The sequence below is a fragment of the Lichenostomus cassidix genome, chromosome 20 (genome assembly GCF_008360975.1).
Source record: "Lichenostomus cassidix isolate B80296 chromosome 20, HeHo_3.0, whole genome shotgun sequence".
Taxonomy (NCBI): Eukaryota; Metazoa; Chordata; class Aves; order Passeriformes; family Meliphagidae; genus Lichenostomus; species Lichenostomus cassidix.
In genome coordinates this window covers 13,153,282-13,273,729 of record NC_139500.1, presented here as the reverse complement: position 1 = coordinate 13,273,729, position 120,448 = coordinate 13,153,282, and the positions used below count along the sequence as shown (strand labels likewise).

The 120,448-nt window shown below is 56.1% G+C and overlaps 2 protein-coding genes across 12 annotated transcripts; both read right to left on the bottom strand.

The window, feature by feature from the left end:
- Positions 1 to 2,777: 2,777 nt before the first annotated feature.
- AAR2 (AAR2 splicing factor) lies at positions 2,778 to 8,953 on the bottom strand. Its single transcript, XM_085079140.1, has 3 exons — positions 8,148 to 8,953; positions 6,407 to 6,636; positions 2,778 to 3,895 (listed from the first exon to the last, which is right to left on the bottom strand). Exons 1-3 carry the CDS (start codon positions 8,878 to 8,880, stop codon positions 3,728 to 3,730), a joined length of 1,131 nt encoding a protein of 376 aa, XP_084935266.1. The 5' UTR covers positions 8,881 to 8,953; the 3' UTR covers positions 2,778 to 3,727.
- A 1,342-nt stretch (positions 8,954 to 10,295) lies between these two features.
- EPB41L1 (erythrocyte membrane protein band 4.1 like 1) lies at positions 10,296 to 74,470 on the bottom strand. 11 transcript variants are annotated; one of them, XM_085079128.1, is made up of 26 exons: positions 74,334 to 74,470; positions 65,579 to 65,628; positions 38,777 to 38,967; positions 38,014 to 38,178; positions 35,696 to 35,800; positions 35,578 to 35,620; positions 34,907 to 34,982; positions 34,401 to 34,619; positions 34,227 to 34,314; positions 33,819 to 33,971; positions 33,043 to 33,140; positions 32,731 to 32,906; positions 32,204 to 32,352; positions 31,650 to 31,685; positions 29,696 to 29,887; positions 28,479 to 28,577; positions 21,487 to 24,060; positions 20,847 to 20,954; positions 19,345 to 19,743; positions 17,886 to 17,978; positions 17,387 to 17,467; positions 17,136 to 17,198; positions 16,154 to 16,249; positions 15,241 to 15,321; positions 14,238 to 14,354; positions 10,296 to 13,162 (listed from the first exon to the last, which is right to left on the bottom strand). In XM_085079128.1, the coding sequence occupies exons 3-26, from the start codon at positions 38,948 to 38,950 to the stop codon at positions 13,154 to 13,156; spliced, it is 5,394 nt and encodes a 1,797-aa protein (XP_084935254.1). In that variant the 5' UTR covers positions 38,951 to 38,967; positions 65,579 to 65,628; positions 74,334 to 74,470; the 3' UTR covers positions 10,296 to 13,153. The 11 variants fall into 11 exon arrangements, with proteins under 11 accessions (XP_084935254.1, XP_084935257.1, XP_084935255.1 ...); XM_085079131.1 differs by having other exon boundaries at positions 17,910 to 17,978; XM_085079129.1 differs by lacking the exon at positions 74,334 to 74,470 and adding an exon at positions 69,678 to 69,765.
- Between the last annotated feature and the right edge of the window lie 45,978 nt (positions 74,471 to 120,448).

Genomic DNA, 120,448 nt, shown 5'->3' with positions numbered 1-120,448 from the left:
TTCTCCTGTCACTCTCTGCCTGCCCGGAGCTGAGGCCTGGCAGGGGCTGTGGCTCAGGGTTTTGCTTCCCCATCCATGGAGCCCCTCGAGCTGCTGTGGCCAAGGGCTCAGCTCCATGGAAAGGGGAAGGTGCAGGATGCAGGATGTTCCTGCTGCAGCTGCTCCCTCAGGAACCCACCGGGCAGGGCAGGAGTGGCACCAGGGCACCCAAAGCAGTGACTTCATGGATTTTTCCTCCCATTGATTAACCCATTTGGAGTTTATTTGCATTGAGGCTGCCTTGCAGCTCATTAGTGCTGTCCTAACGAGGCCCCTGTGCAGTCAATGCCTCCCGTGCATTAATTCCAGGCTCCAGCACAGCCCATGCTCTCTGGAGCATCACCCCATCCCCACTCCAGCTCCCCCTGGTTCGCACACTTGTCCCCATGGGACAGGCTCACAAATCCCAGCCCAAAGCAGGATAGGAGCACATTTTTGGAGGGAAGCAGGAGTGGAATAGCTGAGCACACCAGGAAGGAATGGCCAGAGAAAAAACATCCCTTTTCCAGAAGCAGGGCTGCACAGCATGCCTCTGTTTGACAATTCCCAGCAATAGCAGGGGTAAATTATTTCCTTTCTCAGAGAAAGGAATCAAGGTGCTCCACTCCATCTTTTTCTATATTCCAGGAGCTTGGTGCCAGCCAGTCCATCTGCAACAGCTGGTGCAGGCCATGTCCAGCTGCCAAAGCAGTAGCAGATATAAACATTGCTCCAAAGAAAGGTGATGTGTGTCTAAGAGACCCTGGAAAACCTCTCCCTCCTGGTAGTTGTTAGAGGCACAAATTGATTTCTGTTGTGTTATTTCTGGATTAGAATAAGGCTACAATTGTAGCAAACACCAGAAAAACCTAATAAAAACAGAAAAAGACTGGAACTGAACCATGGTGGACAGGGACAGGCAGGGTCACCACAGGAAAACAGTGAGCAAAGAACAGAAATTCAACTTGTCATTAAGCAGGAAAAGAGAAAGCCCCAAGGAAGAATTGCTGGCTCAAAAAATAATTAATCCTGAGCTCACTTCAGATTTAAAACCACAGCACTTCCACACTTTCTATACCTTCCCACCTGTCCCCTTTCACCTTCAGTTTGCTTTTAGAGAACACGAACTGCCCTGGCTCACATCTGACACCACACAAATTAGTGCTGCTCGAGGGCTGCAGGCATTGCTGCCATGGAGCTGCACAAACCCAGCCTGAGCTCCAGAACTACACCATGAGTGAATCCCAGCTCCACAATGGAATCACAGGCACCAATCCACCCCAAAAAAGACAGAAGTGGTCTGGCTGCTGCCTTGGCAGTGGGCAGGAGGTGGTGGAAGTAACAGGGGAAGCCACATGAACCACTGGAGCAAAATGTGTTATTTCTCTTCCCAATAAAAACTGGGAGCAGTGCAATAGTGGGACAGAAAGGCAGCTCCCTACAGCCTCAAGCAGCACATTCCTCATTTCTGAATTTGCAGGGTGGATGAAACAAGAAGCGGCAATCCTTGGTGTGGTGCAGGACAACACGGAGACCCCACACCAGAAAAGTGTCCCTGAGACTGAAAACACTCTGGTTTGGCCACATCAGTGAGCCTGTGGGGGCAGGGAAAAGGAATGGCAGAGCAGTTTGGGCGTTGGATACCCTCGCTCTGGGCTTTGCACGGTGACTGCAGGACCAGTGCAGCCATGGGGGTACCCAGCTCACACCACTCTGATTGCTAAGGGCTCAGCTTTACCTGGGCTAAGCAGGGCTCTGCTCCAGCCCAGCCCGCAGGGGAAGCACAGCTCAGAGGCAGGAATGGTGCCAGTCTGCCCCTGACACAGCCCTGGCAGCTGGGCAGCTCTCCCCAGGAGCAGGAGGTGGATGGAGCTCATGCCTCAGTGCCCCTGCACAACTCTACTGACCCCAATGCGCAGAGCTACAAACTCATTCCCAAATTCGACTTCATTGGCTTGCAGCAATGTGTATTTACACACACACGGCCTCCTTTTGCCTTTCAGGTAACAACGTTCATCTCAGCTGCAGGAAGGGGCAGCATTATCACCTAAGGATTTGGAAGGGCAGGAAAATATTCCTCTATTCCATGTTGCCACTTGTCTTTTATACATACCCTCCTTCCTGCTGATTCCCACTCTTTCCCCCCCCAAATTTATATCCCCACCTTGTAGACATCCAACAAGCTGCTATGTGCCCACTTCCCTTTCCCCTCAGTGTGCAGTGAAATCCTGTAAAGCAGTTGGATTCTGAGCACCTCCATCTGTATTTAGCTGAAGGTTTGCTGCTTGTTTCGTGCCCCAGAGGGACAGTGGCCCCAAGGCCTGGCTCCTCCCCACCTGTTTTGTGGTCTAGCAAGAGATAATAATGGGAGATAAGAGATATAAGGGGGTGTATAAAAAGGAGGGACAGGGACATTTTGTAAGGTCAGATAGTGACAGGAACAAATGGAATGGTGTCCCTCTGCCAGAGGGCAGGGATAGGTGGGATATTGGAAATACCGGGGGTGTGGGGTGTACCAGTAAGGGTGGGCAGGCCCTGGCACAGAGTGCCCAGAGAAGCTGTGGCTGCCCCTGGATCCCTGGAAGTGTCCAAGGCCAGGCTGGACAGGGCTTGGAGCAACCTGGGATAGTGGGAGGTGTCCCTGCCATGGCAGGGGGTGGGACTGGATGAGCTTTAAGGTCCCTCCAAATCAAACCAGTCCGGGATTCTACAACTGGCTGTCCCAACTACAACCTTGCAATAAGAAAAAAGCACCACAATGGAAGTACAATTTTATTCTCTTTTCTCAGCTGCTAAAAGTGCAGTTCATCATGGGAACCTGATCATTACAAACTTAATTTTCAGTCACTGTTCCTGAGCAAAAATAAAGTATTTCCAATTATAACAAAACAGAGGATCCAGTTCATGTGGAAATATGACCTTTTATCTCATGCTGGTTCTGCTCTTTAAGACGTGAGTGACTACAGTCCAGTAACTGTTTCTTGTCACCAAACTGTTCACTGTCTTCTACATCAGGCAAAACAGAGTGTCAGCAGTAAATACAAAAGGGTTTAACAGAATGGGAAGAACAGGAATGAGACACTGAGGTATTGGGTGTATGAAATGGGAGGAATTTTGCTGTGGCTTTGAGCCACCTCCCCAACAGATCAATCACAGAGAGCACCACGAGCATCTGACCCAGCAGTGAAACAGCTGTGGTCACATCACTGCAGCACAAGCCCAGAAGAGCTGAATTTCAGTTCACAGTCTGGGTTTGGGGCTGCCAAAACCAGCCAAGACCACCCAGTGGGCTTACAACCCTGAGCTACAGGTGCTCTCCAAGCAGGGCATCAGCTGCAGCCCAGCAGGAATGGGAGCAGGGATGCAGAGGACAGCTGAGTGCAGGAGGATCTTGGCAGTATTAGATTCAGGGTTGGACTCCACGATACTGAGATGTCTTTTGCAACTTAACTTTGTATGTGGTTTGTGTTCTAAGAGGAGATGCTGCAGAAGGGCTGGGAAAACCCCAAGATGTCCAAAGCAGCCAGGTGGTAACACTTAAACCCCTCTGGTCTCCTCACAAAGTTCAGCATCCTCCTGGGTTTCCCACATCTGCTTCTCCAGCAGAAAGAGGATCAGCTTCAGAAACAGCCTTTAAGAAGCTGGCAAGGTTGGAGGAGAGAATGAAAGGTAATTTTAAAAGCTGTTCAGTCCTAAGGGGGCCTTTAGCTCAGTCCACCTGCACACCCTGAGGCAGCTCCACCACCACAGGGGCACAGTCATCAGGCTCTGCCTCAAAGTCCCACTTGAACTTCTTCGTGAGGTGAGCCTTGAACTTTTCAGCTTTTTTCCTCAGAGTCTCATCCACAGCAGAGCTGCATGTGCAGGAGAACAGCACCTGAAACAAAGAGCAGAGGTCAGAAAGAGCTCACCTGGGCATCTCCTCCTTACACAGACACCAGAGAGCACCAGGAGGGAGCCAGGTTAGGATCTACCACTAGGACTACTCCAGCTTTGGGGGGGACTCCCAACCAAAGCCCATACCTCTCACCCCACAGCCCAAGCCCATTCTACCTTCACACCTCTGAGTCAGCACCAGAAATATCTGCACTCAGGTAAGAACTTTGTCTGACGCAGGAGTGTATTTGTAACTAAATTTGTACCATGGAATTCTGAAATACGCCAAAGTGCGAGCTAAGGAAAATGTCTTAGCAGAAGGAATTAAAAAAAATAAAATACTAGTAGCCAAATTTCCAGCAAGTGTCCAAAAGGACAACAGATAATTGCACACATCGTTTCCATGGGTAGAGACCTCCCACAGTATTTTTGTAATGTGAAGTGGTATTACCAAGACTTTTGGATACAGAGGAAACTTGATGAAAAGACTTGAATGTAAGAGAGGAATGGGAGCTCTCTGGACAAAGTCTGATTATCCCCAGCACAGCCATTCCCTTGTGCACAGGGTGCTGAAGTCTGGAGGAACCTCTGTCTTCCATCCCCCAAACACAAACCTATTAATGTGTCACAAATTCACAGCTTCTGCTGGCACCTCAGAGGGAAAGCATCTGTGTGTGATTAACACACAGATCATTTAGCCCCAGAGCCCAGCTCTTATCAGCCTGATTCTGCTCCTCCTGAACTTGTGATCCAGAACTAATTCCCATAAAAAGAAATCTCCTCTGGGGAAAACACAGCCTCTTATTTGGGAGAGACCTACTAAAAGCTGGATAAAACACTGACAATGAGCAGCGAAGTTTGTTGCTTTGCGGATGAACATTTGCCTTTTCCTTGCTCATTCTACTGGAAAACTGCCTCTTTCTAACAGAACTCTTATATAGCAATGCTGCTGGTAGGGCAAAAAAGGATTAAAAGATTATACTTCCCACTTCTTCTCAATGAACTGCAATTCAATTGGATATTTCATCAATATTTTTTTTCTTTAAGCACTGGTAGGGCTGCACGGTCAGTGGTGGTTGTGCTGTGCCCTTCCTGCCTTGGATCAAACTCCAAAATTGAAGTTGCTGCTTTCAGAGCTGAGGAGGAGCTGAACAGACAATGCCCTCCCCCATAGCTCTGAGCAGCTGCCCATGGCCAGCTGGGGCAGAGAATTCTGATGTCTGCAAGTGAAGTCAGGGGTAAGGCAAGGCCCAGAGCTTCCCTGGCACTGCTCCGGGGAAATCCCATGGGAGCAGGAAAATTGAGAACTTTGAGTGAGGAAGAGCTCAGTTTGCAAGGCTTTTCTTTGTCACTGGGAATGTGGTGGCTCCTGGCAGGGCTTAAGGGTGATCCTGACACCAGCACAGCTCCTGCTGAGAGAATGAAACACAGACTGATGGAGCCCAGCGGTTGACAAGACTCAGGCGGCCACAACCAGCTATAAGGGTGCTTCCCAAATTCCCCTCAGGGGGAATGCATGGCTGGTTGCCATATTCTGGGTGCTGCTGTGAACGGCCAGCACTGCTCTGAGTGTGCTGCTAACAGAGCTGGGCTGTCCAGTCCTGCAGCAGGATGGAAAAAATCTACCAGCAGAAATAAAATATAAATGAAAAAAAACCCCCAAGACTTGCAAGAATTCAAATTCAAAACTCTGAAATTCACTTATTGCTTCCCATAACATCTTACCCAGCAATTAAACCCAAATGCCTCCACCCTCCCCAAACCTACAGCAAGCACTTGGGGTTAACAAGGAGAGGAGTGGAACTGTTCCTTGGGAAAGGAGAGGGCACCAAACTGCATTGAGCTCCTGCAGCACAACTGCCCACAGCTTCCTGCAGGGCTGGTTTGCATTGTTGAGCTTTATCAGTGTGTCTGCTTTGGGCTTTTTTTTGTAAGCTAAGCTTTGCTCAGCCAGTTTGCTGCCCTGCCAGTACGGTCACAGTCAGTGGGAGTAACTGGTTTCACTGGGCTCAGACACAGATCTGCCCTGCCTGTCTCAGCAGAAGCTTTTGCATTTTGGAATAACCACAAATTCCCTTTGGATAAGCACTTGACTGCAGGAAATCTTCAGCTGTGCTACCAGGAATGGAAAAGCTTCTTAACTACTATCACCAGCCTTAGCTCAGTAAGATTTTGCTAAACTGTCCTGCATACTGAGCAAACCATTCCAGCTACACAAAAATCAGCACCATCAGTCCTTTATGCCAAAGCTTTTTGTGTTGTTTTTTCTTTTCAAGAATGAATTGCATTTTGGAAAAATTAAACATCCTGTACTCCCCCAGCCTCTCTTGTAGCTGGTCAGCTCAATTTCTTGTTGAACAACACAGGGAAAAAGTAAAAAAAAAAAACCAACATCCCCACGTGCTTGGACAGGCTCCCATCTCCCACACATCTTACTTCCTTTGGCAGCTTCTCCCCAGATTTGATGCCCTCCCTCCCACTCCCAGTTTTCAGGGGACAGCCAGAAACATACCTGTAGGGTGCTGGTTAAAAAGTTGTCGTGAGAGACAATGTCCACAAAAAAATCTGCTGGGATCTCATTGAGCTGGTGATAGAGCACAGAAATGAGGTTGATGTAAAGGTCTTGGTACTTCCCTATGGCCTCCTCTGATCGGCACAGGATGTTCAGGAGTCTTTTCCAGTGCTCAAAGGCATCGTACACATTCCCAATCAGGAAGCAGATGAAGGCAAACTGCAACTCAGCTGGGTGGGTTCAGAGAAGGGAAACAAAACAAAACATAGATAAGACTAAACAGATATTCAGGGAATGTGTCCTCCCCAAAGCTCTATAAATGATTTACAAACTCTGGTTTGGTTTTTGGGAGTGCATTCATATTCCAAACACCGACCCTGTGCTGATGCTGTGCTCTTCAGCTGGAGCAAAGCGAGCAAAGCAAAACAGAACGGGGCAGGTCACCTCTAACTGTGATTATCAGCACTGGAAAGAGCAAGCAACAGCAAGCAACAAACCCAAACATCAAGCCAGGCCCTGCTGTTATTCTGTGAGCATTCAGCTTGCCTGTGCTGAGTGTACAGAGCCACAGGCAACTGCAAATGCCACTGTCCTGGAATGCTGGGAGGGATCAGCAGTACATCAGCAAGTGTGTTCGCCTTGTTGAATTAAGGGTTCATCACACTGGATGCTTGGCATCAGCTATTTTGCCACCGTTCCCTAAAGCAATTTGTTCTCTCTACAGTTGTCTTTGATAATTTTGAAAAAGAGTAAGTTGTATAATGTTAGAGTACTTTAAAAAGAATAAGGGAAAAACAAAGGCTTATTCCAAATGGGGATTCCAGTTGGGAGAGCTTGTCCCTTCTTCCTGCAATGAAACAAAACCCTGCTCCAGGATCTCCAGAGACTCAGTATTTTTTGTATTGTAAAATAGGCTGGGGACTTGAGACCCGGGATGTCTGGTGTCCCCACAGCATGGCTGGCACAGCCAGGACACTGCCACTATCACCAGCAGCACATGGAGCCACACGGAGCTGTGCTGCCACAGTGCCGGCCAGGGAGGGACCCATCACTGCACCAGTACCTCCCCAGCCAAACAGCAACAAGGGTCTGGCGGTGTCCAGCTCCACTTGATGCTCCCAGGACTCTGAGATCCATCCTCAAGAGGTTCGCTCAACAGGTAAAGTGCCAGGCACCAGGGCCACCTGTGACTGCTGCTTTTGACTTAATCTGGGGCAATCTGGGCTCCAGCACCATGTCCTCACATGAATTACCAAATGTCCTAAGCTGAGAGAGACCAACAAGGATCATCCAACCCAACTGCTGTCCCTGCACAGACACCCTAACAATCCCACCCTGTGCATCCCTGGCAGTGCTGTCCAAATGCTCCTGGAGCTCTAGCAGCCTCAGGCTGTGCCCATTGCCTGGGGAGCCTGGGCAGTGCCAGCACCCTCTGGGGCAAGAACCCTTCCCTGATCTCCAACCTAAACCCCCTGACACAGCTCCAGCCATTTCCTCAAGTCCTGTGCCTGTCACAGAGAACAGAGATTGGAGCTGCCCCTCGGGAGGAGCTGCAGACCTGATGAGGTCTGACCTCAGTCTCCTGCACGCAACGGGAACAGCCCCTACGGCTGCTAAAAACTCCAGCAACTCCTGTCCTGCACTGAAGAGAGACACCTCAGGGCGCTAGGGAACACGCACAGGTTCCACCCCGCAGCCGTCGCTTTGAAGAGAAATTTCTTTAGCCCCGGGCGGTGCTCACCGAGCAGGCCCAGCGGCCGGTCGGGGTAGCGCTGCTCCATCACCCGCTGCAGGGCGTAGCTCAGGTCCATGCTGTGCCGGGTGATCTCCTCGGGGGTGGCCCCGTCGGGGAAGGCCTGCCGGGGCAGCTCGGAGAAGCGGATCTGGGTGCCGGCCCGCGGCCGCATGCGGGGCAGCCGGGCCAGGCCCTCGGCGTAGCTGCGGCACTCGGCGCCCAGCGGCGGCCGGCCCTGCCCGGCCCTGTCCCGCGTGTGCCGCCCCGCCGCCTCCGGCAGCACCTCGGCGAAGGCGCAGATCTGGCCGCTCTCGGGCTGCAGCTCTTCGGCCGCCGCCTCGCTGATGAAGTTGCTCAGCGACACCCACTTCTTCAGCGTCTCGTAGGGGTAGGGCCCCAGGAAGGGGTCCAGCTCCTGCAGGCGCTCCCGCAGCGCCTCGCCCTGCTCGGGGGGCTCGGGCCGCACGGCCTCGCCCGAGGGGTCCCAGCGCAGCACCCGCACCTCGCGGCGCCGCAGGCTGAGGAAGCGGCCGGAGCGCGGCCCCGCGTCCCGCCCGCCGGCGCCGCCCGCGCTGCAGTGCACGAAGTGCAGCCCCGGCGGCACCATCTTCACGCCGCGGAACCGCGGCCCCACGGCCCACGCGCTGTAGTCGATGCCGAACTCGGTGCCCTCGGGCACGTCCAGCACCACCACGGCCGCGCCCTCGAAGAAGAGCTGCCGGGCCAGCTCGGGGTCCATGGCCGGGCCGCTCCGGCCGCTCCGAGCGGCCCTGCCCGGATATCCGGGACCGGCGGTTCCGGCACCGAGCGGGAGGAGCCTCCGCGCTGCCCGGCCCTGCCCGAGAGCGGGGCGGTGCCTGCGCTGGGCTCCCCGGGCCGGGCTGGCCGGGCTGGCACTGTGGCCGTGCCCAGCGGGCCGTGCTACCCGATCGCCCCCGGCTCGGTGCCTGCCCGGTTCATGTCCTCCCTCCGCGCATCCCCAGCTCGCTCCCTCTCCGCCCATCCCCAGCTCGCTCCCTCTCCGCCCAGCCCACTCCCAGCTCCCAGAGTGCCCGGACAGGCGCTGTTCCCCTTTGCTTCTCCGTGGCTGGCGGCTGCTCCCCGCTGACCCAATGCCCCAAAGCCGGTCCACAGTCCCCCCAGCTGGCTGCCTTTCACCTGCGCCCCTCGTGCTCCCAGCCCTGCAGCGGGACAGACGGACAAGTGCCCTGCCTGGGACTGGTGGATGGAAAGCCCCCGGGGAAAGACACACGGGGACCCTAACTGTCACACACAGACCCTTGAGCAGGACAAACACTGTCCCAGCACCATGTCCTCCCTCCCAGGAGGACAGGCAGAATCGGGCTTCCCGGAGAGGCGCAGTTCCCATCACCTCTCCGCATTCTGAGCCTCCTCACAGCCACCTTCCCTGCCCCACGGTGTGTCCGAGGCTCAGCAGCTGCCACACGAAGTTGCTCCCGGCTCCAGCAGCCGCAATTCCCGACTTGGCAGCATCTTCATCTGCTCTTGGGAGAGCCTGCCTGCAGGGCTGCATCCAGATCTGGGGTCCGCAGCACTGGAGGGATGTGGAGATATTGGAGTGAGTCCAGAGCTGGCCATGGAAATGCTCTGAGGGTTACAACCCCTCTGCTCTGAGCCAGGCTGGGAGAGCTGGGGGTGTTCAGCCTGGAGGAGAGAAGGCTCTAGGGAAGCCTTAGAGTCCCTATCAGTGCCTACAGGGGCTCCAGGAGAGCTGGAGAGGGATTTGGGACAAGAGCCTGGAGTGCTGGGACTAGGGGAATGGCTTCCCACTGCCAGAGGGCAGGGTTAGATGGGAGATTGGGAAGGAATTGTTCCCTGTGAGGGTGGGGAGGCCCTGGCACAGGCTTCCCAGAGAAGCTTTGGCTGTCCCTGGATCCCTGGCAGTGTCTAAGGCCAGGTTGGACAGGGCTTGGAGCAACCTGGGCTAGAGGAAGGTGTCCCTGCCCATGGCTGGGGTGAAATGGGATGAGCTTTAAGATTCCTTCCAATCAAAACCATTCTGGAATTCCATCATTTCTATGATCTTCTCTTTGGACAAAGTACTGTATTTCCACATGCAGTGCCCCCCATTGCAAGGTTGCCACTTCACTTCTCCATCCTCTCAGCAGGAAAGAGTCCACTGAGGCCCCAGGCTGATTTAGCATCAAACACATTTATTTCACTTTTATTGAATACAAGAACAGTGAGCACACACGCATACACCACCGAGCACTGAAAAGGAGTATGACCAAAGGGGGAGAGGGAGAACAAGGGAAGAGAAAAGGAGAGTTAGTGAAGGAACAACAGAGCGTTGCAGTTGGTTGGTAAGGTGCTTCTCAAATAAAAATAAATATTATTATTATTACTGTTACTGTTATTATTACTCATGCAATCGCAGGCCAGGTTCAGAATGAATTTGTGGGATTGGGTAAAAACAGGCACTCGTGTCTCCCACCCCTTTCCACAGAAAGGCCCCTGGAAGAAAACAAGCAGTGACCAGCTATCCGAAACGGAGCGCGGTGATGGGCAGGCTGGGGTTGAGCAGCAGAAAGCCACACCTTGCCAGGAGAACAAGCAGTGAGCTTTTTTCTTTCCTTTTTTTTTCCCCCTCTTTAAAAAAAAAAAGTTTTTGACACTGCTACCCATGAACACGCTGTGGGAGCCAGGGGCTGCTCACTGCAAACGGAACCCACAGCAGTCCAAGCGCATGGGGAGCCTAACTCTGTACAGTTGCTCATTCCAACGGGAACCTTTGCTTCTCAGACTGTGCACAGCACCAAAAGCAAGTCTGCAGGGTCACAGGGGCCTCGGGTGGGCTGTGGGGGTGCCCAAGCCAGGTGGGCTCCCCCAAGCCTGAACGGTGCCATGTACTGGAGAATGCCAGCATGGCAGGCAGACCCCGGCCCTCCACCACCCCTGGCAGTGCCACTGCTTGGCACAGCTGGCTTAGGTGCATTGGGAAAACAAAAGAGAGAAAAGGAGCCTCTTTGCAACCGCCTTAACTGTTTTTAGGTTGGGGCTGTGCTTTCTGAAAGTACTTGGCTGGATGCTGGGGAGCGGCACTGGCAAAGGCACTGGCAACAGCCCTTGGGCTCTTGCCTTCCACACCTGCAGGAGAAACCTTTCTGCCAGGACAGAGTCCTCAGGGACACACTGGTAAGCAACTGGTGAGCAACTGCCAGGGAGCAGCTCCCTCCTAGGACAGTGAAGGTGGGAGCAGGGTCTGCCCACAGCATCCTCATAGCACAGGCGCTCCTGCTCGGGCATCCTGCGAGCCCTGGCAGGACCTGGCAGAACACACCTATTCCTGGGCACAGTCTGTGTGAGGGGTGGGAGACTAAAGGCAAAATGGTGCAGCGTCATGGGCCCCTCTGTTTCTGCAGGAGCTAGAGACAATTCAGAGAAGGAAACCCAATTCTTTCCTTTGCTTTCTGGTTTTGGTTCCAAGCCTACCCGAACTGCCTGGTTCACAGTGTACGGGGCCCTGGGCTTGGCCCACGATCCCCTTCCAAAGGCAGCCCTGGAGGGAGCCTGTGGCTGAAGGCTGAGCTGGGACCAGCTCCACTGACCCTTCCTGGGCTCTCCCACCCAGCATGGGATGCTGGGGACATTCTGCAGGGGAGGACACGGCATGGTGTGTCCCTAGGCAGGGTGGAAGAGCACTGCCATGCCCTGCCAGTGCTGTCCCCAGCCCTTTGCCATCACACCTAGGTAGTGGGGGAGGCAGGGCACAAACAGCCCCTCTGCCTTTGACCCTACTACAAAGCTCAAGTAACTCCATTACTGGGATCCAGAAATAAAGCAAATCCACTCCATCCACCAGCACGGCTCTGTGGGCTGGAGGGGAGCCCTGAGCCCTTCCTGCCTACGGCTGTAAGAGCTGGAGCCTTCCCTGCCCCTCCAGGTGATTGCTGCCCCTCCAAACCTCACCACCACACACTGCAGATCAGCCAGCGGGACATTCCTGTCCCTCACTCTCTCCCCTTCTCCCTCAACCAGCAGCGGCCGAAACCTTCCCCGTTTCCTTCTTGCAGGACTCAGAGTCCCATGTGTGATCTAAGAGTCTCCAAATACACCAACCACAGTCAATCCAAGAGTTAATAATTTCAAAATGTTGGCATTGTATGTACCAGCACTGTTGAATTATTTCAGCATTGTTCCCTCCCTCCCCCTCCGTGATATAGAATAATATACAGAACTGAAATGCACATCCATATGAAACCCCACAGGCTGCTCGTTAGAGATGAGAAACCATGTACATATCATTTGCTGTGTCTGAAATGAAACCCATTCCTAAATACCTTCAGAGAACAAGAGGTTGGACAAGTGCACAGAGAAGATAAGGAAGGAAAGGGGAAAAGTTAACAGAACCCCCAAAAAAATGCAAAAAACCAGCATGGAATGAGGAGAAGGGCAAAATGACACTTGCGAATTGGAAAATAACTCTAAGGTCATAACTTGAATGTTTTTCTCTCTTCTTTCCAGAGGTGGGGAATGGTTTTGCTTCTGCTTGTGGTTTTTTACTTCAGTTTGCTTACTTGCTTTGTTGCAAAGCAGTTTTCCTTTCCATTCAGTGTGCAACAAATGAACTCATGATTGTGTGTCCTTTCATGTAACATGCAAAAGATGGTGGCTTATTGTATTGTTACTGAGATTATTGTTATTATTATGACTTTTTAAATCTGATTTATTCACCAATCCAGGAAATTCTTCAATTTATCTGCAGAGGGTTGGCTTTGTTTGTTGGTGGTGTTGTTTGCTATTCGTTTCCAGCATATAGCAGCAGTGCAAGGATGCATTTTGTTTCCTGTTTTTATATATATATATATATATGTGTGTGTATGTATATATATATATAATATATTTGCTATTCCTTTTTTAAAAATTTTTGTCTCTCGCCATGAACATTGCAGCCAGGATGTCTATGTCTTGCTGACAAATCCAGCATGAAGGCTCCTTCTCCCCTGTTCTCCAGGTTGGAATACAGATGTTGACTTCCAGGAACATGTTGGTCAAGATTCCTGTGCAAGGCAGATGGAAAGGACCAAGTCATGGAGTGCCAGTCCATGGAGGCTTCTCTTTGGTCAAGGGCACTGGACAGGGACTTTGCAAACACTTGAGGCCACAGTCTGCACTTAATTAGCAGGAGCTCTGGTAATTAGCAGGAATTCAGGCACTGGGCTGGTGTTGGTGCATGGGGGATAGAAGGGGGAGTTGCTGCTCCCTCACTTTAAGCCATTCAGCTAAAACTGGGTGGATCCTATGGGATGCAGGAATGTCTGGGCTTGTCTGTACTGTGGGACAGGATGAGGCAGCTCCACGAGCCTCTCCTGACCTTCCCAGCCGCATTGCTGGTTGCTTTTCCAGGCTTAAAAGCTGCCAATCAAAACTTTCATACAATAAAGAAACAGAAAATCCCATTTCCAAGGAGCCTCTCCAAACACACCTGCAGCCTGGCTACTGCCAGAGCTCCCCAAACTATCCCTTTTCCTCTCCACCACTGTCCTCACTGCTCCCACACGGGGATTTGGTGGCTGTGCCAACCTGCAGGAGCTGCAGCTCCTGGCTGACAGGGGGAATGGGGTCAAGTAGGGGGTTTAGGGTGGGGCAAGACTCCCCAAGCCCTGCAGAAGTGTCTGGGACTGTGACAGCTTTGGGGTGTCTGTGGGGAGGTGCAAACCTTGTGTGCTGCTGCCTACACCTGTGTGCGTGTAAAAACACAGCCTGGGGATCTGAGTGGGACTGAAGAAACTATAGCATTTTTATAAAGAAATTACCATTTTTGCCAACATTGGTCTGATATTTTGGCTTTGCAGAACCTGTAGCCAAGTTCCTCAGCCCATCCACAAAACTGCTGTCCCCTCCTTCCCTCCACACTTCAGGGGGATGAGCAGGTCCTTTCCCCTTTACATGTAAATGACTCTGAGCCCTGTACTGAGCACGACAGCAGGGTGACATCCACTGCATTGCTTTCGGTGGCATGGTAGTGGCTTCCTAACCACAGCCAGGTGGCCATGCCACCAACCAGAGACCATGACCTGCTACACTGCTCTTACCCAGCAGGTGTAAATCACACCTGGCAGCTTCTCCACCCACCTGAGGTTTCTTGTCCCTTTCCTCTGGAGAGGGCTCTGTTTCTCTGTACACCACAGCTTTGGTTACCAGCATGTCGGGATGCTGGAGTTTTGCCTCTTTGATTGCTAAAGCCAGTGCCTGGAAAGCAGAAGGGAGAGAGAGAGCATTTATCCTCCCTCTGCTGCAATCAGGTACCCTGACTGTGGCCAGAAAGCAGCTGGAGCTGATGGAATTCCAAGATCAGAGTGGGATTCCAGGAGGATGGGAATGCAGGGGTTCAAAGCTGAACCCAGAGCAGCCTGGCAGAAGAGGCTGAAGCCCAGCATGGGAATCCAGCATGACTGGGAATTCATCCACTATTGGGAGCCCTCATGTGCTGCCTTTCTCTGCTTTTTTTCTGTAGGGCTGTGCTACTGCAACCTGGGCAAAGGAAAACACTAGAAAATCGACAGGAATTATCAGATTCATTATTATAATTCTAAAAAATAATTTTAGAGCCTTTTAATTACTTTATCTCTTGAATTTCTTTCTTAGGCATCAAATCCCTAAGGGTGAGGCCATAGGAAAATGACCCTGTGGCCCTAAAGACTTGTGCAAGTCTTTGTTATTTCATCACAAAAGTGTGTCCCTTTTTTGTTCCTCTGTCATCGAGGGAGAGGCAAAACATCATCACCTGGAGCGACTCAACCTCTAGTGAGTCCTGAGCTGGAAGAGAGAGGTGACCTGGGTCACTCTGGAGTATTTCAACAGAGAAAGGGCATCTGGAAATGTCTTTTTGACAGTACAAAAGTGATGCCATCCCTGTGTTCTGCACTGGGATGTGACCTTTGCCACAGTTTCATGGTGGCACACGGCCCTGGGGGTCACTGCACCCATAGGGACCTCGCTCTGCTGGACAAGTTTAGGGTCTCAGGGGTCAGTTTTTAGACAAAAGGGGTAAACAGGTTCAGCCAGAAGCAGAAACATGCAGTGCTGCATCCAGGGACAGCAAGAACTGGACAAAGCCAGAGCATTCTGCTCCTACCTGGTCCTGGTCCACATCTTCATCTCCCGTGATAATGATGCGTTTCTCTATCCGGGTCTCGGAGAAACCCCCTTTCACAGTCTGCATGAGGAGAAGGAGAGCTCTCACCCCCTGCCCCAGCTCCAGGCAGGGGGAACTCTGCCATGGGAGCAGGGACAGCACCAGCATCCCCTCAGGACCTGCCCTGTGATTCAGCAGAGCTCCCACTACCCCTGCCTCAGTGAGAACTGGGATACACAGAGGGGAATGAGAAGGGCAGGGGGCAGGTACCAAGCAGCCTCCTGCTGCTCAGCTCCCTCAGTCAGCTGCTGCTGTCTTTTATAAAATCAAAGAATCACTGAGGTTGGCAAGGCCCTCTGAGATCACCAAGCTCAACTGTTTCTCCTGCACTGCCAAGGCCACCACTGACCATGTCCCCAGGTGCCACAGCTACACATCTTTGAAACTCTTCCAGGATGGTGACTCCACCACTGTCCTGGGCAGCCTGACCACCCTTTCCATGGGGAAATTTTCCTTTATACTCCATGTGAACCTCCCCTGGTGTAACTTGAGGCCTTTTCCTCTTGTCTTCTCCCTTGTTCCCCAGGAGCAGAGCATGTAGTTAATCTGGGGATGAAATGGCCCTGGCTGAGACCCTCTGCTGAAGCCTTCAGTGCCCACCCCTGGCGTGCTCCTGGCTGGATACACAGCCCTGGCTGTGCTTGCCTGCTGTGGTCACACCTGGCTGGATGGGACAGGCAGCACACAGGGCACAGGGCACAGGGCACTCTGTGGCACTGCCATTCCCATAGGACAGCACATACCTCTTGACTGGTTGGAAGCAGAGGGGCCCTTTCTGCTGTACCAACCACAAAACAAATCCAGCCCCCCTCTAATCCCAGGGGCTCTCAGGAACCCCTGGAGCTACTCTCACCTTGGTAACATGGGTGGTGGTGGAAGTGGAGAGTGTTTCCGCAGTGGCGCTGAATATGCTGGTGAGCACCTCCTTCCCAGCGGAGCCGCTGGAGATCTGTGGGACACGGAGCAGTGGAGTCAGGGGGTATCCCAAAAAGCCAGTACCTTCCCACTGGGATGCACTCACTCAGCCAAGCATGAGAGGGGACAGGGTGGCAAGGGAAAAAGGCACTGAGTTGTGCTTCTAAGTGCACTGACGGTTTGGGGGGGACAGGGAGAGGTTTCCACAAGTACCCCAGACCCACAGCTGCTGGGAAGGGCCTCTAGAGTGGGGACAGGGTTTCATGGCAGCTTTGAGCTCTTCCCCACCCACCCTCAGGGCCACCCCAGCAGAGCTCTCAGGCTGCCTCTGTCTCTCTCCATCCCACTGTGTGTGCCAAGGGCTGGGAAGGAAGGCTGGGAAGGCTGCACTGGTACCTCAGCCCCAGTGCTGGCTCCATTCTCCCTGCAGCACAAAAGGATGAGCCTGGGGCAGCACCTGGTTTGGTCAGGCTGGACTCCATCAAAATGAAGGGATGGAGTAGGAAATCCCTTCCCAGAGGAAGGGCTGTGCTGGGCAGGATGGTTAGTAGCCATTACTTCCCCTGGGAATCAGGGGACTGTGGGTAGTCTGGGGTGGCCATGCAGGACACCCAGGGCTAAAGGCATCTCATCTCAGCCCACTGCATCAGGGACTGGGGTATTTTTTGGGAATTATCCTCCTCAAGCAGATGTTCAAGATATGGATCTGGCAGAGGAAAAAGCCCACAGGCCGAGATCTCCTGACATCTTGCTCCCCTGAGCATCCTTCTGCCCTTGCCAGTACCAACACATCAGCCCAGGGTGCTAGTGCTGGGAACACCGGAGGGGAAGGACCTGTGGGATCAATCCCACCCACTCCCAGACCCACAGGGCTGCCTTCCCCAACTTTGCCTGGCTGGTGGCACCATGTCCCCCCTCACCGGTGACAGGGAGCGAAGGTCTGTGGTGGGAGCGGCCCCTTTGCCAGCCTTGGTGCTGTGATCCTGAAAGGAGAGCACAGGGCATGTTGGCTCAGGTGCACAGGGGGCAAACATGGCCGGTGTCACCCTCTGCAAACACCCCCGGTGGGGCAGGGTCCCCCCAGCACAGCTGGCCCTGGTCACTCCTGCCAGAGCAGAGGGACCGCAGGGGACAGTGGCTGCCCCACCCCTCGAGGGCAAGCCCCGCTTACTGAGGTTGCTAGCGCTGCCTCTGCGGTGCCAGCCTGGGCAGTGGCACTGCTGTCTCTGCTGCCTGGGGTGCCTCCATCCACCTGCCAAGGCAAAGAAAACCAAGTGAGCCTGGAGGTGCCACCAGGGAGTGAGTGACACTTGCAGGGACAGTGTGGCCATATCCCTGCTGTCAGAGGAAGCCAGGGTGGGCCACGAGACCACAGGCAGCTGCTGGCTGTCACCCATTGGAGATGTCCCCGTGTGCCAGCACTGCCCAGTGGCATGGCAGATGGGGCCAGGGACACTCGGAGAATACCTCTGGGTGGGTTTTTGTTTGTGTTTTGGGGACTTCAGCAAGCCAAGGCTGAGCAGAGGCCCCAGCCACCCCACAAAGTCCCCACCCTCCCAGCACCACTGCCAGGGACAGCCTTTGGTGGGCTGAGGCTTTGGGGAGGCCCAGGGTTCAGCCCCTTTGGGGCTTTGAGGAGTAAGGCCACGGGAACAGAGCCACCATGTCACCTGCGCTGTGTCTGTGGTGCTGACCCGATGGGGAGCGGAGCCTTCTGCTTCAGGCTTCTTCACGGTCACAGCATCCACTTTTGGGGCTGAAGGCTGCAGGACAAACAGCAGAGAGTCAGCACAGCCAGGCCGTGATGCCAACAGCCCTGAGCACTCTGCCCATGGTAGGGCACTGGAAAGAGATGATCTTTAAGGTCCCTTCCAACCCAACCACTCTGTGCTCTTTGGCAGAGCGTCCCTGCCTCGCTGCTCTGCACATGCCACACACAGGATGTCCTGCAAGTGTCACACTGAGCCCTACCTGGGCTAAGAGCAAGGCTGGGCTGTTGCCCTGGTCAGACGAACACTACCTACAGTGCCCTGTGACCCACACACCCCAAATCAGACCTGCTGCTATGTCCCTGGGATTTTCTGGATAGATTTAGAGACACCATGGATAAGGACAAACGGTTCTGCAAAAGTTTGGTGAGACCAAATCAGTTTCATCCACGTGCCACAGCTGTTTGGTGACCTGCACCAGCTCCTGGTGGCTCTGGATGCACCTGGGGTGTCAGAGCCTCAGGGCAATGGACACAGGCTGCCAGCACTGCCCTGCTGCAGAGAACTGGAGCTGCCAAGAGCTCCTGCATGGGGGATGCTTTGCCAGTGCTCAGCACTTCCAAGCCAACAGCCCCCTGCCCATGCCTGCCCTGGGGCACATGGCCCTCCTGGCCAGCGCACCGGACACTCCACACCAGGGTTTCCAGGCTGGCTCAGGGGCAGCTCCCTCTAATTCTGCAGCTCTTTCCTGGCTCCAGGTCTGGACTGAGCTCAGCAGCTCTGGCCAGCACTGGGAACTTACCTGCAGGGCTGGAGGCTGCCCTGGGCTGGCTGGGCAAGACATGGCCCTGGCCCAGCACAGGACAAGGCCACATGGAGGTGGGGGTGGTTGTACCATGCTGTCCCCATGCATGCACTCAGCCCCACACACATGCACATGCAGTTTTGTTAGCCCTGCTGTGATCCCTCCCAGCACAGAGTGACCCTCCATGAGCTCCAGAGTGGCTCCATGAGGCCAATCCCTCCCAGGCCCGGCATGACCAGAGAGGTTAGTGGGCAGCACATGGCTCTGCACTACACAAACCCGGCACTGAATTCATGCAAGACATGAGGACAACTCTGATGGTTAGTGCCACGTGCCCTCCCTGTGGCACACATGCTGCTGTGGGGTGAGGGACAGGGCAGCCAAATGCAGGGACTGAGAGGTGACAGTGACTTCTCCTGGTTAGCAGATGCACGAAGCACATGACAGAGCCATGCAACACAGACACAGCATGCATCGGGCAGGAATGGGCGGGTGGCAGCCAGCGTGCTCCTCCAAACCAGCTGGGAGTGCACAGCCGCCAGGCAATGCCGGGCACAAGGGACATGGAGGCATGATGGCACCGGCACAGTCCTGGTGAATGGCATCCCTGTGTACCTCTGGCTGGGAGACATCTGGGCTGGCCTGGGAGACCTTATCCCTGCCTTTGACATCCTCTTCCAGTCCGGGAACTACTTTGTCAGTGTGCTGGAAGGAAACCAGGCCTTCATCTTCTGTTTCACTCTTGTCCTTGTCCAGCTCGGGTAGGCTCCGGGAGATGTCCTCAAAGGCTGTGCCATGGAAGTCCCCGATGACGGTGAAATCCACCTCCGCCTCCAGGCTGGAGGTCGAGCTGACCGTGATGCTGGAGCACTTGCGCTCGATGGCCAGGTGGTTGTCCTTCAGGAAGACCGAGTCCTTCTCCTGGTCAGGCTCCTCGTCGCCAGTGTCACTCTCAGGGGCCCTGTGCCGGGGCGGTTTCACCCTCTCCTCGGGGCCCTCCCTCACGCCCGCTCTCTGAAGGAGACACAATCGTGGAGAGACGGGGCCCGTGAGCACCGCGGGGACACGGTGGGAGGAGGAGGAGAAGGAGGAGGAGGAGGAAGGCTGCAGCAAACATCACAGAGTAGAGTCAAACACAACTCAAGCATGGAGACCGAAACCTTTCTGACAGCGGCAGCTTTGCTGAGGGAGAGAAGGCAACTCAATTGGATTGTGCCAAAAGTTTGTTGGCAATGAATCATCTCAAAAAGGCTCGGTCACACGGAAAAGAAGCTCGGCCAGCTTGGAGGCACTTCTGTGCACTGGTGGAAGCAGATGGATGCAAAACAATGGGTCTGATAGGACACATTCAGAAAGAGCTCAGACACAGGGCTATTAGATGTCAGTGACTCAAAAAAACAAACGAGGGAAAGAAAGAGAGAAGAGTTTGAAAGGAAAGGGCCCATCAGCCAGGCACGGTGAGGGACAAGCGAAGGAGGGTGCCAATTCCACTGAGGAGGAGTGAGCCAATTCCACTGAGCATCCTGGGGGGCATCACCTCGGGCCCAGGAGGTCCAGCCCACCAGCTGCCCTGGGGTGAGTCTGTCCCAATGACACCACCTGCCCCTCCAGAGGCCTCAGGCAAGTGTCAGGGTGACCTGGTCAGTGTAATTGACAGCATGGCAGGGGCCAAGGGATGATCTCCCTCCATCCGCTCTTCTCCAGACACAGACATACCTCTCAACTCTGCCATCGTGTTCCCTTGCCACGCTTTGCCATGAAGCCATGGGAAATCTAGACCCAGCTGTCCCTTAGGAACAACTCTAAGCCCACCGATGCCAGAGGAACCCCCACCTCCTGGTGTTGGCCCCAGGTGTTTGCAGCCAGAGCCGTCACCCCACGGGCTGGGCTGTGCTGGCACAACCCTCCCTTGGCACTGTGGGAGGTTGAGAGGTATGGGGGAAACACAGGGTGTCCGGCAGCCCCGGAGGAACAGCCCTGCAGCCACGTGTTGGGGGTGTGTGTCTGACCAATACATACAGAGAGCCCTGCAGGGGGAGCGGAGGGGCAGCACAGCCCTGGCCGCGGGCGAGCGCTCACACTGCTGGGGGAAGCACTTAGCAAAACAGCACTGAGACCTGCGCCACCACTGGAACAGCAGCCTTTACATTCTCTTCTTTCAGGCTGGGTTTTACTGATGGGTCACATAAATCCTTTTCTTCCCCACTTGGTTCCTGAGATTTGCTCTGGATTAGAGAAAAAGGTTAGTTGGAAAGACATGAACTCTGCAGGAGCTGCTCTAGCGCTCACAAGAACGAGGAAGGCTACTCCATCACCCAGCCACCAGCTTGCTGAAGGCAGGGCGGGGTGGGAGCTAAGCAAGAAAGGTATCAACCAATGTAGGAAATGCGGGGGCGAAGCTGGAAGCGTGGGCACGCCGCTGCCGGGGCTGCGTGTCCGTGACAGTCCCAGCTCCTCCAGCCACCCCCCGGCGCCCTCTCCTGCTCCCGGCCATGGAGCTCGGGTGCCCTTCCTGAGTTCAGCGAGCGGCATTCTCCAGGGAGCCAAAATGTTGGGGGGGCGCAAAACAAAAGCTGATGAACCGACTGGGCGGCGGCTGCGCATGCAGCCAGTAAAGCCTGACCACACACACAGACAGAGAGGACAGGGATGCAAAGCGCCTGCTGCCAGTCAATGGATGTGTGAGGAGCCACTGGACACGGGCAGAGCCACAGAACATGCGCACGAACGTCCGTCCGGACGGTTCGGTGGAGTTACCACGGCCTCGGCCAGGGTGAGCTCGCAGCCGGAGTCGGGGGAGGCCAGGTCGGCACTGTCTTCTTCATGCTCCGGGTCAACAGAAACATTTTCCTTCAGGGAGTGAGGCTGGGAGGTGTCTCCTGAATCAGCCCCGTGCCGAAGAGCCAAGGAGCTCACACTGGACACAGGTCCCACTGCAGGGGGTGAGGTGAGGCCCTTGCTCATGGGTACACGCTGAGCCAGATTTATCTTCCCTGTAGCTGTCACCGATGTCTCAGCTTCAGGGATATGCTCCTGTCCCTCCTGGGCCTCCCTTTGCTCCACTTCGCTTTGCTCAAACATCTTGATCTTGGAGGCCACGGAGGTTTCCCTGTAGCTCTCACTGTCCTGCTGGTTTCCTGGGGCCACAGTGACATCCCCGTGCTCCTGGGACACAGCTCCTGACAGCCCAGCCATGCACACCAACTCCCCAGGCTCTGCTGGATGTGTCCCACCACTTGATTGCTCTGCCCCACCTTCAATCACCAAGGCAGAGAGCTGTGATGTCTCTCTTCCTTGGCACAATCCTGCTACAGGGGACTGGAAGTGTGGGACATCAGCAACTTCTTTGGAAGGAGAGTCATCCTGTGGTGGCTGCGCTGGAGCCACGTCACTGTCCCTGGTGATTTCTCTGACTGTCCGGCTCCTGCCCTGCAGATCTTTTCTCACATTCAACTCCAAGCTCCATTGTGGCTCTTGTGCTTTGGGATCTGCAGTGTGGAGAGGCCCTCCAGCCATAGGGCCTTCTTGGGGCAGGTCTCTCAGGATGGTCTCAGTCCGGTGTTCAGGTTCCTCTGCCCTGGGGAGCAGCTCAGCCATGCCAGGGCTTTTGTCATGGGACAGTTCTTCCATCTCAGAGCCTTCATCTCTGGTTGGCTTCCCTGACCCTGAGTCCTGGAAGAGCTCTTCGATCTTGTGCTTCTCCTCCTGCAGTGGCTCTTCGGTGGCAGGGACTTTGCTCTGTGCTGTGACAGGGTCCATGTCCTGGGCCACCTCCCTGGTGGCTGGGTCTCTGACCTGGATTGACTCTGCTGCTGTGTCTGTGTTTTGGGGTGGTTCTCCTATAACAGGACTTGTCCCTTGGTGTGGTTTCCATGAGGCAAATCCCACATTCTGGGATTGTTCTTCAGATTCAGGATCAGTGTCCTTAGGTAGTACCACCTCTGTGGAGGAGTTTCCACCTTGGGGCACGGCCACGCCTCTGGCAGGGCTGGTACCCAGGGCCACGTCCATGCCCTGAGGCTCTGTGCCCGAAGATAGCTCCATGGGGACAGGGCTGGGTTTCTGGGGAACTGGTGGAGGGACAGGAGCACTGGGTTTGTCCCTCTCCAACCCCACAGACTTAGCGTGGCCCTGCTGAGAGCCAGCTGATGATGGAGGTGACTTGGGCTCTATCTCTTCCATCTGAAGAACCATTCTGGCACTTTCCTCCCTGTCACTGTCTGCTCCAGCCCTTCCCGAGAGCCCCTCCAATGCTGTGCAGCTGTCTGGGGACCATGCCGGGCTCCCTCTGTGCTCCTCAGCCCCAGGGCCATTCCCTGCCAGGCCACATGGCTTCAAGCCTCCCACTGGGCTCTGCAGCTCCATCTCCGCTGCTCCCACCTCCCAGGAACACGGCAGGGCTTCATTTCCCGCGGATGCTCCCCCGGGCACCCCAGCACCAGGTGCTTTCTCTGGCTGCAGGGACAGCTCTTCCCACCCTGAGATGGGATGTCCCCCCAGGCTGGTCCCATCAGAGCCCATCCTGGGCTGCTCTGGTGCTCCAGCAGGTTTTCCAGACACTGTTCTGTGTTGGTGCCCTTCTGCTGCAGGTGCCACATGCCCAGATCCCTCCCCGGATGTGTTCATTGTGGCTTCTGGTCTCTCCTCCAAACCAAGCCACCCACCAGTGTCTGAGACCACGTGTGTTTTACTGTCCTTCTCCTCTCCCTCTGGATCTCCTAAGTAGATGATCCTCTGGGTTGCAGAAGTCTCCGAGCCGTCGTCGCCAGCCTTCACTTTAATTTTCAGGAGCTCTGGGGCCGTGGGTGGCACTCTGGCCTCCTGCTTCCTGCAGGCTGCAGAAGCCCATTCCTTGGAGAGCACCTCGTCTTCTTCCTGGGGAGGCTCTGGCTCCAAAATCTTGGTCTTTAGCCTCTCTTCAGGCGGCTGACAGGGCTTGGGCAGCCCTGGCTCCCTGATGGCTGCGCCTTTGCCCGGCTCCCGGGGCTCCCCATCCTTGCTCTCAGCAGGCGGATGTGTCGCCCCCGGGCTGGGCTCCCCCCTGCTTTCCTTCTCATAGAGCTCATCCTCCCACACAGACTCAAAATCCTCAGGACTAGCAATCATTTTGGCTCTCTTCCTTGTATCCAAGGCTGCAGCTGCCGGCTCTTCCTGGCCTGCCACGTCCTTGGCTTTCCCTACTGTCACCTCCACTTTCATCAGGCTCCCACTCGTGTTCACCTCCGAGGTCCCTGCACGTGCTTCTTCTGTCTTGGCTCTCAGAGTTTTCCTCAGAGCTACAGCTTCCAGCCTAGGGGCTTCTCTCTCTATAAATACCCAGTGCTCCGAGCCCTGCATTGCAATTGGAGCAAGAAGAGTTAAACGCATCAGACACCCTGGCCCCGAGTGCTGCTGGCACGAGTGGCACAGCTGGTCTGTCTGGCACAGGGCTGGCTATGTCATTGTCGTCATCATCATCATCATCATCATCATCATCATCATCATCATTGATATTATTATCAAGGCCAGAGTTAAGGCTCTATACAAAGAGCCTGGCAACTCATTGATGGAGAGAGGGACTGGAAATAAGGGGCTGATGCCACACTGGGGACTGAGCCAGTGTCCTCTCTGGGGACAGTGCTTTGCTCTCAGTGGTAGCTCCCTGACACACCTGCAATACCTGGGGCTTTGCTGGAGGCACAGAGTGGGAGTGAAGCTCCCAGCAGACACATTAACAGCCACCAGAGTCTCTCTAGAGGCAGGGGAACACAGCTGGCTGCCCCCCTGTTTTCAGCTGGCTCTGGCAATTCGTAGGGGTGAGATTTCATTGGAAGCAATGCCCTGGGTTTTGGGTAGCTTCACTCTCGGCTTCATCCGCATGCCCTAAGAATGTGTCAGACTGCCAAGAGCACAAGCAGGGAAAGAAACCACCTGAAGCCATCAGCAAGGCCCTTTCCCTTTCCTACCAGATGCTGCAGCACAGATTCCCTGAAAGGCCATCCCTCCTTTCCAGCTCATTGGGGACATCTCACAACCCACCACTCAGCAGAGGTTCCCAGCCATGTTGAAACCAAGTGATTCAGAAACTGTCACCTATGAAAGGTTCCCTGGGAAGTGTAAAAGAGCAAGGGCTCAGCAGCAGGACCAAGCAAAGGCCATGGAGCGTCCTGCAGCATGGACACAGCAGGAATGTCACGTGCTGCTGGCAGGGGACACCAGGTCACTGCTGCCAGGGACACCTTGTACATCCACGTGCTCATCACGCACATCAGCTAAAGGCCTCACGAGTGCAAAGAACAAAGCCCTGCTAAAATCCATCTTTTGGAATGGGAGGTAGGAAGTGACCCACAGGAAGAGAGTAGCAGGAGAATATCTGCGCCATGGAGAGCAGTGCTGGGGCTCCCCATGGGGCTGGCACTGCCCATGCACAGCCTGCCTGGGCAAGGCCTGCAGCAGAGGCAAGGGTGGCTCTCGGGGGCACTAAGATGCACTCCAGGGCCAGGGAGGGGGCTGTCTGTCTGCTCCCTGCCCCGACCAGGAACAGTGATCCATGGAAAAGTGAGCCTCGCCCCATGCAGGGGGACAGGGGGAATATTTGGAAGAGTTACACCTAAAAAGCAAACCTAGAAACTGATACTGGAGAAGAGAAAACAGGGAGGGAGTCAGAGGGGAGCAGAGCCAGAGAGAAGGGAAGATAACATTAGAGGAGAGAAAGAAAGGAGGAAAACCAGTTACTGGTGGAAGAGCTCCCACAAGGAAATCAGAAATTGATGAAAGCTCCCAGCAGAAAAATGCCATTCCCAGCTCCTGCCTTCTCTGCCAGGCGCCAGAGGAAGCAGAGCTCCCTCGGCACAGTGCCCCAGGCCCTGCCCCTGCCCCCAGTGCAGCCCCCTGCCTACCCCTGCCCAGGGCTCTGCCAAGATTCCCTCTGCTCCTGAAAATCCCCAGGAGCCTGCAGGGAAGCACTCGGGGGTTGCACTGGGGTACAGCCCATGGGCCTCAAAGAGAACACCCCACCCCTGAGGGCAGGGAGGTGCCAGCTCTTGAGTGCCAGGACATCCACGGGAACGGGTGCCCCTCTCCTCCTCTGGTGTCAGGGGGATCCTTGGCGGGGCTCTGCCCTGGCCAGGCAGCTCCACTGAGCAGCCAGGTCTGCAGGACAGCGGAGCCCAGCCCCCTACCCTGCACCAGCCTCTCCCACAGCCCCCTGCCCTGCACCAGCCTCTCCCACAGCCCCCTACCCTGCACCGGCCTCTCCCACAGCCCCCTGCCCTGCACCAGCTGCTCTCCAGCTCCCGTCCTCCACGCCTGCCTCCAACGCGGCTTTTGTTCCTTCCCGGACCATGGAAATTGGAGCAGAGCCCGTCAGTGCCTGCCAGGAGCACCAGCCTGCACTGTGGTCGTTCCCAGGTGGGTTTGACCTGTGGCAGCAGCATCCCCCCTAATGGGGTGGCTCACTGTGCTGCTGGGCAGCCCAGGCTGGTGCCTGGCGTTCCCTCAGCATTCCCTCTTTCCACTCAGCAGCCATGCTGAGCCGGGACACTGCTCCCTTTCCTGAGGGTACAGCAGCTTCTCTCCTGCTCCTGCCCTGCAGTCCCACTGCTGAACCTGTTCTCAGCCAGGACAAGGATGGACACGTTGTGGCCATGGGTACAAATCTCCTCAGCAAAGCCCTCTTTGGCTGAAACCAGAGTCCTTTGGAGGAGACCTTCCCTGCGCAAAGGGGATGAGTTTCTTCAGGCTCCTCCTCTGAGTTAAGGCCCAAGATAAATGTAGATCAAAATGTCTGGAGCCTGGAACACATTCATCCATGACAATACCTCTTCACCAGTCAGGAAAACCCCAAAGCTTCAGATTTATCTCCAAACTAGCTTCTTCCTTCTCCTCAAAGCCTTGAGACGAGCACAGCTCAGTCCAAGGGACATCCAGCTCCTCCATGGTGTGATGTGAACTCTGCTCCGGAGGGCTTTTTGCCAGCTCTAGCCACAGCTCAGGGCAGCCCTTGTGTCTCCAGAGCCTGAGGCCTCTGGGGGATGTTTGGAGCAGATCTCTGGATTATGGGGCACATTCCCCAGGGAAGCAGGGAACTCCTGAGCTTTGGAGGTCAGTGTGCTGGAGGATGGAGCCAAGGCAGAGCTGCCTCAGAAGGGATGCTGCTGGGAAGGCTCTGTCCAGAGAGTAGCCTTGACTTCCCAAGGGATCAGTGACTTTCACACTCCCCTGCCCTTCCTCCCTCCCCACACATCTGCTCTAGGGACAGGAGCAACTGGGAAGGTCACCCCCACTGTGGCCTAGGCAGCACCAGAGACAGAAAGGAAAGAGGTCATAGCAGGGAGCAGAGACAGCCTCTGCCCCTGCCAACCTCAGAGAGCACTGGGCACACAGAAGCTTCTCCCTTGGGCATCCCTCAGTGCCCCTGCTGCCCTTCCCTGCTCTGAGGGAGAACCAGCTCACCTGAGAGGAAAGCATGGGCTTCAGGCAAGGATAATGAGGGAATATGAGATGTTGGGACAACACAGGGATCTGGAGAGGCTTTTAGCACCGCCCAGCCCAGCATTCTTGTCCTCCAGCAGGAGTGGGGACGAAGGGATGGAGGTGACTGGGGTGACAGACTACCCAATCTCAGTGGGCCTGAAGCCCATGGGCACCAGGGGACTTTCTGGCCCTGATGAAAGCTCCAGGCTCTGCAGATGTGTCATCCTCATGCCATCCCTTCTCAGGACCATGAATCCCTCATGGGGACCACAGGCTTGGGCCTGTGGGGATATGTGGAGACATGTCAGGGCTGAGTCACCAATGCCTTCAGAGAAACCACTGGTGAGCCCACCTCAGCACCTGCATCCCAGCACAGGCTGGGCACCCTGAGGGCAAGACTGACTCAAGAGATGTGTGCGCACCTCACATCTGGTGTTTCTGTCCTCCAGCTCCAAAATACTGGAATATAGACAGTGCCAACCTGGACTGGGAGATGCTCCTGCTCCAGTAAAGGTGTCATATTCTTGGTGAAGCCCAGACTGTGCCCAAGCCCTCCCTGAATGCCATCCTGCCTCCAGGAGACTGCTCCAGCCAGCCCAGGTCCAGGCTCTTGACTGTGCTGGTGACTTCTGCATGGACTAAGGGACATCCACATGGAGCAAGAGGGGGCCCAGCCTGTCCCCTGCCCCCCACCCCACTGTCTCTGCCCTGCTCAGGCAGGACAAGTGTCCCAGCACTGCATGTGCCCTGGCCAACCCTGCCAGAACCAAGGCTCAAAGCCCAGCCTGCTTCTGCTCAGTGAAGGCACCACCCTTGGCTGTCCCCTCCCCAGAGCTAAACCTGAACACAGCGGGTGCTGAGAGCTCACACTCCTCACAGGGACAGAGCCTGACCCAGCTGTGCACAGGTACAAGCCCAAAGATGCCTCCAAGGATGCCCTTTTCCAGGGTGCCTGGGCCTAGGGAACTCCAGCTGCAGCCAGGACAGCCTGAGGCTGCTGGAGAAGCCACCCAGGTGCCCAGGCCATCAGGTCACCCCTGCCTCGGGACCCTCAGCACTGGGTTCCAGCACGGCCCCACACCAGCACTGGGAGCTCTCTCCAGGACCACATCTCAGCAGGAACAGCCAGGGGAGCAGCTTTCACCAACAGCCCTGTCCTGGGAGGGGTCCTGCCTGTCACCAGAGAGGGGGACCCAGCTGTGGGCAGCTCTGCTCAAAGGGCACAAGACCCCTTGGCAGGCCAGGGACCCCCATGGTGAGAGTGAGGGGTGGGGGGAGAAGAGGATGGTGACAACCTCAGGAGAGGAGACAAGGCTTTTCTGCGTGAAAGACTCCATGCTTAGGGAAGCTCCATGCTCAGATGCAAAATCGTCTAAGGTGTCCTCTTCCATCGTCTGTGCCAGCACGGAAACCCCAGCACCCACAGTGAGAGAGAGAGAGAGAGAGACAGAGACAGAGAGACAGAGACAAAGAAAGAGAGAGAGAGAGAGAAAGAGAGAATTTGAGAAGGAATGAAGGAACAAAGGGTGGGTAGGTGGGTGGGTGGATGGATGAATGGATGGAAGGATGGATAGATAGATGGACAGAGGTCACAGCTGTGCCAGCTCTAGGTGCTCCATTCACATGTCTGCACCTGATACAGTCCATGAAAAAACCAAGTGCTTTGCTGAGGGGCCACAGCCTTCCCCTAGCCCCGATGTCAGGGCTGTGCTGGGGCTCATCCCAAACTCCCTGCAGACCCTGTGCCCTCTCCACAGCCTGGCCGCATGGCAGAGCAGCCCCACGTGTGGCACCCACCCTCCTGGAGCCATGTCCCCTGCTGCAGGCACAGTGCTAGCTCCAGAGCCTGCTGGGGGGACAGCAGGCAGGAAGGGTCCCTGGCAGGGACAGGGCATCCAGGCTGGCAGCAGGGACACTCTTGTCACACACTGCCTGCACCAAGCCCACCAGGGCCCCAGGCCACAGAGTCCAGCTGTGCCACATCCAGCACTGGGGACTCTGTCCTGGCACCCTGATTTCAGTGCTCTCCTGTCACCCCACGGTCCCTGTGCAAAGCCAGCATGCAGAATGCCCAGAGGGGAGAATGTGGGATGGGATCCCAGCGTGGCACTGCTCACCCTCCACCTCCTCCCACCACCCAGGTCCCACTGCTGAGAGCACCAGGGCCCGCTCTGCACAGCTCCTGCTCTGCTGGGGACACCCCCAGGCAAGAGCTGTGCTGCTGGTGAGAAGGGTGAGCAAAACCCCACCCCACAGGCCACCAGAGCCATAGCCCAACTCTCAGGTAGCCCCAAAACACCTCCAGAGAAGTGTCCTGCAGTGCCTGGGGAGATCCCCCCCCAGCAGTGTGAAAATGGTTCAAAAACTTAGAGACAACACCGCTGTCCCCAGCATGTCACTCCCACCGTGCTCCCTCAAGGCAGCACAGGAACAGAGCCCCCAGGCTGAGGGACTCCTTCCCACCAGATCCTCATTCTCTCTGGAAGAGAAGCAGCATAACTACATAACGAACCTCAGTGGCCTTTTCAGGGGTTCCCTTTGGTGTTTCATCCTCGTGTTTGGGTGAAGAAGAGGCTGGTGAGGAAGGCAGCCTCCTGTCCCGGTCCCTGTGAACCAGTTTGCTGTTGGGCTCCTTCAGGGTCCGCTTCAGCTCGTTGATGCTGGCCTGATGTTTCAGCAAAACATCCTCTGGCTTGTCTAAGAACTTGGGAAGGAGAGAGGAAGAGAGCGATGGTTACAGCAGCAGCCAAGGCCAAAGGGATGTGCAGGGGCACTGGGAGGGTTGGCTTCACTCTGGGCTGGAATTGAGGGTCTCAGGAGCTGAATGAGGAGCGTGGTGGAGCACCCTGGTCTGCAGGTCTCACTGGGAGAGGGAGCAGCTCATTCACTGCAAGAAGCAGCAGAAGGGCAGCACGGGGCCAAATGTGTGTGGCAGGTGAAAGGCATGGCATGGCCTGGTGGCATCTCCAGGGCTCTGTGTCCTCCTGGCTGGGGACAAGCTAAAGCCTCCTGGAGGGGAAAGTGGGCTCTCCCTTGGGATCAGCAAGGAATGGGGCCATGCTGGAAACACCAGCAGCCTGTGCTGCTGCTCTCTGGCGCCAGGCACAAAGGGAGCCCAGGCTCTGTCCCAGCAGGGCAGATGAGCGGCATTTCCAGCAAGAGCAACTCCAGAGCAGGCTCTGCCCAAGGGACAGAGGTCCAGGGATGTCTGGATCTGGGCAGCACAGATCCAAGCCTGGATCCCCATGGACCAGCCTGGAGCAAGTGGGGTCTGATCTGCTGTGGAGAGAGGACAGTCCAGAGCACTCAGGGACAAGGGTTCAGGTGTCAGAGCGTGGCTCGGTGAGGGTACAGGCACTGGGGTGGCCCCCTCGTCCCGCCACAGAGGTGGGCAAACCAGCTCCCAGCAGGAACCTGGCTTCTGCCTCCAACCCAAACCCAACCCCAAACCTCTCCTGAAGTTCGAAAGGAGGCCCCTAAATACCTCCCCCCACCTCCTCGGCAACAGAGCAGAGACCCGCGAGAGCCCCAGGAAATGCCCCACCAAACCTTCCAGACACTGAAGGCTCAGCACTGCTCAGGGAAAGCCCCACCCTGGCCCCGCGTGTCCGAGCTGAGGAGGGCTCAGGTGTGCCCACCTCTGGGCTGGGCGCAGCACATGCACATGCAGTGGGCAAGCGATGAGGCGGGCGGGGGTCGGGGCAGTGCCCACCCCCAGCAGGGCTGCACGGGGATGCTGGGTGATGCCAGCATGGCCAACCCCATCCCCTGGCTGTGCTTGCTTCCATTGGCACCTCCTGTTGGGATCTCCATCCCACTGTGATCCAAGGGGATCCCCCGGGGAGCAGTCAAGACGAATGGTTCCTGATGGGGCCATGGCAGACACAGCAGTTGGTGCAGGGAGGGCTCAGCCTCTCTCTCTGCTCTCAGGGTGGGCAGGCACAGGGCTGCTGTCAGTGCTGGCCCCCTCAGGCAGCTCAGAGCCTCTTGTCTCCCGTGGGGGTGGGATGGCAGCCACAGCATTTGGGGAGCCCCAGCCCGGCTCTCGGGGGGCTGTGGGAGAGCTGGGCAGGGGGGGGGATGAGGCAGTTTGGGTCAGGCAGGAGCAGAGCATGGGTCGGGTGCCAGCAGGAGGATGGGACCAGCTCCACAGGAGAGGAGACACAAGGCGAGGACACAGTGGGGTCAGGAACACAAGCAGAAGCCAGGTCATCCCAAGGGGCCAGCGGCTCTCCCGCCCTTGGGAGGGCTCTTGCTCACAGGCACGATCAGGACCACCTTACTTAGTGGGATAGAAGATGCCACAGCTGATCCCCAGCTGTCTGCTCCTCGGGCTCCTCCAGCACCCAACCCCCAGCCCGGCGCATCTTGTATTCCAGTAAATAGGGTGACACATGGACTTGTTTTGGGAAGGATGGACAATATGATGCACCAATGAGAACTACGATACTCCAGAGAGAGAATACCTCCTGCTTGTGCCTGGGGGTTGTTTCATGTTCCGGCTGGCAGCAAAGAGAGGGTTAAAAGTAACCAGCAGGGTCAGTTGAGGGCACTTGTCACAAACATCACAGTTAAGTAGATGGGCTGGTAGGGACCCCCCTCCCCTCCCAGCATGGGGCTGAAATGGGCTGGGACAGCCCAGCGACCAGGACAGGAGGGGGTGGGCTGTGCCTAGGGAGTGGTGGCCACTGATGTGCTCAGCCTGTCCCCATCCCCATACCTGTCCCAGAACTGGGCTGCTCCCAGGTCCAGCCCTGCCTGGGGATGAGCCTTGAGACCACCTGGAGGGCTCTGGGGAATCCGAGTTAAGCCAAACCCCTGTGACAGCCCCACTTCCACTGGTGGGGCCAAGAGCTACATCCCAAGGGTCCCACCGGCCTGGGGCACAGCTGACACAGACAGGGCTGCAGGGACCCTGCCTGAGGTGACCCTTCCTGCCTGCAGCCCAGCCCTGCTGCCAGCCAAGGCCCTGCCTGCCTCCCCCTCCACCCCCACCCTCCTCTGCCCACCTCGGCTGTACCTTCAGCTCCTTGATCTTCGTCGGGGTGGTCACCTCCTCATCCTCCATCTCAGAGCGTCTCCTGCTGCCAAACTCACCGTCCTCATCCTGCTTCTCGCCTTCGGGCCCGGCGTCGTGGTTCTCACTGACAGAGGCTGGGCGCGAGAACTCTGCCCATGGGGACAGTTGGGTCACCCCAGCCCTGCCACCTCAATCTTGCCCCAGCCCCCAGCCCCTGCCCATGGGGACAGTGTGGTCACCCCAGCCCTGCCACCCTGCTCCTGCCCCAGCCCCCAGCCCCTGCCAGGTCACACCTGGGGCAGATGGGCCTGGGGGTCCCAGGGCACAGGGAAGAGGGTGATGTGTCCCTAAGCGGCCTGACCCTGACTCTGCCACGTCCCCCTGCTCATGCAGTCTGAGCTACCCCTTGGGGTGGGGACAGACCCCGTGCCACAGGGATGCCACCTGACGCTGCCCAGCGAGGCCGGGCAGCACGCCCTGATTCCTGCCGTGGAGCAGTGTCCCTCTCTGTCCCCCGTGGGCTGTACCTCCGTCCAGGCTGCGGGACATGGTGTAGCGTTTGCTGGAGGAGCGCTCGAAGAAGGGCGCGGGGCGGTCAATGAGGGCGCTGGCCTGGCGCGTCTGTGCCTGCGTGCGCCCACTGTACCGAAACTTGGAGCCCATCACCAGGAAGCCCTTGGGGGGTGGCTCTGGAGACACCAGCCTAGGGGACACAGGGGTGGGAGGATGTCAGCAAGCCATGGTTGGGCCCTCTGGCACTGCCCAAAACGTGCGCCCACTGCAGCTGAAGCAGGAGCATGTCTGCCTCTGGGAAGGGAGGTCTGGAGAAGGTTCCTCACCTGAAAAAGGTGTGATGCTCTATGCAGACCTTCCAGAGCCTCTTGGCTGAGCGGTGGTTGGGCAGCTTGAAGCCAATGGTGCTCTCAAACTGTTCGTACTTGGGGGAGACAGAGACAGGCTGTCACAGGCATGTCCTGCCCCAGGTGACATGGCAGGACAGGACCTTGCCAAGGCCCTCAGGACTATGCAAAATACCACAAAAGTCTTCTTCAAAGCCATGCTGGGACGGTCCATGCCCAGCACCATGCCCAAGAGGGCAATGGGATACACCCCACACCTCTGGCCTCAGCTGAAAATGGCTTTTCAGTGCAAGATAAATTCCCTCAAGAAACAGAAAGCTTTTACATTTGTTTTGGTGTGAGGGCATCACTCTCAGGGTGCTCTCCTTGCCCTACAGCCTGCTGGAACATGTGGATGGAAATGCATTTTCCCACCATTAAAGAATGAAAATAAAGTCTGAAAATGAATGAAAAAACTTTCTTATTATGTGAAGATGTGACACAAATGGCCTTCAACCCCCCTTCCTAGGCAAACTCCCTACACCAGGAGGGTCTCGGAGTCTGTCAGGGATGGGATCCTGGGGTCCCTCAGCTGCTGAAGTCACAAGAGCACATGAAAGAAAATCCATGCCACAGGAGATGTGCTCTCTTGGCCAGCGTGGTTGTAAATGTGGCATTCTTGGAGCAGAGGCCGGAGCCAGGTGAGGAAATCCCCACCACCAGCCCCAGTCCCTCAGGACAGGTACCCAGGGGCTGCACCAGCACCTGGCACCCACCTCGCCTGGGCGGATCTTGATGTAGAAGTTGCTCCTCTTGTAGGAAATCTTGAGGATCTTGGGCCAGGCGAAGCGGTTGATGCGCAGCCGGTCCCTGTAGATGAGGAGGCCGTTGGCGCAGACGCCCAGCATGATGTCGATGCCCTCTGAGTCCTGCAGGAGGCAAGGGACAGGAGGGGACAGCTCAGCAGCTCGGCAAGAACTAGCCTGGCCAGCAGTACCACGTCCCTCCTGCTGCGTGTGGCAGAGGCCTAGCTGGCAGAGGCGTCACTGAACCCCAGGCTGGTGGAGGTTGATCTCTGGAGCTTCTCTGGTGCAGCACATAGTCACCCAGAGCCGTGCCAGGAGGAAGGGTGGGAAGGAGCAGGATGGGAAGGGGCTGCGTTCTGGCAGCCCCCAGCTCCGTACCTTGGCGTGGTGCAGGTCCACCCCGTACATGGAGAGCTTCTTGGCATTCTCCAGGAAGTGGATCTCTGCTTCCCCAGGGGTCATTCCCCTGCAGGGAGACAGAGAGGGGACATGTGGCTGGGTGCCCCGGGGGTGTGGGGCAGCTGTCCCACACTGTCCCCTCGCGGGGCTCACCGGTAGGTCTTGTGCAGCTCCATGATGCGCTCCTCCAGCTCCCGCGTCTGGTTGGGGGCGAAGCGCAGCTCGCTCACATAGTTGCCCACGTGCTCCTCGGTGTCGTGGTCGCCCAGCTCGGCCTGGACGGCGTAGGAGCCCAGCAGGGCATGGGTGACGAAGGAGCAGGGCAGGCGTCCCGTGATGATGTCAGCACGGAGCTGCAGGCACAGGTAGTATCTGCAGAAGGGGCAGAGGGTCAGAGTGGGGCAGAGCAGCAGGCTGGGGCTCCCCAGGAAGGAATCTAGTGCTCTCCAGGGCAGGCTGAGGCTTCCTGGAAAGAAGGCTTTGATGCCCTGGAGGAGGTGGGGGCTCTCCAGGAAGGAGACTTTTGTGCCCCCCGGCTGGCTGGAGCTCCTGGGAAGGAATCTGGTGCCCACTGGAGCAGACTGGGGCTCCCCAGGAAGGAGTCATGTGCCTCTCGGAGCAGGTTGGGATTCCCCAGGAAGGAGGCCTGTGGTTCTCACCTGGTGATATCTTCTGTGAGCTGGGCAGGGTCTGGAGGGTAGAACTTCACAGTGAAGGCAAAGTTCCAGGGCCCACCTGGGGAGGGGAGAGAGCAGCTCAGGACAGCACCCAGGGAGCTGCATGCAGGGCACAAGAGCATCCATGTGTCCAGTGAAGATCCCACTGCTCCCCCTGCCCTTGCACAGGGCAGGAACAAGGGAGCTCCAGAGGCTGCTGGGGGCACAACCCTCCCCAAAGAACTGGGCACACACAGCAAAGCATCACAACTGCTGGAGCCACCAGCTCAGTGTCACTGCAAAAACCTCCTGTGTCCCAGAAGAAGCCAAAGCAACACCATGGCAAAGGCACCCCAGGACCTGTCCCAGCAAGGCCCCCCCACTCTTCCCCACTGTCCCTGTGCCCCCTGCACAGGGCAGGTGGTGCCACAGAGCCACCAAGTCTCAACCAGCTCTCCGGTGGCACAGATGGGGTCCTTTGTCTCCCCACCTCTCACGAGTAAGGGAAGATGTGGGTAACACACAGCTGAATGAGCAACAGCATCCCTGTCTCCAGGCCAGCTGCCAAAGGTCCCCTCCAGGGCAGTTGGGGAATGGACAGCCACACTGAGCCATCCAGGAGCCCCATGGGACATCCCAGGGCAGGGGAGAATGGACCCTCCCCGGGCACTTACTGCGGATCTGCTTCTTGATCTCCTTGGAGGGGTCCAGCCAGTTCTGCAACGAGGAGACAGCAGGTCAGGGGGGTCCCCACCTTGGAGGGGGTGGCTGCAGAGGTACCCCCATGCTCACCTTCTGGCTGTCCGAGTCACAGAAGGTGAGGCCGAAGTAGTCCTTCTCCAGGAGGTTGAGGTGCTCGCACACCAAGTCAAAGAGCACCTGGCCTCGGGCGTGTTTCTGTCAGACACAGACAGGCTGCTGGTGAGATGGTCACTTGGGCTCCTGGACACCCTTCGGGTGACCACCAACACGTGCTCCCACCTGGCATGGGCTTCACCACGTCCCAGACCTGCAGCCCTGGGACCACCTGGGTGTTCCCACAGTGGTGCCAAAGGGTGTTCCGGGACTGCAGAGATGGGGCACCACTGTGGGGACAGCCAGATGATCCCAGGGCTGCAGGGATGGGCTCCTGGTAGCAGTGGTGGCCGAATCCCCAGGCACAGTATGACAAACAAGAGCCACCAAGAGCGCAGGCCACGTGCAGTGATGGAGAGCATCTTTGGTATCAATGAATCCCAGAATGGGTTGGGGTGCAAGGGACCTTAAAGATCCCTTCATTCCAACTCCCTGCCATGGGCAGGGACACCTTCCACTAGCCCAGGCTGCTCCAAGCCCTGTCTAACCTGGCCTTGAACTCCAGGGATGGGAATTGAATTCCCCTCAATTTCCCTTTGTTATAGGTGGCACCAAGGCCCAGGCTCCCTCATGACCATGGAATAACAACCCTTCCCAAGTGTGTATCTCCACTACTTCCAGTCTGGCAGCTCCCATCTCTGCTCTCCAAGGCATCCACTTCCTGGAGCACTTTCACCAAGTGCTCCCAGGATGGCAGCCCAGGGCACCAAGCAGCTCAGCCTGGACTCCTGCTGCCCTCCAAAGCTTTTCCAGCAGTTGCCATCACCCTTCCTGGGTCTCCTCCCTTCTTCTGACCCGGCTTTGAAGGCAGGGGCTCACTCATGGCATGTGCTGGGGGGTCACACTGAACAGTTTGACTCCCTTGTTGGATTTTTACTGAATTAAGGTTTGATTAAAAGACATGGACAAGGCACAACTATTCTAACAGGGTCTGCCAGAAACAAAGAAGAAATGCTGCACCAGCATTCCTACCCCAAATCCTCTCCTGTATCCCAGGAGGCTTTTTTAAAAGAGCAGTTGACCCCATCCTTGGGTGATACAGCAAGGGGATCTGCTCTGCTCTGCTCTGCTTTGCTGGCATCTGTGACCCACGGTTCTCGAGCCATCTCAATTTGGTTGGCCAGTGCTCCAGGGAGAGCCAGGGGAAGGATGACCCCACTAGGGCTTGCAAGCTGCCCTTGTGCCCCATGAGCCCCTGGGATGCTCCTTTCCTTCTTCAGGAGAATTTCCATCTTGGTGCCAACCCATCATTCCACAGCTTTGTGACCAATTTTACCCCTGAAGGGACAGCCAGTGCTGCTGGAGCAAATGGGACCAAAGGCCCTGCTCCTGTGCCATGGGCAAGGGCCAGACCCCCCAGTCAGCTGCCTTGGGGTGCTCATCACTCCCAGGCAGCCAAGCCCTGGGGCAGGCACGACCTACACACAGATCTGCTCTGTGCTGCAAGCAAACACCTGTGTGCCACTGGCCAGAGCCAGGGCAAAGGCCTCCCTGGCAAAGGCTCTCGGATCCCTGCTCCTGAACAACCTTCGCTTTGAATTTTTAAGCAAAACTGCCAGTCCTTAAAGATGTCTTTCCCTTCCCCCAGGCTCATGGTGTGGGTCGGAGCAGCACTGCCTTCCCAGCCTGGGGACAGGAGACAGCAGCAGCTACTGGAGATGGGAACAGGGGCTCCTGGGATGTCCTTCTGCTCCCTGCTTCCTTGTCCCTGTGGCAGGGCCACCAGAACCTTCCACAAACACCAGCCCCAACTCCTTAGTGAATCCTGGGTGCCCCCGAGCTGTCCTGGAAGGGAGAGGTGTCTGTGCTGATGATGGCTGAAGCAGCCCTGCTGCTTCTCCCAGTGCTCAGGTGGACACTGCCAGGTGTGTGTCCACTCTGTCCCATCCTGCAGCCACTGCCAGGTGCATGTCCCCTTTGTCCCTCCCTGCCACCACTGCCAGGTGCCTGAACTGCCAGGCAGAGCTCTATCCCCAGCCATTAAGCCTCTGACTTAGACACAGTTCTTTCTTGTAAGTGGCTGCCAAATTTGGTTTCACTGGGCTGAAATTCCATACGAGGGTCTTTCTCTCCGGATTTTTCCTCACTTTGAAATTTCAGCTTAAATGGCTTTTTCTGTGGGTGCTTTTCCCTAGGAGAGAGGTGTTACAAAGCTGTCCTTGGAAGAGCCCTGTCCTTAAGCACTCTGGACTGGGCAGGATCCCAGGAGCGTCCCCTCCTTTGTGCCAGCGCAGGCCCCCAGATCTGGGACTCACCTCCACCTCACACTCATACTCGGAGGCATCGAGCAAGGTCACCCTGCACAGGGCACTCTTCACTTTCTTGGTGGTTTTCTGGGGTGACTTCTGGGTCTTGCTGGGGGTTGTTTTGTCGGAGAGTCCGTCGGTCTCACTGTAGTCCTTGTCCTCCACGTCTGTGCCCTGGAGTGGGGACACACAGAGGGTTACCTGGCACCACTGCCACAGGGACACACGGGCAGAGGGGGACAGCTCTGTACAGCAGAGCAGGGCTGCTGGGGAGGGGCAGTCCCCAGCCAAGGCCAGTCCCCACAACCCACACTGCCAGCACAGCCCAGGTCCCTGGAAAAATGGACATCTAGGGTCAGTTCAGCACCCAAACCCTCCCTGCCCAACCACCCAGAGCAGCAGCTCAGTGCCCCAGCAGCTCCACACCCAACAGTGGGTGTAGCCAGGGCTCCCGGCCCTGCCTGGGGCAGCTCAGCTGGGGACATGGGACCACTGCCTGCTTCCTCCCCATGCCCTGGCCAGCAATGCCATTGCCAGCCCTCGGCACTCCCGGCTGCCACACGGCTCCTGCTGCCTGTCCTGCCTGCTAGGAGCTGTGTGGGCAGCTGGGGGAACAGGCAGAACCCACCCAGCGCCCTGACTGAGGGGCTCCTCTCGGGGACGTGCCCCTCGGGCACAGGGGACGTGCCCACCTCACCACGAGCAGCAGCGAGCGGTGGCACGTCTCCTCCTGTGCTGCTCCTGTCCCCTCTCACGGCTGTCACCCACTCACCGGCTCCATGTTTCGGCTGTCGGGCTGTGCCCCGGGCTTCTCATTGGGGTTGGCGTCGCGGCCGGCGGGGCTGGGGGCTGCCGTGGAGCCCTGGGCGGCTGCCTCCAGCTGCTGCTGCGGAGCTTCTTCCTGCGCGTTCCTCACCTCCGAGCCCGGGCCGGTCTCTGTTGTCATGACCGCTGGTCACCGCGCTGGTCACCGCCGCCGGGGGGAGAGACAGGACGTGTCACCCGGGGCTGGGGGATGCTGCCCCGCAGCTGCCGGCTGGGATGCCCTTGGCTGCTCGGGGAGGCTGCAACGGGCTTGGGATGTGCCTGTCTTCCCCACTCTCACAAACACATGGATCTGCTGCCAGACCCCAACCCCTTGTCCACTCACAGATCCACTGCCAGACCCCCAGATCCTTGTCCATGCACAGATCTGCTGCCAGACCCCTGGATCCCTGTCCACACACTAGATCCACTGCCAGACGCCAGATCCCTGTCCATGCACAGATCCCGCGCCAACCCCCTGACTCCCTGTCCATTCACAGATCCACTGTCAGATCCCAACTCCCTGTCCATTCACACATCCACTGCCAGACCCCTGGATCCCTGTCCGCACACAGATCCACTGCCAGACCCCAACTGCCTCTCCACACACAGATCCAGGGCCAGCCCCCAGCTCCCTGACTGTGCCGGGAAGTGGCTTTGCAAGCAGCTGGTGGCAGCAGCACAGGACACCAGGATTTCATACTCTGAGCTGGAAGAGAAGAGCCAGCAGTGGGGAGGGACACTGGTGACAGGGTCCCACCACAGGCAGGGCACGGGCTCATGCCCCATCCCCACACTCACAGCAGGCAGCGAGGCTGCCCTGAGCCCCTGCTCCCACACCCCTGCACCCGCTGGTACCTTCACTTGTGTTCTCTAGGAGTGGGAGGAAAAGCCAGGCTGTGAGTCAGGGGAAAGGCTGCACTGACACAGGAAATGGCAAACACGGACAGCTCCACAGATTGCATCCGGGCTGGCTGGTTTGCTCCCCTCTGGCCACCCCAGCAGCAGCAGCACGCTGGGTTCCCACGGCCAGCGTGGGACCCTGTGGATTCCTGCCTCCAGCCCCAGCTGCCTGAAAAACAAACCCAGGGCCAGGAACAGGGAGGGGAAGGCACTTTCCATGCTGGGATGCTCAGCAATGTGGTTTTGGAACCTTTATGGTTTTGAAGCCTTTTATGCCAACACGGCATGGGCTAGCAAGGACTGCCAAGAGAGTCCGTGCCTCACAGGTCATGGAGCACCGTTTGGACCATCACCCACTCTCCACTCAGGCTGCTCAGGCCCTGCCAGCTCCCACAGACCATGTCCAGCTATGCAGGACACACTGGGATCATCCCTACCAGAGAGTGCGATGGCTGTGGCTGGGCGAGGTGGCTCAGCTGGAGCATCTGTGACCCTGTGGTCACATCACCCCCCCTGCCCACAGAGCAGCCATACCAGCAGCCCTGAGTAATGCCTGCAGATCCTGTTCCAATTCTAACCCCCTGCCATGGGCAGGGACACGCCACCATCCCAGGTTCTTCCAAGTGCTGTCCAACTTGTCCTTGAACACTTCCAGTGATCCAGAGGCAGCCACAGCTTCTCTGGGAAACCTGTGCCAGAGCCTACTCACCCTCACAGAGAATATCCTATCTAACCCTGCCCTCTGGCAGTGGGAAGCCATCCCCCTCATCCTGTCACTCTATCCCTTGTCCCAAGTCCCCCTCCAGCTCTCCTGGAGCCTCTTTAGGCACTGCAAAGAGCTCTACGGGGTCCTTGAAACCTTCTCTTTTCCAGGCTGAACACCCCCAGCTCTTCCAGCCTGGCTCCAGTGCCAAGGGGCTCTAGCCCTTGGAGCATCTCCATGGAGTCTCTGGACTCTCTCCAGCAGCTCCAGGTCCTTTCCATGCTGGGCTCCAGGGCTGGAGGAGCTCTGCAGGTGGGATCTCACCTGGGTGGGGCAGAATCTCCCTCTTACCTCTGCCCAGGCTGTGGGATCAGCCCAGCACAGGGTTGGTTTCTGGACTGTCAGTGCCCATGGCTGGGTCACATCCAATTTGTCACCCCCAGCATCCCCATGTCCTTCTCCCAGGGATGCTCTCAACCCATACAGCCCCCAGCCTGGTGCTGGGGCTGCCGTGACCCAGGTGCAGGACATTGCACTTGGGCTGGTTGAACTTCATGAGGTTCACATGAACCAACTCCTCCAGCCTGCCCTGGACCCTCTGGATGCCCCATCCCTGTGGATCCACTGACTGCTCCGGCTCAGCTCAGTATCACCCCCAGATTCACTGTTAGAAAGCAAACTCATCCCACACCCCAGCTCCTGTCCCACTGCTGCCCTTCAGGTGTCCTCAGCAGTGGGAAGATGTGAAACCTTCCCAGTAAAATGACTAAAACTGGCTCTGGGGGTGGAGGGAACGGAGAGGAGGTGACGGAGAAGACAGGGAGTCAAGCCTACGCCTTCCGCTGGATTCGCAGCCAGGAGATCCCAGGAAAATTCCCCTCCCGTGCCCATGCTGGCTGTATGGTCACCACAGAGGCCTCGGTTCACACCCAAAGGTCCACGATTTCACACCCTTGTCCCAGGGCCATGTTCTCCTGGCCATGATAGGCTGGACAACCGGCCCTGAGCAGCATCAGCTCCTCCTGACAGACCCCACTGCTCGGCCAAGGCCACCAGAAGCTTTCAGAGGTCACCAGTGGTTTGTTTTTTCCACAGAGGAAACAGAGCTGCTGTTTTTCCCACTGCAGATTCAAGCAGTTGCTCGCTCCCAGCCCCAATCCCTGTGCGGATCATTCCCAAGCACTTCCGCTTGGATCTCAGTGTGTGAATTTTTAATCAACGTGAAATCTCTAAAATGACAACGCATCACTTTGGGCCAAAAACTGAGTTTTTCACTTGACATTTCTAAACTTTCTTCCAAACTACTTTTTCCCTGCAGTGTGAAGCACCGATCCCTGAGGAAATGAGGGGTTTTTTTAAGGGTAGGAAGCTGGGAATTCATCCCGTCTCACTTAAGTATCTTAAGCTCCAGTTCCAACCTTCTGATGGTGGACAAGGAGCCTGATCCCAGGATTGACTTTGTCGTCAGGGACAGCTGAAACCAGTGAGAGCATGGCACAGCAGTGCCAGGGTGGCAGAGCTCTGCTAAGGGTGCCTGGCAAATCCCCAGGGACCATCTCCCTGCTCTCAGGGCAAGGAATCCCTCAGTCTCTGGCCTTGCAACTGTGCTGGGGAGGCTCTGGTCTATGCAGGCTTGTTGCTGGGGTCTGGGAGCTGTTTGAGGGAGCTGGGGCTGGCAGGGTCAGTGGCCCTGGGCACGGCCCCACTGCAGCTGAGCCCTGCAGCTGCACAGCCCCGATGGAGGGACCACGCTGGCACTGCCATGCTCCTGAGCACAGCCACAAGGGCTGCATTCAGGAGCTGTTCCCAGCCCACCCTGGGGCCGAGCGGGGAGGCCAGGGCTCCTCTAGCACTGCCACTCAACCCAGTGCTGCTGCAGCCGAGGGTCAGCCCCACCCTGGTAGCACCAAGCCCCTGGGCATGGTGGCACCAGCAGTGGGGCACTGCCACTCTCCATGGCAGCCTGGTCACCTGCAGTCACCTGCACCCGTGGCTGTGGGAGGCCACCAAAGCTGACATGACCACCAGCACCCTCTGTGCCAGGCTGGGGGTGCTCAGCATCCTGGGACACCTGCAGGCTTGTAGGGACCTGAGCAGCATTCACTGCAACCTGTGCCAGTCCCTCTTTTTCACTGGAATATCTGCTGTCCCAAACCAGTAGAAGAGGTTTACACTGCAGCTGCAGTGAACTTAATTTTTTTCTGAATATTTCCCACAGCAGGAGCAGGACCCCATCCCGCTGGGCACCAGCCTTCCCAGGCTGTCCCAGGCCTTCTCAGTACCCAGCCTTGCTCCTGCCTGTCCCACTAGAGCAGCTCCTGTGCTGAGGCTGTTGATGGCCAGAGGCAGCAGGCATTTACCCCCGGACCCTATCCTGTGCAGGGCAGTGACCAAGGGGCTCCTCCTAGCACCCACAGGCCCCAGTGCCCCATGCCCAGTTTTCAGCAAAAGCAAGTTTTCAGCCAAAGCCCAGTTTCCTGCAAGGCTGGCTCGATCCTGCTGCAGCTGTAGCCCCTTGGGCTGGGGGCTGCTCTCCTCAGGGGAGAGGGCTGGAGCCGGATGGAGCTCCAGGCTACCGGAACAGGCACGTGGGAATGCTGACTGCAAAGGAAGCCTCAGCAGGATCATAGGCAGACCTGCTTGTCATGCCTGGAATCTCCTCCCATCATCTCCCTGCCTGCTCCTCCTCCCCTTGGTGTTTTCCTCTTCCTTCCCCTTCAAGCAAGCTGGAGTGTGGATTTCCCAGCTGCTTTGCCCCAGCACTTTCCCAGCATATCCCAGCTCCAGCCTCTGCAGTGCTCCCCTCCCAGAGCCTTCCCTTCCCTGCAGCCTACTCTCCCCCTCCCTGCCCATCACTCCCAGCTGCTAGGTTGGTTTCCAAGGCTGAGCATCCCCCTTTTCTCCTGGGCTTTCGTTTATCCCCTTCGCTCCCTGCCGAGGCTGTTGCCCATCCATGAGGCTTCACCTCTGGAGCACCTTGGTCACTGGCAGAGTTGAGTGCCCAAACTGTGCTCTACGGGCTCCAGGACAAGTGGGGAGCACAGAAATGGATGACAACCCAGGGACCTCCTCCATCACCCCTGCCAAGGGCTCATGGGGCTGATGGTGGCAGCAGAGCCCCCGATCATGCTGTGGGACAGATGCTGCCACAGAGACAGATGGACATGGGGAGCAAGCTGGGCATGGGGAGCAAGCTGGGCATGGGGAGCACCCTGCAGGGGTGGCAGTGGCTGTGTGGCACGGGGCAGGGGCCAGGTAGCTGCCAGCCCCAAGAACAGAGGTGCTCACAGGGCTGTGTCACTCAGCACCCCTGACAGGCCAAGGGCTGAGCTGGCAGGGCACAGGAGCACAGGCAGCGCCTTGCAGCTATCCTGGAAACCTGAGGGGAGCCTGGCGCAGAGTCCTGGTTATCCTCCAGGGACACAGAAACAGCAAATCAAGGAAAGCGGCCCCAGAATGCCAGCAGCACACAGCACCCTGAGCCCCAGTGCCACCCCTGAGCCCCAGTGCCACCCTGGGCCCTCACCTCCTGGCACAGGACACACAAATCCCCAAACTGCTCTGCAGTGCAGCCTGAGAGCTCTCCTGTGCTGCTCTGCAGCAGGGCCAGAGAATCGTATGAGCTGTTTATGGTGAAGGGGGGGATCAGAAACACAGGGCATCTCCTGCTCCTGGAAACTGAACCCTGCTTCTCCTCACAGGGGACTGGCAGGGGCACAGATCTGCAGCATCCTGAGCTCTAAAACTGCCCCGTCATAGAACCATCAAGTTTGGAAAAGACCTCTAAGATCAAGTCCAGCTGCCCCCATTACCCCCAGGCTCCAGGAGCTGCATCCCACCTAGCTATCCCCAGGCACCCACTGCTGGCTAAAGCCCCGGGCAGCAGCAGCAGCAGCAGCAGGACCGAGCATCGCGCAGTGGCCACGGGGGGCCCTACCTGGTGCCAGCTCGCCATGGCTCCGGTGCGGCTCATCCCGCGCGGCTCATCCCGCCGGGCTGCCGCTGCGTCCGAGCAGCGCTTTCTGCAGAGCCGCCTCTTCCCACGCCCCGCGCAGTGACGGATGGAGGGATGGATGCGCGCTGCAGCCGCGCCGGGATGGGAGCGGCGAGCTGCGAGCCGGGCTGCTTTCCCGGCCCAGAGCAGGGCTGCCCTCCCAGGCGTGCCGGGAGCGTTCCGGGAATGCCGCTGGCATTCCATCGCCCCCCGTGCCCCCAAACACCTGACTCATCCCGGCCCGGGTGCTCCTGCCGGGATCCTTCCCCGCCCGCGCCCGGCAGGGAAGGAGAGCTCGGCTGGACATCTTTGTCCCGAGGTACCCTGGCACTGTCCTGCACTCCCCGGCCCTTCCATGGGTCCCGGGGCAGCAAGCACAGTGCTGCCATCAAGCCCTAGTACCCCGCTCGCCCCAGGCTGCTCCGAACTGTCCCAGCAGCGGGGGCTGAACAGAGGCTCTTTCATGGGGCCAGTCCAGGGCAAAGTGCCGATGTGACACCCAGCACAACCCTGTCTCCAGGGCACGAGTCCCCTTGTCCCCGGGAGGGACAACCCGACAGAGCAGACACGGGGACACTGCAGGGGCCTCACAGCCCACAGCACAGCATGGCACAACCAGCCATGCTGTCAGCAGGTGCTGGGGACACCCAGGGCACAGACAGGGACACGGGCAGGGTGCCAGGTTATCCTGACCAGGTGTGGTGGAGCAGCAATGGCCAGGTGGCACCCACCAGTTCCGGCACACATTGATGGAACTCCCAGGCATGCTGAGCCATCAGGAACCCAGGGGGTTCCATCAGGAGCCCAGCACAAGTCTGGGGACTTGCTGGGAGACTCCTGGCACACTCCGGTTATCAGGATACAGGCATCCACTGTGTGGGTGACCATGCTGGATGCAGAGGGAGAAACCCAAACTGCCTAGTTGCTCACCAGTATGAGCTCCCCAAGAGGTATCCATGGGTTGGCATGCTCATAGACTGTTCCTCCAGCCAAGAACATCAGCCTTGAGGGCAACAGATGGGCAGGGATGAGGCTCCAGCCCCTACAGCTCTCCCTCTGAGCCCTCCCCAGGGCTGGGCACCTTCATAGGGACTCCTGAGCCTCTGAACTGGGACAGCCCCAGGGTCCTACTCTGAAATGTAGCAAGGGAGAGCCAGTAATCCCACACTTCCCAGCAAACTCCTACTCCTCCCAAATCCCTGCCTGCTCAGCACCCTAATCCAACACCTCGGCAGTGCAATCCCTACGATTCAGCCAGGCCAGGGTCCAGTGGGGGTTTGGGGCTGGGGGCTGCCATTTCTTGGCTGCTCTGCACTGGTCAGGGCTGGTGTCACCCATCTCGGGTCACCCACAGCCGTACAGCATCCCTGGGTGGCTCCATCAGGTAGCCTAGGGAAAACAAGGGCAGGAAGGATCTTCCCTCTGTCCCCGGCATGAAGCAATGACGGATCCAGAGAAGAGGGTTCAGGCCCTGGGGTACCAGCCTGGAAGGGACCCATTGCATCTACTACCCACTAACTGCAGAGGGACCTGTAGAAACTCTTCTTGCCTCCAAAATCTTCATGGAAAGGGTCGTCTGGCACTGGCATAGGCCTGCCAGGGCAGTGGTGGAGTCACCATCACCAGGGGAATTCAAAAGACATCAATGTGGCACTTGGGAACATGGTTTAGTGGTGGCCTTGACAGTGCAGGATTTAAGGGCTGGACTTGACACACAAAATTCTTTTCCAACTTCAATGGTTCTATGACTGGTGAAACCCCCAGGATGCACAAGGGCTGGGGACACCTGAGCAGCAACAGGTTTCAAAGGGGATCCTGCTGGCACTTGGGCCATGTGGTATCAGCACTGTGCCCAGCTGAATGCCCCACACTGCCAGGCCGGAGGCCACTGCACTGTGCTCAAGTGGATCACAGGCTGGGTAAGGTTGGAGGCACCTCTGCAGGTCACCTTGCCCAGCCCCCTGCTCCATCAGGGCCTCCCAGAGCTGGCTGCCCAGCATGTGTCCAGGTGGCTTTTGAGTCTCTGCAGGGATGGAGACTGCAGCACCTCCCTGGGCACCTGCACCAGTGCTCGGCCACCCTCAGAGTGCAGAAGTGTCTCCTGAGCTCGGAGGGTCCCTCCTGCGTGTCAGTTTGTGCCCGTGGCCCCTGGGGCTGTCCCTGGGCACCGCTGAGCAGAGCCTGGCCCTGTCCCCTCTGTGCCTCATGGACAAACTCACACATTTTCTCTAAAGTGAAGCTAATTAACCCCTTGAACTGGCACAGGCAGCACTTAGGAGGGGGAGGCAGAGCCCAAGAGAGCTTCATCCATGTTTCAGTGCAGGGATGGGGCCAGCAGGACATCAGCCATGGTGGCATCCCCCAGAAGAGTCCCCCCAAAAAGCCATGGTGACAGCAGGCTCAGTGATGATCCAGCTAAGGCCTGAGTCATCTCATGGAGATGGGCCTGATCCTTCACCTCCTTACCCACCAAGAAACCACACCAAGATTCCTCCTGGGGGAAGGAACAGCTTGAGGACACCACAGGTGCCCCCTCTGCCCCAAAGTGCCTCCCAAGGAAGCACTGAGCTGAGCTCCTGCACTGGCAGTGCTGTCGGAAGGCCTCCCTTACTCCTGCTGACCCCATGGCATTGTTTCCTCACATCCCTGTGATCCCACATAGCACAGCAGGGCATTGTCTGCATACCCACTGCCATCCGGAGCACAATTTGGTGACTCAGGCAGGGAATCAGAGCCAGCTCCCTTGGACCACAGTGGGACACAGATCAAGTCCTGGAAGAGGTCAGGGCTGCACTGGGCTTTGGTTTTACTTCAGTGTCCCAGCAAGTCCTAAGTTCCCAGCAGAGGATGCTGTGGGGGTGGAGGAGCACTGGTCTCATCCCTGAACCACCACCCCAGCAAAGCTGCCAGCCATCCTTTTGGAGACATTTGGGAACCTGGAGGAAGGCAGAGTGCTGCTGATAGAGCCTCTGACTTCAAGCACCAACATGTTTCTCATTAATTTGGTAGAAATTAAGCTGGGGTGGAGGGAGGGAAGGGCAGGCAAAGCCAATCCCTACGCTGGAAAGGCTGGAAAATCCATTGAAAAACGTCATCCAATCTAGCCCTGGGCACATCCCTCCCTGGACTCTGGCACCCACAGGGATGGAGGGAAGTGTTGGGGCACTGCTGGCAGGGGCTGCCTCACTGCCCTGCCCCCCGGAGCGGAGCAAGGGCTGGCACAGCTCAGGGCCAGTGGGAAGGGATGCCTGGAGCAGTGGGAACACTGCACTGGGCCCTGGACTGCACCAGCCCTGCTCAGCACTGGCTCTCGGGCACCATGGCTGTCCCTGCTCAGGAAGGGAACTCTGGGCACCAGCCTGGCCAAGAGCTGCTGCACTGGCCTTGTGCTGGGAGAAAGGACCATCCTCCCTGTGCCCCCCTGAGCTCATCCAGCTTCTGACAGGGGAAACTGAGGCACATGGGGCTCTGTCACAGCAAGGCACCCTCCCTGCCCCTCACCCAGGTGGCGGATGTTGGCTTTTGGGATCAGCCTCATCCTGCCACCTCAGCTGCCACCTCAGGCCCCCGAGAGGGAAACATCCCATTAGTCCTCGAGGGTCTCAATCCAAGTGAGGGCTCATCAGTCCCTGTAACCTCCAGCCATCAGAAGCACCCTCAGGCACCTTGGTCACAGCTAGTCACAGGGACACACTGTCCCCACACGTGTCCCTGCTGCCCTCCCCAGTCTGAGCAGGAGAAAGGAGCATTTGGGAGGCCAGGGGCTCTGGCATGGTACAGCTGACCCAATCTTTGCCCAAAACACCTCACTTCGACCACTTGTCCCTGTCAATGTCTGCTCTGCTCTGACCTCAGCACCTACCTCAGAGCACTCACTGGAGGGGCTGCTGTTTGAATATTTGTGGGGTTTAGCCCAATTCCCCATTTTTGGGATGCCTTGCTCACACTTTCTGAACATCTACAGACACCAGTGCAGGCTCCCCTCTGGTTTCCCCCCACCTGACCCTCTCCCAACTATAAGGAACCTTTGTCACAGAGAGGGGACCAACAGCACCCCTGTGGCTGCCCAGCCACGAGCCCCATTCCCACCAGTGACAGGCTGAAACAGGTTCAGGACCCTAAAAATCGCCAGTGTGTCCCCAAATGAGACTAAATATAACACAAGCATGTGCAACACAGCCCCTCTGCCCATCCTGGGATTCCACACCACACTAAGGAACAGGGGCAGAGGCATCGACTCATGGGACAAGGGCCACCAGGGAGCAGCCTGTCCTTGGCAGATGAGGAGGAACCTTCTGCTGTACATGGAAACATCCCCCTGGTACCCACAGCACTGCAGATCCCAGGATGCTGCAGGGAAGGACACAGCCCTTCTGTGGGTGCCCAGGCATGGGAAGAAAGAGGATTTTCAGCTTTTGCCGAGGCAAGGGCAGCTCAGAGGCCTCGGGGGTGCTCATGCTTCGCTAGCAATTATCAAAGATAAGAGACAAATACTTTTAAGGGAAGGGATGCAAGAGGGATCAGAAAGGGGAAAAGAAAGAGCGAGTGAGCTCAGAGCTGCAGCAGGGTAGGGAGCAGAACATGGGATCCTTCATCAGCTCTGACCTTCCTTGTAGGGGACACCCCAGGACACAGAAGGGATTCGAGTGCAGAGGAGAAGGTACCTCAGTCCTGCCCAAGGAAACTGCACTGCAGGGAACCCCCCAGGCCAACCCAGACCAGCAGTGCTGCCCACACTAGGGTCCTGTCACCTCTCCCCACCCCAGAGGCAAGATGTGCTATGCCATGCCCCACGTCCCACGGGACAGAGGTGTCCCAGTGCTCCAGGAAGCCTCCGGGGCCTCCCACACCAGCCAGGCTCACTGACATCCATCCTTGTGTTTTCCATTTTATCTTGGACAGTGCTGCAGCCCCCAGGATCCCCAGACTCTCCCTGAAGCAAAGCTCCCCAGGAGCTGTGCTGGCCAGATCCAAGGCTTCTCCTGGGGGGAGCACCCCACTTCCCCAGAGCAGCTCCTCGTGTAGGGTAAACCTCAAGGGCACAGGGGAAAGAGGCCCCCAGCCCTCCCCACCCTGTGGAGGAGATAGGGAGGGGACAGGCCATGCCACTAAGCCTGGAGGAGGAGTGGAGCTGCCCCACGCCCACCTCCACGAGCCCCACATGCTCCCAGCTCCTTTCTCCTCCTCACATCCCCCAGGAGCCTGGACCCCCTCAGCCCCAGGGCTGTCGCACAACGTGAGAAGTGCCCAGACCCCAGTCCTGGGGAACGGATTTACTCCCATTCCCTCCTGCTTAACGTCCTTCAGACATTCCTGATTGTCTTTGAGCAGTGATCAGCCCTGCCCAGGCTGCTTTCCCTGCCTGCTCTTTGGGATGTATTTATAATGTATGGTTTATCCACATTAATGCAGCGTCACCACCGCACAGCCACCACACCCTGAGCCCTTCCCCCAGCCTGCACAAACCCCAAAGCCACCAAAGTCCCCAGACATGCCCACAGTGCCCACTCCTAAACCTGAGTGTTTGAAACTCTCAGTGCCCGAGTCCTAAAGCACACGTGTGGCTTAGCTGGGTTCCAGCTGCTGCAGGGAAACTAGAACTTGGAAATTTCCATCCTCTGAAGCCTCTTGCAGGTACACAAAAGGACCAAGAAGGTGTCAAAGGAGATTGAACAGGAGCCAAGAATAGCATCCAGGGAAGGACCACGGCCAGACTCCCACCTTGGGCTGGCCCGCAGCAGCCTTGGCAGAGATGGATGGCAAGAGGTTCAGCCTGGAACAACCTTTCTTACCTGGCTTTGACTCTACTCTGCTAAGAAAATACTTTCCCAGTCTCACTTCTGTACAGATTTACAGCATTTGTGTCCCCACTAAGCTGAGAATTCTTTGGCATCCAAGTGCTCAGACACTACAAACACCCAAACTAGGGACAAACTGAGAATTCCTCAATGACTTGCAAAATGCAACCAAAACCTCCCCCCTATCAGGTTTCAGCTTGGCACAGGACACCTGCTCTGTAAACGTCCTTCAGCAGGAAAGCAGAGGCTGGGAAGCACCAGCCTGGCCATGCACTGAGGATGCAGAACAGCCTCTGACCCCACTCTGAGCTACAGCACTGAGGATGGCCAAGGCTCCGAGAGGATTATACCTGGGGGCAGTTCTTATGGCTCCAGGTGAGGGTATCTGAGTCCAGAAAGGACATGGAAAGATAGCCAAATAATATTTTTTAAGCATAACAATGGTGCTTGTGTTGGTTCACAATAACTGAATGGATTTCAGCCTGGAGAAGAAAAGGTTCCGAGAAAAGCTTAGAGCTCCTTCCAGTGCCTAAAGGGGCTCCAGGAGAGCTGGAGAGGGACTTGAGACAATGGTCTGGAGTGCCAGGACAAGAGGAAATGGCTTCCCACTGCCAGAGGGCAGGGATAGATGGGATATTGGGAAGAAATTGTTCCCTGTGAGGGTGGGGAGGCCCTGGCACAGGGTGCCCAGAGAAGCTGTGGCTGCCCCTGGATCCCTGGAAGTGTCCAAGGCCAGGTTGAATGGGGCTTGGAGCAACCTGGGCTAGTGGAAGGTGTCTCTGCCATGGCAGGGGGTAGAACTGAATAGGCTTTAAGGTCCCTCCAACCCAAACCATTCTGTGATTCTATGATTTACAGCTGTGCCAGATGTGCTGGAGCCCCCTTGGCGGGCAGAGCACATCTCCGCAGCTCAGAGCTGCCATACCTGGGAGCCAGGCTTGGGAAACACTGATAAAATGAGGGAAAACATCTTCTCTCACTCCTCCCGCGCTGCCCTCCTTCCAGCCCATTAATCCCCGCGCTGAGGCGCCCCTGGCTGTCTCGCAGCACCGCTGTGAATCATCGGCACCGAACGCTGACTCACAGAGGTGAGCGAGGCTCCGGATGCAGTGACGCGAGAGCCCCGCAGCCCCCCGAAACCTCCTCTGGCCCCCCTGCAGCCCCCACTGCGGAGGGAGACAATGCTCCACGAGGGGCTTTAATCCACTCAGCACAACAGGAGGAGCATCTCCATCCATCCTGGCCCAAAGAGCCTTTAAGAGTCTGGTGGAGAGGAGAGTGGGATAAGGCTCCGCTCCCAGGGACACAGGGATGCTCTGAGGACTGGAGAGCCTCTGCTCTGGAGCCAGGCTGGGAGAGGTGGGGGTGTTCACCTGGAGAAGGGAAGGCTCCAGGGAGACTTTAGAGCCCCTTCCAGTGCCTAAGGGCATTGGAAATAGAGGGAGACCTTTTACATGGAGAGAGAATGGCAGGACAAGGGGGAACTGTTCCAAACTGAAACAAGAGATTTAGATCAGATGTTAGAAGAAATTCTGCCCTGTGAGGGTGCTGAGTCCCTGGCACAGATTGCCCAGAGAAGCTGTGGCTGCCCCTGGATCCCTGGGAGTGTCCCAGGCCAGGTTGGACAGGGCTTGGAGCAACCTGGGATGGTGGAAGGTGTCCCTGCCCATGGCAGGGGTGGAACAAGATGAGCTTTAACACTCCTTTCAACCCAAACCAGTCTGGGACTCCATAGTTCTTCTCCTGTTCCCTCACCTGTGCCAGGGCTTTATCCTTGCCATATTACAGATCTGTTCTCCTTCATCTCAGCAAACCTCTCACCCTCCAGATTTGGGCTGTGGTTGTCCCTGTCTCAAGCAGCCAGGGCAGACTTCCTTCTGCCTTTCTACTCTTTGAAGCTCTGCAGCTCCCCAGTGTCCCCAGGCCACAGTGACCCCTCCATGGACCAGCCCTGCAGAGATCTGGTGGCAGTGACAGCTCAGTCCTTCTCAGTCCTGAGAAGCCAACAGCTGGTGGGTCTTAGAAGCCCTCTGAAGCTGCCATCCAACCAGTAGGACCTGCCTCCACCCTGATTGGGAAGTGCCTGCTCAGGTCTGCCAGATTCCAGCCTTGGTCCTTCCCAGAGCTGATCCAGAGACCCTCCAAGAGCAGCAGCAGCTCTGTAAAGCCCTGTAGAACTGCCCGGGGAGATCCCTGCAGCCCCAGCAGTTCCTCTCTGTCCACCCTGAAAGGGCAGAACACAGCACAGGCAGCTGGGCACCGAGTGCTGCTGGGCCCAACTCAACACATTTGGTTCCTCCTCCTGCCTGCAGGGTCTGGGCTGCTCCCAAGGGCCTGGTCCAGCTGCCCTTGCTGCCTGCATCTGGATGGACCTTGGAGATCACTTCTCTCTGCCTGGCTCTTGCAGGTCCCCATTAGCTGGGACAGCATAGCTTTGTGATCACAGCACCAAAATTTGCCCTCTGGTGCAAAACTTTCTCAGACCTCTCATCCCCACACACGTCTCTCAATCCTCCTCTCTGTGTTCTCTCCTCAGGCCCAACTATTCTCTCCTTGTTCCTCAGGTCAGTCACACAGATGAATATTTTAGCATTCAAGTCTTTTTCCAGACAATCACAATCACAGTCCCTTCTGTTCTCCATTTACAGTAAAGCACCTCACACCACACCCCATGGGCACCCCAATTCCTGCAGGAGCAGATGGACACTAGGGCTCTGGGAGAAGCTTTGTTCCTCCCCTGCCATCACAATCCACCTCATCCCACCCTCCCTGCAGTCACGAGGTGTTTGCAGGCATCATCCCTCTGTTCCCAGCAAGCCTCACCCCACACATGTGCAGGGTCATGGCCACACTGCCCCCAGTCCCCTCCCAGCCTGCTCCCTCCCACCCCCTGGCCAGGAGCATTTGGAAAGATGTCAGACCAGGAGACCAAATTGTTTTCCTGCCCAGCAGGATGACACTGAGCTCAAGAACATCACACTGGGAACATGAAGAGCATTCCCTCTTCACCTCAGATGCCTTTGTCCCAGCGTGTGAGTAGGTTTGACACCAGCCCAGCTGAGCTCTGCCACCTTGTCCTGCCAACCTGACCTCAGCTCTCCCACCCCAAAGCAGCACAGCACCAGGAAGCACCAGCTCCTCATCTTGAGTGCTGTGTCCAGTTCTGAGACCCTCACAACAAGGACACTGCGGGGCTGGAGCATGTTCAGGGAAGGGACTGGAGCTGGGAAAGAGGACTGGAGCACCAGGAGCGGCTGAGGGAGCTGGGAAAGGGCTCAGCCTGGAGAAAAGGAGACTCAGTGGCACCTTCTTGCTCTGCACAACTCCTGACAGGAGGGGGCAGCCAGGTGGGGGGATCAGGCTCTGCTTCAAGGGAACAACTGACAGAATGAGAGGAAATGGCCTCAAGTTGCACCAGCAGAGGTTTAGATTGGCTATTTGAGAAACTTTCTTCACTGAAAGGGTTTCCAGGCATTGGAAGGAGCTGGCAAGGCAGGTGGTGGAATCCCCATCCCTACAGGTGGTCAAGAAGCCACCCAGTGATATGGTATTCAGTGCTACAGTTTAGTTGACAAGGTGGTGATCAGTTAAAGATTGGAGTCAATGATCTCAGAGGTCTTTTCCAACCTGAATGATTCTGCAGTTCAGGTAGGGAAGAGCAAAGAGGTCTGAACCAGCTGGAGGAGGAGATCACCATGGACACACCACGGGAGGCTGCTCCCAGGGAAATCACAGGGACACGTCCACTCCTGTCCCTCTGGCACAGATGATGGGTCCAGCCCAGAGCCTGCCTGACCAGGGAGGGCAGGAAGGGCTCCTCCAGGCTGGTTGGACCAGTCCCTTCCCAGGGACAGGCCCTGTAGGGCTTTGCTGGCGACTTCACACACCTTTGTCCAGCTGGGTGAGTGCTGTCCTGCCCTGAGCCAGCCTGGCAAGCTCGGGCTGTCGAGCTGGTGTTCTCAGCTCCACTGACCTGACCTGGAGTTCCCCAGGGATGCTGAGCCACTGAAAAGGAGCCAAAGTCAGGCTGAGGTACCAATGAGCACCACTGAAGCAGACAGAGCAGACAGTAGCTCATCATCGACATGGAGTGTGACAGCCAGGCTGGAGCTGCCAAGTGAAGAATTGGGTCAAGTGGGGAAAAACAGGAAAAAGCAAAGGCAGTAAGGATGGGATGATGCCATGGGAACACACATGAGGGCAGTGATCCTGTGTGACACCTCCACAGGCTTTGGGATCCACCACCCAGAAGGTGCCTGCAGCATGGGGCTCTCCCACCTCGCTGCTCTCCTGCAGCCAGCCCAGCCTTAATTGACACGTGTTGAATGTGTGTTTGGGCAATTATGGATTTGCATTATGTCAGCAGTCGCCAGGAGCCCAGACATCTGCTCGCTCATCATGCCCGAGCCAAGGCAGCACAGAGACATCTGACCCGGGAGCACACAGAGCTGACAGGCAGCAAAGGGCCTCCCCTCCACAGGCTCCATCCCTCCCTGGCATCATCGCCTGCAGGGGACAGGCAGTGACCTCCTGCCCACGCTGCCAGCCTCTGATCCTGGGTTAATAGAGCAGCTTGAGCTTATTCCACAAAATTCACCCTGGAAGTCAAGATCAGCATCCCTGAGGCTCCAGCAGCATCGTGCCACATGTCAAAAATGAATCATGAGAAAGGGGGGAAAAAGAAGCCACCAAATTGACAGGGAGTTGTCCCCCGAGCCAGGCTGGAGTCAGGCAGCAATGGCAGCTCACCATGACTCAGCTGCCAGTGCTGAGAGCAGCAGGGACACAGCCCATCCCGAGAGACCCAACCCTCCTTCCAGCTTGCTCTGGCCCCAACCCTTTTGGCATCAGGAAAAACCAGGGAAGAGGAGCACGACCTCTGCAGCATCCCAGGGGGACAGGGCTGAGGCGCCTCCTCCTCCTCCTCCTCTCCTGGCAGAATGCAAAGGCAGTGTGGTCCCTGCTCCCCCTCGAACAGCGGGACACGGTCCTTCTGCCAGACTGGCAACTTGGGGCCACTTTAAACAAGGTTTCACTCCTACCCTTTTGAGCGACACCTCCCAGCTGAGTAAATAAGGCCAGGAATGAGCTGCTGTGTCCCCTCAGAAGCCAAGAAACACCTTCCACAGTCTCATTAACGCTCAAGGGAAGATATCCCAGCTGTCGGGAGGGAGAGCCGTGAGTCAGTCCCAGCATGCACCCAGTGCCTCTCCAGATGGAAGCACAGCCCAAACACCACGGAGCAAGCACAGGGCAGAGCCAGCACACTCTGCAGCTCCCAGTCCCCCTGCCCCCTGGTGTATCCCCCTGCTCCCACCAGAGCAGGATGGGACCAGCAGCACCACCACAGCTGTCACATGCCACCACTGAGCCCGGGTGTCACAACACTGTCCTCACGGTCCTGCCTGCTCAGTGCTCTGGGGACTTCCCTGCTTTCCTTGGCACCCACAGGCCCCTCCCATCTCACCTCCAAAAGCCAGGCCCTAACTGATGCCCTCAGCCACACCAGGGCCTTGCCTGCACCTGCCCAGCAGCTCCACAGTCCCGCAGCCCTCAGAGGTGACACAGGGATGATGCTATTCCAGAGCTCACTGATTTCAGCCCAATTCTCTCCCTCTCTCCCTGGGACAGACACTCAGCAGCACAAATGGAAGTTCCTCTCTGTCACCAGTGGTGGAAAAGCATCCTCTGCTCCCAGGCAGAGCCTTTGCTCCCTGAGAGCCATCCCTGAGTGGGGACAGGCACACCACCACACAACACCTTTGTGCCAGCACAGCCACACCAGCCTGCAGGCTCACCGGGATCCCAAAACTCAGCCCAGAGCACAGGATCCAATGATCCCAGAGTGCAGCACTTGGGAGCAGTCGGTGCATCAAGGACAGATCCTCGTGGCAGCATCCAGCAGCAAACCAGGCATTCCCTGTGCCTGCACAGCCACCAGCAACCCCACTGCCTGATCCCTGCCTGCTGCTCCAGGGGAGAGCCCAGGGGTCTGGAAGTCCACTGGGGCTTCCTGCATAGCTAAAGGCTGCCCAGCTTGTCCCCTCCGTCACTCCAGGCAGCCCTGTAAAGCCAGGAATGTGCCTCTTCCAGGCAAACACTAACCTTTCCAAAGGCATGGCTTGCACAGTCAGCAGAATAGGGAGCACACCAGGACTGGAGAGAGGGGAAATTCATGATCTGACAGCAGAGCTGGGGCTTTCAGCTCTTCCATCAAAGTCCAGCAAGGAGCAAGGGCTGGACAGGAGTAGGCTGGGGAGAAAGCAGGTGCTCAACACTCAGCACACATCCTCCAGTGCCACGGCGTGTGATGAACCAGCCCTGGGGAGGCACTGAAGGGCTAAAGCCACCCCCAGAACAACCTCCCCATCCTCCAGGCAGACAGACACCTGAGGGAAATCATCGGAGCCAAACACCCTCCCAGTGCCTCACAAGCACCCGGCCTTGGGAAGGGCATAAAGAAACAGGAGCCAAGGCCACAACATACTCGGACAGGGTTGGGGTCACTCTGAGGGACACTCAGCCCTCCTGTGCCAGCCTGAGTGTCCCTGTCCTGACACAGCCGCTGCCTAAGGAGGACCCAAGGCACCCAGGCTCTCCAGGCACAACTGTCCTAGAGGAGAAAGCTGCTCCTGCAGCATTCCACAGCCAGCCCACCCACACCCACAGCCCCCAGCCCAGCCTGAGGGCTGCAGGGAGTTTTGTGGTGCAAGAGCCTTGGGACTCCCCACTTCAGCCCTGCTTCCCAGAGCCAGGCAGGGAAGTAGTGCTGAGGTGGGAATCCCAAGCAAAAAGGTCAACAAAGCTTCAAGAGACCTTCCTTCCCCAGGGAAGGGTTTCGGTGATCTTGGGCAGAAAAACCCCTAATCAGGGTTTGGTGATGCCCAGAGACACCCTGAGGTGCTCCTCTGCCCCAGAACAGGGTGGTGTGGGCAGCAGGAGCTCCCACCGTGCTGCCTGGGAAGATGTGGGAACGCCAGAGCAGGCAGGCAGAGCTCAGGCAGGGATGCGCTGGGAATGGTACCCGGAAAGCTCCACCTCTGCCGGTTGCTTAGCGACCAGCATCCCCGCAGGAGCCACAGCGCCCGAACGGCCCTGCCGGCAGCACCGGCCCTGCTGCAGAGCCCGGGGGCAGAGGTGAGGCCAGGAACCACCCCTGGCGCCCGCCAGCCTCCCCATCCCACTGGAGCACCAGGACCTGGCTCCACTGGGATGTGCTCAGCTGCAATCTGGCCCTGCAGCCACGACTCAGCCCCACCTCGGCCCAAAGGCCTCCAGGAAAGGGAGCAGAGCTTTTAGAGGAGATCCTCCCACCCCAGGTCCAGCTGCTGCATCCACAAACTCATAAATGCTACACAGGGAAAGGAAAAGGACTCATGGAATCACCTTCATCTCATCTGAGCCCATCTCAAGAGCCAGCCCAGCTGACTGGGATCCCAGAATGGTTTGGGTTGAAGGGACCTTAAAAAGCCCATCCAGTCCCACCCCCTGCCGTGGTCAGGGACACCTCCCACTATCCCAGGTTGCTCCAAGCCCTGTCCAGCCTGGCCTTGGACACTTCCAGGGATCCAGGGGCAGCCACAGCTTCTCTGGGCACTCTGTGCCAGGGCCTGCCCACCCTCACAGGGAACAATTCCTTCCCAATATCCCATCTCTCCCTGCTCTCTGGCAGTGGGAAGCCATTCCTCCTTGTCCCTTCAGGCCCGTGTCCCAAATCCCTCTCCAGCTCTCGTGGAGCCCCTTCAGGCACTGGAAGAGGCTCTAAGGCCTCTCTGGAGGCTTCTCTTCTCCAGGCTGAACACCCTCAGCGAACAGAGGCCAACATCCCTCCAAACACCTCAAAATTCCTTTGCATGGAAGAAAATGCTACAAGATCACAGGAGAAGAGCAGCAGATCCATAAGTGAAACAGGCAAGACCTCAAGGAAGAGAATTGCTCTTGCAAATGTCTTTTTGGACCCTGCCTGCAATTTATGCTGTTGTTCATCTCCCTTCCGAGGAAGACTGATTACATGGCTGGAAAGAGGAGCAGGAAATTGCTGTATTAACCATGGAAAATAGACATTTGGAGACTTCCTTAAACTACCCCAGCAGTGGTCTGAACTCTCTGACCCTCTGAGCAGAGGTCTGACCTCTCACAAGTCAGAGGTGGGGAGTAAAACCAAGCTTTCCCTTTGACTTAGCACCCAAAAATCTGACTAATCACCAGTGCTGCAGGAAATCAACTCACCCACCAGTACATTGGGGTTGCCACAAGCCTCCCACCCTGCCACTGCCCCCTTGCACCCTGGCACTGCACCCTGTGCATTAAAGGAGCCCGAGAGAGCTGCAGTTGACCCCCAAAGACCCCAGCTCCCCTCACCCCCCAGCCAGGGCATCCATCCCTGCTGGCATATGGATGTGCCGGGTGCTGGGGCGCAGCATCCCACTCTGGCTCACCCACCAGCAGCATCAAACCCTAAGGTTTTTCAGGGAAGTGGAGGAGAATATCTTAGGTGGGTTATTTTGGGGTTTTTTTTAAGATACGGGAAGGAGATATTTTATGTAACAAAATGCCTACTGCTATAAGGGTTTTAAACCAAATGAAACATCCCAAAAATCCATTCTTCTTCGAGTAGAGGTTCACTAAGGCTCAGGGGCTGGTCAAAGGCCCCAGCAGGGCCAGGGCAGCCCCCAGGAGCCCAAATGCTGCTCTGCCAAGGCCCACAAGGCACAGCTGGCACCAGCTTCTGCCAAAGACAGAGGTGCTGACACCTCTCCAAGCACTGCTTTGATCCAGGCCTGACACCACAAACAATGCCCCTGCTTGGGATTTATTCCATTTGCTTTGTCTCATTCCCAAAGACGAAGCTGAAAACTCCTTTTCTGCCCCTGTTGAGCTGACAGTTCCAGTCTGACTCAGCCCTGGGTGCAGCAGCAGCACCCAGACCCCACAGGCGCTGCAGGGTGGGTGCAGCTCCACTCCCATTCCCTGACCCCCCCTGCCCACGCTGTGCCCCCACAACCCAGGGGGACTCCAGGTGTGCCACCAGCTCTGCCACTTCATGTGAGCCCTGTCACCCCTGCCCTGCTCCTGCGCTCCCAGACACCAGTGGGGTGGCAGGGAGCTGAGTCATTTCAACAGGCACAGCCCCAATCCCGACAAACAGCTGGACAAACCCATTCCAGGGGCAGCTCCAGGATGGATGCACGAAGCCCCTCAGCTCCTGCTGCAGAGCTGCTCCAGCCTCACCTTCCCTCACCCAGCACCCTCCATGGAGGGACCTCCATGCCAGCCCCTCCCAGGCACAGGGCAGACATTTTCTGGGAAGCAAATATTGCTGCTTTTCCCTCGCTCTCCCCCAGCCCTTCCATTTTACCTCCTGGACAATCCTGAGCACAGCAGTTGTTTTTCCTTGCTGTTTAATCTCTCCTCTGCTCCCAGAGGATGTTCGCTCAGCGCCTGCAGAAGCTCAGCTACCTTTGATGTGTCTCAAATTCTACCCCCAGGCAGGTGACAAGTATTCAGGGAACTTGGACAATTAAATGACAACACAAGGAAGGGCTGCAGGAAAAGCTCAAAAACATAATAGTAAATAAATAAAGGGGAAACAGAAAGCAAACCTGAGAAAAGCCTCCCCTCCCCACCACACCCAAGGGCAGAGCCCAAGGCAGGCAGAACCTGAGAACAACCAGAGCCTCCTGCTCCGAGAGGAGGGTCTCAACCCTGGCATCCTGAGCCCTAAACTGGGAGCAGAGATCCCACAGCCACAGCCAGGCTGGGAGCAGCGATCCCATCACTGGTCTGGCCCCAGCACAGCCCATCCCAACACAGTTATTTGTGTCCAGGAGCCAGGAGCCGTGGACCAGGCCCAGCAGCCCTGGGAAAAGGCTGGCACAGCTTCTGCCCTCCCAGCTAAACTGGGAAAACTTCAGCCAGATCTGGGAGCACAAAGCCAGCAGTGGCTCCAGCTCAGGCAGGTTCACCCCAGGCTGGGCTGGCACAGCACCATGTGCCTCTGCTCTCCTGTCCATGGTCACACCTTGGGGACCTGAAGGTGGTCCGTGACTGGTCCCTTCTAGAGGAGGAGAGAAGCCTGGACTTTCCAAGAGTTGGGGCTGCCCATCTTGGTCACCAGGGGGATGAGCTGAGTGGTGGCAAGGCCACCTGCCCCCCCAGACAGCATCACCTTGCTGGGGCTGGCACAAGTGACACACCTGGAGATGGCTCTGGAGCATGATCCATGGCTCTGGAGCTGATGGCTCCACACACCTGGAGATGGCTCTGGAGCTGATCCATGCCAGAAGCACCCGCAGCCACCCAACTCTTCCCAGCCTGCCCTGACCTCAGGGCACCATCCAGGGCAGCCACAGCCAGTGGGAGCCACCGGTGAAGGGTGCTCACAGCACCAAGGCCTCTTGGCACACACTTGGCTCAGCACTGTGTCCCCTGCAACAGCCTCAGGGACTGTCATTGGGGCTGTCCCTGGTGGCAGCAAAGGGTGACACAATCCTCCTGGCACGGCTGCAGCATCCGCCACATCCCACAGCTCTGTCTCCCCGGCAACCCGGGTACCTTCTCACTTGCAGCTGAGCAGGCTTGTGCACAAAAGCCAAGCTGAATCCAGAGCAGGATTAGGGCAGCCCTCTCCTTCCCTCCTCCTCCCGAATTCATCCACCCCCGATTTTCCATCCGAAATCCATCATGAAGCACAACCTTGCTGTGAGGAACAAGAAACACTGTGGCACCATCCTGGGGAGCAGCAGTGCTTCCACTCACCCCACCTGTCCCCAGCACCAGTGGCTGTACTGGGAAGCACTGGGATTTTGGCTGGAGGAAGGTGGGACCTGTGGGCAGGTGGAGTGACAACAGTGTGCACATGGGAGCTGGACAAGCATGTCCAGGTGACACCAGTGGCAACGAGACCCAACCTCCCACTCCATCCAGCAAGCCCAGTGGCCTGTGGCTCTGAAAGCTTCTCCACAGTGCAAAGCTCCCTGATGGCCCGCCAACCCCCCCCAATATCTCACCAAGTATCCTTCCTGCTGCACAGGACATCCCAGAGCAAAGCAGAGAGCAGGGTTGTGGGAAATGGGCTGGAAGAAGCCAGAGAGGTGTTGTTGGAAGATGATGCCCTGGAGCACACCTGCATCAGGGCCAGGTGCTCTCCTGAACACTGTCCAGCCTCTGCGGCTCCCCTGGGAGTCCTGCAGATCCCCAGCCCACACTGGGCCTGCTCAGACATTGCCCACAGCTTCACATCCCTTGGGCCCTGCTGTGCCAGAAAAGCTGTTGAAACACCAGTCCCAGGTGGCAAATCCTCCTCCACAGGGATCTGAGAGCAGACAGCTCTTCGTCTCCACCCAGCCCCAGAGGGATCCCCAGTGCAGCAAGGCAGGAGCCCAGCCCTTCAAACCCTCGGCCAAAAGCAGTGGGGAGGGTGGGACAGCAGGTGGGGACAGAGCTTTCCATCACCCTGAGACCTGCCAAGGGCTTGAGCGAGCACAGGGCCATGAGAGCAGCAAAGCTGCATCTTCCCAAAGCTCCTGTTGCCTGAGCAGACAGTCCTGCATGCCAGAGGGGTGGCAAGCTCTGGGCAAAGGAGACTCCAGCAGCTGGGCACAGGGGTCAGACGTGGGTGGGCACCCCAGCCTGCCCCTCCATGACCTGGCATGGGGGAAGCCCAGCTCCTGCATGCTGTGATGCACAAGAGGTTAAAGGCTCAGCCAAGACAAGCATGGGGTTGGCCAGCAGCCAGCCTTTCCCAAGAGTTTGAGGGAGCTGGCAGCTCCCCCAGCCTTCAGGGCCCACATTGCCACATACCACAAACCTGTTTGCTCAGCCCAAGCAGCTGGGATGGCACAGAGCAAGGCACGCTGACCAAGGCATGTCTTGCAGCCAGGATGGGCCCCAAATCAAGAGGAAAGTGCAGCAGCAGCCCCGGGGCAGGGCAGAGACAGGCAGGGCACTGCCCTGCTACCTGCAGGTGGCACTGCCAACTCCCACTGGCTGTGCCAGGGCTGTGCCAGGGTCCTGCTGCTGAGAAGGGTGGAGGACGGGGAGCAAAGAACAGCTTCATCCACCCAACTACTCCATAAAACAGACTGACATCCTTTCTCAGGCCAGAGGGCATCTGTGCAGTGCCCTAGGCCAATTCCTCTTATAGGGACCTAATCCTGCCCAGGGTGCTGAGGGGGCACCTCAGCAGGTGCTCCAAGCTCACCTGAGCTTTGCAGGCATTACGAACTGCAGAGCTGTGGGACTGAACTACCCTGGTGACACATCCTGACAACCCCAGGGCCCTGCCTGGGGCTCAGACTGGCCATGCTGGGAGCTGCCCTACCTTGCTGATGCCCTCCTTGCTTTTTGGGATGGGGAAGAGACTGTCCAAAAGGTGCCACAGTCAAGTAGGGCAGTCAGCCCAGGGAGACACCAGGACCCCCAGCACTGCAGCCATCCCTCCCTTCCTATTCCAGCCTTCACAGATGGCACCAGAGTGCAGCCCTGGAATGTTGTGGTGCAGCAGAGGGAGACTGAAGTGTGATGGCAGCAGCCAGCGCCCTGGGAGCACAGCTCAGATGCCAATGCCCGCTGTGGAGCACCAGCAAGGTGCAGCACCTGGGCTGCCCTCCAGGAGCAGGCAGGGGTGTGGCAGCCCGTGTGGACCATCCATAACCAGGGAATGCTCTTCCCCTGCCAGTGACAGGAAGATCTGCTCCCATCCTGCTTCTGCCCACAGAGGAAGGCAGAGACCACAGGCTCAGCTGCCCTGTGCTGGGATGCGGCAGCCAGAGGAGATCAGCTGCTCCCCATGCAAGAACAACACAGGGCCAGACGCCCTGGGAAGCAGCAGGTTGGAAGAGGAGAGGAGCTGGAGGAGGTGAAGAGCACCCAGAGCAAGGGGAGCCACCAAAGAGAGCCCAGTCCTGACCCAGGCTCAGCACTGCCTTCTCCCATTGTCTCTTTGCCTCCAAAGGAAGGGCCAAGCATTCTCGCCAGTCACAATCCTCTGCTCTGCATCCCTACAGGGGCCTTGTCAGGGTCTAAAGTGGTGGGACAAAGTGTCATTTTCCCCAAGGTAATGGTGACACCTTGCGCACCCCTTCGAGGAGGTTGGGGTAGTTCAGTTGGAAGGGACCCACAGTGACCATCAGGCCAAGTGATGGATGACCATGTCCTTCATGCAAGCTCCCAAGGAATCAGCCCCCACCCAACCCCAGCAGCCAGGAACCCTGCCCAGGAGGTGGGATACAGCACCAGCTGTGAGGGGGCTGCTGGAATCCAGAGACAGGAGAAACTCATTGCCAGGACAATCACTGTGCTAGGACCAAAGTGTCACCAACCCTTCCTGAACCAGGGGGACACCTCCCTGGGCACACAGCAGCAGCAGCTGGCCCAGCTGGCCTGGGCTGAGCTGGCAAGGATCTGCTTGCCCAGACCTGTGGGAGAAATGGGAGCTGGGCTGGAGAGCTGGCCCAGCATGTAGGGACACAGAGCAGCTCTGCTGCTGCTGCCCTAAGTCCCCAACACTCACAAGATACAGGGGAGAATCGTGACACTGAAGACCCCCAGGCCTGGGCCACCCCCTCCCCCCAGATCCAGGCCACTGGCCCCCAGCTGCACCTGCGCCACCAAAGCCACCAGCAAAGGCAAGGGGTTGGCTGGGTAGCAGGGGTCACCACGGGGATGGCACATGTCCTCCTGCTCCTCGTGCCACCCCAGTGTGGGGGACCCCAACAGGGACTTGCAGCCCATGCAGGGGGGCAGAGCTTCCTGACAGGCACTGCCCCGGGGCAGAGCACTCCCACGTGTGTGCCCAGCTCCCACACAGCCTTCCTGGTACAGAGCCCAGCACAGAGCCCAGGGCACCCTGAGCCCGCCCTGAGGGACACTGAGGCCATGCAGCAGCACATGAAAACCACTGCTGGTGTTGGGCCTGCAGCTCTGCCTCAACCAACTCCAGACTGGTCACCCTGCTCCCAAACTCCTGAGCAGACAAAGGCAGGACAAGAAGCCCTGCCATTCTCCTGGCTCTCCCTACAGGCCTGCGCCCCAGGCACGGGTGGAGCTGGCATCTCGAAGGAGAGCTGGTGAGAAACTGCTCATAAAATGTGGAGATCTGCCCTGTTCCCAGCCAGAGCCAGAGCCAGCCCTGAGGAGCCCATCACAGCCCTCAGCAGGAACTCAGATCCCCTGTCCACATCCACACCCACAGAGTCACGGTATGTCCTGAGCAGGAAGGGATGTACAACGATCATCCAGTCCAAACTCTGGCCCTGCACAGGCACCCCAACAATCCCACCCTGTGCATCCCTGAGAGCATTCTCCAAATGCTCCTGGAGCTCTGGCAGCCTCAGGCTGTGCCCATTCCCTGGGGAGCCTGGGCAGTGCCCAGCACACTCTGGGGGAAGAACCTGCACCAATTGCCTTGTGTGGGTAGGAGCTGAACCCCATGGGCAGCAGGGTCTGAGCCCTGTGGTGCACACTGCCACACGCTCCTGTCACCTGGGAAAGAGCCAAGACAGCAGGGTGTAGCTATGGAGGTCCTCATCCCAATTTTCATAAAAGGACATCGTACTCCCACCTCAGCCCAGGGTGAGGGTCATGCTGCAGTCTTGCTTGGCCCAGGCCTACCTCACTCTGCAGATCAAAAAACCAAAGCAGAAGCAAGACCTTGTCCCCCCAGCCATCCCCAGCCCACACTGCAGCTGGAAGCAGCTCACATCTGGTTTCACATGGATGTCACCATTCTGTGCAGTGGGGCCCTGGATCAGAGAAGCCCAACCAGCTGGAGGGACCCTGGGGTCTCTGAAAAGGCCTGGACCACAACCCACCAACTCTTTCAGGCATCACAACAATGAATTCTGCAGCTCAGACCTCTCCCATGCTTTGCTCACAGCTGCCCAGCAGTGCCAGCCTGCCTGGGATGCACCTCAGGCCCTGTGAGCCCAAGGACCTGAGCCCAGGGCTGGGATCCACAGCCAGCAAAACACCACAGCTGGTTTGCAAACGCTGCCTTCCTCAGACCGTCCACACAAAAGAGACCACAGAAACCCAGAGCAGGGGAAACCCAATACTAAGTGTGACATCCCAAAGCCACTCTGTCAGTGGACAGGGATTTGGGCAGCCCTTGAGAGCTTTCTGTTGGCTAAGGGGCTGCTGCCCAAGTCCCAGCTAAACCAGGAAGCAATTCCAACACAAAGAAAGGCACAACAAGCCCAAGCCCAGCAGCTTGGTGTTTTGGTGGGAGCAGGCCAGATTCCCAGGGGTTCCTGGGAGACGAACCCCCCTGCAGCACCTCTCTGTGCTGAGCAACCTTTTCTGTGCTGCAAAACCCACTCAGCCTCATGCAGGATGTGGAAAGGAGAACAAAAGCTTTCAGGATAAACTCACGCTGCTTCCAGGGGCTGCTCTCAGCGCTCAGCTCGGGCACGATTCACAACCTGCAAAGAAGAAATCAGATTTGGTTAAAAAGAAGGAAAAAGCCCTTCCCCGAGATGATGGCAAGCGCTCAGAAGGACAGCTACAGCTGTCACCAGAGGGTGCCTGCCCGGCTCCGGCGCTGTGTTTGGATTCCATACAAATCTCCCTGCTGGAAATGGGAGCTGTGGATTGCTTTAGATGTCGTTTTGCTCCCCTGATGGGCAGCCAGCCCTGCTCCTTCCCAGAGAACAGCAAATATTTACTACGGCAGCACTGCAGAGCCCACACACCTCCGAGTGCCACCGGATCCCCTGGGCACGGCCCAAGGTCTCCTTTCAGGCCATCTGTGCCACCCCTTTGTCACCCATGCCCGTGGCTGGCAGTGGCGCCGAGGGCAGCATCTGGTCGGCAGGGCTTTGGCTGCAGGGCAGTGGTGCAGGACATCCAGGAGCAGCCGTGCTCCCTCAGCCACGGCAGGAGGAGAATCAGCAGAGTGAACAGGGACAGCCCCAGCCTGCAACAGCATTTCACAGCCGCTTTTTACATGACAACTGCACCTAACGCGGGACAAGGATCTGCCCCGCGGCGCTACAGTGACACAGAGGAGGAAGCACAGCCTGGCACAGCAGGGATACCTCCTGCTTTTCCGAGGGTTAATTTTCAAACATCCTTGGACAGGCAAGGCCCAGCCTCCCCCCAGGAAGAAGCAAAGCAGCCCTATGCAAAGCTCCCACCTCTCCCATGGATTCAGCAAAATCCTTTCACTCTCCAAAAGCAAACATCAGCTGTGGGCAGCTGACAGCCTGCCCTGAGCAACACTGACCCACAGCTTTCCCAGGAGGCATAAAAGCTGCTCCACTCTTCTTTTGGACAGAGCCACAAAACCTGATGCAATAAGGCTGTGAGCTTCAGCAACTCCAAGGAAACAAACCCTCCTTTGGGCAGATGACCTGCATGAGAGATAAGGTGAAGAGGAGGGGGTCACAGCCACCACCTGCATGGCCCTGCCCCCTCTCTCTGTGTCTGTCACCCTTGGGGAAGCACAGCAGGATGTCACCATGTGCTGGTGCTGGGTACACTTCCGTACACCCTGCCCAGCAGGCACAGATTCCTTCTCAGCCATGTGGTTTTACTGGCTCAGCTGTTCTGGGGTGTGGGGAGTGGGACCCGGTGGCCAAGCAGGGCACCCCTTTGCCCAGCTCCAGTGCTGGTGGCACCCACAGCCCCAGGTCCCCCCATGCACAGGCACTGCAGGGCTACTGTCACGGGGCCTGAGCACTCCCGTGCCAGTGACCAGCACCAGTGTCCCAGTGCCACTGCCCACAGACTCAGGGATGCCACTGGCACATGGGGGCTGCTGTCCCATGCCAGCCCCTACATGCCCACACCCTTCCATCCCAGAGCCCAGACAAACCTCCCTCTCCTTCACCTGCTGCCTGTGTTCATGGAGATGTCCCTGCTCAGAGGCTCAGAAGCCAGAGGAGACCAAGACACCCATGAAAAGGGCTCTGCCTCTCCAGCAACACACAAGGGTGCCCCAGCAGGCCGAGGTGATCCACAGAATGGACTCCAAAACCAGCAGCTGCTGGTCCCACCTGCCAACACAGGTCACAGACAGATATCTGTGGGGTTCTCTCCTGCTTTGGTGCAGGCTTCACAGCCCTGCTTGTTCTCTGCTGAGCCCAGAGATTTCTGTGGGTACTCCACACCACTTCCAGGTTTGTATGCTCGGATTTCTCCCATCCCAGCTCAAGGGGGTTGATAGATACTCGGCAGAGAAGGGCAGGCAAGTGCAAGAGCAGCCAGCTTTCCACAGACCCCAAAGGAGGAGTATGGCACCGTGGCTCCAGCAGCCGGGGCTCCCAGGGCTGCACCCTGTTCCTGCTGTGAGGGAGGACGGAGGATGCAGCCACTATAGGCAGGGCAGTGGCACTTGGCACTGCCCAGCCTGCCTGTGCTGAGGATGCCAAACAAAGCCCCTGTACTCCCCATCATCCTCAGACCATCCCTCCTTCCCTGTGAGAGGTCATGGCCACCAGGGCTGGCTGTGCAGGCTCCGAGCTCTGGCCGTTTTGGGATGTGAGACACTGCATCAATTAGCATCATATTAATGAAGTGTTCTGAGAGCACAGGCAGTGGGAGCAAGGCATCCCCCAGCCCTGCACTTCTGCCTGCAGACAGCAGCTCCCCATCACACTCCTGCAAGCAGAAATGCACGCCAGGCTGCACCCCAACCTCCTGCCACGCAGCTCTGCCGGCACCGGGCTAGTGTGGACAACATCTCAGCCACAGACACTGCCCCAGGCTCACAAACATCCCACAGTGACCCACATTGTCACCACCTCATCATCACAACCAGCCAGCCTGGCCCTGACAGGTCGGTGTGACGCTGCCTGGGGACAGGCGCTGGGACATGGTGGCACACAGATGAAGGCACCACTGGCTGGGCTTAGGAGGGAGCCCTGTACTGCTCCAGCTCACTCAAATTTAGACCAGTGCCTTGCAAACCTGCTGATGGGTCCAGCCAAGGGACAAGGACTCATGGTGTCCCCTGTGCCGGAGCAGGAGTACACACAGGGCAGGGAGCACAGCAGCATAGCAGGAGAGCAGCCCAGGAGACATGGAGGAGTCCATGGACCACACCAGGGACCAATCCATGCACCACCCCACCATGGCCTTCCAGGCTGCCCTGCCCACACCTGCCCAAGGTGGGATTGAGCTCCGAAGCTCTGGCAGCTGCATGGAGGTAGCTGGGAGAGCTGACAGTGACCCTGTCCCCGAAACACAGCACAGGCTGCTGCACCTTCTCTGCATCCTGTGGCACTTCCCTTGGTCACCCCAAGTCAGCTCTGTTTCTTACAGATGGGTCACACTTGAGACCAAGGTGACGAGCAGGGATTTACTCATCCCACAGAATCCCAGAATGGGTTGAAAGGGACTTTAAAGCCCACCTCATTCCATCCCCTGCCATGGACAGGCACACCTTCCACTAGACCACATTGCTCCAAGTCCCATCCAGGCTGGCCTTGGACACTTCCAGAGATGCCATGCTAGCATGACAGCAGGAAACATTCCTTGGTTCCCCAAAGAACAGCCCCAGGGAATTTGCAGAGGTAACAGCCCCTTCCCCATGTAGGGTTGTGCACACCCAGAGCCAGATCAGCCCTCACAGAAGGCTTCTTCTTGCTCTGCCCAGTTCACTCTGCAGGACCTTCATCTATCAGGACTTGCAGTAAATCTCCTAAAGGGAAACACTGCTGAGAACTCAGGCTGGAATTTTACCCTGCCAAAGATCACCATCAACATTAGTCTGTATCCTTGTCAAAAATGGCACCTTCCCACAGTGAGCAGCAGCCCCAGATGTCCCACCACCCCTCTCCCACCTTGAGCCCTTTGCCACGACCAAAGGCTCTCAGCATCACCAAAGCCGAGCCCCAAAGCTTTGTCAGGTGCCACGACCCACCGTGCTCCACCGGGCTCCACTCGGCACAGACACTGCCAGATCCAGAGAGTGCACCTCATTAGAACATCCAGCTGCTTCCCTCATACGCAGAGCAGTTTTTCCCACGGGATCACTCAGAAAAAACCCTGCAGGAACCCCTCGCCAGCACCGCAGCCCTCCGTGTGTGGCCACCTGGGTGATGGTCCCGTGGGGATGGACTGGGGCAGGATGCGAGGGGCTGGTCCATCCCCCCCGCCCCGCCTCCGGCCCGGCCAGGACGCCTCGCTGCTGGCATTCACCCCAGCCAGGCCGATTAGCTGATTACAAAGGGGAATGTGTCATTTCAAACACACAATCAGATTTCCCGGCCCTTCTGCCCATGACAAAATGTCTCGTGAAATGGCTCATTCTGTTCTCCCATAGAAACGTGTTTCCCTTCAAAAGCCTGATACGAGGAGAGGAGGGGAAAAAAAAGGAAAAGGCAAAGCTAAAAATACCATCTGAAAGATACCATGACAGCAACAGATTCACAGGAAAATGAGGTGGGAAGGGGGCTGTGAATGTGTTAAGATCCTGTTTAATCTCTCCCCAGCCACCTAAAAAATGCACCGAAGGCAGAAACGATACCTCAACATTTCCTTTGTGCGAGAGCTGACTCCACCCTGTGTTTTCCTCTCCATCTGATGCTCGGGAAAGGATACCAGCAGACATCTCTGCTGCTGCCAGGCAGCGAGGGGCCCCGGCAGTGGGTTAGTAGGAACAGAGGGAGGAAGGAGCCGGTGGGAGGAACCTGGCAGCAGGGCTGGGCTGTGAATCCCCATTCAGCATCGCTCAGACGCAGGATGCGCTTTACACTGGCGCAGCACCTGCTCCTGCTTCCCACCCCAGCGCCAGCTCCTCGCCGAGGATCCCAGGAGGCCTCGAGGGCAGCAAGACCCAGTGAGGTGGTCCCAGGGTCCAGTTGCAGCTGGTGGGCAGAGGGCTGGGCACTGAAAGGGGGTTGGAGCAGATACCGACCTGCGGCCACATTTCACTGCCACAAAGAGGCCAAGTGCCCAGCTGAAACTGCTGACCTGCTGGCAGCCACAGATCTGCAGCTTCAGCCTCATTTGTCTCGTGTTCTGAGCACAATAGGGTCAGCCCAGTGTCCCCTTGGCGCTGTGATCCCACCAGGCCCTGAGTGCTGTGCAACTGCTCCTGCGCGAGGCAGACCTGGCCTGGGGCACTGCTGAGCCCCCAGGGAGCCAGGACTGCCCTCCAGAGGGCAGGACACAGACCATCAGCAGGAGATGGAAAGAAAATCCTCTTCCAGAGCATTATCATCCAGATTTTAAGGCTCTGTCTGCTGCTCCCACCCTGGGGAGGGTGCCTGAGTGGGCTCAGGGGTGTGCACACACCAGGCAGGGCACTGACAACTCTGAGCTGCATTTAGAGCCCCCTCAGCTGTCTACCGGGACAAGCAGACACGAGAATTTGTATCAAATCACCCATCCAGGGCTCTGGGATGTCTGTACCGTTCCACAAGGTCCCACCACTCCCTGCCTCATGCAAAGAGAGCAAACATTGACTCCTGCCCCTGCTGTACAAAACTTCAGCCCAAAGCTCTCTTTAGGATTGGATTAGGGAGAAATCCTTCCCTCTGAGAGTGGTGAGGTCTGTCAGAGAAGCTGTGGCTGCCCCTGGATCCCTGGAAGTGTCCAAGGCCAGGCTGAACGTGGCTTGGAGCAACCTGGGATAGTGAAAGGTGTCCCTGCCCACGGCAGGAGGGTTGGAACAAGATGACTTTAAGGTCCCATCCAACCCAAACCCATGACTCTATGCCTCCACACATCCCCATACAGTTCATCCCCTTGGAGCAAAGCAGGGCAGAGGGAGCAGCTATTATCCAAGACTACGGATATCCATGGCGCCTGGGCCCAGCACCCTGCTCTGCGCCAGGGACACACTGTGTGGACAGGAGAGCTGCTGCAGGAAGCAGACACTGCTTCCACAATGGAAAATGTGGCTGCCCAAATCTCCTCTTCACTTTAAGGCACATTTAGGTCCTGGACAACCCACAAGCTCCACTCAAAGGCTGGAAGAAGAGGAAGGCTGGATCTGCAGCCACAAGGAAGCATTGCAACATGTCCCCATTAAAGAAAGTCTCATCCCACCATGCTTTCACCTCCTGTAATCCACAAAAGAGGATGATGAAGGACTGGACCAGACAGCCTCCCTGGCAGCAGTGATGCTCAACTTACAGACCTGAGTGGCACAGGGCAGGGGCTGGAAGGGGTTCCAGGGGGAGGCTGCCCTCCAGCTCCCACAAACACAACTCCTTCCAGACTCAACACAAGTGCACAGTGCCTGTGAGTGGCTCAAACCCCACAGCCCCCACAACAGGGTCAGGCCAGCCCCACTGCTCAGCCTCAAAGACCCACACAGGCCGTGACAAACCCAAACCTGCTGACTCAGAGCCACCGACTGCTCTAATGAGAACAATGAGCCATGCAGCCATCGCTGTCACAGCCCCAGCGCCAGCACATTTTTAGGTGCCATGCAAGAGTCAGGTATTTGTGGCTGCACAAGTTTCCCTGCGCAGGAGCTCCAAGCACCCAGGGACTTCGGAACTGTGACTGTTTTGTGTTTCTCCTTTGGCAGAGGGAGTTTCAGGCTCAGCTCAGACCTCCAAGTGACAGGCACCGCATGAAAGTCTACTACACTGAGGCCTTGCAGCCGCCCACGCTGCTCTGCGCGGAGCCGAGCCGTACTCAGCCCATTTCCTCGCGCACACGCGCTCCCCATCGGCATCCCAGCTGTCGCTCGGCGCCGGAGCACCGTGCCCAAGGCAGCAGGGAAATAGCCCAAGTGCACAGCCAAAGAGAATTAAGGCAAAGGACACTCCAGTGATGTCTGTAAGTCTGAGCAGGAAGCTCGGAGCAAGCCCGGGAAGAGCCAAGCCCACCCCCTGCCCTTTAACCGACAGGTCATTCTCTGCAGCTTCCTAATTTAGAAATCCTAATTAGTTATGGGAAAGATCTCTTCTTTTAGGGACAGAATTAGTCAGGCACCTGACTGGTCTGTATGAAAGCCTCCTGTAGGAAAGCAGAAGTCCCCAGCAGTGCTGGAGCAAGGGGAAGGCAGGCAGGATGCCCAGAGTGATGCCGGAGTCCCCTGCGGGATGAGGGCTCAGTGCTGCCAGCAGAAAGCCTTAACGTTATTCTGTAAATCAATGAGAGATCCAGCTCCTCACCAGGACCAAGGTCATCACCCAGAGCTTAACAGGGAGCTCAACTGCCTGGGGGAAGAAAATTGATTTATAAGATTTTCCCCATTCTATGCTGCAGCAACTTCTTCAGCTGAGCCAGCCACCCGTCCTGGCCACACAGAAACCACATGCCAGGAGGCACTTACCCTGAAAGGTTGTGGTGGTGGTGGCAAGCATGGCAGCAGCCCAGAGAAGGGGGCCCAGCACGCTCCGTGTCTCCAGTGGACACAAAAGGTACCAAAACCTTCCCCTTCCACACGCCAGGAACACAGACTCTCTGCTACACTCATACCTTTAGCCCAAAAATCCAACACTGGACTTCAAAAACCCTTTCTAGATGCTTCCTCCAGACAAAAACATCTCCCCTATGAGTTCTGGAAAATACTCATTTCTCAAAAATAAAAAATTCTGGACAGTTCCAGGCACAACATCCACAAGCAACCAAAGCAGCAAGGGAAGAACCCATCCTCTGCCAAAGGCTGCTGAACACAGGCTCTGCACCCCACAGGTGTGCCCAGGGCTCTGCTGGGAATGGCTGTGTTGAGGAAAATAATCCCCATGGCCACAGGGATTGTGAGAAGAGGAGCAGAGATGGGAATCCTCCCCTCCCAGTGGGGGTAACACCCCCCCGAGAGACAGCTGCACCCTGGTCCTTGGCTCCAAACACAGAGGTTATGCCTGGGTAAGGAGAGAATGCTCTGAACCTGCCACAGCTTCCAGAACTTGCCCTGCATCCCTGCACACAGCAGAGACAGGTCCTCATGGAGAGCATGGCAGGGAGCACCCTGGGGAGCCCCACGGACAGGCTCTGTGCCTGCCAAGCCAGACTCCAAGCCAACATCATTAAAGAATAATTCATTCCCTTCCTGCAAGGACCATCACCCAAAGCCAGCCAGCCTTCCCTCAGTTCCAAACTCACCCAATGGCAACGAGGACACGCAGCTGAAGGCCACCAGAGCCACTCTCCAGCCGTGGTCCAAGGGGCCTGGCACAGCCAGAACACTCCTGTGGGCTGTAAGAGGATGTGAAAATCCACAAGGAGCAGATCAGGGTAACAATGTGTTTCCCACATCTCAAGGTTCTCAGGAGCAAAAATCCCTTTGGACAAGTGTAGCAGGAGAAAGGTCGAGGGAAAGTGCCAGCTAAGTGCAGGAAGGAGATGGATGCATGGGTTGGTCTCTCTGGGGATGCTGGAGAAGCCACACCTCATCCACAGCAATGGAGAAGGGGCTGATCAGGAGTCACCTCACACCATCCACAGCTGAATCAAGCACAGCTTTGCCATCGCCTGCAGCACACAGTGACTGCCCAGCCAGCACACCCAGACCATTGTTTGCCCACAGGAGGGTCCTCACCGAGACAGGCTGAGGGCCGGGCACGTCAGAAGGAACAATACCTCGGCAAACAGCTAGAGAAACAGTGATGGGAAATACAGAAACCACTGATGGGGAAAGGGCCACGCAGGTCCTCTAGTACAATCTCCCGGGTAACCAGCCTATGGAGAAAATGCTGAGCTCAAGGATACCTCCAGAGCCCACCTCCTGCCATATGACGGTACTCCAAAAATAACCACAGAAATATGCGAGGACCCATTCCAAGTTGTTCCTGGCTCTCTCCACATTCTCCCTCTAATGTAAATCGTCTCCCTCAAATCACAGCCCGGCAGTTCAATGTGCTGCCGCAGCTCAGGCTACGGATCCCGGGGGCTACGGATCCCGGGGTAGCCTCATCCCGCCCGCAGGACCAGGCTGGTGCTGCCGCTTCCCCGCGCTCCGCTCCTGGGCGGTTGCGAGCGCGGCGTCCCCGCCGAGCCTCCAGACCCCCGCGGGGACCCTGCCCGCGCCCCGCCCGCAGCATCCCGGCAGGACGCGGAGCGGGATGCGCCGCTGCCGGCAAGGGAAGGGAAGGCCCGGCTCGGAGCAGCTTTCCCGGCGGCGGGGCTGCCGCCCTGCCCGCCTCTCCCTCGCAGGCACCGCACCGCACCTGAGGCTGCCCGGCCCCGCACTCCGCACGCCCCGGCCGGCCCGGCCGCTCACCTCGGCTCTGCCCTCTCGGCTCGGCTCGGTTCGGCTCCGTTCCGCCGCCGTGTACCGGGCGCGGCCCCCGCCGCTGCCCGCTGCCGCCCGCCCTGCCCGTCCGTGCCCGCTCCTGCCCCGCCGTGCGGCGGGCGCGGCGCAGCGCGGGGCGGGCCGGGCGCGGTGCGGCGCTGCGCTGCGGAGGGGGCGGATCCGCACCGCCCCGCACGGCCCCGCACCGCCCCCGCCGCGGGAGCCGCCCCCGGGCCGCGCCGGGGCTGCGGGGGCTGCGGGGATCGCGGAGGTTGCGGGGCTGCGCCGGGGCTCTGTCTTTGCCCGGGGTACCGGGGGCCCCTGTGGGTGTCCCCACGCACGTACCGCCTTGATGCCCCCCCATCCACGGGCGGGGTCCCGCGGAGGCACCCTGTACCTTCAGTTTCCTCCCCCAGGCCCCCATCCCCGCTGAGCCTCCTGTATCATCCCATGCAGGACATGCGGCGAGTCCTGCATCTCCCAGGAGTGCCCTGCCCTTCCCGGAGCATCCCGGGCTCTCCACCCGCGGCGTTTGGGGGGCACACCCCTGAGCCGGGCCCGGGAGATCTTCATATCCGTCGCTGACTGCACTCGTGTATTTTGGGGGTGTCGGGGCAAGCAGCCCTCCCAGGAGATGAGGATGGAAAGGGGAGGCTGCTGCTCTGCAGAGCACATGTGCACCCACAGCATGGATGCACGGGATGCATGGGTGCACTGGATGCACAGCAGGGATGTACTTGGGGCACAGGGGTGCATTGGATGCAGAGGGATTCACTGGATGCATGGCAGGGATGCATTGGATGCACAGCAGGGATGCACTGGATGCAGAGTGGGCATGCAGGGGGTGAGGAATGCACTGGATGAGGGATGCACTGAGTGCACATCAGGGATACAGTGGATGCAGAGTAGGGATGCAGTGGGTGAAGGATGCCCTGGATGCACAGTAGGGATGCACTAGATGCACAGCAGGGATGCACTGGATGCACAGAAGGGATGCACTGGATGCACAGCAGGAATGCAGGGGCCACTCTGCTCTCAGTGTAACCCCTGAGTATGGGGTTGGCACTCAGGGACAGGAGCAGTGAGGCTGCACACAGCCCTCCCTGCCTCCCTATCTGGCAGACGCTGAGCAGTGAAGGCTGGAGGGAACTGCCAGCCCAGCACTGGGTCTTGTTTCCCCGTTCCCAGAGCCTCTGGCAGGTTCTAGCTCCGTACCCAGTGCCCTCTGCTCATGAACACCCATCTCTGTACCTCATGCCCTGACTGCCCTGAAGGGCCTGGCTTTGCTCTGTTACTTGGTGGCACAGCCCCCGGGGACTTTTCCGGTCTGAGGGACAGAAAATGCCTCCAGTGATGTGCAGGAAGCCAGGGGACCCTTCCCAGCAGGGAAGCTCCAACCTGGCTGCCTCTGCGTGTCCTCTGCAGCCAGGCTGGCCTGGGGCAGCTTGTCACAGTGTGTCAGCACACAGTCACCTGTCTGGCAGCAGTGGGTGCCAGGGCTCTGTGCCAGCTGCCTCTGGGTGCTGCTCCTCAGCTTCCTCCCCACCAGCCCCAGGGAAACCTGCAGTTCCCAGTCCCACAGGGAGCCTGACCCCTCAGCACCATGGCTGGGCTGGAGCACTGGAACGAGGCAAGCTTTGTTTTACTGCTTTAGAAAGTGCCTCCTTTATTAGCCACACTGAGGCTTTTTCCCTGACAAACCACATACCAGCAGAGAGTACCAGGAACAAAATGAGGCTGCATGGTCCAGTGGTTCGAGCCAAGGCAGCGATGCCAGCAGGATTGTGGGCTCTAATCCCCTGCTGAGCTGTTGACTCACTGTACAAACTCAGGCAGGTCCTGCCGCTTTGTGCCGTGGAGAAGCCCAGCTGGAAAGTTGGGTAAATAGCAGGAACCTCTTGGAAAAAAAACCCGCCCCACTGCATGGGAGCCAACTTGAGGGAGGGCATTCATTTACAAATAAATATTCCAGCTGGCTGCTGAGATCCCCTGTGCAGGCACAGTTTTCCCCTCCAACCTTCCACTGCTGCACATCCTTAAGGGACAATGAGGAAGAGGTGCTTTGCCTGGTGCCGGGGTGGTAGCCTTGCAAGGGACAGCATTTGCTGCAGGGGACGTCAGTGGTGTGAATTTGTAGGGAATTTATACAGGAGAAACGCTGCACTGTGTTGTTGAAAAAAATAATTGCAGTTGTGTGCAAGCTGCTGTGACTGTCTGCATTCATCTTCCAGGCCTTCAAAGGCAAAACAGTGATGCCGGCTCAGGGGGTTCTGTCACACTCCGAAGGAAAACCTAGGAAATGTAAATGTTGATTCATCCTTTTAAGTGAATTTGGGTCAGAAAAGTCAGTGGGTGACCGCATTGGCAGCGTTCTGAGCACAGATATCCTTGGTGTCGTTGCCCACCCCAGGGAACATCCCTGTGGGAAGCCAAGGAGCTGAAAGAAGAACATATAGAACAGAGGTCCCCAGTGAATCTTTCATTCCTCTTCTTACACTAGTGCAAGTGTACCCCAGCTTATCTTCCCCTGACCACCAAGCTAAAGCCTGAAACTCTCCAACAGCCCTGAAAGCATGGAAAATGCACCTCAGCCTGCTGAGCTTCCCTGGCAAAATAATCCCCTGTGGGCTCTTGGTGACCCCAGCTGTGCTGGGCCCTCTCCTGGCTACTCAATAACGGATAAATGAGCTGTCCTGCATCCCTGTCCAATTCCTGCTGCAGTGATGGGAGTGATGGAAATACCTGTCTGACAACACACAGCAGATGGGGTGGCAGGGAGGGGACAGCTAGACTTCTCTTTTCCCCAGAGAACACCGAGGAAGTGTAAACTTTACAAGGTCTTCAAGAATTTAACCGAAAATTTAAAGACATTTAAAGGAGCTGCCATTTGTTCAGGTATTTTTTTCAGATGAATTGAACACATTTCCAGAAAACACAGCTGTTTGAAACCCCACATGCAGCCATCACTGAGCTGGGTGAAGCTGTCCCTCTGCCTGTCCATTGCCCATTGTCCACCCTGGTTTTCCATGGGTACCCAAGGGAAACCTTTGCGCCTCCTGCAATTTTGACATGAACAGAGGGACCTGTGAGCCCTGGGAAGCTCCATGGGAAAACCTCCCTCTTTTGGGAGCTGGGTCATTTTTGTAACCCAAGTGAGGGTGTCATGATCAAATTCTGATTGTCTGGCAGAATCAACCTGAAACAACACAAGAAAATGCACACAAATGAGGACTGGCAGAAATTGCAAAGGGCTGGCAGGGGTTCCATGGTTCAGTGTTAAGACAGATTCAGGCATCAGGCTTTTGCCAGATTTTTAGCAGCCCAGGAAGCCAAGTGCATCCTGGGCTGCATCAAAAGGGGAGTGGGCAGCAGGGCAGGAGGGTATTCTGCCCCTCTGCCCACTCAGGTGAGACCTCCCCCACAGAGCTGCCTCCAGCCCTGCAGATCCCAGCACAGGAATGACATGGTGCTTCTGGAATGAGTCAGAGGAGGCCATGGAGATGTTCCAAGGGCTGGAGCCCCTGTGCTTTGAGCCAGGCTGGGAGAGCTGGGGGTGTTCAGCCTGGGGAAGAGAAGGCTTCAGGGAGACCTTAGAGCCCTTTCCTGTGTTTTAGGCTTATAAAAATGAGGGAGACCAGCTTTTTACACAGGCAGGAGGTGACAGAACAAGGGGAAGTTACTTTAAACTAAAAGAGCAGATATTTAGATTGGATGTTAGGAAGAAATTTTTCCCTGTGAGGGTGGGGAGGCCCTGGCACAGGGTACCCAGAGAATCTGAGGCTGCCCCTGGATCCCTGGAAGTGTCCAAGGCCAGGTTGGACAGGGCTTGGAGCAACCTGGGCTAGTGGAAGGTGTCCCTGCCCATGGCAGAGGGCTGAAAATGAATGGTCTTCAAGGTCCCTTACAGCCCAAACAATTCTGAGTCCATGGTTCTATCTCCTTTAGAGTCTCCAAGCTCTTTCATTCCAGCAAGTTTTCCCCTCTCAATTCACATCTGCAGTGGGCAGTCTGCCGTAAGGGAAGGAAAATGAAGAGAATCAGCACATCCTCCAGTAGTGCCTCTGGAATGTATTTCTATGTGGAAACCTTGCTCTTTCTTGAAGGAGATAGATAAGAGGGGTGTAGCTTGGAGTCCAGCTTCAGGGTGCAGCTGTGGAAATAAGTCTCCTCCAAGGCAGAGCACCTTGGAGCTTTTGGAGCTCCACCTTTCAAGCGCAGAGCAAACTGTCAATCAGCCCTCACAATCCCAATGCTGGGAAAGCCCATCTCCTGGCTCACCATCCCTGCTGAGGATTCTCCGTGGCACTGACAGACACAGGAATGCAGCAGGAGCTGGAGCAGGGCTGTATTCAGGTGAAGGAGGCCCTGCCTGGCACAGGGGGCCAGAGCTGCCTATGAGACAAAGCCTGGGCTCTGCAGAGGAGCTGGGGGCACCCAGAGCCTTTATTCCCTAAATCCCAGCAGGATGGAAAAAGGGGTGTGCATGTCTGTGCCTTTTGGGAGGAGGTTATTTTGGGAATCCCTGCCTGAGCTGCTGCTGGTGCTGATGCTCTGCGATAACAACCTTTCATGCCTCTCGCTTGTTTATGCAGGGCATGAAAAGGCCCTTTGTGCAGCTTGGGGAGCTGGCTGCCAGCTGGGATCAGTGAGACGCTCCCTGTGTGCTCCTCAGCTCCAGCCCCTCGGCAAAACCCCCCACAGGAGGCTTGGGGTGTCCACGGGCAGGAATTGGCACACCCCAGGAGAGTGGGCACAGCTCCTCCAGATCCTGGGCACCTCCTGCCCTTCACACCTTTGGGTGGTGGGAATGCTCTGGGGAGCTCAGGCAAAGGTTTCCATCCAAAGAAAACATTTCCAGCTCTTGGTGCCATCTTCTTCAGGGCTGTTTGAGTGGGATCCCAAGCTCAAAGAAGTCCCTGGGACAGATGTCATCAGGGACTGTCATCAGATCTGGTGATCAAGCCTTTATTATCCCCACGTGTCTGGAGTCCTGAGGTCTTGGGGAATGAGCAGACATCCCACTGCCTTCATTCTTTGCTTCCCAAGGGTTCCCAAGGACCTACTTCCCAAATGATGTGAGTGCCTGGCCTTCAAACAGTTGGGACACTGCAGATAGTTATGCATGTGGTGGAAAAATAGGAATAAAAGGGGCAGGAAATTATTTTTAATTTTTTAATTAATCAAAGAGATTAATGACCCATGTCACAGTTAAAACACATCCCACCTGCTGCCTTGCATGTAGGAGGATTGCAGTGGGAAGCATTGGAGCACCCCAGGAGACTGGAAAGAAGGAATATTTGTCCCCTTTCCAGGCAAGGAACCTGAGACCCAGTGCAGGATGTGAGGTCCCTGATGCCACCCAGCAGAGCTGGAACAAAGTGCAAAGAGCATTGGTGCTTCAGCAGAGCTGGGGGCAGGTGGGGTCCCTGGCATAGAGAGTGACAATCTTGGCAAGGAGTTGCTGCTGTGCAACAAGAGGGGTGTGAGGGGCAGGAGGAAGGGCTGGGCAGGTCCTGCTCCAGCAGCAGCTCCAGCCCCTGGAGCATGTCCTGAGCCCCCTGGATCCACTCCCTCCTTAGTCAGGCTTCTGCACTGACCAGATGGATGCAATCCTGGCTCCCCATCCCTGCACAGCATCAGTTCCATCCTGTTTGGGGATGCCAAGCCTCTGCCCCAGACTGTGCCAGGCAGAGCAATGGGATATCCTGTGTCTTCCCATCCGGAGGCTGCCAGGAAAGTACAGTTCTCCTGAGGGAGTCCCTGGCACAGGTCTGCCATGCTCTGATTAAAGGGAAGGCTCTAACAGCTTAATTAACCACCACCTTGGAGATGGCAGGGTTTGAGCAAAGATGAGGGACACCAGCCTGTCCCCCTGAGAGCAGCCAAGCTCCCCCAGCTGAACTCGAGAGAGAGAGAAGGCAGGGAAAGATGGAGAAAGAGGTGTGAAGAGGAGTGTGGATGTGGTGACATTTGCTCCTTTTACCCACCCTGCCAATATCACCCCTGTGGGGCAGGAGGGATGAGGGTGATGCCACAAGAAAACATCTCCTCTTGCATGGCTCCTGCATCCCTGTTGCCCTGGTGAGAAGGATGCTCCTGTCAGTCCTGCATCCCTCAGCTTCGGGGAGCCCCAGAGGAGGGCTGCAGTGCCAATTACAGCAGGAGCATCAGGACATCCAGGTACCTCCACTCACCTGGGGGACTGCACCAGAAGAAAGTGACATTTCTGCCCAAGAACCTGACTTTGTCCTGAGTAACCTTTTGTGCTGCCCAAGCTCTTCCTTCTCAGTGCAAACATTTTGAGACTGTGTGGATTTTTCTATTAAGAGTCACAGGCATGAAGGGAATGCCTGAAAAAAAAATTAAAAAAGAAAGAAGCCATCTGTTGTGGATTTGAGATGACCAGATACAGCCCCCAGTGTCCCAGCACATGGAGCCAGGTGACCATGTGAAAATCTTGGCTTCTATTCCTGCTGGGCACAGCACCTGAAGTGCCATCCCTGGAAGTGTTTGAAAGGTGTTTGGATGTGGCACCTGGGGACATGGCTTAGTGGTAACCACAGTGGTGCTGGTCAGTGGTTGGACTTGATGATTTTGAAGTCTTTTCCAACCTCAGTGACTCTGTGGTTCAATGAAAGGCGGGAAAATGGGAAAGCTAAAAGCTGGAATGGCAGAAAACAAATCAAGAAAGGATCAGGAATGATTGAAGGATCAGGTTAGGTGGAAAGGCACCACACCATGTGGACCTACTGCAAACTGCACAAGCCAGGCCTGCAGAACTGCCCCTCAGCCTGCCACGGGGCTGGTGGATGAGCTGGCACATGGGGGACACCCAGCTGAGGAGTGATGGTCACCTAGCCACAGCCTAAGGAAGATAGTGACCTCCACTGTAGCAGCAGCATCCCAACCATCATTTAGCTCTAATTACCAGCCCAATTACGGGGTCTTGCTGCACGTGTCAGGTTACAGAGGGCTTGGATCCACATGAGCCTCTTCCCACACTGGATCCTGTGGCTCCCACACACCTCTGTGGGCATTCTCCTGGAGAAACCCAGTGAGCTGGAGTTCACTCTGCTGCTGCCAGGCGTGTTCCTCTGCCCCGGGCTCGGCTGGCAGCCATCGTGGACTCTTCCAGCTTCATACACCATGTCTGTAAATGTTTGTGCATTTAAGAGAGACATTTGAGACTCAGTTTCATACAGAGAGGATTCAGTATCACTGTAAGAAGAACAATACTTTCTGTCCCAAGGAAAAGTTTGTGCTTCCTACCTGGGTTCCATACCTGGGGAAGAGGTGGGCACAACTCCCTTCTCTGCTGGTGCAGAGAGGCAGAGAAGTTTTAGTGATGTGGATCACAACAAGCAGAATCTCCCTCCAGTATCTTCAAAGAAATCAGTGGTTGTTGTGGTTATTGATCGTGCTTTCCTGGGATGTCTTCTGAATGAAGGGAATCTTGGAAAATTTTCCCCCTGGATATAACAACAAAACCCCCAGCCTGAGTGAGGGCTGTGCTGCAAGGATTTGCCTGGGACAAGAAAGAGGACTCTGGTCTGGGATCAGCACATGGAGGGGACTGAATAGCTTACAAAAATCTCTGCTGAAGCCACATTTGGTCCTGAACACTCTGGACTGAGGTCTAGGTGTTGCCATGGCACTTATAGTTTTGGATGCAGAATTCACATGGTTTCCATCTCTCACCAAATATCCCAGAGAACACCAGAAATTCACCTAGAGATTGGGCAGAAACAGATCCCAGTGCCCCAAGTGTAGCTGTAGGGTGCTCAGACTTCCCTGAATTAAAAGATCCTGGTCTCTCCTGTTTTCTCAAGAGTGATGATCACACTTCTGTCACCAGTGAGGCAGGCAGGGCACAGGCAGGTCAGGCAGTCCGTCTCCTTGGCAGGCACCTATGTCACTCCCCTTTCAGTTCCAGGTACTCTCCAGATGCTGAGCTCCTACTGGTTTTGTCCCAGCACTCTGGAGTATCAGCCTTTGGCCCCTGTCTGATGAAAACTGGAGCTCTGCAGCTCCTGGGACAGAAGAGCCTCTCCCCGACAGCCAACCAGCAGGAGGGAGCATCAGGACATCAGGGAGCCCTTGAGCATCCAGATCCAAACCCAGCTGGATCCGTGCTGTCACTGCCAGAGGACCTGCTGCTACCGGGAGCAGGAGCTGTTCTGCTCCCTCCATCCTCACTCCATTTGGAGCAGGCAGGGTGGATGCTGGTGGCTGGCTGGCCCCTGGCATCACTCCCCATGTCTGCCCTCCTGCCAGTCCCAGCTACCTCCCAGTCCTGGGACAACGGCTTCTGTTCTGCCCTCTCCAAAGGACTCGTGTCTCACACTCATCCTGCTCTGGGGCACAGGGCTTGTTCCGAAATTTTCTAAACCCTGATGGGGTGAGTGGCCCCTGGGAAATGAGCATCACCCCAAGAGCCTGACCCCTCCCCAGAGCTGGGCAGTTCCTCCCACTTTCCTGCTTCCAGTGCCTGGGAAGGTGTGGCAGGATAGTCCCTCAGTGCTGATGCACTGGCCAGGAGCATCTGGCAGCCTGGGGGAAGTTAACAGGGAAAGCCCGAGCCAGTATTGCTAAATTACAGCAATCTCGTCCAGAGGGGATTTGCAGCCAAATTCCCAGTGAGAGGCTCGTGGCTGTGCCCCAGTGCTGGCTGTGCCCGTGGGCAGGAGGGCAGCACAGGGATTAAACCAGAGCCCAGCCCTGGCTGGGACCACCCCACTGCCAAATTCCAGGGAGCAGCTCTCTGCTCCTTTCCCAGAGGTGAGGGAGATTGCCTGTGCCTCTCTCCCTCCAAAGGGCCTCGGGCCACCAGGACCATCAGGTCACTGGGATCCATGGGCAAGATGCAGCAGGGAGCTCTGCACCTTCCCAGGGTCCCTGAGCCACGGGGTCCCTGGCACATGGAGCGGGTACAGAGCTGTGCCATCACCTCTCTGCTGTTATCTCCGTCCTGGACGTCCCTGAGCCCGGCCTCAGTGTGTTGATCCTGGAGAAGCTCTGTCTCCCCCTGTCCCCAGGCCCAGCCACCACGGCCCCTGGCAGGATGATCTTGGTTCTCCAGGGCTGTGCTGAGCCTCCCTCCCCTGCAGCCCTGGCCCATGGTGTCTCCCTGTGGGGCTCAGTCCTGCAAACCACAGGAGGAGGGGGAGCTCAGGTCCTCAGTGAGGCTCCAGTGAGGACACAGGACCTTTGGCCTCGTCCCCACAAATGTCATGGGACAAGAGAAGCATCTTCCCAGGGATGCCACCCCACTGAGACATGGGAACACAAGGCTGCAGCTGAGCTGAGGAAAGAAGTCAGGGCTGGGGAAACAAACCCTGTTTTGTCCCAGATTCCTGCTTCCCTGGACTCCGAGCAACATCCACTGCAGCCTCTGGCATGAGCTGTCCCCGACCCCGTGCCCGAGGGCACCGAGAGCAGCGTCCCTGGGGCTGCCAGGGCTCAGCCCCCCGCATGCTGCGAGAGCACTTCCAGTGCTCCACAGCCAATTTCCCTGGCCCAGGCGCCCTGGCAGCGGCACACATCGAGATCGCAACCTTGTTACTGCTCATCACATTCAGGGTCATGAATAATATTTGGAAAATAAAGATCTGTCCAGAGCCAGCCCTGCCAGGGATGTCCAGCACCCAGCTGGAGCCTCTCCCAGCAGCACAGGACCAGGCTTGATGGTGGGGGCCTCTTTTCAGGGTGTTTATTTGTGGTGCTGAGACCTCCAGCCCCCTGCCAGCTTCAGCTGATGTTGGTGGATGGGACCAGAAGTGAGGGGGAGGGAAGGGGCCTGTGGAGCAGCTTGTCATGGTGGCAGCTCTGCTCCCTGGCCAGGGCTGCTGTGGTCACTGTGGTCTTGTCTGACCCCTTGCAGACAGTGCAGGGCTCACCAAAGCCCCCCAGCCTGGTGGGATGGTGGCTGAGCACAGGAAAGCAGGGATCTGCTGGGAAGGACCAGAGCCATGGAGCCTTCAATGCCGGCTGGTCCCCTCCAAGCACTGCTGGCAGGAGCCAAGGAGCCACATGCCCAGGGCTCAGGGTGCACTGGGCAAGGCACTGAACCTCTCCTGATCCTGCCCCAAATGCCTCGGGAGAAGGGCTGGGAAGCCCACTGCCGGTGGCAGCCACAGAGATCCTGGGCTCAGTGACACTCCAGGCAGTCACTCTTGGGAGGGACATGGGTATGCAGCACCTATGTAAGTCAGGCCCTCTCAGATCACAGTTCTGAGGTGCTAGAACCTGGAGAGCAGCCCTGAGGGCTCTGCTGCTGCCGGGGGCACAGGAACCACCAGCCAATGCTGATGGCAGCTGGGTGCTTTTGGGACACACTCTTGTCTTCCACAAGGACACGGCTGGACGTCCCCAGTGCCAGTGGCCAGCTGGGTCCAGGGGGAGCTGCTCCATTATGTGCACAGCTCCCCTGCAAAACCAGTCTTTGAAGGATGTCCATCCCCACCTCATCCCTTATGATGTACCCTGTGAGTAACTCAGCCTAGAAGGGTCATGGCTTAGGGCCTCAGTGTCCTCAGTTCCTGTGCTTGACCTGTCCTGGAGGGAACCAGTGCCTTTCTGCAGGCCTGCGGTCAGGGAGATGATGGTCAGTGAACATCAGGAGAGGGCAGCACTGCAGGACTGGCGCTGGAGGTGCTCACGTGGACACGTCCAGATTAGTCCTGGAGCACCAGCACAGACCTGCCAGGGATTTCCTCTTCCCCCAGACCACTTGGTCTGGCTTGTGGGAACCCTGGGAAATCCCCTCTGCTGTGGTGCTTTGCCTATCAGGAACATTTCCAGCCCCTGCCCACGTGCCAGGGCCGGGTGTCCTGTGGGCATCTGTGACAGGGCAGTGACCCTGGGCACAGGGGCATTGACCCTCACAGGTCACCCGGAGGAGAACAGCCCAGGCTTATGCCCTCCTCCAGCACCACCTGGCTCCTCATTCCCCCATTCCACAGCTGGCACTGCTCTCCAGCCCCTGCAGGCCCTGCAAACACACAGATGGATTTGGGCAGAGGAGAAAGGTCAGTGGCTGGTGTTGGGGAGAGCAGCTGGTGAGCTCTGCTGAGGCAGGGACTGTGCTTTGCTGTGCTGCATGGGCTGGGGCAGGCTGGAAAACTCTCCTTTTTGCTGGAAAATGGATCTGCAAACAGTGGGCACAGCCTAGGACAGCATGGTGTCCCAGCAGGTCACACTGCCCGCAGCTGCACTGCACAAGGATCATGGTGCATGGGCCCACCTAGACCTGACAGCCCAGAAGGAACATTTTCTGGCAAAAGCTCCTTGCAGCCATCCTTAGAAACACCTTGGGAATGTCAGACCTTGAGCACCAGCCCCAACTGGCACTGGAGCAGAGCCAGGTCCTGCCACCTGCTCCTGCAGGCACAAAATGCAGATGGGCCAGAGGGACTGGCAAGACACCCAGCCTTCAGGCAGATGTGGAAAGCCTGTCCTGGCAGACTTCAGAGTCCCTCCCAGTGCCTGAAGAAACCTGGAGAGGGACTTGGGACAAGGGCCTGCAGGGACAGCACAACGGGGAATAGGAGGTATAGATGGGTAATTGGAAAGGAATTGTTCTCCATGAAGATGCTGAAGCCCTGGCACAGAGTGCCCAGAGAAGCTGTGGCTTCCTCTGGATCCCTGGAAGTGTCCAAGGCCAGGCTGGACAGGGCTTGGAGCAACCTGGGATAGTGGAAGGTGTCCCTGCTCACAGCAGGGAGTGGGACTGGATGAGCTTTAAGGTCTTTTCCAACCCAAACTATTCCATGGCTCTGTGATTCCATGGGAGAACAGGGCTGAATTTCAGACAGCTCAGTGCTGATTTATCCTCTAAAGGCAGAATTTCTTTCACAAAGCCCTGCTAGGATTAGCTGCCATGATCCATGTAAACCTCTGCTGTCTCTCAGCTGCGGAAGGTGGATGTTCCCTGACTGCGTGAGCTCTTTGTGGCTGTAATTGCTGGGATAAATACGAGCACTTCATTTCTATTAAGGAAAGATTTTAGGACCCAAATTAGCATTATCATCTCTTATCAAATGCTGATAACACCCTTTCCCAGGCCAGCCTTTTTCCATGACAAGGCTCTGAGCAGCAAAGCAGCAGCTCCCCGCTGTCACATTTGCAGCCCAGGCCCCGCAGCCCAGGAGCAGCTCAAAGGAACTGAAATCAGCTGTAAAATGACTCTCAACCAGCCTTGCTAAATTGCCATGAAAATTTAACAACCCGAGCGCAAAACCCCTTTGCCTGTTTTCTTTTTCCGTCATGGCAGAGAGGATGGGAATCAAGTCCTATTTTTACACCCCAACCAAGCCCAAAGGGACATGGCTCTGGGCCCTGCTGCTGTCACCCAAGGGCAACACCAGCCCCTCTGCTCATGGGTCCCAGGGTCACCAAAAGTTGATGGCTTGTCTGCAGAATCACAGAGTCATGGAATGGTTTGGGTTGAAAGGGTCCTTGAAGACCCTCTGTTTTCAGCCCCCTGACATGGGCCACCAATGGCCACCAGTGAAACATACCCAAAGCCTCAAAATATCCTCCCCCTCAGCATTGTTACCTGCAGAACCTGACCCTCTTTCAAACATCTGAACTCGTGGGCCACAGCTCCTCTGCTTCTGGAGACAGTAAGTGGAGACCTGTGCCACCCTGGCCCAGTGTGCCAGCACCAGCTGCCTGAACAATGAGAGTGAATTGTGAATCCATGGAAAAGGATTTAAGGCTCACTGAGTATATCAGAGGGCCAGCTCTGTTCCCTTCCCTCTGCCCCTGGAGAAGCAGGTAGGTAAAATTCTGATTTCCAGCCCAATGGTGTCCTTTTCCTGGGGACGAACAGCAAGGTTGCTGCAGGACCCTCCCATCCTCAGCTCCCTCTGAACTCCATCAGCCCAAGCTTCTCCATCTTGGTTGCTAACTCTTGGGAGGCTTCATTTAAAGTCCAGTGTTTTGGAAATGCACTCCCAGCGATCCTAAAAGAAACACTTTACAAGGGAATAATGGATTTACTGTTTTACTGGATGTTACTGAAGATTCATTTGTGGGTTTGAGATGCCATGCAAGGGATGGGAGACCTGGGCTAAAGAAAGGTGTCCTTGCCCATGGCAGGGGTGGAATGAGATGGCCTTTAAAGGTCCTTTTCAACCCAAATCACTCTGATATTCCATGATTCTGTCCTCTAAGTGAACCTGGCCTCTCTCCTGCCCTGTGCCACAGCTGTGGCTGGAGCTGCTCCTGCGCTGGCCAGCTCTGCAAAGTGGGCACTGCTTCCACCTGGCACAAAGTTCCCCAGATACCAACCAGTCCTCTTGGTTTTTCTTTAACCAGGAGGTGAAAGAGAATGTTGAAGCCTCCCTGTTTGCCGGGAGGAAAACTCCTGGAGGTTAACCATTAACGGGCACCTGGTAAAGGAGAAAAGGAACAGCCTGTGAGGCTGGGAGCTCTTGGCCTGTGTGTAAATCCCATTTAGCCTGGTCAGACTGTAACACTGGAAGGGAGACAGGCAGATCTCTGCAAGGCTGAGCACCCAAAGGAGCCTCCAGAGAAGACAGGAAAAGGTGGGCAGGGTGGACAACCACATGCTCACAGGTCTCCATCCCAACGCTGCCTTCCAAGGGACCTCAGGGAAGAGGCACCAGGGAATGGTCCTGTTCTAGGGGATTTTCCCTACAGGGCCTCCCATATCCATGGAGCAGTTGCCCACAGGATGGGATTTCCTGGCTCTCCATCCTCCAGGTGATGGGGCTGGGGAATACAGCAGGGCCAGGGCAGGTGAAGAGCTGCCACAGTGGGTCTCAGGCCCACTCTGGCCCTGGTCTGCTCCCTGATGGATGTTCACATGTGCTGTTGAGCAAGAAGGGAATTCAGGGAGGTGGGAGAGGGCATTAGGCCAAGAGCCTGGCTCTGGAAGGGCTGGGGACAGGGACAAGGCATGGCTGGCCTCTCTTTTGGCAGGGTCCTGGTGAGACTGAGCACACTGTTGGAGAGGAAGAGCAACCCCAACCCACGTGGCTGCCACAGCCTCTGTGTTATGAAAAAGAGTAAAGATGGCAGAATCTGGCCAAAAGATTGTCCCCTGAAAAGTTCAAATGTTAACATTGAAAGAGGGTCAAACTTCCTAAAAAAGGTCATGGCTCAGGGCTGGGTGGTCCTGCAGGGATGGTTCCACCAAAGCCTTAGTGCCCAGCTGGTGCCTCTGGTGGAAAACCAGTGACTGTGATGGTGTCTGAAGGACAGAGTGGCTCTGGAAGCACTGAACACGGTGAGGTGCTCCGTGGGGAAAACACACACACACCCTCTGCTTCAGCCTGGACAAGCCAACAGCTGTGACCGCCAGGAGAAATTCTGGCACTTTGCACAGATCAGGGCCTTGTGCTCACAGAGCCTTGAGAAACTGCAGGAGAGAGCCAGTTTGCCCCAAAACACCACCCTCAGCTCCCAGAGGAGCAGGAATGTGTGGAGATGGTCCTTGGAAGGGGCAGACTTTGCCAGACCCCAGCGGCTGATCCAAAGAACTGTGCAGAGCTGGGAAGGCTCCTGCACTGGGAGAGCTTCAGAACCAGACCCCCGGGTTCCCTGGACTTGCAGTGCCCTGGTGAAAGCAGAGCTGCCTGCTGCCTGCTGGAAAACCCTTGGGATGCTCCCACAGCCAGAAGCTCTTAGGGACACCCACCCTCACCACACCCATCCTGTGCCTTTGCCATGGGGTCCCTGGTTTGGCAGGGAGGATTCTAGGCTGGCCCACTAGGATGGATGGGCAGAGGTGGCACAGAATTTTGTGCCTGGTACCCTGCAGACCCAGCAGATCCCCTGGGAATGGGTGGTTGGTCCCAGGGGGATGTCGTGGGGAGAACTCAGCCCTGCTCCAGGAGGGATCCGTGCCCAGCGCCACTGTCCCAGCACTGCCATGCCCACGGAATGGGAATGGGCTGGGGACAGCCAGCACCATCCACATGACGCCCCTGAACGTGGGGCTCAGACAGGATGCAGCCCCTGGCTCCACTCCTGTCCTGGATGGAGGCAGGAAAGCAATTCAAATGGAAATGCCATGCTGCTGAATTAAAAAGCTGGTGTGAGACAGAATGGGAATAAAGACGGAGAGACCAGAGAGGAGGAGGAGCACAGCTGGAGGGATGGGGAAGATGAAAGATGCAGGAGGCGTGCAGCAGAAAAGGGATGACGCAGGAGATGCAAAACAGGCGTGGAGAGACAGGAGAGGAGAGGCTGGAGTGGCAGAGGGATGGATCACAAAGGGGAGAACTGGAGCTCATGGAGCTGATTTCCACATTCAGTGACACAGCTCACAGCTTCCACCCTCTGGTACAGGGAAAAGGCCTCCTTTTGTCACGGCAGGGAGACAGCAGCTCCTGGGGAGTGGGACAGGAGCCCCCCTGCCTCCCTTTTCCTGCTCCCACAGCCCATGGGTGGGTGCTCAGGGGGGCTCTGCCCAGCCCTTCCTTGCCTGGCCCTGGGTCACCAGGGATGTCTCCCCCAGCACTGTGGTCCCTCCAGGGTGCCTGACAGCCCAAAACCAGCTGGGACTGCCAGGAGCTTTGGAACACCTAGATCCCAGCCAGCCTTTGATGCATCATTGTGTGGCACAAGGAAAATCTCATTGCAATATCAAAATTCACCCTAAATCTCTCTAGATGCAAATTAAGTGAATTACTGCAAAAAATACCCTTGGTAGACCTGAGAATAAGTGACCACTAATCTCTTTCTAGTGATTTTTTACATTTTAGAATGCTGTTCTCATATCCCTGCCCAAGCTTCACACTGCCAGACCCAGATTTAATTTGTTCTTCCCCTTCTTGCAGCTCATGATTTTCAAACTCCTAACCAGGCTTGTCAGCATCTCCTCTGGACTTTCTCCTCTTTGCTTCCTGCTCCTTGTGGCGACCAGCACAAACCTTTGGCTGAAACTCCCCCCAGGCCAAGCAGGGAAGCACTGGGGCTGTCCTTTGTTGTGGCTGCCCCATCCCTGGAAGTGTCCAAGCCAGGTTGGACAGGACTTGGAGCAACCTGAGATATTGGAAGGTGTCCCTGCCCATGGCAGGGGGTGGAAGGAGATGGGCTTTGAGATTCCTGCCAACCCAAACCATTTCATGGTTCTATCCCTGCCTTACAAGGGTCACCTCCCTGGCTATGCCCAGCCTGGGCTGACCTTGCCCTGGCAGCAGAAGGTGCCCACCAGACCAGTATCACCAGAGTGCCCAGCAGTGGCACTGGTGTCCCGCCAGAGTCTCTGCAGGAGGCTGGTGCATTGCAGGTCGCCTGTTTTGCATTTGTCTTTACTGAACTGCATGTTACCAATTCCAAGTCATTTCTCAGCAATTGAATTTTATTTTACATTCTGCTCATGTCCTTCGAAGCAGTCGCAGCCCTTTGCAATCTGTTTTTAATTCAGCATTTTATAAGCATGGTCACTGTTTCATCAACCTTGTGGTTAGTGAAAATATTGACCAGGACCTGCCCCAGGACAGACTTGGCAGAACCTCACTGACCACAGTTGCCCAGGCTGGCATCACCTGAGCAGCACCACACCACCCTCAGTGCTTTAACCAGCTGGGACTTTGCTCCATCACCTGTGTTTCCTGAGGAGCATTCCCATGGCACACTCCAAAAACCCACAGAAGCCAAGACATACCATATCTACTGCTTCCTGTTTCCAGCGGGGCTAAATCCCCATCAGTGATGGACATTGGATTGGCTCGATATGTTGTATGATTGGCAAATACCTGTTGCCTGTTCCACGTCTTGTATTATCCTTGAGAGGTTTAACACATGTTGGGGAATAATTCTTGATGCCTGTGTCTTCTCAGGCATCAATGTCAATCTGCCCAGTGGATTTTCCTATTCTTTTTTAATGCCACAGGCTGTGCTTCCTCCTGCTCCACTCCATGGGGACCTCCCCTGTGCCTGTGTGTTTTTTGAGGTCAGAGATGACTGTGATTGGTTCCTCACGTATGCCAAAGTAAATTTTATTGGATTTTGATGATTTGAAAATTTCCATGCTCTATTTTCCACCCTGTTACTCTGTTCTTACTCTGAGCCTCTTGTTGCCAACAGTAATCTGGTCAGAATGAACCCTTCAGTAAATATTTAAAGCACAAAGGTGCTTAACAGTTCAGCCATCTCATGTGTCACCTGGCATTCCCTTCTCTATCCCACTGCCTTAATCTAGACTTTCCTGGACAGACAGATTTATATTTTCCTAAGCTTATCCATCTAGGCATAACTCCTTTCTTCCCTGGTCTGCTTGATTTTTCTCTCCGTATTTGTGCTTTGCTCTACATTCATCTTTACACATCCATCCTTGAGATACAGAAATTATGCACTATTCCCGTTCCCAGGCTCTGCCTTTTATTCTGACACACCTGGCCTGTGCTGTTGCACGAAGCTCCAGTGATGTTCAGCTCTCAGGGAATGTTCCCAGCTCTTCCACCTTGTCCCCATTGCTGCTGGTGTTTGTGTGTGCCCTGCTCAAGTGTCAGAAGTCTGCACCACCCTCCCTCCTTCAGCCCTGCTCCGGCTCCACTGCACCCTCCCACTCTTCCTGAAGGCTTTTATCAAACTTTTTTATTTCTTCCCCTCAGTTTTTTGTCATCAGTCCTTTCAAAAGTCCAGGACATAAACCTCTCCTCACTGGGCAGGGGCACCAGGGTCCTTGGATGCTCTTTCATTCCTCATCAAAGCAGGTCCTGCTCTGCCTGGTTGTGCTGGGAAGGGAACAGAGCCTGAGCCTCCCTCCTGAGCCTCTTCCACATATGGATGAATTTATAGAATCCTGGAACAGTTTGGGTTGGAAGGACCTCAAAGACAATCCAATTCCACCCCAACCATGGGCAGGGACACCTTCCACTAGCCCAGGTTGCTCCAAGCCCTGTCCAACCTGGCCTTAAACACATCCAGGGATCCTGGGGCAGCCACAGCTTCTCTGGGCAACCTGTGCCAGGGCCTCCCCACCCTCACAGGGAAGAATTCCTTCCCAATTTCCCATTAAACCCTGCCTCTGGCAGCAGGAAGCCATTCGTCCTTGTTCTGTCCCCACAGGCCCTTGTCCCGTCCCCACAGGCCCTTGTCCCAAGTCCCTCTCCAGCTCTCTTGGAGCTCCTCTGGGCACTGGAAGGGGCTCTGAGGTCTCTCCAGAGCCTTCTCTTTCCAAGCTGAACACCCCCAGCTCTCTCAGCCTTTCATTTACCCCAGCAGGGATGTGCCTGGACCTTTGGGAATGGCCACACATGGGTGCACAAAACCTTTTGGAGTACAGAATCCCCACCGTTGTGTGGAGCAGGGGGTGGTGGGCAGCTGAGGGTGTCCAGGAGCAGCAAAGGCTTGAGCTGAGCAGAGGCACCTTCTCCTTCCCCCACAGAACTTCCTGCACACAATTCATCCACATTCCAAAAAGGGAAACACCAGATCACTTCATTAAGTAGAACACTGCAAGGAACAAGACAGAAGTGTCGCCTCTGGAAAAGGAAAGCAGGTGGGGGGTTTGATATACAGTCAGCAAGTGTTACCAGGATGGGAAGAGTTGCTGTAGCTTGACAAGCAGATCCCAAGCATTCAATATTGGTCAGTTCAAAGTGACACTTCTGTGTCTCTGGAGCTGTGCTGCCTCACCAGTGCCAGGAATTCTCAGCTCACTCCTGAAGGCATCTCCTGGCTCCATGGATGTGTGGAGGGGACATGTCAGGGATGCCAGGCTGAGCTGTGGCCCTCAGGGATGTGGCAGCTCGGCGGTGGCAGAGCAGAGAGGAGCACCCAGGCTCTGCAGGAGCTCACCAGCCCTCGGCAGGTAACAGCAAGGTCAGGGATGCCAGGAAGCACCAGGGCAAATCCTCTCTGGGGAGATAAGCAGTTTGGCAGGAACTGCTCCTGCAGGCCATGCCAGCTGTCACTCATCCTCAGGGATTGTTATCCCTTTGGATTTGTGCATGAGCACCTACTGCTCCTGTGGCTGCCAGGACAGGTTTGAAGTGATGTTGTACAGGAGGTTTGAAATCTATCTGGCCCAGGGGAAGGGAAGTGTCCCGGTGTGCTCCCTAGGTGCCCCAGGAGCCTCTGGCTGCTGGAATCTGCTGCTGGCACACCCTCCCCACCTGGGAGTGACCCTGGGGAGTGTCTGAGCAGTCGCTCAGACTGGTGGGCAGGGCAGGATGAGGAAGGAGCACTGACGATGCTTCAGGGATCTGATCCTGGAGCCTCCACATGCCAGTGTGCTGCCTGCAGCCTGCTTGTGTCACCAGGCAGGACTAGGGGAAGAGGCAGTGTCAGGGAGAAAGTTTGCCTTCCCCTGGACCACCCAGGCAAGACCTCCCTTGGCACAGGGCTGGGACTGCTCAGTCCTTGGTTTTTCAGAGGCAGTAGCAGGAGCTTGCAGGGAGCAGCAGGCAGGGAAGGCGAGCAGCAGGCAGCACCCAGCAGTGATTGATGCTCCTCAGACACAGCTGGCAGGTACAGAACACTGCTCCTGGGCTGCAGCCCTGGCCTCCCACGGGTTTGAAGCTACAATGAGGGCTCACGGGACAGGACTGGAGTCTGGGCCAGTGCCTGGTCACAAGGAGGGGCAGCTGATGGAGAAGAAGGCTCCTCTGCTCCCTGGCTGTGGGCCATGCTGGGCTGAGGGGGCTGTCAGGGACTCTGGGCTGGGGTGTCCCTGCAGCTGTGCGGTGCTGGGGCTGGGTGAGGGGGGATCTGCCATCACCTGCAGGGCCCCACCGGCCCAGGGCTCAGCCTGGGTGCTGCTGAGCACAGGGAGCTGTGGCAGGAGCTCTGTGCCCGCCTCTCGGGGGGCTGGAGCCGTGGGTGGGAGCTCCGGGGCTGTCAGAGCCAGCGCCTGCTCTTTTGCAGGTGGCGATGCCTTTTTGTGTTTCTGACATGATTGCACCGGCGTAACAACACTGACGAGGCTTTTTTTTGACAGTGCTTCCTGCTTGTGCTGATGGCTCTCCACCCCCTCACTGCAGATGGATTTAGGCTGCACAGATCTGGGCATGATGCTTGGGAGGAATCCCTGGAAGTGCTGCACTCTGCCAGCCCAGCCCTGCCCTTGCTGGGCCACGTGGGCTCCCTGCTCCCAGCACAAGACAGAGGTTTCCACAGGCCCTTGTGTCCTTGACACCCAGAGGAATGACCATGTTGTTGCTCCAACATGTTCTGGTCCTTCTCTCTCCTTGTTTCTCCCAGTCCCGGTGCTGGTCAGCACTGCCCTGTCCATGTGCTGAGCTCCTCTGGCTCCTGGTTCCTGTGCCTGGTTGTGCTGGAATGAGCCAGCACAGAGGTTTACCCAGTGGTGTTAAACTTCCTCTCAGGATAGCAGGATGTTGCCTGTTCCATCGAGGCACCCTGATGCACCCCAGTGCACACTGAGATCCAAAGGGGCTGTGAGCAAAGTCTGCTCATGGCACCAGCCCAGCCATGCAGCACTGAGGATTGGTGTCACATGGCCAGAACCTCTGGCACCTGGGCACAGCATGGGAAGCTACCCAAAGGGACCAGGATGTATTTCCTGCTCCCCAGTAAATGAACGGGGGAAATATGGGGCAGTAGCAACTCCATTCCCACTCATCACCCCTCATCTGGGCTCCTGCAGACTGCAAGATGTAGGTCCCATCCCTGGCTGATCCCTGGAGGGTGAGCTTTGCTGTCTCCCATGGATGGCTGACGGAACTGCTGACAGATGGGCAGAGGAAGATCTCCCCTGTGCTCCTCCAGGGCCTCGGCAAGGCTGAGCCAGGTGATGCCAGAAAGCTGCTCACGGTCCAGCCTGGGCTGCACATTCTGGGAGTTGTGGGAACACTCAGGACTGGGGGTGCAGCTCCAGCCTGCTTCCCGGTGAGTGAGTCAGGAGCTGGGATGTCTGATGAGTCATTCCTCCAGCAGGCTCCTCTCCAGACCCATCCCGGGCAGCTGAGACATCCTGGGCACTGGGAGCAGGGACAGGCATCAGCACAGCTGAGACATCTGGAGAGAGGTGACAATGTGACCATAGCCAGGATGACAGGAGGCTTATCAGCCCTCCCCAGCTCATGCCTGTGCTGCCAGCCCTCGTCCTGCACTTCCCCGCTCTGCTAGCAGCTCCTGGGATGCACAGGCTGAGTCTACACGCTGACACTGCACTCCCCACTCCCCACCCGGAGAGCTCCTGTGAGGATGGCACAGCCTGCTCAGGCTGATGACACATCTGCTGCACATCACAACTGGCTCAGAGGGACCTGGAACTGGCGATGTGCCCCAGCAGAGCCTCACCAAGGAGCTGTGCCAGCTACCGGGCTGGGCAGGGTTATGAAAATGGGTAAAGACCTGGGTTATGAAAGTGAGTAGAGTAGAATCTGGCCAAAAAGCTTGTCTGCTGCAAAGTTCAAAAGCTCAGGTGAAAATCATAGAATCAAAGAGTATTCTGAGTTGGAAGGGACCCTCAGGGATCATGGAGTCCAATCCCTGGCCCTGCAACACCCCAAAAAATCCCATCCTGTGCCTGGGAACATTGTCCCACACCTCATGGGGAAATGTAGAGCTTGGGTGGAGTGAAGCAGCAAATACTGGGGGCTCCACTTAGCACCCAGCAAATGACAAAACTCTGAACTTTTCACCCTGGAAGAAGCAGAAAGCTATTCCCACATCCAACTGAAATCTGTAAATGGGATGCAGAGTCAGGATTGGTGTTGTGTGAGTGCTGGCACCTCCATGCTTCTCTGGGGAATGAGGATTCTGCTTCCAGGAACCTGAACCTGCTTTTCTCGAGAGTCCTGCACCCACACAATGCTCTCCTTCCTGTCTCTCTCCCAGCTTTACCAGATTTCCCTTGATTCCTGCTGTTTCCTCTTTCACTGTTACCTCCAATCCTCCCTGGAGCTCCTGGGGTTAATATAGAAATAACAAACGCACCATTTGCTTGTGATTTCTGTGGGTTTAATGTTTAAGCATTTGTTCTATGTGGTGTCTCTTAGTTTGGGTTGCACTTAGCAGTCTTGGTGATAAGATAAAAAAATCTTATGTGGGATTTTCTAAGTTTAGAGAAACCCAAACACTACGAGACATGAAAGACAGGCTGAGAGAAGCACTGGGTGGCTTGGCTGGAGGCCTCCATGCTCAGATCCTCTTCTGCTTCCCTTCCTTACCATCCTCCAGCACCTCTCTCCTCACTGCCTGTTCTCCTGTTCCCACCTCAGTTTCCCATTCATCCCTTTCCTTCCTGGTTCGCTGGTTTTCCTGTCACAAGTTTGGCCTGAGCTGACAGCTGAGGGCAGAGAAGACAAGGTAAACACCAGCCTTGATCTTGAACCCAAGTGTAATTTCCTACAGCTCTGAAGGCAAACAGAGGCAGTTTCCTCAAAAATACAGATCTTCCTTCCTCGCTGCAATATCCCCAAGAAATGGTGGTTCCTGGTGTCCTTCCAGCGCCAGCAAGCTCCCGCTGCCCCCGGCTCCTGCTCCCACTGCTGCTCCCAGCAAACCCTCAGCCCTGGGAGCTTCTGCTGCAGGAGCTGAGCTCAGCCCTGTGGGACCCAGGACCTGCAGCCACCAGTCATTCTTGGACCACAGCGACTGGAAGCTACAGGTATCCAGAAATCCCAGCATCCTGAGGGCTTTCTGGTTTTCTCTCTGTGTGTCCCATTCCCTCCCTCAGGCCCCTTCCCACACCCAAGCACTGGATCTCCTCTCTGGTTTTTCCCATGGAAGGAGGAACCACCTCCTGCTCCTCACCTTCACCTTCTCTCCTTACCCTGTCCCTGCACCATCTATTTGGAAATCCAGTGGTGCATCAGTAGTGGAGCCAGCTTTTAGGGAATCAAAGCTTTACCTAGTCACCCAGGACATGGCACATGAGGGTAGAAACATGCAGGAATCTTTGGTGAAGTCCAGCAAAAGCAGGAATAAATTCCTCCTCTGAGGAGCCAGGCAGGTTCTGCAAGGTATGGTTGGTCTGTTGTGCTCAGGAACTTGTTTGAGATACTCTGACCTGTAAAGAAGAGCAGGAAAAGTCACTCTGCTGTACTTTGGATGGACTTTCCCCCTGTCAGCACCAGGCTGAGACAGGACAAAGGTAGTGGGACATCTCTGTGGGGCTGAGGAAAACCGCAGAACGTGTGGAAAGCCCAGGGTTTTATGACCCACCAAGTTAGGAGGGGGAAGGAATGAAGAGGGGCTATCCAAGGAAGCCAGGCAGCATCCCCTGGCCCCTGCACCATGCAGTGGGAGCTGCAGACTGGGAGAACTCCCAGTCTCAGATGTTTGCTGATGCCCAGTCTGGGTTTCTGGCCCCACACACAGAGCAGGTGCCACCCAGGCCCTGTGCAGCACCTCATCAACACTCATTAAGGTTAATCCATCTCCTGTGACCCAGGGTATTGCCCAGAACACCCCCTGCTCTCCCAGCCTGTCTCCATAGCCGGGGTACCCCAGCCCTTGGAGCACCTTCATGGTCCTTCCTTCTTTTTTCCCAACGCCAGGAGCCTCCCAGAGCTGGTCCAGCCATCCCTGATCCATCAGCCTGTGCCACTCAGAGGGCGGGAGCAGAGGGAGTGCAGATGGCACAAGGAAAACAGCAACACACACAATCTGGCCAGGGAAAGCTGATGGGAAGCAGAACTCTCAGGAGAGCGGAGCAGAGCGGGAAGTGCAGGTCTCTGCACCAGGGGGATGACAGAGGATTGTCCCCAGCTCAGAGCAGCTGTGCCCAGGACACATTTCTGCCATTTGTTCTCAGCTCCCAAGCCCCTCCAAAGGGCCTGGCTGGGTGAAGTTTGTTGTGTTCCAGCCAAGAGACTTCGTGCTGTGGCATCTCGTGATGGTAAAACTGAGGTTGAGCCCCCAACTCACATCCCCAGTCTGTGCTTTGGGGTCTCCACCAGGAAAACAGGGCAGGACACACAACTCTGCCTCCCTTTAAAATCCCACCTGAGCTGTGCAAATCCTGCAGGTTCACAGCTCATATCCTAAAGCGAGAAACACTGGGGCCTCCCTCTTCCCAGGGCTGTTTCCCAAAGCAGGTGCTGAGTGTGCCTGGGGAGGCTGTGCAGGCAGTGGTCACATTCCCAGCTGGAATACTGGGAACAGAGCAATGCAGCATCCTCAGCGTAAAGCTGCAGCCTACTCAGAGAAGGCAAAATCTGGCAGGAAATTACAGGCATTCCAGGAGCAGACACGCCATTTGGAGCATGGCCATGTCTGAGCAGCTATCAAAGCTGTCAGAAAACAGGGAAGAGTTAAATATGAGACATGAATGAGAGTCCAGAGGGAGAAGGAAAACAGAGGGAGATGGGAGAGAGACTGAGCGCCAGACGTCAGCTGTCAGAGGGGTTCCAGTGCAGTAGGAAGTGCAGTGACACAGCCAAACAGAGACTGGGAGTGGGGTGGGAAGGTCCAGTTGGGAGCCAGGAGGTGCCAGGATGAGGGTTAACCAGGCCCATTTGTTCCCTTGGCACTTGGCCATGTTTTTAGTGACATTTGTTAGGTTTTTTCCATGAATCTCTGCGTCATTCTGTGGATGGGGAGGACTCCCCTGGTGAGAAACCAAGGAGAGGGAGCTGTCAGTGAGAGGGGGCAGCTCTGACCTGGGATGGATAATGAACCAGGAAGGTTTATCTGGGTTGGGTGCCACGTGATGTGGGGGACATAATTCTTGGTGTCCACTACAGATCTCTGGATCAGGAAGCAGAGAATGAAGCTTTCTTCAGACGGCTGGAACAAGGATTCTGTTTGCAGCCATGGTCTTCACAGGAGACCTTAACCCCTGTGGTACCAGCTGGAGGGCAGCACAGCAGGGCACAGGCAATCCTGGAAGCTTCTGGAACACCCTGGAGACAATTTCCTAGCACTGGTGGTCCAGAAAACAAAGAGGGAAAACACTCTGAAGGATCTGATACCTAAAAACTTGGAAGAACTGGTGAGGGGTGTGAAAGATGAGGGGCAGCCATGGCTGGAGAGACCCTGGCACAGGGGAGTTGAGAGTCCTGAGAGTAGGGAGCAGAGCAAAAAGCAGGAGCACAAACCTGGACTCAGGAGAGCAGACTTCGGCCTCTTGAGGGATCTGCTTGGAACAGTCCCACAGGATGCAGTTCTGGAGAGAAAAGGTGTCCAGGAGACATGATTCATTTTCAAGGATCAACTGCTCCACTCCACCCTGACAAGCAGGGAATCAAGCAAAGGCAGCAGGGAATTGAACAAGGAATACAAAGACACTGCGTGAATACAAATCCAGGTGTGCTGGGATGGAGTCAGGACAGCCAAAGTCCACCTAGAGCTGAGTCTGGCAGGGAGCAAGAAAGGCTTCTACAGCTTCCCCATTAGCCACAGAGGAGATGGAGGGACTGGAGCACCTCTGTTATGGGGAAAGGCTGAGAGAGCTGGGACAGCCCAGCCTGGAGCAGAGCAGGCTTGTGAGGGACCTTGTTAATGGATATAAATAAATGAAGTTGGCTGTGAAGGGGACAGAGCCAGTGCCCAGCACAAGGACAAAAGGTAACAGACATCAACTGAAATACAGAAAGTCCTTCCTAAACATCAGAAAAAGGCATTTTACTGTGAGGTGGCTGAACACAGGAGTGGGTTGCTCAGAGGGGCTGCAGAATCTCCATCACTGGAGCTGCTCAAAGCCCAGCTGGAGATGACCCTGACCAACCTGCTCCCCTTGGCTGTGCTTTGGGCAGGAGTTGGAATCATGGAATCATTACAGCCGAAAAAGCCCTTTAAGATCATTGAGCCCAAGCATTACCAGAGCACTGCCAAGGATACCACTAACCCATGTCCCCCAGTGCCACATCCACAGGGTTGTTAAATCCCTTCAGGGATGGGGACTCTTCCACTGTCCTGGACAGCTGTGCCACTGCCTGATCACTCTTTCTGTGAAGAAACTTTTCCTTCTGAAGGCAGCTCCAGTGTTGCCTTCCAATCTCAGCAATTCTGTGGATCTTTGTTGAGTCAAGTGATTGTTTAACACCACCAGATCCATGAAGGAAGGGCTGTGGATCCTCTGTGGTACAGGAAGAGGCCACACTCCTGGAGGTGTTCCCAGCTGCAGGTTCCATCCCTTCAGCTCTGCTGATCCTGGTGTGCAGGATCCCAACTCCAGCCTGCCCTGGAGAGATGGATCTGTGTCCTACTGCCAGCACAGACCCAGCCCTGCTGTGCTGTGAGCACCAGGTTGTGACATTCCAGCCGGGACACTCCCCCTGTCGCAGGAGCCTCCCTGTCACACGTGCAGTGGCAGCAGAATTTCCAACAGCTCATTGTGAGGTTTTAGGCTGCCGTCACCTGAGCGACTCAGAAATTGTTTTCTCTTTCTCTTCCTGTGCTAGGGCCTGTTTTTAAGGGTTGAAAATACCCCAGAACACCCCGGTGAGGTTCAAGGGGTGTGTAGGGAGCCCAGCTCAGATCTATCACACACGTAACTTGTGTTGGATTAAAACAGGGGAAGTGTTGGCCTGAATCACGCTCAGAGCTGGGGTGTGGAAGGGACAGGGGTGTTCTCAGCAAAGCAGGGCAGCTGAGGAACAGGGGACAGGGCCAGCAAGAAGGGAAAGGGGCTCCAATGACTCTGTGTGCACTGCCAGCTGGAGAGGTCAGTCCTGGAGAGGTGCTCTGAGGCTCGGGAGTGGCCCTGGCCTGGGCAAGGGAGATGGGCTAATGCTGCACTGACACAGCAAAGACACCGTGGATGGAAGTGAAAAAAACCCACAATCAAGCCTCACCAGATGTGCCAGAGCTCCGGTCTGGGAGAAGAGGAAATGTAGAGGTAATTAAGGCCCATAAAAGAACATGGAAAAAGCCAGATCCATCTTGAATGAGGGTAAAGGGGGTTAACTGCTGTCATTAAGTGGAATACTGATGAGAAAAACAGGGCACTTTGTCTTGTTTTCATTTCATTTCTGCTCATACCAGAGTTTAAATCAACATGTGTCAATGGGATCTGCTTCCCTGTTATTCCCTTGTGTCCCACCATGGCACAGCAATGGGTTGATGCAAACAATGCTCTTCACCTCCTGTGAACAAGGCTGTCCCCAAGGCCAAGGTGCTCAGGGGTCAGCAGAAGCAGCTCTGTTACATTTGCTCTCCTCCTCTCTCCCAACAAGGAGGGTGACACAGGGACTGGAGTAGCCCAGAGCTGCCAGCCAGACCCAGCTCCTTCAGGGAAGGAGGGAAAGGGATGCCTCAGCTCCTTCCACCTCTTTGGGTTGATTTGGGTTGATTTAGCATGATCCTAAATCCCCACAGAGCCCTGCACCTGCCAATGTCCCTCGTGTGCAGACAAAGGAGCTTCTCCCAGCCCAGGATGGGGGACGTCCCACTCTCCTGTTGCCCTGGGCACAGGGTTGGAAGACAGGAATAAAACCAGCATCCAGCTGTGACACCAGAGAGCAAGGAACTAGAACATCCATCCATGATTTTTAACAGCTTTACGGAGTCTCTGGGCTACTGCTTTTCCAGCTGGTTCTCAAAGGCACTGCCTTGGGCCCTAGGCTTGTGTGTAGCAGGGTTGTGAACATGGTGCTTCCAGCTTTCAGGGGTTCCCAAGTCAGAGTCCAGGCTCTCAAAACCAGGAGTTATTTTGAACAGAGCAGGCTGAGGACCTTCTTAATTCCTCTTCTCGTTTCTAAGACTGCAATTTTCAATCACCTCAGAAGTCCAAGAGCACAAGATCTGAAGTGCCTTTTGCTAAGGGAAAGGTGAAGTTGAGTTCTCTGTTTCTGTGGAAAAGCAACAGACATCAGCTGCAGGCATGGCTCTTGCTCCTCCTTGCCTGGAGTTTCACTGCATTGACAACTGACATAGCCCTGGGTTTGAGAGGCGACATGGTGACAAATTCCCTTTCCTGTGCAAGGCCTACAGGAGCTGAGCTGGTGCCACCAAGATCCCTGCTCAGCTGCATTCCAGGAGCTGACCAAAGCAGTCCAGCAGGTCAGGTTGGAGGAATAACTTGCTTTGACAGTATCCCATCAATCTGGATAAGGGATCACAGTCTGCCCTTCATGTGGATGGTTGTGAATCACTCACCAGTCCCAGGATAGTTTTGATGAGCCTGAGGAGCACGTGCTGTGCACAGCAACAGCTCCAATGTCAAAATCAACAACCAACAGCCTGGAATTAATGAGTTTTGCATCCTTGCATCCTCTCAAGCTCAGGGAAAAGCACCAAAGGAAACCCCCTCCTATGAAGGCTGAACAATCCAGGGTGCACTGAGAATGATAATCTGTGTGCAGGGGAACTTTTTCCTTCCCCCAGTTGTGGAAGTGGCTCCCAGGGCTGGCCATGCTGCAAGGTGAGGCCAGTGGTCCCACATGGGGACAGAGACACAGGGTGACAATGCTCAGGGGCGATTTCTGCTCTGCAGAGCAGCTGAGCAGTGTAAATGCCATCCCCTCTGCCTGAAGTGGGGTGAGGAAGAAGAAGGAAACACCACATCTGGTTTGCCTTTTTAAGGTTTTTAAAATTGTCTCCTAAATCAGAACCAGTCGAAGACTGGGATGTGCATTTTGCAGTGAAATGAGATAAATTTTGCCATGTTGAAGGCAGTGCACAAAATCACAATGACAGGAAGTGCTCATTGAGAGGACTGGGCTAATGAGGTGTTGTGCATTAAAATGTTTGAGAGGATGAGCTGCTCTGAAGAGCAGAGTATTGCTTTTACTCCCTCTGCTTCCCCTGGCAGCAGGGTTGTCATCTGTAGCTGTGTTTGTGCTCATCCTCTGGTGACTGACTCCTGTGCTGCTCACGGCTCCAGGGCTGGATGCAGATTTCTCCCAGCGGCCCATGTGGAGCACCCACAGCCTCCCCTGGAGCAGCTGGGGATGGCCAGAGCCAGCATCCTGTCCCTGGGCTCCCCAGACCAGGAACCAAATCTGTGCTGGGGCTCTGGGGAGCTCCATTAGTGCTCCTCTCCCAGCAGAACCTGCTGCTCCCATAGGGAGAGGAGCCTGGGAAGCAGCTGGCAGCTCCCTCTGCTCCTGCCCAAGGAGCAGGGAGCTGGCATTCCCATTGGGAAGGGGCCTCAGCAAATGGCAGCAGGGTTAAAGCGAGCCTCTTTTCCCTGTCCCCACGCTGCTCTCCAGAGCCTTTCTGTGCCCCTGCCTGGGTGTCTGGCAGGCAATTTGCAGATGCATGAGCAGGCAGAGAGCTGCCAGCACAACAGCCTTGCTGGCTCTGCATGAGGAAAACTGTCTCTGGAAAAACCAGGGCACCTTCAGCCTGCCCCTGCCCAGGAGGGGTGTGCAGCGATGCAGGTTTTGCTCTGTTTCAGACCCATCACCCCAGCCTGGCTCACTCCTGGGAAGCACTGCCAGCTGTGTCAGAGCCCTGACCCCTGGAAAACACCTGGTGAGACCTCATCCAGAGGGGAAACTGAGGCAGGAGTGAAGTCACTTAGCCAAGGGATGCCTTGAACCTCATATCAGTGCTCAAAAAAAAAGTGCAGATGTGGAGGTATTAGTGGTGGACCAGGCAGGGCTGCATTAATGGTTGGACACGATGATCTTTTCCAACTTTAATGATTCCGTGGTTTGATGGGGTTTGAGCTCCTTTCTTGCCCAACTCTCCCAAAACCCAACCCCAGACACTCAGCATTAGCTACACTGTGCAGCAGTGCTCTCCTTCCTGACAGGTGAGGGGCAAGGAGTCCCTGGGAGCCCTGGAAGGGAGCAAACACAATCAGCAAATCCTGGCTGTTAAGATGTGGGGTTTGCTGTGTTTTCCTTCTCTCAGTCTGGAGGGATTAGCACCTGCCAGATGAGAGACTTGCCAAGGCAATTCCAGCCCAGTCTCGAGCTAAATTCCAGCCAGGGTGATTTCAGACAGAAATCACCGGCACATCTCTGCAGCACCCTCCCAAAAAACAAACAAGGAGGGGCAGGGAGAAGCTGCTCTCTAAGTGTTTCTTGCACAAAGAATGGCTCTCCACTGATGCTGCCAGACCCCCACAGCCGTGTCCCCATGTCACCCGGGAGCGGTGCCAGCAGGATGGCATTCCCACAGCTCCTCACAGCCTGCCAGGCACGCAAAGAGCAGGACCCTGCGTGGCCCCTGCCCTGGCACCCTGGCAGGACACGTGCCACATGGCAGGATGGCTCAGGACACAGAAAAACACAACCTGGAGCTCTGGAATGTGCTGTTTGGGATCTCTGAACATCATATTTTGGTCTCAGCTGGTACAGGGGCTCTTTTCCCAGGGATGCTGCTCCTGGCTCCAGGGCTCTCAGCAGCCTTTCCAACCTGCCTCTGCCACAGTAAGGGGTAGGGGGAATATTTCGGGTGAAAGTCGAGCTCTTCAGCAGCCTCCAGAATCACAGAATCCTGGAATGGTTTGCATGGGAAGTGACCTTACAGATTTTCCCATTCCACCCTCTGCCATGGGCAGGGACACCTTCCACTAGCCCAGGTTGCTCCAAGCCCTGTCCAACCTGGCCGTGGACACTTTCTGGGATCCAGGGGCAGCCACAGCTTCTCTGGGCAACCTGTGCCAGGGCCTCCCCACCCTCAGAGGAAAGAATTTCTCTCCAACGTCCAATCTAAGCCTACTGACTTTGAGTTTAAATCCATTCCCCCTTGTCCCATGAAGCAGCTCCAGCCAGGACCAGGAGCACTGCGGGGACCAGTGCAGGATGGCAGTGCTGTCACCCTGATGGACCATGCACACTCCAGGCAGGGCTGAGATACCTGCAGGGATCAGGGTGATTAGCCATGGCAGAAAGCAGGAATTGCTCCAGTTGCACAGGGGCAGACAGGAGCTGGGGTGATGCCCCATCCCACCCTGGCTCCTCTCAGAGGCACACTGGCACAACTGTCCCAGCACAACAGCACCAGCCTGGGAGGCCACACTCCTGCAGGTGCTCTGTCCCTGTGCACGGGGCACACAGAGCTGCTGGGGCTTTTCTGTGCAAGCTGAATTTGTCAGGATAGGGCACCAAAGGCTCCTCTCAGGTTTCTGCACCTTGCAGCTGCTGTTGTGAAGAGCAGGAGCAGCACTTGGTGTATGGTGCTCTGCCTGGGTTGAGAGAGGCAGCCCTAGCTGTGCAAGGGCAGATGGGAGGGAGTGGGACACTGGGAACCATGAGCAGGGACAGAGGTGGGGACAGAGGGGGATGCCAGCTCTGCCCACGGCTGTGCCACTCCAGCTGCAGGATTACAGGATAACAGGATAACACCCGGGCTGGGGGGTCTTACCAACATGACAGCAAGTCCAGTGGTCCTTGCTCCCAGCTGAGGAGTTATCCAGACACCTGCTGGGAAATGAGTGTCAGTCCAAGCGGTCAGAGCCTGTGAGCCCCTTTTGGGCTGTCTGTCCCTGCTCTGAGCACTGAAGGCTGCCAGGAGCAAAGGCAGCTTTTTGAATGCTGTGGCATAGGTTAATCCTGTCTTCTCCCTTCTCCTTTCCTTTCTCCTTTCCTTGCTCCTTTCCCTTCCTTCAGCATCCACGCTTTCTAGCATCCTTACAGCCTGTGAGGTTTCCAGTGCAGACAATATTCATACAAACCCCGTGCATGGCACTCAGAGCAGGCTCTGGGCTTCTCCAGAGGCTTGCAGGGATTTCCCTGCTCTCACTGACTTTGCAGCCCCTTGGCTGCAAACAAAGGCAAGATTCATTGTCTCTGTTTGACAGGGAAGGAGCCACATCTGGGTCCCCAAACTGAACCTGGCCACAGTCTCCCACTCTGCCTCTTCATCAGTGTTGGACAAACCTGGCACACCCCAGCTGGAACTGCACCTGGCCAAAGCAAAGCAGGGACTGCAGACACTCTGATCCATCATCCAGAGCCTGTCCTTGCAGGGACCAGACCCTCTGAGGGCCACACTAAATGCTCAGGGCTGAGAAGAGAGTTCAGGCAGGAAAGAAATCAATACACTGTCATTTTAAAAGCAAGTCGCAGTGGGAGAAGCTGGCTGGGGAGGCCTCACCTCATCATTTGGGTTCTGCATGACAAGAGAGACAGTGAGGAGCTGGACTGTATCGAGAGAAAGGAGCAGAGCTGGGGAAGGGGCTGGAGCACCAGGAGCAGCTGAGAGAGCCTGGGGGGGTCTCAGCCTGGGGAAGAGAAGACTCAGGGGCACCTTGTGGCTCTGCACAACTCCTGACAGGAGGGGACAGCCGGGGAGGGGGAGTCAGGCTCTGCTCCCAGGGAACAAGGGACAGGAACAGAGGAAATAGCCTCAAGTTGCATCAGCGGAGGTTCAGGTTGGTTATTAGGGAAAATTTCTTCATACAAAGGGTGATCAGGCACTGGCACAGGCTGCCCAGGGTGGAGTCACCATCCCTGGAAGTGTTAATAAAACACGTGAATATAGCACCTGGGGACGTGGGTTAGAGGTGGCCTTGGCAGTGCTGGGTTAAGGGTTGGACTGGATTATCTTAGAGGGCTTTTCCAACCCCAGTGATTCTATGATTTATTCAGGACTTAGTGCTTAAGGTGAGGTCTCAGAGAGTTTCAAATGGGTCTTTGGATTGGTAGGTGGATGATCACCTCTCTCCAAGGAGCAGCACAAAACCTCTTCCCTCGCCTTGCCTTCTCTTGCCTTGCCTTGCCTTCCTTTCCCTTCCCTTCCCTTCCCTTCCCTTCCCTTCCCTTCCCTTCCCTTCCCTTCCCTTCCCTTCCCTTCCCTTCCCTTCCCTTCCCTTCCCTTCCCCTCCCTTCCCTTCCCTTCCCTTCCCTTCCCTTCCCTTCCCTTCCCTTCCCTTCCCTTCCCTTCCCTTCCCTTCCCTTCCCTTCCCTTCCCTTCCCTTCCCTTCCCTGTTCTGGGCTCTAGTCCAGGTGAGCTGGAATTGTGACACTAAACACGGTCCTTAAGTCCAAGCTCCTCCGTCCCTACCAAACTAGAAAGGCTCTTTGTTCCGGAGGATGGAAGCTGCTAATGAAGGCTTTAATTAACATGTCTAGAGGGAGGAAGAGCAGGAGTCACTCTCCTCTTTCCAAAGGCCCCAGGCAGCACCAGGAGTATGGAGGGAGCTTGGGCTCCCTTTGATGTGATAATCTCATCACTTGGCAGAGATGTAAACACAGACAGAGAGGCTGAGAAAAACCAGACAGGCACGGGAAGGGCTGGAACACCAGTGCCGTACTGGTTTGTTGGTCAGCATGAGGGAGGCAGCAGTAACTCACGGGCAAAGTCTGGATGCTCTTCCTGAGAGGCAGAGACCTCTCCCAGCACCTAGGGCTGCTCCTCCAACCCTCACCACCACTGTCCCCATTCCTGCCACTTTTGGACACGATGGACACAGGAGAGGACAGGATGGACACCCATCATGAGGCCTGGGAGCTGCAGAGTACCTTCCAAGAGCTTTGTGGAATTACCCAACGGGAGAGGATTGTCACCCAGGCAGGATAAATAAACAGGACAGCATCCAACCTGGGTGCACAGGCACCCAGTGACAGTCACAGGCAGCGACCTGCAGCCCCTAGAAACCACACAAGGAAAAGCCCATTTGGAGCCTCAGGAGAGAAGAAGGCAAGACCACCATTTGGAGCCTCAGGAGAGAAGAAGGCAAGACCACCATTTTCCAGAAAGTTCTGTCATTTTGAAATTCTGCCAAAGGCATATGGGTAAAAGGGGGAAAAAAAAGGCACATTCATATTTTCATCCCAAAAATCATTTTGAAAGTGAGTATCCTAAAAAAGTTGGTACATTTTCTTCTGATACTTTAAAATGTTAGACCATTATATAATTCACAATAGAAAATATGCTCTTGGAATAAAAATGTGCTTGAAAGGAAGGATTTTTAAAGAACTTTTCTCAAAAGCAGAAGTCACAGACACGGACAATTCATAAAGTCTGATTTCAGTGAAACAGCTTCCAGAGAAATGTCCTGGAGGAAGGTATTCATTGTCCCTGTGTGAGATGGGCTATCTCAGCCCAAGGTGGCTTGGGGGGTCTCCTGTGCCCTGAGTGAGGGGGAGCTGCACTGTGCTCCCTGCAGCTGTACCATTCCTTCTTTTTTCCTAAAATTCTTCCCAAATCAACCATTTCTCTCTGCATAGAATGGGAGAGGCCTTTAGGTCTCATTGCAATATGAAAAACACCAGAGGAAAGGGTCTCCAGTTCATGGGGGGAGCGGTGAGAGAAGATCATAGATCATGGAATATCCTGAGCTGGAAGGACCCACACGGATCATTGAGTCCAATACCCAGCCCTGCACAGACACCCCAACAATCCCACCCTGTGCATCCCTGGCAGCATTGTCCAAACACTCCTGGAGCTCTGGCAGCCTCAGGCTGTGCCCATTGCCTGGGGAGCCTGGGCAGTGCCAGCACCCTCTGGGGGAAGAACCTTTTCCTGGTCTCCAACCGGACCTGCCCTGGCACAGCTGCAGCTGCTCCCTTGGGTTCTGTCACTGGTCACATGGGATGATGGCTTGAGGCAAAGGGACAGCAGAGCTTGAGGTTGCTTGGCAGCAACAGCAGTGGCAGCAGTGACAGCCACAGCAGCAGCAGTGACAGCAGTCACAGCAGTGACAGCCACATCACCTGCCACAGCTCATGGTCAGCAAGCCAGCTCTGTTTCCAGTTGCACTGTAATTTCTTCCATATCTTCACACAATTGAGGAAGAAAGTTTGGACTTTCGTGACCTCCCAGTGAGGTCTGCCATGTCCATCAGGGGAGGAGGGGCAGAGGTTTGGGGGGCTCTGTACAAGGGGTGCAGTGCAGGGGAGGCGGCAGATGGGCAGAGGTTTCCATGAGAAGATGCAGGGCGTGAGGAGCTGGCTGCCCTGGCACACTGAGGGCAGGGAGGCTGGCATGGCCCTGGCTCAGGAGGAAGGAGCACCTCTGCCATGTCCCCACCCCCAGCACAGCCAGCACCAGTGGCACCCACTGCTCCAGCAACGCAGGGATTGAGGGGTCAAGGGGCAAACACCCCAGGAGGGGAGAGTTCCATCCTGCTCTCACCAGCACCACAGAATAGGCAGGTTTGTTTCTCTTTATTTTCCAGTAAGATGCTGAGGGCTCGTGGCTCTTTCAGGGAATGTGTCAGGAAACAGGGAACAAGGAGTTCCAGCACACAGTCCCTGCTGGATATCGCAGCAGCGTCAGCCAGGGCTCCACTGGGCACAGGATGACCAAGGGTACCCCAGCAGGTGACCACTGGCCTGTTAAAACATAAAGGAACAGCAAAATCCTATAGCTCCACACCCCAAACCTCAGCTCCAGAGTGTTTTAAAGGCTTAGAGACAGCAGAAAGGAGAAAACCAGCCTGACACTGTGGTCCTTTTCAAAATTGTATAATGTCCTTGGGTATTAAAAAATGTTTTACCATCCCTGGAAGTGTTCACCAAACCCTGGAAGTGGTCAAAAGGTATGTGGATGGGGACTTGGAGACATGGTTTAGTGGCAAACATAGCAGTGCTGGGTTAATGGTAGGACTTGACTGTCTTAGAGGCCTTTCCAAACTGAATGATTCCGTGATTCTATATTTGAGTCAATTACATTTTCACTCTTTCTCCTGACATCTGACTCAGAATTTGAGAAAATGTAATGCTGGCACCACTGGAGAAGAAATATGATGTGAAGATAATTTTAGGTTCCAAAGGAGCTGCTTCGAATGGCTGTGATTTTACTTTCAGCCAGTGCAAAAAGCCGGACTGACACCTTTTGTTAAATAATGCATCTGGGATAACGCCTGGGCTGCAGGGAGAGGGCTGGCACACAGCCCTGCCCCCTTAAACCCTGCTCAAGTGCTATTGAGTGGCTTCCAGGGGATTACAAGCCGGGAGTGGGCTTTGTCCTGGCTCCCGCACAGCCCAAGATGTCATTATTTTCCAGGAGAGCCGCTCTGCAGATGGAGCTTTGTGTTATTCCATGCAAATAATCTCCATCAGGAAGTACCTGCTGCTCATAGCACTGAATCGAACATTCGACTGATGGTCACGGCCATTATCTGAGACACCTGAAATACGGCAAAAAGGGGAAGAAATAGAGGAGCCAAAAGGCAGGATGGTTTGGCATGGAAGTGTCCCTGGCTGTCATCTCTCTCCCTTCTTCGGCCAAGACCCTGGAGCCCAGCGCTGAAATCGATTGTCACACCTTGTCAGGTGGCACCAAAAATGCTGTGGCTGCATGTCCTGCCCACTCTGACACCTGCCAGGCTCCCCCAACAGGATTTAAACATGGCATTAACTTGCACCTTCCTGCAGGATCAGCCCCCAATCCACCTTACTTAGAATTCAATGTGAGGAAACAAATCAGTGTCAATGTGACATCTCGGGTTTTGTGTCCCCCCTAACAGCGCTGCCAGTGCTCCTGGAGGGGAACATTCAGCTGCTGCCAGCAGCCCCCGGGGAGGGCAGGTTTAGCAGCAGGGTTGTGCTGATGTTGGCAGGTGAAACAGCTCCCATCATCCGGCTGCCTCGGGGAAAGCCAAAGCTGGCTATCAGCATCGGCCGTGGTGGTGAAATGAGAGCAGCTGTGAGCAGGGTGTGTGTGCCAGGGGTGGGGAGATCCCACCAGTACCCACTGCCATCCCAGTGCAGGGTGCTGGGCACCTGTTCTGGTTTTTCCCCAAAACACTTTGAGATGCAGCTCCAAAACCCTCTAGGGATGCCCACACCTACACTGCAAACACCTCCCACCACTGCTGGGCCCCCGAGGCAGCCCTGGCCTTGCCCTGGTGCAGGGAGGGCAGCGGGGAGACAGGCTGGGTCCTGGGGCTCTGGGGACCAGAGCCAGCAGCCAGGACAGCCCATGGCCACCTTTCTCCCGGGTATTCCCCAGCCCATGGCCACCTTCCTCCTGGATGTCACCCACTCCTGCTCATCTCTGCATGGGCAGCACAGCCCACTGCCCTCCATGGGAGGGGATGGGTGGTCTCTCCACAAAGCAGTTCCCAGGGGCTGGGAGCAGCCCAGGACCTGATTATGGGATGTGGAATGAGCTGAGATTTCTGCTCCCCATCACAGCATCCCCCTGGCATAGCCTCCCAGGGGGCCACAGCTTCCCTCGCCACGGCCCAGGTCTGCCAGTGGCCACGAGTCCCCATGCCCAGTGTCCGGCCGTGACAGCCCCCTGTGCCCAATGCCAGCACAGCCACACAGCACTGTCCTTTCTGTCAGCTCTTCTCCATCAGCTCCTCTCCTGTGCACCCTGCAAAGGACAGCAAAACCCCAAAGGGCTGGAGGGCCAGGCTGCAATGCCATGGCCATTCCCAGGGATCACAACATGGATTGAGTTGTCGCAAGGGCCCCCTTGAGATCTGTCTGAGTACTGGGGTCACGGAGCTGCCCGGTCATGGATGGGACATGGGGCCATGTCTCAGTGCCATTAGGAAGGCAGAGTTTAAGGGGAGGTAAAGGGTGCAATAAGGAAAATGGGGTTAACCTCCTAAATTCGTGGTATAATGTATTAAAAATACATCTATTTCTGATGAGGACTCTGCCCATAGGGATATTTGCTGTGATTTACATGCAATCCCAAAAGCCATGGTGAGATGAGATGCAGTGTCTTTGTCTCACACTCATTCAGCAGCCCCTGAGCTGAAGAGAAGGGACTGTCCACTCTGCAGGAAGAAGGGATTGGGGAGTGCTCCAGTTTTTTAAGCAAAGTTTCTGAGCTACTTAAACCTTGGCCAGCTGGAAAGGCTCACCCAAACAGGGTGATCTCCTGCACCTTAGGTGTGATGAGGAGCAGCTGAGGGAGCTGTGGGGGGCTCAGCCTGGAGAAAAGGAGGCTCAGGGGCTCCTTATTGCTTTCTACAATTGTCTGTGACAGGAAGGTGCAGCCAGGTGGGGGTCAGGCTCTGCTCCCAGGAAACAAGAGACAGGACAAGAGGAAATGGCCTCAAGTTCTGTTGGGTGTCTGTTAGATTGGATATTTTGGAAAAATTCCTAATTGAAAGGATGATCAGACATTGGAACAAACTGTGGAGTTACCATCCCTGGAAATACTCAGAAAATACCTCTATGTGGCACCTGGGCACATGGTTTAGTAGTGGCCTTAGCAGTGCAGGTTTAAGGGTTGGACTGGATGACCTTAGAGGGCTTTTCCAACCCAAACGATTCTGTGAGAAGGAAAGAAGTACACAACAGACCCCCAGGAGCATCTCTCTTGGGGCATTGAAACAAGCAGTGACCACCTGCAGCAACAACTGGACAACACTCTCGGGCACAGGGAGGGATTGTTGGGGTGTCTGTGCAGGGCTAGGAGTTGGATTTGATGATCCATGTGGGTCTCTTCCAGCTCAGGATATTCGGTGATTCTCTGAGCTGCCTCATCCCAGCACCATTCCTGCACAGACACCTTGGGATGGGAGCTCAATGGCCATGACACTGCTGTGGCTGCTGGGCGTGAATGGCAGGGACACCTCAGGGCCACCTCCCCGAGCAGGCAGGGAGTCTCTCTCACCCTGGGCAGCAGCTGCAGCCCATAAACCCCTCAACCCTTATTTTGTGTTTAGGACAAAAGCCATCAACAAAGTCCTAATTAAAAAACAACCACCAAGCAAAAAGCACAGCTAATTGCTTTTTGACTGCAGAACAAAAGCCGCTCATCTGCCTAATTACACTGTGAAAATGAGAAGAATTTAAACAGGAATTATAAGTAATCACAGAAGCAAAGAGAGGAGTGAATGCCTATGGAAACCTGGATGCAGGGCTGAGCACAAAGAAGGCAGCAGCTAGAAGAGGGGCACAACAAGGAAAGTATTTAAGGCTCATTATATTGAGCTACTTGTCTGCTCCTCAAGTATCTCCCTGCTCAGGCACTCCAAGCACCCTGTGCATCCTGGTGAATTGAAGCTTCCCAGTACCCCAGAGGAGTCCTATGGGTCAAAATCATGGTCTCTGGCAGGTGGGGAAATGCAGGAGTCACTCTCCCACCGAGGCCACCAGCCCTCCAGTGTTGTCCCCATTCGGGGAAAAACACACCTCTCCCACCTCCTCTGAATCACAGCTGGATGCTCCACAGGGTGGAAGACTATGCAAGGTCTCCTGAGAGCAGAGCTTCCCTATGGATGGATGCTGAAGGCTCTCTGTGGCGTCTGCAGAGGTCAGGTTCACAGAATATCCTGAGCTGGAAGGGATCCACATCAAGTCCAGCTCCTGGTCCTGCACAGGACACCCCAACAATCCCACCATGTGCCTGAGAATGTTTCCAAAATGCTCCTGGAGGTCTGGCACGTTCCTGTCTGGGCAATGGGATGGAGAGCCCCATGGAGAATCTGAGCCCTGCGCTCAGCTCCACCTGAGCTCAGGGCTGTGCAGTGGCCCACCAGGGTGAGGTGAGGGGCCTGTCTCTGAGACAGGAGGGTAGGGAAAGGAAAAAGTAATTTTGTTCTGAGAATAATCAGTGGGGCAGAAAGGAGGTGGGGAAACAGGAGGAAGAAATCAGGTTACATGGAAAATGTCAGGGTCCTCACTGGAAAAGCAAGTCCTGTGCTCCCAAGGCCTGCATGGAGACAGTGGTCAGGAAAGGTGGAAATAGTCACATTAATGTTTCCTCTGAGGTAATTAACCTGCAGAGCTCCCTGTGGAGGAGGGAGGAGGGAGGTCCTTGCATCAAGTACCAGGATGACTCCCTGTCATCCCAAGACCCTGGACTCCACTAGGACAGATGGGTACCAGGAGAGCAGGGACACAAAGGACAAGCTTGTGCAGGAGGTTTTGCTTTCTGGTGGTGGAAGCACTGGAGTCTGACAGCCCATGGCACAGGCAGGAGGAGCCTTTGCACGAGCCACCCTGGCTCAGTCACCTCTTCCACTGCACCTCTGGATGCAGCTCCCACAGCTCCACAGGGGCACAGAAGAGCTGGGTCAGGAAGGGCTCACAGGGAACCTGCCCTTTGGGCTGAACCCCTGCTCAGGTCCCAGCCAGCCCAGATCCAGCATTAGCCACAACATTCAATCCTGTTATTCCTGCCTGCAGTGGAGGCCAGGAGAGCCTCTCCCTCTGAAACATGTGTGAATCAATAGTTCATTTCTTATCAGAGGGACTGGGGAGGGAGGGACCAGCAGCAGGAGGAAATCAAAGCAATTGGAAATGACACAGCCACAAGCTGATGTCTGAGCCAGCGCTGCAGCAGCAGCTGCAGGTCAGAGCAGCCCAGGCTCTGCCACATCACTGTCAGATTCAGAGGTGCTGGGAGATGTGGGAACCAAAAGCCTTTTGTCACCAGGGTTTGTCAGCACAGCTTTGTGTTCCAGGTGACCAGTGAACTGTGAGTTCTGGTTTTGCCCCACGTTGGAGACACCACCTGAGGCCACCAAGCCACCAGGGACAGACTCTGCCAGGAGCCCAGACACAGCCTGGCATTCTGCACCCAGTGAGGAATCACAGAATCCCAGAATGGTTTGAGTTGGAAGGACATTGCAGACCATCTAGTGCCCCCCTTCTCCCCCCCCCCCACCATGGGCAGGGACACCTTCCACTGTCCCAGGCTGCTCCAAGCCCTGTCCAACCTGGCCTTGGACACTTCCAGGGATGGGGCAGCCTCAGCTTCTCTTGGCACCCAGTGCCCTGTGCCTCCCCACCCTCACAAAGATGATTTTCTTCCTACCATCTGATCTAAATCTCTCCTCTTTTGCTTTAAAACCCTTTCTTCCTATCACAATCTGCCTGTGTAAAAAATCTGCCTGGTGCAGGACAATGCATCCCATCCCCATCCTCATGCCATTCCATGCCTTTCTGTATTTCTCCCATTCTGTAGCTCCAGCCCTAAAGCCCCACGGGTGCCCAGACATGCCTTCAGTGCTGCCAAGGTGCCCTGTGCTCCAGGCAGGTCTTTTCCCAACAGTAATGATCCCACCTTTTGCAGACAAATCCCCACATGTTTCTAAAACAAAGGAATTGTTTGAAGATGTCCCAAAACCAAAAATAGTGAGAGGGAATTTGCCAGTCTGTGATTAAACCTTTTTCAGTGCTAAAAGCAGCATCCCAAGGTCTGGGATGATGGCATTATCCAGCCTTGAAATCCTGGATTTGCAACATGCTGGCAAATAGCCAGCAGAACCAGGGGATGCCCTTCCAAGGGCTGTGCCCATCAGGTGGCCAAGGAGGTCCCTGTGCCTGCTGGCACACCCCAGCCCCATATGGGGGTCACTCCAGTGCCACTCCAGGCCCAGCATCCAGCCTGTCCCACCAGCAGCTGTGTTTGAGTCCTGGAGGAAAGTTCTGACCACTAACTGCCCAGCTGGCCAATCCAATAAGCTACAAACTCCTTTGTGCAGAGAATCACAGAATCATTAAGGCTTTAAGACAGTCAAGTCCAACCATTAGCCCAGCACTGCCGAGACCACCGCTAACCCATGTCCCCAGGTGCCACATCCACACACCATTGGGACACTTCCAGGGATAGTGACTCTGCCACAGCCCTGGGCAGCCTGTGCCAGTGCCAGACTTCCCTTTCAGTCAGTGGCAGCTTTTGGAAATCCTGACCTATCTGGCTATGCCCAAATACCTCTGAGATGGCAAAAAGTAAGCAAGACTTGAGGGCAAGACTTGAGACATGAGGGCAATCATGTCTGAACCATCTGCCTCTCCCAAAATTCCACACAGGGCTTTATTTGCTTTCAATCCTCAGCAGACGGCAGATGTTCTGCACAAAGGACCTGGAGAAGAATGACCAAGATAAGCCCATGAAGCTTAACTGAGCTCAAAGTCACATTTTCCCTTGCCCCCAGGCTTGATGTGGCTCTGAACACAGGAGAACCACAACTGGGGTTGTCTCAAGGGAAAGTGAAATGCTGGAGGGCAGGAGGGGTGCCCATGAGAACAATGTGTACTTTTCCCTTGAAGAGGTTTTTTCTGCAGAGAAAAGCAATACATCCAGTTAAAATAGAAGTGAGAATAACAGCAGACAGCAGCCAGGCTGTGGTCAGCCCTCTCTGAGTCCCTCTGACACCCTGGATACAACTCAGCACCTCTGCTGGAGGATCACTGCTGGCTGCAGTTCTCCCAGGTGGGAGATGGAGATGGAAAAGCCTTGTGTCCCTTGCTGCTGGAACACAGCATCCTGTGAGATGCTCCTCACAGGAAGCCTGGTCCAGCTGAGGCAGCTGCAATCCCATCTCTGGGCAAAGAGGCTGGGACCCAGGAGAGCCAGAATCCCAAAGGTCAGGGAAGTTGGACTGGGGCTGTGGGGGAGCTTCGGGGCCAGAGGAGCCAGCAGGGCTGGGAGAGTAAGGATGGGGCAGCTCAGGGCTCTGGCAGGGGGGTCACCATTAAGACTCATCCATCCTAATCTGTCCCTCCTTCCTGCTGCCCCAAACACCAGGATTCGGGTTTACCTTGGGCAGCAGCAATGCTACTCCTTATATTCCTTGGAAATGTTCTTCTGCCTCAGCAAACCAGCCCTGGCTTACGTAAGAGACCTCAGGGATATTTGCAGGAGGCAGAGGCACTCGAGCAGGCAGGAGGTGTGTTTTGTAACACTGCACACTCTGCAGGGAGCTGGGGATGCAGCGAGGGAGCTGCTGCCAAGCAAGAGCCAGAGCTACAGTCCCACTGCTGCCGTCACACTTCCAGGTCCTTTTCTTCAGGGAGAATACTAAGGAACAAGGGATGGAATCCTCCTTGCCAGCTTGTAGCTATACAGGATGGCTCTGACAGGGGAGAGCCTGGCAGCAAGAGCACAGAGGCTGTCACAACCCCGAAACCTCAGGGTCTGTCTGACACCTGGCAGGAGCATTTATCCACAGCTCGTGGAGCTCAGGAGCCAGAGCCAGAAGGGAATTGCCAGTGTGAACCCTCCTTGTTCATGCTTTTTTATTCAGCACAGCATCTCCTTCCTCGTCCCTTCCCTCAGCTATCCCTGCTGCCAAACTTCCCACGTGTTCCAGGCAGCACTGTGGCTGCTGGGTTGGAGGCACCTTCCCAGAAGAATCACAGAAGATTCATAGAAGAATCACAGAATCCTAGAATGGTTCAGGTTGGAAGCAACTTTACAGAGCATTCCACGCTCCTGCCATGGGCAAGGACACCTTCCACCAGACCAGTCTGCTCCAAGCACTGTCCAGCCTGGCTTTGGACACTTACAGGGATCCAGGGGCAGCCACAGCTTCTCTGGGCACCCTGTGCCAGGGCCTCAAACCCTCACAGGGGAAAATTCCTTCCCAATATCCCTTCTAACCCTGCCCTCTGGCAGTGGGAAGCCATTCCCCATTGTGTTGTCACTCCAGGCCCTTGTCCAAAGGCCCTCTTCCACTCTCCTGGAGCCCCTTTAGGCCCTGGAAGGGCTCTGAGGCCTCCACAGAGCCTTCTTTTGTTCAGTCTGAACAGTGCTAATTCTTTCAGCCTCCAGAACCCTGCAGCACTTGTGCTCACCATGACCACACCTGCAGCTGTGACTGAGGAGCTCAAGGGAGCAGCTCAGACCTGCCTGGTTTATTAAACAACTCAAAATCTTTACCATGTTTCATTTGACCCTGATGCAGAAAGCTTGGAAGAAGCTTTGGGTTCCAAAGGCTTCAGATCTGGGAGTGTTTCATGGTTATGGGACTGGTTACATTGGTCATGGGATGCTGATGGATTCCAGCACTCAGGTCACCTGGGATCAGCCTCAGTTGATGTGTGTAGGCCTCTTGTCTGACCTTATTCCTGCCAAACCATCAGGAATCAAATCAGCCCCATCCCTGGGTGTGTCCAAGGCCAGGTTGGACAGAACTTGGAGCAACCTGGGAATAGTGGAAGGTATCCCTGCCCATGGCAGGGAGTGGAATGAGATGAGCTTTAAGGTCTCTCCAACCCAAATCATTCTGTGATTCCATGAATCCCGGACACTTTGGCATCAGGCTGGCCCAGGACTCTTACCAGGGAGATGCTGGGAACTTTGAAAACTGGGCCTGTGATCCTTCTGTGCCTGGTGCAGCATTTGTACCACAGGGTTGCATCTGTGCAGCTCTCTCTTGCTCTGATGCGCCATGGTGACACACTGGGACCAAGTCATGCAACAAACCATGAGCTGAGCTGGGAACCTGGGCTTGTGCTGGACCATTGCATTGGTAAATCCTGCCCCCCACCAGATTTACTCTGGCGTCAAAGAAAAAGACAGACGTAATGGAAAAGAAGGACTTCTCAAGCAGCGGATGCAAAATAGGTTGTTGCAGGGTTATGGACATCTTAGAGGTCAAAGCATCCCCCTCTTACACTGACAGAGGATAAAAATATCCAGGTCAACCCTTACCAAACCCGTTTCCCAGCACCTGTGGTTAATGGGCTCCAGAAGGCTGGAATGCAAAATGTTTGGAGCCTGCAGCTCTGCCCAAGGGCTGTGAGCTGGGTGCTGTGGGCTGCAGCCAGGCTGCTCCAGGCACATTCCTCTGCAGTCCCTGTAATTCAGGAGTCAACAGGGAGCTGGTGCTGGCAGGTGGAGGCAGTTTGCTCTTGTGTATGGGATCACTGAACTTCAGTGCTATATAAAAACAGGACTCGCAGCCAGGATAAGGCAACAGCTTGGTGGATCACTCACCTGGATGAGTCAGTGTGATCTCACAGCAGAGGTGAAGGGAAGATTCAATTTCTGCTTATCTTCCAAACACTGCTCTTTCTGCATATCCTGGGCTAGCTTGGAAATCCCTGTGCTTTTTAGGAGACCTGTGGCAGTCATTGAGCAAGAAATCCTGCAGTAGCAACCACCTGAACTCCCTGGAAGAGATGCTTGCACCAAGCCCTGCAGCACTTCACCCTGTCCAAGTCCTTCCCACCCTCCCCTGCTCCTGGGATCCCCCTCACAGCATCCCACTGCAGCCTGGGGTTTATTGTGTTTGCATCCGCCTCTTTGCATTATAGATTTGGCCTTTGTCTTTGTTATTTGTGTCTCCAATTCTTCCCCTACCAAGTACATCAGTCGCTATGGAAACGATTATTTCCTCGGGATGAGTAATCTTCGTGACAGCCCCGAAAACAGCAAAAAGTCAGTACATATGCTGCACCTTCTACTTAATTCAGCGAGTTGTTAATTAGTTCTTCCCTTCAAAGGGATCAAAATCTCTGCCACCAATGATCTGCAGGGAAAAAGAAGGAATTTTGACTGGCTGCTTTGATCATTTTGTGCTAACTTGGCATGAATCGGAGAAACCCACCAGGCAGTTGCTGGAGCAGTAACCACCATCCAGTCCCTCCGTGTAGGAGGACCAGAGGATGTCAGCTGGATGTAGGAAGCTCCCAGTAACTCACAGAATCAGTGCCCGAACCACTGAGCAAAGCAGAAATCCCGGTGGAGTCTCAGCACTATGGAGCTGACAAAGTCCTTGCACCACAGCTGGGGAGTGCAGGATCCACCCACCAGTGTCCCCAGGTGGGCAAGAGACCAGTGGCACCTGGCTATGGTGTGGCCAGAAGTGCCAGGGCAGTAGGGCCTGTCCCCTGTGGTGGGCACTGCTCAGGTCACACCTTGAACCCTGTGTCCAGTTCTGGGCCTCTCAAGGCAAGAAAGACAGAGGGGCTTTCTTTGAGAGGCTGGAGTGTGTCCAGGGAAGGGAACAGAGCTGGGGAAGGGTCTGGAGCACCAGGAGCAGCTGAGAGAGCTGGAGGGGCTCAGCCTGGAGAAAAGGAGTCTCTGGGGGCTACACTCTCACTCTACAACTCCCTGACAGGAAGGTGCAGCCAGGTGAGGCTCTGCTCCCAGAGAACAAGGGACAGGATGAGAGGAAACAGCCTGAACTTGTGCCAGAGGAAGGTTTAAGTGGAGATTGGGAACAATTTCTTCAAAAAACGGTGGTCAGGCACTGGCACAGGCTGCCCAGGGCAGTGGTGGAGTTACCATGCCTGATGACATCAAAAGCTGTGCGGATGTGGCCCTTGGGGACATGGGTTAGTGGCCTCGGCAGTGCTGTGGGAATGTTTGGACTCGATGATCTGAGAGAGCTTTTCTGACCTTTAGGATTCTATGAGATAAAAAGAACTCTGTAGCTCCATTAGCATCTCCACAGGGCACCACAGCCAGTGCTGGCTCTGCTGAGTCCATCTGCAGTATCCCAAAGCTTTTCCAAGGCTTCACATTAATGAGAAATGATTAAACACCTCAGGCTCTCACAGGGTGTCTGATGGCACAACCCAGGGCTGGCCCTCTGTGCTGGGATGCAGCCCAGCCCCCTGAGGCTCCCAAGTGCTGCCAACTGCTCCTCACACAGGGCTGAGGGGTGAGGTGATGACCTGCCCCTAGCTACTGCAAAACTCAGTGGGAATTATACCTTAACTAAG

What these genes read in the sequence shown, in the direction of transcription:
- AAR2 (XM_085079140.1), bottom strand. Translation starts at nt 8,880, where the DNA reads ATGGACCCCGAGCTGGCCCGGCAGCTCTTCTTCGAGGGCGCGGCCGTG. An exon ending in CCGGCCGCTGGGCCTGCTCG is followed by an intron (nt 6,637 to 8,147) that starts GTGAGCACCGCC and finishes GAACCCACCCAG; the next exon opens with CTGAGTTGCAGTTTGCCTTC. An exon ending in TTTTAACCAGCACCCTACAG is followed by an intron (nt 3,896 to 6,406) that starts GTATGTTTCTGG and finishes TCTTTGTTTCAG; the next exon opens with GTGCTGTTCTCCTGCACATG.
- EPB41L1 (XM_085079128.1), bottom strand. Translation starts at nt 38,950, where the DNA reads ATGACAACAGAGACCGGCCCGGGCTCGGAGGTGAGGAACGCGCAGGAA. An exon ending in GAGCTGCACAAGACCTACCG is followed by an intron (nt 34,315 to 34,400) that starts GTGAGCCCCGCG and finishes GTCTCCCTGCAG; the next exon opens with GGGAATGACCCCTGGGGAAG. An exon ending in TGGACCTGCACCACGCCAAG is followed by an intron (nt 33,972 to 34,226) that starts GTACGGAGCTGG and finishes TGCCTCCTGCAG; the next exon opens with GACTCAGAGGGCATCGACAT.